Genomic DNA, 144,179 nt, shown 5'->3' on the forward strand with positions numbered 1-144,179 from the left:
GACTGGCTCATTGTTGGCATTTGTTTCAGCATGATGGGGTACTATCTCAATGTCTCTACAAGTTTTGCACAAGATAGGGTTGTTGAATTTGTGCACGTCTTCTTTATGTATGCAGATTCAACAACTACAATAGACTGTTCACCCTTCCTTTCCTGCAAGAAGGAGAATCTCAAACATCATAGCAAAACAAACAATGGCCATAACAAAACTAGCAAAAATTATAAACTTGGCCTCATAAACACAAGAAGCTTTGAACAGATTCTCACAATGATTCTCACATACTTACCTCAACATCATGAGCTTCTGCAAGGGAGGCACCGCATACCTAGCTAGGTACGATTGGGAGCAGGGAACCGCCGGCCCCGATGGGGGGCCCCACCGGGGCCGACGGTCCCCTGCCCCCAATCGTACCTAGCTAGGTATGTGGTGCCTCTCGAGCAGAAGCTCATGATGTTATGCATTGTATGAAAAACGTTGAAAAAGACTCCATTTTCCTACATGAGAAAATTTCTAAATCTTCTTGTGAAATTGCCTTGGTGTTTTACGTTAAGGACGTTAGATACTTTGGAGAGAATGGGCAACATATTCACCCGCTATGATCTAGACACACCCGCATCTATGGTGACAATAATTTCTTGAGTGGAAAAAGGAATAGCCTCTTGCATGCATGCACGGACACAAACCCACACCAAAATCAATAAATAAGCCTAGACATAACCCTGAATATAGACATGCCTTGCCAAGAAACCTAGCAAACATGGGCAGACTTGAACTTGAGGCTTTCCACCAAGAGGGAGCTTTGTTTCTACTTCAACCTCTTTGTTTTGATTTCTTGCTGTGATTTTTTTTTTGTGGAGAAACTGCAATAAATTAAGAGAGTAAAGAAGTTACAAATTCCCCTAAGGAAGGATAGGGGATATCCTGTCTATGAGAGAACAAACCAAGGGAAAAACCAGATTTAAGGGGATATATCAGGTCGATAGATATCTTTGAATCAAAGACAATTTTGAGGGCTCATACAAAGAGAAAATAACGTGCCTCCATCTTTGCCATCTAATAATCGTTTGAATCTCTGTAACCTCCCAGCTTGAAGGTTCAGTAACCATACCAAGGACATCCTTCATAATGCCTCAAAAACCAATAAACAAAGGAACTGCGGATGGAGAGTGCACTTGACCATATTGGGCTTTGTTTCTCTCCAGCCAGATACGCCATAAGGGTGTTCCCCTCATGGACATCTCATGCATGTCCATGCATGTCCATGAGGGTATATCCATAAAGTGGCACTCCCCAAGTAGGAGGTATCACCAATTAATCACAGTTTCTAAAACACCACAAGCCTTTTGTACCTCCCCTTTGCAAAGCAACTTAAATTTGCAATGTACAAATAGTTGTAGCTCATGACATGTACATCTGGGACAAATTCCACTTGAGACACCTACTTTTTTTGCTTGAGTTCCTGTCTAAACTCCTTGATGGAGGATCAACCACATTAAATAGCTATGCTTGATTGTCAGGGGGTAAGGTCAGACACATTTAAATCTATATATCCATTGTTTGTATGTCCAGTGAATTCCCCATCTGTGATTGACCTTATTCACTAGGTTAGGATCCATCTTGACAGTGTCCACTTTGTAGAGATAAATGTGAAGACAAATGTATGAAGTAGAGATATACTGTCCCTTAACACATTGTTGCAGCCTACCACTGAAGATATGACATCTCTCTGTTATTCAGGTTGCACAGCCTTCAGAGATACTGAATCTTTGAATGAGCTCTTCTGCAGAAAGAAAGACCCCATCCTTGTAGATGTCCTTCCAACACCTAATGCCAAGTTTGAAACATTTGTGGGCCTTCCTGGAGACCGCTTTTTGGGCTATTGGGAGGTTGTCACTTGTCATCCCTCAGCTCGCCATTATCATGCTCTCCAACTTGCAACAAGAACAAGAGGTCAACAAGCATGCCCAGGTAAACCCGAGCATGTACTCGTGGGCAATACCTACACAGGCCTGTCCTGATGCCGCTTTGGCATTGCCCTTGCTCTACTCACGAGCGTTGCGTCTTCATTGCCTCCCTAACCACTTGCACCAAATCCATAAACATAGTTAGTGAAATCCTAAACCGAGCCTATGATGCATAGGAGCATGACAAAGAGGGAGAGTCTCACAAGGGGGGTGGTATGACCTCGGCAATAACCACAAGAAGTTTTGGACTAATTCTCACAATAATTCCCACATTGCGACTTACCTCAACATCATGAGCTTCTGTGAGAGAGGTATCGCATACCTAGCTAGGTACAATTGGGGGTAGGGGACCGCCGGCCCGGTGGGGGGCCGACGGTCCCCTGCCCCCAATCGTACCTAGCTAGGTATGCGATGCCTCCCTCGCAGAAGCTCATGATGTTATGCATTGTATGAAAAACACTAAAAAAGACTCCGTTTTCCTACATGAGAAAATTTTTAAATCTTCTTATGCTTCTTGTACCTTGCTTTTTATGGGGAGCGGTGGAGTAGGTCCCCCCCATCTTCCTCTTGCCACCAGCCATGGCCCCTGTTAGTATCGCAATGGAGCAGGCTCACCTCCCACTAGCGCAAAGTCATGCCTTTGCCCCAAACGTTCACCTCACAACACCTCTCCTAAGCGCATTGCTTCCTTGCATGAGAGCAAGCGTGAGGCCTATCACGTGAGTCACCAATGTATGAGTGGCATGCCGCTACACTCGGTAGAAAGTATGATGAGTTGAGGGTCCAATCATCCTTGATCCCACTAGTACCCAAATTAAACCCCCCAACTGGCCACATCTTGGTTGCATTCCTACCGCCATGTAGGACCATGCAACCCCCTCTAGGTTTTTGACCGTATTGAACTTTTTGTAAACCATGGCCCCGAGCCCTACCACCAAGAGGATGTGCTAGATCTCATTGCAGTTCTTGCCCCAGTTCTGCACTATTAATCCTATCAACTCCAATTCATTTAATGCGAGACCCATTTCTCCCCGGTGTGTCCCATCAATGATCACTTGTAGTTTAGAATGTGCACGAAAGTGCTTTGCATTTATGTCTTTTGATGGAAATGTTTACATGAAGCAACTTTCTCAAGCTTGTGTATGAGGAGGAGAAGTGAGGTGACATCGAGACTGTCTTGCAGCCAACATTATTTCCAATCGATATTTCATTCGTATCTTCTTCTCTCTACATCTTCCAAATCTTCCATTCTTGAAGTCCTCTATTGTTACCATACTAGTATGTGACCCGCGCGTTGCTGCGGTCATAAAATTTTAAAAGAAGAGTCGCAAAACTGTGAGTTCTCCAAGGGCTTTAGTGCTCGAGGATTTCTCAAGCTCAATAAAGAAGTAGTATAGATATCAAAGTATTAAATTTGAGGGCTGGAGTTCTTTATGGCCTTCAAAAGAAAAAGTAGAGTAACCCTTTAAGTGACACATGGATGACTCTCTCTCTCTCTCTCTCTCTCTCTCTCTCTCTCTCTCTCTCTAACACACACATACACCAGTGCCCCATGTAAGGGTGTAGCAAATTTTCAATAGGTATGATCGGGGTGATGAGAGAGTGATCATGGATGTATTGGATATTCAACTTTTCTACGTCTATCATGCTGTTTTATTTTGGGGCTATTTGAGATTCCCGATGTTTGTAATAAGCCATGTTTAGTGTATTTTTGCCACTAAAATTGTAATTTTTAATATTTTTGGTAGGCCCTATTCGAGAACCCCCCTCCCCCCTGTGTGTGTGTGTGTGTGTACGCGTGCGTGCACGCTCATGTTGTCCCACATAAGGTGTAGGTAGCGCCAATCGACTCCGAGATCATTCGACTTTGACTCTTTGTGCAAAGCTACAACATGCAATGTGCACATTCTCGGGGCTAGAAGAAAATTATACATGAAGGTGCCAAGTGCGAGATTTTAGCTCAACATTATACAATGCATGAAATATTGAAAGTTCTACATTTTTTGAAGCTCAAAGTATAAATTTCAAGGCTAGAAAGGAAAAGGGAGTTCTTTATGCTCCGCACAATCTAGCTCGGGCAAATTCCAATGGGATAGACATTGGGGGTCATTCTGACCGTCGAATTTGGATTGTCGAGTAAATTTAGGACACAAAAGTAAATTCGGGCCAGCAAGTAAATTTGAGCTAATCAAAATTGTCTCGCACCTTACACGTCAAAGCCACGACCTTCCATATTCAAGGCATGGGCTCTAACCACCACGCTCACATGCTTTCACTGAAGATCATGGTACTCCTATGCATTACATTGTAAGTGCATACTGATTTGTAAATTTGGGTGCCGATCACATGGTCTACAATGCATGCATGTCATGATTTGTCACCTCCACCCTTGATCTCAATTAACCACACCCATGCCATATAGTGTTGGGTATTCTTTAGGGCCTTCAAAATGCGAAGTAGAGCCATTCTTTACAAAAACAAAAGTAATCACCCTTCAAAATTGAAGGGGGGAGTGAAACTCTATGGCCTTGGTAAAGAGTTTAAATAATATAAATATAGATATAGTACTAAGTATTGTGACTTTTGGAGAGAACTGAGAATAATATATAGTATAGATATACATATAACTCCTACTTTGAAAGAACAATTGATATGATACAGGTATGAATTGATACAACATATTGCCTTGCATAAGTTTTTCGAGTCTCTCTCCCACTATCCACCGCCTCCCTCTCTCCCCCCCGCCCCCCCCTCTCTCTCTCTCTCTCTCTCTCTTTAAGGTCTCTTGGGATAGTTTCCTACGACATTAAAACTCTCTTCTTCTCGTGTGTGTGTGTGTGTGTGTGGTTGTGTGTGTGTGTGCACGCTAGTAAAAAGAGGAAAACGGTATAACCTTTCTATCACCCAAGTGTGGTAGATTGGTTATGCCATTTCCCCCTTGAATAACAGGTCTTAAGCTCAACTCCTCGTCGGTTAGATCTTTAAGGTCTCTTGGGAGAGTTTCCTACCACATTAAAACTCTCTTCTCTCTCTCTCTCTCTCTCTCTGGATGCCGTGCGCTAGTTTAGGTTCTCTCTTTTCTTTTCACATTTTCTTCGATCGCGTGGCATTTGAGCTATCCAAGGTATCGCTTTACCTCTCTCCCGCTGTGCCGCTGCCTCTCCCTCTCCCTCTCCCTTCCCCTTCCAGCTCTCGTTCTCAAGCTCTTCTCTCTCTTCACACATGCCATTCAATCTTCACAAAGCCAATAAGTGGAGCGTGTAGCATTGACACAAAAAGAAAGCTGCATGCAGGGAAAGAAAAGGTTGATCTCGTTATTACCTCTTTCAAAATTGGCTAAGAAGATCATTGCACAGATAGGGACGAGCTACTTCCGAACATGCCAAATCTGGTCATAATTGGCTTGAAGATCATTACATTAGCGACTTCCTCGATCATGCCAATGAAGAGATATCCAGTAATAATTGTCTTGCAGATCATTGCATAGATAAGAGGGCCCCCACACGCATGGGGGTAATTGTTATATGTTACCCCCCTAAAAACAACACTCACATCACAAGAAAAAAGAAAATGACCATTTCCTTTGCAGTCACACGTCAAAAGGGCGCTTGCAGTTTTGTGAGTCCTCTAATTTGACCTTAACCTTTTCCCAAGGATGAGAGAGAAAAGATTGAGACTAGAGAGATAATAGAAAGTGAGTCTTTTGAGGCAAAATTGCAATCACTTAAGCTTTGAAAAAGGTGTGAGAATGAATTTCAAGGATATGGGAAGATCCCAATGTTCAAAACTAATTTTGGTGCCTCAACTGGACCTCTTAGACGTGCAGTTAGCCCTCTTAGACGTGCAGTTAGCCTACCTGTCCCCTTTCAAATTACAACAAAAAACATTTTACGTGTGTGCATGAAGTGATGGAGGTAACTCCAACCAAATATTTGATTACCCCCCTCCGTGTGGGGGGTACCTAAGGAAGATCATTAGCTCTCAAAGAGATCAGCATGGCATATGACAACAAGCTACACAATCAACCAAGGTGCTCACATACCAGCAAGTGTTTTTTGTAGTATGGGACGGTAACCATCAACTAAAGGTATGGATGAATTTGTTAAGAAAACAGTTCATGGAGCAAGAGGACATTTTGAACATGCATTGCCATATTTCATCAGGTGCAAGCCCTCCAAAATGGTGGATATATTTTGAGACAATCAGCAAGTAAAATTAGTCAAAAGTTACCACTCTTTGCATTGTCAAATGTTGTGATCATTAATTGCACATGCATTTCCAAGCCCTTAAGAGTCTGTTGACATAAGCATCCAGCACATGTTGTTGCATGACATTTTCATCATGTAATTAATGGTTGAGGCTAGCATATCGAACATCCATTATGTAGGGAATGGTCCGTCAGACGGACCATTCTCCATAATATGTGCGAATTGGCACAGGCAGAGAGCCATGGGGAATGGTCCTTCAGATGGTCCCTGAAGGACCATTCTCGGTCGTTGGAAAATGGTCGTTGAGTCCAAGGCACAAGAGCAAAGTCTTTATTTGTCGCACGCATAATGACAGAGGGAGAGGAGGGCAGCTATACAATAGTGAGACAGTAGGCTTTCGCACTACCCACTATGATGCCATGCAGAAAAGTTGAGTAGGAGAGCTAGAGGGCTTTTCAATATGGTGCTGGAAACTAAAGCCTCAGTCAACCATAATTTGTGAGCATTAATGAACTCTCTATTGATCTCATGGCGCTCAATATGTAGATGAGTCAAGGTTGCATATCATATTGATAGGATGCAGACAGCTCATCAGTACTGGAGTCTTACCATACAACCTACAAAAGACTATCCTCTCACATTCTTGGCCCTCAAAGCGAAAACGTCGACAACGATTCCATTTGTATCCAAAACATTGGGTACAACACTTCAACACACTTTGCATCTTGTCTACATCCCAATCAAACACAATCCTACAAGAATCAAATCAGACTCAAATGAAAACTGGTTGTCTACAAGCTTATGACCAAGCTGAAAACTGAATAAACAAATCCAAAATTGTTTTTTGGCATTCTAAAAGACGCCTTAGTGAAGAAGCGAGTTAGGCATACATTCGACTTTTGCATGTGAAGCGCTGAATGATTTAAATCTTCTTTGGTACTCAAGTTCCTAAACAAGCCTTTTCACTTAATGTATCCTTTGTTATATGATCAATATGACCTATACGTAATTGCTTCAACTACATGCGAAAGAAAGTAATAATGCTCCCAATAGATATGCACCCTATATAAGCATTAATGAAGGAAGAACCCCAAACCCAGTAACCTAGCCAGACTATTCTTCCAAGAGGTATCTTATCACTTCTGGCACTGACTTGCCCATACTCCCTCAGTTAAAGCGCTTCTTCAGCAGTAAAAATGCCGTTCCAGGGTCATTTTTTGTCAAGGTCGTTTTGAGAGTGTTTCTTCTCGAAGAAGTCTCTCGAAACCCTTTATGTGAGTCTTAACAGCGTGTGAATGTTCAAAGCCCTTCGTACATATGCAGCTTTGGCATTCCCATTGCTGTTACTTCCGTGGCCCATTTCAGTGCAAGTACGGATATTTTCTCTCTCTAGCCATTAAGAGAAGGCTGTGCCAATCAACAATAACAGGTAGTTTGCCTACAGCCAGCCTTCTACAAGCAGGAGATGGAAGCAAAGAAACTGCATTCACATCAGACAAGCTCTAGACTGCTGTCACAGGACAAACTACCCAGCAACATAGCCTTGAACTCAACTAAGAGCGCAATCTACATGTTTCATTTGCCCATTAAACCCCTTGGTGAGACGAACATTACCAAGACATCGCGACTTGATAAAGTCACAAAAAGCTTGTTGAAAGCCAAAAGATGTGTACAAGAATTTGTTGTACATTTCATAATACATACAGTTTGCTTGCACGTTTTTCTTGGACTCATTTGTCCTGTGGCACACAGAAAGGGGAAAATGCTTGATATGTACTCTCCATATGAACGCCCAAAGCCTTCACTGCACAAAATGTGGTCAGAAACATCTCTTGGACAGCATGAGAGGTATCAAAGACACCATCTTGTTCGACTTTGGTAAGTAGAATCTCTTCCATAGGCAACGGGATTTTAAAGACACGATCTTGTATGACTAACGTACATATATGACTCAATTACATTGAAGCTCGCATTTGCAAGCCAGTCTCTTCCATGAATCACAGATCCTACAATGAACAAATGATATGTGACCCATGGTTGAACAAATCCCACTTTTAACATGAGTTTAGGTAGAACGCTGCAAAACATAAATTTACATGTCACCCTCTAGTCCGTTAAGGTGAATCCACAGAGCAAAACTCTTGGTCCAAATTCTTGATGTGAGCATTCCTGTGGTGCCATCAAAAATAAATGCGGTGAATTTGACTGTTCACTAATCTTTTCCTGCAAGTGGGACACTTCTTTTGCTTTCTGATAGCCTCCACTATACATTTGCGGCAAAATATGTGACCACAAATTGTGGAGGTTTCTTCCTCCATGGTGTCCATGCATATTGCACAAGTGAGCTTTACTTCACGAGATACCTCAGGAGGAGGTAAGCACCGTGATTCAGGAGGGAAAAGGCAATGCTTCTTTTTCTGCAAACATAACATAAAAACAAGGACAGCCATTGTATTAAGGTAAGACCATGTGTACCATACACAAGAGGCATGCACACACCATATAAAAAGTTCAAAACTGTGTCACATGATTCTTACAGCAGGAATACTATGATACCCCTCATAATTGTCGAGGGCACTCGTCAGATCAATTGTCGGACTGAAAAGTAGGGAATCCTGAAAACTTGGAAGGGGAACATACACAGCAGGTTCAGGTCTCGACCTCCTGCCCAAAGTCCCCAATCTAGGAGCCGCAGGTACATTCCCTATGACACTCAAGCAAGATTAATCTTGAAGGCTTAACTCAACAAGCACAAGCTACAAATTCATTGCAATCGTTCATAAGACTGATGGATAACACAGACAAACACTAATGTAGACCCCCCCCCCGCCCCCCCCCCCCCCCCCCCAACCGACCCCAGTGCTTTTTTCAATTAAGAACAGAGCTGTTTTACTAGTTACTGTTTACTGTACGCCCCATCGAATGCTGGCTGGAGACGACGATCTCTAGGGGAGTACAAGACTTCCAAGATACCCGACTGTATAGCCAAACTGGCTGTGCATATCAAGGTGGAATGTGAAATAAGTGCAGAATAAACAACACTGGGGGGGCATAATGCCAGATGGTATGCCCCAGGTTAAGCACACAGTAATACAAGACCAGCATCTCAAGAACATGCTTCTATGCTCCTCAGCTCAAGTATCCCACTAGTTACGCACAGTATGTATGAGCCTTGTCTAAATAACCGTATTGGTGGCCATGGTGGAGGGCTTGGCACTGAGGACATGCAGGCAATGTGTCACCAGATGATGGGGCAGATGCCACATGGTTGTACAGAAGATATACAGCAGGCTGCTGATGTGCACAAACTCTATGGATGACTGCTGATGTGGCAAAGAGTGCGGCAGACTGCTCTCACGTGTGTGGCTGTAGATCTTTGGCTTTAAGTGTCCCAAGTTCTATAACAGTGGCATCAGAGCTCAGACGATTCTTCTAAGGATCCGATCCCTTTTCCCACAGCACACATGGATTCTGGCACTGAATCTAGCAAGAAGGAGACAGTTATTCCTACTCGCTTGAGTGAGGAAACCAACAGATGATCTAGCGGGAGTCGGACTTCTTCCGAGAACTCAGGAGAAAAGTACAACCCTCTTCTGCCAAAAAACCTCGAAAGGATGGAAGCCCAACGACAGCTTCAAGTTGACACATGTGCCAACCATATGCTCAAATAAATTTTAATACGCCAAGGATCAGCAGTATGCGAAATTTCTGAAGAATCATCCACTTGACAAGATTCATTTGGGATGGCAAACGACCACCTGTCATGTCAGCAATGAAGCAGAAATCTAAACAAAATGCAGATAAGCAAAGATTGTACTCGCAGGATGAGTTTGACAATGCAATGGAGCAACGGTCAACTGAGTAATGAAATTTTCGAGCGGCTCTCGAAAGAAAAGTCGCGCAACGGATTACCCCGGCTATCTAGGTCGGGAATCTACATTCAAAGCAGTTAGCAGATCCAAGAAGAGTGTACGCTTTGAGGATGCTCCCAGTTCAACCTCGTCTTTGGATAGCTCTGAGAGTTTCCTCTTCCTCCGACTCAAGCAGGGAGGACAGAAAGCACCAAAAGCGCAAAAAGACTTGGAAGAGCAAGAAGAGCAGTAGGGACAAACGATCCAAGAAGAACAGATCCCGTAAAGGATCTTGGAAATACAGAAAACACTCTGACAGTGCTGACAAGGATACCTCTTCCTCAGATAGTTCTGATTCGGACGAGTCAATATTTGGAACAAGGCAGAGACGAGGTTACAGATTGAGTCAGTTCGATCATCTTGAACAAAAGAGTGGGAAAACCAAGGAATTTAAAGCGGGTGGGCAAGCACTTAAATTTGACGCTATAAAGACACCCACGAAGCTCTCGCTTTCTGTCACAAAGTGACGATCTGGCAAGACCTGAAGGACGGACTCCAGACAAAGAGGGGTCCAAACTCTAGTGAAAGATGCAGAAGAAGTTTTACTAACTTATAGAGCCTATCCGATGATGAGCGCGCGGCGGTGCGTGCAAGTGAAAGAGCACGCGAGGAAGTGCAGAGTGTGTGCAGAGAGAAGTGGCGAACGCCAGCAGGAGTGGAAGCGCTAGCAGAACGTTGGGGGGAGAGAGAGGGCACGCTACACGATGAGTAGGGGAATAAGTTAGTGAGTTAAAAAACTCACATTCCCTTTATTATTTTGTATAGGACCAATTTATGGTTAGTGGCCAAGTTCACAAAGGTTAGTAACCTTTAAAATATACATTAAAGGGGGCCAACTGGGCCTTTAACCCACAACCTCCCACTTAAAGGCATAAATGGCACCTTTAAGCTACGTGACTCCCACCATCTCTATGCATAGATGATGTTGTGCTTTGGGTAAGCACTTAGTGAGAGCATCTGCTGGATTTTGTGATGTATGGACCTTAACCAATGTAATAAGGCCATCCTCAAGCACTTCTTGTATGAAGTGATACAACACATCAATATGCTTTGTGCGTGCATGAAACATGGCGTTCTTTGCTAGACATATGGCACTCTGGCTATCATAACCAAGCATAGGTGCCTTGGCAGGCAAACCAAACTCACTGCATAGGCGTGCTAACCAAATAGCTTCTTTGGAAGCTTCAGTGGCTGAAATATATCCAGCCTCTGTCGTAGACAATGCAACAATCTTTTGCAATCTAGAACACCATGAAACAGCACCTCCTGCAAGAGTAAATACATAGCCACTTGTGGATTTCCGTGTATCCACATCACCAGCCATGTCAGAGTCGCAAAATCCCTTCAACTCCATTGGTCCTTTACCATAGCAAAGGCATTTGTTTTTAGTCCCTTTCTAGTACCTCATAATGGACTTCACTGCATCCCAATGCAACATGCCTGGATTAGCCATAAACAGGCTCACGACTCCCACTGCATGGGCTATGTTAGGCCTAGTAGCAACCATAGCATACATAAGTGAACCACAAGCTGAAGCATAAGGCACACTTTGCATGTCATTGGCTTCTTCCTTTGACTTGGGACAATCATCCTTGGAGATTTTGACATATGGCTGTAATGGCACACCAAGAGGCTTTGCTTCAGCCATGTTAAATCTGTCCAGCACCTTTTCAATGTACTTTTCTTGCGACAAATACAATAGGCGCTTGTCTCTTTGCCGTGTAACACGCACTCCAAGTATATGTTCAGTTGCCCCAAGATCTTTCATTGAAAACGCAGATTTCAGCTGCCCTTTAAGAGCATCAACAGTGCTTCTTTTCCTTGCAGCTATCAACATATCGTCTACATAGAGCACAAGAATGATAGGGTTGCCATCCTCATCACGTTTGGTATACAAACAATGGTCTGCATGGCTTCTTTTGTAACCATGTTTAAGCATGAAGCGATCAAACTTCTTGTACCACTATCTACATGACTGTTTCAGCCCATACAAGCTTCTATTGAGCATACATACCAAATGTTCCTTGCCAGGGATGACAAAACCCTCGGGTTGCTTCATGTAAAGCTCTTCTTCCACATCACCATGCAAGAAAGTGGTATGTACATCCATTTGGTCCATTTCCAAATCAAGACCAGCCACAATGGCAAACAATACACGCAAAGTGGTCATCTTCACAATAGGAGAGAACACTTCCTGAAAGTCTATGCCCTTGGTTTGAACATATCCCTTTGCAACAAGCCTTGCCTTATACTTGGGTTTTGCATCAACAGTCTTGATTTTATACACCCATTTGTTAGGAATAGCCTTCCTTCCTTTGGGCAATTCAACCAAATCCCAAGTATGATTAGCATGCAAAGCTTTAATCTCTTCCTGCATAGCAAGCTCCCAATTGTCGCTGTGCTCACATGTCTTTGCCTCTTTATATGTAAGAGGCTCTCCCTCATCTGTCAACATAATGTAATGCAAAGAGGGGTCATATCGACTCACAGGCCGTCTTTGACGAGTAGACCGCCTCACCCAATGATCCACATTATCCGGCAATAGGTTTACATCAGGTGGCACTACAAAATCATCAACAATGGGCTGTTGTACATCATTTTCAGCACCATTTTCAGCATTGTTTCTTGGCTGCAAATACCCTTCAGGAGCCTCAATTTGTTGTCCAACATCATCTGGCTCAAACACCACTGGATCATCTACATTTTCAGCCATTTGTGGTGCATCTGAGGGTCAAAAATAGGCCTAACAGGTGGCTGGTCATGCTGAAATTTCACCTTTTATGGTCATGCTTTGAGGCACAATTGTTTTGAAGCAGCCTTGCCTCATTAAAAACAAAATCCCGGCTGTGTACAACCCTTTTGAGCTGAGGTAACCAAATCCTGTAACCCATTTCGCCTTCTTCACCATATCCCATGAAGAGGCCTTTAATGGACTTCGCATCTAGTTTACTCCTCAACTGAGGTCTAACATGCACAAAAGCTCCGCAACCAAAAATGCGTAAGTGATCATATGAAGCAGGCTTGCCAGACCAAACCTATTCAGGGATGTCACCTTTCAAAGACATGTGAGGGGATCGATTGCATATATGCACTGCACTTTTCAAAGCTTCTCCCCAAAATCCATGAGAGAGATTAGTTGTGGACAGCATGCATCTCACCCTCTCACAAAGTGTCCTATTGAATCTTTCAGCCACACCATTAGAAGAGGGGTTGTATGGCACAGTAAGCTCCCTCTTAATGCCCAAATTTTCACAAAACTTGTTAAATTCAGCACTTGTGTACTCCCCCCTATTGTTTGTACGCAAGCATTTTAGCTTTCTACCTGTTTGGGTGGTCACAAATGCATGAAATCTCTTAAACGTAGCAAAGGCTTCATCCTTAGACTTAAGCAAATAAACCCAAATTTTACCACCCAGAGACTTAGTAGGCATGCTACATACATCAGAATGTACAAGATCAAGCACACAAGATTTACGAGAGACACCAGAGTAATAAGAACGCTTTACTTGCTTTCCATATTGACATTCATTACAAAAATCAAGCTTTGTGCCTTTAGCATCAAGCTTGTTCAAAGTACAAAGCTTAGAAAGGCCCTTTTGGCTCATATGGCCAAGCCTCTTGTGCCACAACTCCATGTGAGAGTTAATTTCAGCCAATGTAATAAACTTGCCCAGCACGGCCTTTCCATGCATGCAATAAAGTGTCCCTTTCTTTGTGCCCTTTACAATCAGCCTTGAGCCTTTGGTCATTTTCCATGATCCTCTCTCAAACAAGATGCTGTAACCATGCATATCCATCTGACCAACAAAAAGCAGACTCTTCTTGATTCCCGGCACATATCTAACATCATGCAAGACAAGCTCATTTGTGCCATCTATGGAGAGATGCAGAGTGTCAAATGCCCTCAATGGAACATGCATGATTGTTTCCAAGGTATACATGGGCACGCTTGCCTACATCAAGAGTAGAGAAACACTCCTTGATAGGAGTCACATGAAATGAAGCACCGGAATCAACAATCCAAGTCTGGGACAATGCAACATTGACAGTCAACAAAGCATCAATAAGATCACTCTCTGTGATCTGCATGTCCTGTGAATGAACATTTAGAGAGGCATCAAAGTCATAAGCATCATCATCTGACAAAGTGGCACACAAGATGTCCTCTACATCTGACAGCTCCTCAATCACGACACTAGAAGCCACATTGGCCTTCTCTTTGTCCTTTGAGCTATCTTGTGCATCTGCCTTGACTTCCTTCTTCTCTTTCTTTTTGTCTCCGCCAGTCTTTTTCCGTTCTAACTCAGCTTTCTTGTGACCTTTCCTGCCACATTGATAGCAAGTCACATCACCCTTGCCTTTGCTTGCATTTCCCCTTTCTTTACTCTTACTCTTACTCCTTTGTGCATAAGCATTCTTCTTTTCTATCCTGCCTCTAACCATGTTGACAGAGCTGCCTCCCTCTCCACTTGCTTCCCTCCTGATTTGTTCATTCAAGATAGAACCCCTGACACCATCAAAGGTCAAATTGGGGTTATTGGGGTCCCATGACTCAGGTAAGGTCATAAGCAAGAAGATAGCTTTCAGCTTATCATCAAAAGGGGACAAGCCAGAATCCTGTAACTACGACAAAGTACTCTGCGAATAATGACAAGTACTCAAATTGGGGTTATTGGGGTCCCATGACTCAGGTAAGGTCATAAGCAAGAAGATAGCTTTCAGCTTATCATCAAAAGGGGGCAAGCCAGAATCCTGTAACTACGACAAAGTACCTGCGAATAATGACAAGTACTCTGCCGCGCTCTTGGACTCATCTAGTTGCATGCCAACAAGTTTTCGCATCAAGTGCACCTGGTTGACAGGCGTTGTATTTTCATACATTCCCTTTAACTTCTCCCACACATCAAAAGCAATCGTGAGACCTTTCACATCAATGACGGTGAAACCGGCCCGTAGGGCGGTAGGCGTTGGCTTTCACCCGAAATTCTTTACTTTAGACTTACACACAGAGCACTTTACAAAGAGAACCTGCGGCGGGAATTAACACTTGAATACACACACGGCTCGGTAGCTAGAATGCTCCGAGCAAACACCGACAACCTGTAGGCCCCAAAATTGGCACCCCTTTCGGTATTTCTTTATTCTTTAGGAGGGTAAAGTACAAAGAAGAGTCCTTGGAATCCTTTGACTGTATCCCACTAGATACCGCCTGTTTTGGCCAAATTTCGGCAACATAACAACCCCAAAACTTGCGCGAAACCAATTCCCCTGCTAGAACTCGCTTCTACTGGCGTATACCCTCTGATTCCTGTCCAAAAACAGAAAATTCAGCACGCTGTATTTACTGGTTTTTGCCCTGTTTCCAGCCCCAAACAGTCCCCTAACTGTCCTCTGCCAGTGGGGCACGATTCCCAATGGTCCTGGCGTCCGTATGGCTGAAAAACAGTGAATTTACAGCGCATACACAGCGCTGATTTTGCACCTGTACGGTGAGGTTATGACCCTCACCAGTGCCTGCTTTGGAGCAGCAGTTAGCTACCCCTGTTCCTGCTCAAGGAGACTCTTGCCTCAGCACAAATGCATAATCCCACACAACTGTACATCAGTCAAATGAGTAGCCCTCTTGTGGGGCATCACATAACTGCACGTAGGGGAGAGAGAGAGCAGTGTGTAGTGTGCAGGGCATCACTCCTAGCACCACACTGTACATGAGAGGGAAAGGAAGCACTCCATAGCTCTTAACCTGTGACAGGTTGCAAATGAGGCCTCTCCCAGCTTACAAATCAGCGCCCATTTTACTGCAAGAGGAAAGTTCACGAAAAGTTGACACTTGGCGCATTTACAAGCATTTGCCCGTTTCGGGCTTGCCGCTTAAAAATATCCTGACCGGTTGCCCAGTTGACTTCGCGGCATGGTTGTAAAATGTTCCCCTAGTCATACCGAAGGTAATGACGCGAACACATTTCACGGCCCAAAATAGCAGTTCCCTAAATTTTAGGAGATGCTTCCGTTGGGCTGCCACTGGTCTTTTGACCATCTATCCTCATTGGGACCGCATCCAAAAGTGCAATGTGGCCCAAATGTCGGATACTTTTTGTTGGTAGTCCCACCTTGACTTTACGCCTTAATTGAGTTCACTTCCTAGTATCCACCAACTTGCTAAGTGCGACGGGGGGACCTATATGATCTTGCTCTGAGCCTAGACATCCTCTTACCATACGAATTCCAGTGCCGACCACTTCCCGTTTGCGGGTGAATCTACCGTTCACATTGGCCATACAATGTCCGACCGTTTGCTACTTCAAAAAGAGGATCTCAAAACAAATAAAATAAACCCCATTGGAAAGAAACCAACAACCAAGGTTAGCAGTTGCCACATCTCTGTGACATGGTTAATAACTGCCACGTCCTTGTGACATACCCCCCTCTTGAAATCGCAAACGTCCTCGATTGCATACCATAAATACACGCCACTGATGATCTTGTGCTATTAACACTCTTTTATCATCGCATGTATCCGCAAGAAAGGTCCTAACATACATAGATACAAATGACTTAATGAGGCCTTCATACTTTTGCCCTTTCCATCTATGGCACTGAATTCATATGTACATTTGATGTACTAGCTCTATCATTACCCCTCCTTTGCACACGTTGGGTTGGGGCATAAGTAGGCTGTAACCCAAAGGCTTCAAGGTAAAGCTGCAATACATTTGGTTACTCTGACAGTTCATGCTCTTCCATCCACTTTGCATCCATAGGCGGATAGTTCTTGAACTTCACCAAATAGCGTCTTGCAACTTGTCCTTTAACTTTTCTATCCTTATGTGCCAAAACTTGCTCAGGTAACAAGATCTCATCAAGTTCCTCAACTTCTGGTTGATCCTCAACTGGCATATCTTCTGGCACATCACCCACGAAGGGTCTTAGAAGACTCACGTGAAACGCATTATGAATCTTCCACGCATCAGGCAATTTCAGCCTGTAAGCCACATCGCTGATCTTATCAAGCACTTGAAAAGGCCCATAGTAACGCATGCTGAGCTTAGGAAACAACTGTTCCTTGCCCTTCATCTTCTTTAATCTTGCCTTTTCGAACCTTAAGAGAACCCAATCACCAGGTGATAGTAGCAATTCACGATGGTGACGATCAGCAGCCTTTTTCTGTTTTGCCTGAGTTTTCTCCAAGGCAACTTTAATCTTCTTATACATCTCATCCATGTTCTCAACATATCGATCTGCCTCAAAGATCTTGTCCTTTGTGTGCAAAATGGGAGGAACCTTTTTGCCGCCTTCAACAATTTCAAAAGGTGCTTTGCCAGTAGACGAATGCACCGTATTATTGTACACATACTCAAGCATAGGCAAATACTGTTCCCACTTGCCCTTATTATCTGACACATAGCATTTCAGCAGATCTAAGACAGTAGAATTGGCCTCTTCTGACTGTCCATCAGTTTGTGGATGAAACGAAGACGAGAACTTGAGAGTAGTAGCCTTAGATGTTGTAGGAGTGAAAGATCGTAAACTGGTCATGCGAGGATCACGATCATTGATAATCGATTGTGGCATACCATGGTACTTAAACACATTGTACATGAACAAGCGTGCCATCTGATCAGATTTTATCTTCTTCCTGACAAGCATAAAATGGGCTTGCTTGCTGAACCTGCAGATAATGGTCCATATACCATCATTCCCTATTGGTGTCCTTGGAAGATCAAAGATAAAGTCCATAGCAATGCTTTCCCATGGCTTATCCGGAATCGGGAGTGGTTGTAACAACCCTGGTGCCTTTTGCCTGTCAAACTTGACCTTTTGGCAAACTATGCATGCTCGCACAAAGGCATCCACATCTCTCCTCAAGGTAGGCCAATAGAAGAACGTCTCTACCGCTTTAACTGTCGCATCAATGCCACGATGCCCTGCATACGGTGGGACATGACTCTCTTCCATGACCTTATGTCGAAGTGGCCTAGTGACACAAAGTCTGCCATGCATCATCATAAAACCATCTCTGAAAAGGTAGTGCTCGTGATGTTGCCCCTCTTGTAACTGTTCAAAGATCCTTGCAAAATCTTCATCAGCAGTATACTGTTCCTTCATGTCATCTAACTCATGATGATAAGGAATTGACACAGCTGCAATTTGTGGCTTTCTTGATAACGCATCAGCCACAACATTCTTCTTGCCTTCCACATGCATAATCTGGAAGTGGAACATGGAAAGATTGTTTGCCCATCGCATATGCTTTTCGGATAACTTTGACTGTGTCAAGAAGTATCGCAAGGTCTGATGATCTGTTTGGACAACAAAATCAGCACCTAAGAGGTAGTGCTTAGAGATAGAAAGCGCATGAATAACGGCCAAGAGCTCTTTCTCATAGACTTGCATAGTCCTCTCTGGCCCTTGCAAAATTCGGCTTTCATAGGCTACTACCCGTCCATCTTGCATTAGCACTGCTCCGATACTACTGCCACACGCGTCACACTGGACCACAAATGACTTCCTGAGATCTGGCAAAACAATAACTGGATCTGAAGTCAACTTTTCCTTTAAGAGACTAAAAGCTGAAATCTCTTTTTGGGTCCATCTGAAAGTGACCTATTTCTTTTGCAATGCGTGAAGAGGCGATGCTATCTCTGCAAAATTTTTGATAAACCTTCTATAGTAGGAACACAATCCCAAGAAGCTTCTGACATCGTGCACAGTCTTGAAGTCTGGCCATGTCTTGATAGCTTCGACCTTTGCGGGATCCATTCTAACACCATCCTTTGAGACTATGTGGCCCAGAAAGTGGATCTCTTCGAGGAAGAATTCACTTTTCTTAGGATTGACAAGTAACCTGTGACTGCGCAGCTCTTCGAACACAATGGTCAAGTGACACCTATGCTCCTCTTCATTCTTCGAATACACAATCATGTCATCGAAGAATGTTCCAACAAACTGTTGATGCAAGCGGAAAATCCGGTCCATCATTCTGTTGAACGTGGCAGGAGCATTTGTTAGCCCAAACGGCATCACTAGAAACTCATAAAGACCAAATGTCGTTCTAAACGCAGTCCTGTGCACATCCTCTGGGCTTATACGAATCTGATGGTACCCACTCTTAAGGTCTGTCCTGCTGAAAATTGCAGCACCCTCCAAACGATCGAGAATATCATCAATGCGAGGAATAGGAAACCTATTCTTGATGGTATTCTTATTCAACGCACGGTAATCAATACACATGCGCCATGAGCCATCCTTCTTCTGCACTAGGAGCACTGGGGAGCAAAAGGGTGAAGAACTAGGCTAAATCAGCCCCTTCTCTAATAACTCCTCAACCTAGCCCATAATCTCTTTCTGCTGCGCCGCACTAACCCTGTAGGGAGGTCTATTTGGTGGGCTACATCCTGGCACCAAATCTATCCGATGGTCCTCAGGTCTCTCTGGCGGCAATTGCGACGGTAATGAATCAGAAAAACAGTCACTAATCTTTTGCAAAAATGTTGACCTTTCTTTATCTAACACCGATAAATTTGACTGATCCCTATCCGAGACATCACGTGTAAAAATCAAGTACACAGAAAGATGATTCTTTATTACAGAAGTGATAGCAGAAGCAGATACAATAGGGATTGACTCTCCTTTAAGCTTTACATCCAAGATGTGAGTTTTGCCCCTATGCTGTACAGTGATCTTTTTGTTGTAGGCATCCAAGACTCCATGCACTCGGAACATCCACGGGATCCCCAACAAGGCGTCACAACCTTCCAGCGGCATGATGTAAAACTCTTTAGTGTCCACATACGACTGAATATGCAGACGCAGTTTTCCAATGATGGGAGTAACACACTCTGAGTGGCCAGGACATGCCAACCCTGCCTCTGCGGTGTACCCCATCTCTTCAGCTCTGATGCCCAGCTTCATAGCTAACTCTGGTGAGATAAAGTTGGCTTTGGCGCCTGGATCAAAGAAGATGAGTGCCGTCTGATCCCTGACTTTACCCCATGCCCTGCATAACTCACTGGCATCTGTGTTGGGCCTGTCACCCACCATGTCTGGCACTAAACCTGCTGTGGGTTTAGGCTTCTTGCCTTTCTGGTCTTCTTTATCCTCTGAGTCAGCTGGCCTTTTCCTTTGTGGACAATTGATAGAAATATGACCAGGCTACTCGCATATAAAGCATTTGTTCTCAGCCATTAGGACCTTTTTTTCCTCGAGCGACTTGCGCACAAAAGGCTTCCTTTTCTGTTTCTTTGCCTGCGCTCCAGAAGTCCCAGCTGAATCCTTGTCTTTGGTGGCCTCTTCCGACCCCTGTGACGCATCAGGAGCCGTTTTCACAAAGGGCTTCTTCGCTGAATTTTTCTTTTGCTGCCCTCCTTTATCACTGCTCGGAAATCCACTGTCCTCTCCTTTCAACAGGGCAAGACCAGTGTTCGCAACTTCCATGAGCTGAGTAAGGGTAGCCACTCTGTTCTTTGTACAGTAATCACGAAGCCCTTTAGGCAGCCCAGAACAATACTTCTCTATCTGCTCTGTCAGTGGCACAAATCTATAGGAGGTCACCGAGAGTAACGCTTTACAAAACCTACTATTGTACTCCAGCAAGCTCTTGCACGAAGCTACCGTAAGCTGGTGCCAATCTGTCAGGACATCGGCTTCAAATTCATTTGATAGCCAAGCAGATGCAAACATTTGCTTGAAGTAAACCCAAGTGGCGGGTGCCTGTCCTTGCATTAACAATGTCGTCCACCATGTAAGCGCATTGTCCTTTAAGAAAGTGGCAGCTTTCCTGACCTTCGAGGCCTCTGTAAAATTCCCTCCCGCATAAGCTGTATCAAACTGCTGGAGGAAAGTGAGTGCCTTTGTCTTATCCTCGAAACCACTGAAGGTACTGAACTTTACCGCTGCACAACCTTCTTTGTAAGCCTTCAGCTTCTCTAGTGCCCCCAAGTTGTTATACGGGATGGTCTGCAACATGGGCACTGTACTAGGCATGATCGGCACGTGTTGGCCATTCACATTTTGCGTCAGAGGTGCGATATCTGGCTGCTGTCCAAAAAAACCAGCCGTGCCAAAATGACCCTGTGGCACCCCAAACTGGCCCTGGTTGCCGTGGAAACCTTGCTGCATGCCGATAGTACCATACATGGGGTTTGGCATGATGCCTTGCATACCCCCGAACACTCTTCCTGGCATGTACGGCTGACTTCCAGACGCATAACTAACCATACTTTGGAACACTGATCTACCCCCGAAATACCTAGGATGTACCGTCGGTGGTGGAAAAACTGAGTGCATAGCCTGGTATCCAGCTCCCTGTCCATTCAACACAGCATGCTGGCTCTGAAAGGTGGCGGGCTGAACTGGCATAACCTGTGGAATAGGCGTTCTAGCCACCTGTTCAAGCACGGGAGGAACCTGCTTTGGAGCCCCCGACTCCGCAACATGCGAGTGTTCCCTTTCCTCCTGCGCCTCATGAAGTACCTGGGCTTGAGCTTCAATAAGCTCTGTACGCGGCGTACGTTGCCTATTTTGTTGTTGCACTGGTGGCGCTTGCAAGAATTCCATAAACCTCGGATTCTGCACCAGCTGCGAAAAGACATTCACCGCGGCAACTAACTGAGTCTTAAACGCATCATCCTCAAGTTGCCCTGTCATAAAGCCCTGTACTACTGGAGGGACATTCACGTTGACAGGAGGTACAGACTGACGTGGCCGTGAGCTCTCGCCAATCTCAAAAACCATAGGAATCTCCTGCCTGTCCTTTGGAGAGGAACCCTCTTCCATAATTCCCTTCCCCTTGTCGGCCATAGTGTAATCCCCGTGTTCTTGCACTGTGAGTCTTTACCCTGAACAATCCAGGCTCACTCTTTGAGGAAAAAGTGATTGATGTCCCGGCAATGGAACCATGAAACCGGCCCGTAGGGCGGTAGGCGTTGGCTTTCACCCGAAATTCTTTACTTTAGACTTACACACAGAGCACTTTACAAAGAGAACCTGCGACGGGAATTAACACTTGAATACACACATGGCTCGGCAGCTAGAATGCTCCGAGCAGACACCGACAACCTGTAGGCCCCAAAATTGGCGCCCCTTTCGGTATTTCTTTATTCTTTAGGAGGGTAAAGTACAAAGAAGAGTCCTTGGAATCCTTTGACTGTATCCCACTAGATACCGCCTGTTTTGGCCAAATTTTGGCAGCATAACAACCCCAAAACTTGCGCGAAACCAATTCCCCTGCTGGAACTCGCTTCTACTGGCGTATACCCTCTGATTCCTGTCCAAAAACAGTAAATTCAGCACGCTGTATTTACTGGTTTTTGCCCTGTTTTCAGCCCCAAACAGTCCCCTAACTGTCCTCTGCCAGTGGGGCACGATTCCCAATGGTCCTGGCGTCCCTATGGCTGAAAAACAGTGAATTTACAGCGCATACACAGCGCTGATTTTGCACCTGTACGGTGAGGTTATGACCCTCACCAGTGCCTGCTTTGGAGCAGCAGTTAGCTACCCCTGTTCCTGCTCAAGGAGGCTCTTGCCTCAGCACAAAAGCATGAACCCACACAACTGTACATCAGTCAAATGAGTAGCCCTCTTGTGGGGCATCACATAACTGCACGTAGGGGAGAGAGAGAGCAGTGTGTAGTGTGCAGGACATCACTCCTAGCACCACACTGTACATGAGAGGGAAAGGAAGCACTCCATAGCTCTTAACCTGTGACAGGTTGCAAATGAGGCCTCTCCCAGCTTACAAATCAGCGCCCATTTTACTGCAAGAGGAAAGTTCACGAAAAGTTGACACTTGGCGCATTTACAAGCATTTGCCCGTTTCGGGCTTGCCGCTTAAAAATATCCTGACTGGTTGCCCAGTTGACTTCGCGGCAGAGTTGTAAAATGTTCCCCTAGTCATACCGAAGGTAATGACGCGAACACATTTCACGGCCCAAAATAGCAATTCCCAAAATTTTAGGAGATGCTTCCGTTGGGCTGCCACTGGTCTTTTGACCATCTATCCTCATTGGGACTGCATCCAAAAGTGCAATGTGGCCCAAATGTCGGATACTTTTTGTTGGTAGTCCCACCTTGACTTTACGCCTTAATTGAGTTCACTTCCTAGTATCCACCAACTTGCTAAGTGCGACGGGGGGACCTATATGATCTTGCTCTGAGCCTAGACATCCTCTTACCATACGAATTCCAGTGCCGACCACTTCCCGTCTGCGGGTGAATCTACCGTTCACATTGGTCATACAATGGCCGACCGTTTGCTACTTCAAAAAGAGGGTCTCAAAACAAATAAAATAAACCCCATTGGAAAGAAACCAACAACCAAGGTTAGCAGTTGCCACATCTCTGTGACATGGTTAATAACTGCCAAGTCCTCGTGACAGACGGTCTCATCTGTCATGGCCATTTTAATGTATGTAACGGCCTTCCTGTTCATGCTAACCCATTCTTCAACTGTCATATTCTGTGGCTTCACCTATTCAAGTGCCCCTTTGCAATCCTTAAGGAATAGAATTCCTTGAATCCTGTCTTTCCAAAGATCAAAACCTGCACCATCGAACCTCCTAATCTCAAAGAGGTTCTTCACATCCGAAGAAGATGAGGCCATAGTTGCACGAAATAAGAGGGATAATACGTTGTATTTTTGGGCAAAATGCGCAAAAATCGGAGTATAGCCTCACAGAGATGTGCACTACAGCTCCAAATGGTCACAGGAGCAATTTGGGGCAAAATAGGTCGATTTGGTCACAAAATTCAATTTCTGAATTTATACGCGAAAAATTTCAGCGAGCGAATTTGTGCTCGAAAACAACAAATTTAGTTGTTTTTAGCCTCAGAAGACATACATAAGGCTAATACAAAGCCTTTAGAAGCATGTAAGCGCAAAAGCCCCAATTTGTAGCATCAAAATTGCATGAAATTGAGCCACAAATGGTCATACATAGCCAAAATTTGTCAAATGTGCATGGATTGCATCAATTTGCACTTTCCCCAATGTAATCGCACCCAAAAAAACACTTGCAAAAACTTGCGTAAATCTGAAATTTGCTTAAAACACCTGTTTTAGGGCTTGTTTTTCGGCAATGTTAGTGTTTTCGGGTAGCGGGGACTTAGCAAAAGTATTCCCACACCGTAATACATCATTTGCAAAACCTGTATTTTGCTGTCATAACCTGTAATTTGCTATTTTTGACCTAATTTCAGCCTGTTTTGGGTCAATTTGGGTTGCCGGGAGCTCTCTAGTGTCTAGGGACTAGTCCTTTGGCGACGAAATTACAGAATCTCGCGTGAAAGTTGACCTTCTTGGATGAAATCTAGCGTTTGCAAGTTTGGGGGCAAACCCTAATCGGGCTCTGATACCAGTTGATGAGCGCGCGGCGGTGTGTGCAAGTGAAAGAGCACGTGAGGAAGTGCAGAGTGTGTGCAGAGAGAAGTGGCTAAAGCCAGCAGGAGTGGAAGCGCTAGCAAAACGTTGGGGAGAGAGAGAGGGCACGCTTCACGATGAGTAGGGGAATAAGTTAGTGAGTTAAAAAACTCACATTCCCTTTATTATTTTGTATAGGACCAATTTATGGTTAGTGGCCAAGTTCAATGTGAACTTGGCCAAAGGTTAGTAACCTTTAAAATATACATTAAAGGGGGCTATTTGGGCCTTTAACCCAACATCCGAGAGGCCTACAATTAAAGATCATCAACTTTGTAAGTTATATCAAATAAGTTGTACCAACTTATGGTACCCCAGTCGAGGAAGTTGGCCCCAAATTGCGTAGAAGATTGATGACGTGGCACTTGTATGGATGCCCGCAATTCGTGATGATGACGCGGCAACTGTACGGATTTCCACGATTTGCGTTGGAGAGCCCTAGCGTTAGCTTTTGGGGTAAGATACTTTTAGGCTTGAAGCTTTTCATGTAATGCTTTTGGCCAGAGGCCTTTAAAAGCATTGCCAAGGCCTCTCTCCCGCACATTTTCTTGGGAGCACTGCAGAGAGAAGATGACCCTCGGACATTGCACTTTGTGAAGCATAATAAAGAAGTACCGAGAAGGGGCGCCAGTCTTTGGGGCCAATCTCTCCGGGCGCGGAACTTCGGCGTGCCATGTCGTCTCTCTTTCGGTTTTGTTCGGTTCTTTTAGTTTTTCTCGCGTGTGTTGCACTAGATTTTCAACTCGGAGTGCCCAAGTCTATTACAATGGTATCAGAACCTACACCATTCTTCTTCTATGAAGGATCCGATCCCCTTACTTGCACCACACATGCATTCAGTCAACGAATAATGCCAAGAGGAAACTGTGGCACCTGACCACTAAGGTTCGGGAGAGAATAATGGAGATTCAAACTGACATTGACCACCTTTTGAAGACTCGGAAGAGTACGGCCCGTCTCCACTACCTGAATACGAAAGAATGGAGATGCAGCGTCAACAATAGGTCGACGTTTATGCTCAATAGATGCTTCAATACTCCAAGGATCCTCAACATGCGAAATTTTTGGTAAGCATGTCACAAATTGCTGACGTGTCAAGCCACTAAAGAACGAAGCCGAAGCCATCCTGCAGATCCCAACCGAGGGGCCTAAACCCTAAGAAGAAGAAGCAGAAGCAACAAAAGATGTTTTACCAACTTATAAAATCTTGTCGAGTCGCCTATTTTTAGTTCCCACCAAGTTCCAACTTCCGACCAATGGAATAGATCCCGGCCGAGGGGCCAAAAACTAGAAGAAAGGAGAAGAAACAGAAGGAATCCCCAACCAACTCACAGATAAGCGACCGAGGGGCGCTGCCGTCTAGGAGGCGTTTGGTTGTAAAAGGCCTCTATATCTCCCAGCTCGGACCTTGTTAGGTTATGCGGGAGGAGTGATCAGGGAGTCGTTGAATAGCTCATGGCCCAGACCTAGATGTTTTTTGCGAGGGGAGTGCTCATCGGCGACTTTATGTTTCTATGTCTTGTAACATGCATATGTGAGCATTTCTGTTGCATTGTAATGTGCCAACCACTAAATAAATTCCTTATTGGATGAGATTCTTCTAGGAAGCCAACGACCCAAGAAATCAAGAGCTTCAATATGGGATGAGGATATACTCCTTATCGAATATGACATTCTTCTGGGAAGCCAATGACCCAAGAAATCAAGAGCTCCGATGTCATAAAATCTAATATCTTACCAACCCAAATGATTCTCATATTAAACTGATCACTTAATGTGGGAGAATAAACAGGAACAAGGGTTAAGATATAGATGTGCTTATAGATCTATTTCAGCACGGGGCCAATGGTAAAGGGGCCCAAATGAGAGAAGGTCTATCAAAGAGATAGGTTAACCAATGGAGCAAAAGACCCTAGGGTTGTCTTCATTAAAGCCTCCAAAGGTAAGTGTTAAAAGCCTTAAGACATAGTATTTACATTTTTAATCTTTAGTCACTAAGGTCCAAGCAGGCAAGGGGGCAGCTTGCTTAAGCTAGGGTTGTGCTTAAGCAGGGGGCATGCCTGCTTAACAAGGAAAGTACTTGCTACTATAAGGGGGCGAGCCCTACAAAGGAGGGAGGTGGATAGTATGTGAGCACCTCACCACTGACCCATAATCTCATGGGAGGAAAGGGGCCACATGTCAAGTGTAGAGACACATTGCTCAAGCAAGTAGGGGCCGAGCTTAAGCAGGGACTGTGCTTAAGCAAGGTGTAACAGACTTGGACACTCCAAGTCAAAAATCGCGACAGCACCAAATAACCACTTCAACACAATTCACAGATCACAATAGATTTGCACTGGCCCGACGGAGTTCCGTGCCTAGAGATATTGGCCCCAAAGACTGGCGCCCCTTTCGGTATTTCTTTTTATATTAATCAGTTCAAAGTACAAGAGAGTGGCTAGGGTTTCACTCTCAGACTCTGCATCTAGATGCTCTGAGAAGTGAGGCCCTCACCACTAATTTAAAGGTTACAAGGGATGCCCAAAAGCAGAGCCCCAAAAGCTTTTAAAAATAAAAAGCATCAGTTCTCTCTCTCTCTCTCTCTTAGAGAGTCTCTTTTTTTTTTTAAAGCAAGTTCTCTCTCTTTCTCATGGCGTAGAGAAAAAGCAAGATTCGCGTCGCTTGTCATTATTAAAAATTTTAATTTTTTTTCATATATATATATATATATATATTCCAACCTCCGCGATTTTCAAAAATTAGGGTTTCTAGCAAAAATTAGGGTTTGCAAGAATTTTAAGGTTTTTGGCAGAAATTAGGGTTTCTGCTATCCGCCACATCATCACTTTGTGACATACCCCCTCTTGAAAGCATTGTAATCGATCGCGATTACGCCTGCAAATCCGACAAAAGCCATAAACCGTCTTAGCAGACACTGACGTTAGTACCTACGTACTAGGAACACACATCTAGCACATGTACAAAATCGACGGTCACATCACACGACATCACAGGATATCACCAGACATCACAAGACATCACACGACATTCAACATTCATTCGGATCCTAGACCATGATTTATTAGCAATGTAGCTAGCAATCACATCTAGGTCCAATCGGGACCTCATCGATGTCCGATTGACTAACCCCTATTGCAACCATGTCTATTCGAAATCAATCAGACCAAAATTCTACAGTCATTTCGTCTGTCAGTTCCTGCACTCACAAGAAGTCAAGAACAAATCAGTATCAGTATCAGGAATTCCATTTCATAAAGTCATCCAGCACAATACTGTAAGCTCTCAGTATCCCTGAAGCTCAAAGAGACATCAGTGACTTTAGTATCAAAATCGAGGCATCTGTTGACAAAGGAGCGGAGTAACTCCCCTCTTGTGCATCCCACTGCACCAGATCTTCGGCCAAGCTGAGTTTCTGGGTTCCGTTTGGAGTAGACTATGCTAAACCAAAACATCGAGGTAAAGTTTCACAATCCAAGGAGTATCTGCTAGGTCCTCCTCCTCCATCCACTTCGCATCAAATGCAGGAAAGTTCTTGAACTAAACCAAGAACCGCCTTCAGACTTTACCTTTCTTCATATCGTTATGTGCCAAAATTTGTTCAGGAACAAGAATCTCCTCATTTTCTTCCACTTCAGGTTGCTCATCAGGCTCCCCATCATTAGGCACATCACCCTTAACAGGGTTCAAGAGACTGACATGCAATGCATCATGAATCCTCCACATATTTGGCAGTTTCAATCGGAAGGAGACGTCATTTATCTTGTCAGCAGTGATCTGGAAAGGTCCGTAGAATCGCATACTAAGCTTTTGAAAAACCCTCTCCTTTCCCTTTTTCTTTCGTAGGCGTGCCTTCTCAAAAGTAAGAGCACCCAATCATCCTCCTTCAATTTCAAGTCGAGACGATGGCGATCCGCTGCCTTTTTCTGTCGTTCTTGAGACTCCTGCAAAGTCTCGCGAACCTTGGCAAAAGCCGTATCCAAATCTCGCGAATATTTATCCGCTTCAAATATCTAATCTTTCGTGCTCAAGAAGGATGGAACCTTCGCAGCACTTTCAACAATCTCACATGGCGTCTTCCCCATCGAAGAGTGTATCGTGTTATTGTAGGCAAATTCCACCAAAGGTAAGTTCTTTTCCCATTGAGTCTTCTGATCTGAGATACAAGACTTCAATAAATCTAAAATCACTGAATTGGCAATCTCAAATTGCCCGTCAGTCTGCAAGTGGAACGATGACGAGAACTGTAACTGCGTGCCAATGTTCTCCCAAATTGCCTTCCAAAACAAACTCATAAATCTGGGGTCTCTGTCGGAGATAATCGTCTCAGACGTGCCATGTAATCGGAAAATTATCGTGATCATGCTGTGTTCTTGGGAGATCAAAAATGAAATCCATTGCAATACTTTCCGAGGGGTGGGTGGGTATGGGTAAAGGCTGTAACAATCCCTGTGCCTTATGCCTGTAAAACTTGACCTTCTGGCATACCAAGCAACTGCGCACAAACTCTTCCACATCCTTTTTGAGTCTCGGCCCATAGAAGTATCTCTCTACCCCCTTCATGGTGCTAGCAATGCCGCGGTGATCCGTAAAAGGTGGACAGTGGCATTCAGTCACCTTATCTCTCAACGGCTGTGTAACGCACAACATAGTCTTTTTCATCAAGTAGCCTTCCCGAAGGGAGTATCCAGCTATTGTCTCCCCATCCCGTATCCGTGTGAAAATATCTACAAAATCTCTATCTGTGGCATACTGATCAACCATATCCTCGAAGCTCCTATGATGTATCGCGGAAACAGCCAGAACCAACGGTTTCCAAGACAAAGCATCTGCCACCACATTCTTCTGTCCCTGCACATGGACAATCTGGAAGTGGAACTGTGACAAGATGTTTGCCCACCGCATCTACTTTTCCGAAAGCTGCTTCTGTGACAAGAAGTAGCGCAAACTCTGATTGTCACGTGACACATCCCAACCCTATGTGTCCGTGGACAAGCTACACCACAACAGGGTTCAGTCAATCCGATCAAGTTAGATTAGCAATGATCTGGCACTTTTGTGAGTCTATTCGTAGACCATGCATGCCCAGTCACTTAGCATAGATGCATATCCTCCGGTTGCACATAGCATGATCATCGGAATTCCCATCAGAATCCATTAGCATCAGTTAGGGGAATTTTCGAGTGCATTTAGCCTATTTTCCTATTTATTGGGATTTTCACTTATTATTTTTAAGTGACTTTCCTACAAAAGTAGGTAGGGCAATTTTGCTAAGTTAATATATAAGCAAACCCAAGTTAGCACTTTCTGGCAGAAGAGGCAGTAGGAGCACCTTGCTCAACAGGCAACTTCTCAACAAGACCAACCCCCGCGACTACTCTGGCGTTTTCTCCACAAAAGACCTAGCGTTTTTGCATCAGATCAGCCTTGGCGATTTGTGCACAGCAGATCAGCCCCAGCGCCATCACGACACAGCAGATCAGCCTAGCGTTTTTGCAATTGCAGAACCCCGGCGACAGAAGGACCAATTTCAGCCCTGGCGTTTTTGGATTTCAGCAGCAAATTAAGACCGGCATCATTCACCTAAAGTGTAACAGATTCAGCCCGTAAAGACCATCAGTTTTCAGCCCTAAGAAACCTCATTTTTCAGCCAAGAAAACGCAGCCAAAACAGTCATTTTCAGCCACCGAAACAGTCCCGAAATTCAGCGATTAGAAGATCTCAGATTTCAACCATCGTCACCGTCGTCGTCGTCACCGTCATCGTCGTCGTCGTCATCCGCATAGACCAAGTTGCATAGTCCATTGCATGCGCATTGTACACCTTTGTGCAATCAAAGAATAGACCACTCTCGCCGACAAGAGTGGGGCCTTCGGAGGAGGGTTTTACAACGTCTCTGGTGTCGTATCTCTTCTCTCTCATTCTCTTAATCTCATTGACTTGCACGCACAATCCACTCACTTTGTTCGTGACCACAGCACTCTACAGATGGAAAGCACTCTCTTTCCCTAAGAACTAAAAGGAACCTTGAGCAATAAGGATCACTAATCTTGAGAAAATACAACATTCATTCCGCTGCACCTAACATTGGTATCAGAGCTTTGGAAGTGTTCTGCATTACTCAAGGAAAGAACCACAAGAATTTTTTTTTGCTTGTTGCGATCGCACGAACCCAAGTTTACTTGGGCGTGGCAATTCCTAATCGTGTTTTGTAGAAGAGTGACAAGAATCCCAAGAAAGAAGGGCTTGTCCAGCCTCCCCTTGTGTCTCTTTTCACTCATTGAGAGCGGACCGTGCACTTAGCGGCCGGCCAATCGACGTGAGGTGGGAAAAAGCAACCTTGGTGTGAGCGCAAGGCCGCCAAGGGGTGCGCCTGCAGAAAAGGGTAGAACTCGGGTGAAGAGAAGATCCTTCTTCAACGCGATTTGCAAGCGAAAGAACACCTCAAGAACCCTAGATTCTCACGAATCAAGGACCTCAAGACCCCCAAGAACCCAAGTTCCTCGTGAACTTAAGAACACAAGAACCCACAAGAACCCACGATTGCAAAATGATCATCACTCGAAGCGGATTGGATACTTCGCTTGGAAGTGATGAGCATGAGAGAGGCGAAGAAGAATTTTCCCCACCAGGAGGTTTTTCCGACCCTTCCCCATCTACGACAAAGATTGCACTAACTCCTATGGAGGAGTTGGACCAAGAGAGTGAAGCAGAAAGAAAAGCCTACGAAGAAGATATGGTAGCCATCGAGCGTAAGTACCAAGAAAGAAGGGCAGCCATAGAAGCAGAATTTTATCGCGAGAACAAAGCACAAATGCAAGAGTTATTGCGACTCTTTTCTCAAGCTCGGGCACAGATGCAACAGAATCAGAAAAAGGAGACTCTCTTAGTCTCTTCTTCTCCACAGCATGACACACAAGAATTGCATGAGGAGAAGCATGATGAATTGAATGATAATGATTTGCATGATGATTTGAATGACAATGATAAGCATGATAATTTGGATGCCAATGATTTGGATGACAATGACAAGCATGATGATTTGCATGATCAAGATGTGATTTCTCACAAGTATGATAAGTTGCATGAAGATGATGTGATTGTTCACAAGGATGAAGTGTTAGTGGATGCTTTTCCTAGCGAAGCTAACCTCGTTGTAGATTCGATCAATCACGAAGATCCGATCTTGGCTTTCGAGTCGAGGTCCAAAGAACCCCCACAAGACGATTCGATCATTTAAGAAGATCCGATCTTGGCTCTCGAGCCTTGGTTCAAAGAACCATCACAGGAAGTATTATGTGTTCGCATGATTGATACGCACGCATTGTTCAAATGTTTCATTCGTGATCGTTTCCTGTATTTTAGTCAGCATCGCTATGTGATCCCTTTTCCTAGGCATGACATATTGTATGTTGAGCACGTTTCTCTCATGGATGAGCACGAATGTATGCGGATTGTTCATGAAAAGTTGAAAAGTTTGTATCTCAGGAAGTCACATTCCATGTCTCTTCCTTGGCGTGACACAGTTTCCGAACGAGCACATGATTGTATGAGCACCAAGCATTGGCATTTCCATTGTGATTTGTCACAGTTGATTGGTTTCGATCAAACAGAAAAGATTCGATCTCATTGTTTGTATGTGTTTGATGGCCGAGTTGTCACTCCGTCTCTATGTTCATCTACATCGCATACACACTCTTTAGAGAAGAAAAGATTTTTTTCCTTCACTTTACATGGAATGGGTATGTTCATGGTTTTGTGTTGGAGATTGTTTCAGGAATTTTCAGCCATGGAGATTCTTGAAGACGAAAGAAGCAGGACTCTAGACGAAGTTGAAGCAAGAAAGGAGATTCAGAAGACTTTGTGTCGCTTTCGGCGCGGCCCAAAGAAGCAAGCGTTGCAGACCTTTATGAAGTTCAAGTACCGCACGACCCACACATCAGAGTGGGCCGGCGAAGAGTCCCTTCCAGGATTCCGGATGCTGTTGGCGATCTTCCTCGACGCCATACAGTTCAGTACCAGTACCTCACTTTGAAAAGGAGGGGATGTCAAGTGACACATCCCAACCCTATGTGTCCGTGGACAAGCTACACCACAGCAGGGTTCAGTCATTCCGATCAAGTTAGATTAGCAGTGATCTGGCACTTTTGTGAGTCTATTTGTAGACCATGCATGCCCAGTCACTTAGCATAGATGCATATCATCCAGTTGCACATAGCATGATCATCGGAATTCCCATCAGAATCCATTAGCATCAGTTAGGGGAATTTTCGAGTGCATTTAGCCTATTTTCCTATTTATTGGGATTTTCACTTATTATTTTTAAGTGACTTTCCTACAAAAGTAGGTAGGGCCATTTTGCTAAGTTAATATATAAGCAAACCCAAGTTAGCACTTTCTGGCAAAAGAGGCAGCAGGAGCACCTTGCTCAACAGGCAACTTCTCAGCAAGACCAACCCCCGCGACTACTCTGGCGTTTTCTCCACAAAAGACCTAGCGTTTTTGCATCAGATCAGCCTTGGCGATTGTGCACAGCAGATCAGCCCCAGCGCCACCACGACACAGCAGATCAGCCTAGCGTTTTTGCAATTGCAAAACCCCGGCGACAGAAGGACCAATTTCAGCCTTGGCGTTTTTGGATTTCAGCAGCAAATTAAGACCGGCATCATTCACCTAAAGTGTAGCAGATTCAGCCCGTAAAGACCATCAGTTTTCAGCCCTAAGAAACCTCATTTTTCAGCCAAGAAAACGCAGCCAAAACAGTCATTTTCAGCCACCGAAACAGTCCCGAAATTCAGCGATTAGAAGATCTCAGATTTCAGCCATCGTCGTCGTCATCTGCATAGACCAAGTTGCATAGTCCATTGCATGCGCATTGTACACCTTTGTGCAATCAAAGAATAGACCACTCTCGTCGACGAGAGTGGGGCCTTCGGAGGAGGGTTTTACAACGTCTCTGGTGTCGTATCTCTTCTCTCTCCTTCTCTCAGTCTCATTCACTTGCACGCACAATCCACTCACTTTGTTCGTGACCACAGCACTCTACAGATGGAAAGCTCTCTCTTTCCCTAAGAACTAAGAGGAACCTTGAGCAATAAGGATCACTAATCTTGAGAAAATACAACATTCATTCCGCTGCACCTAACACTGATGGTCTGTAAAGACAGTAAAATCCGCTCCGAGTAGGTAATGCCGCCACTGAGTAAGAGCATGGATAACCGCCAAAAGCTCCTTCTCATAGATCTGAGCTGTCATTTCCGGCCTAGAGAACAAACGGCTCTCATAAGCTATGACATGGCCTTCTTGCATCAGGACCGTACCCAGACTACGACCACAAGCATCACAATATACTTCAAATGACTTCTGCAAGTCCGGTAAAGTCAAAATAGCTCCCGTAGTCAATTTCTCTTTCAATGTCCGAAAGGCAGTCACCTCTGTGGGTCCCCACGAAAAAGGTACTCCTTTCTGTGTCGAGGTATACAAAGGGGAAGAAACCTCTGCAAACTTTCGTATGAACCGCCTGTAGTACGAACACAATGCCAAGAAGCTTCTAACTTCATGGACATTCCTCAAATCGGGCGGGCCAATCACGGATAGTCTCTATCTTGGCCGGGTCCATTTGAACTCTTGCTGCTGACACAATGTGTCCCAAAAAGTGTATCTCTGGTAGGAAAAATTCACTTTTCTTTGCATTAATCACTAACGTGTGATCTCGTAATGTCTGAAAGACTTGAAGCATAAGATCTCTGTGTTGTGCCTCAGAAAGTGCCAACAAATAGCCTGTACTCTCGAAAAATCCTGTCCATCATCCGGTTAAATGTCGCAGGAGCATTGGTTAAGCCAAAAGGCATCACCAAAAACTCATATAACCCAAAAGTCATCCGAAAAGTTGTCTTGTAGACATCCCTTGGCGCTATCCTGATCTGATGATATCCACTCTTCAAGTCAATCCTGCTAAAGCACGAGGATCCCTGTAACCTATCGAGTATATCATTGATCCTAGCAATCGGAAATCTGTTCTTGATAGTGATTTCGTTGAGAGTCCTATAATCGATGCACATTCTCCAAGATCCGTCTTTCTTCAAAACCAACAACACTGGAGAGCAATACGGTGAAGTACTAGGCAGGACAAAACCCTTTTCCAAGAGGTCTTTCACTGGGTTCATAATCTTTTCATTTTGTACTCGGCTCACACGATAACGTGGCCGATTCGATGGCGTGCTTCCAGATTCAGATCAATGGTTTGATCTTCAGGCCCTCTGAAAAGCAATCGGCATGAGTGTAGAGAAAAATCTTGGTGTTCTTTTGATCGGGTCAAAACATATTCAACCTTTATCCAGCGTTGAGTTCTCTCTCAAAAGAATGAGTAAGAAACTGAAGTTCATCAAGTACAATCTCTAAGCCCTTCATTTATCAAAGTCGCTTTCTCGGCCCGGTAGTCAACCATGGCGTAGTTCTTGTGGTACCAAGGGACCCTGAGTAGAACGTCACTCGCGTGCCCTGAACACCCCTGTCATTGCAAACGAAGTTTGCCAATGCTCGGTGTAATGGCAACATCCCATCCGGGTGCCAGTCGAACTACCTCTGCCTGTGGCGTCAGTCTGTCGGACGTGATTCCAAATCGAGCCGCCAATTCCAAGTGAAAAGAAGTTCGCCTTGGCTCCTTCAAAAGAGCTTCCTGAACCTTCACTTTGCCCCAAAAGCGGCAAAGTTTGTACTTTCATTCCTTAGATTCGATGCAGGTCCCACGCCATGTGGTACCAGTTCTACTTTTCTATCTGCCTTTTCTGCCACATTCCTCAACTGCTCTCGAACTCTCAGACCTGCCGTCGTCTTTATCATTATGTTCTTTCTGTGCCTTATTAGGGCACTTCGCGGAGATATGTCCCTGTTCCCCGCATCCAAAGCACTTCCCCTCTCTGATGAAGCGATCTCTCTCCTAAGGAGTAAGCTTGGGTCGTGCATCATTTTTCTCTGGGTTGCTCTTTTTCTTTCTACTTTCATTCCCAGAAGTCTGTTCGGCTCGTTGTGTCATGGCCTCATCTGTGGGGTAGGTCAGACTGCTAGAGTGAATGGCAAAGCCCCGCTTCGCATGACTCATCAACTCCTGAATAGAAGCTGACTTCTGTTCCAAGCAGTGATCTCGGATCTCTGTAGGTAGACCCAAGGTAAACCGCTCTATCTGTTATCTGAACGAGATCTTCTTGAATGAAGAGGCGGGTAGAAAAGAGCTCCAGAATCTTTCACAATAAGCATTGATTGTATCTTTCTTGGTCATCCGAAGATGGTTCCAAGCAGCTCGTACATCTCGTTCATATTCTTGCGTCAACCAAGAAGAAATAAAAAGCTTCTTAAATTTCAGCCATTTAACTGGCGCTCTTGTTAAAAGAAGCGTGGACCACCAAGTACGAGCATTCCCCTTAAGGTAAGAGGTAGCTCTCCGAATCTTGGAGTGCTCTGAATAGCGTCCTCCCGCGAAAGCGATGTCAAACTGCTGTATAAAAGACAAAGCCTTCGAAGCATCTGAGTATCCTGAAAAGTATCAAACTTGATCGAGTGGCCACCTTCCTTAAACTCTCGGACTTTCTTGCTTTTATCTTCGAGAAAGTCATACTGGTTGGCTTTGTAAAACTTCTTCTTGTTCGCATAAAACTTTCCGTCATCGGAATCTGAGCTGTCTGTAGACGAGTCCTCAGTAGAACTGTCAGTCTCTGGGCGAGATGTAGCCTTCTTTGCCTTTTTCTTGCCCTTTCCGAAGCTTTGTTTCTTGCTTCGCTTTTTACCTTTTCTGTCTTCTTCGCTCGAATCCGAGGAGCTACAAGAACTATCAGAAGAAGAAGAAGAAGAAGAACTGGGTACTCCTTCAAATCGAACACACTTCTTCTATTTCTTTGCCTTGTCAAAAGTCGACTGACGACCCAAATAACCTGGAAAGTCAGTGCTTTTCTTCTGCTTTTTGCCGTGCTTTTTTGGCTTTCTTTTGCGCGTCAAAAAGCTGAGCAATCCGTGCATCAACCACGTTCTCCAGTTCCTTCTCCGTATATTTTCTTGGAGGCAGAAGGTTTCTTGAGAGCGGGTTTCGGGAGTGGTGTTGTGGTTCTCTGCCACTCCATGTGTACCTCTTCCAAAGAGGTCTGGTTCATATATTTTGCCATCTTCGTGTCCTTGGCAAAATTGAGTATCATCTTTGTTGCATCGTCGATCAACTGGCAACGCTCCATCTCTCACCGCTCCGCCTAAGTAGGCCAAGGCGGGCCATACTCTCTGCCGGAATCTTCGTTGTCATCCCTGCCCGCATCTCTAGATGCAGAGAGAGTCGACTGATCATTGCCTGAAGCCATAGGTGCCGCGGAAAAAAATTCGGGGATCGGATTTCCCGTAGAAGAGAAATCGGCCATGCTCTGATACCACTGTAACAGACTTGGACACTCCAAGTCAAAAATCAATCGCGAAAGCACCAAATAACCACTTCAAAACAATTCACAGATCACAATAGATTTGCACTGGCCCGATGGAGTTCCGTGCCTAGAGATATTGGCCCCAAAGACTGGCGCCTCTTTCAGTATTTCCTTTTATATTAATCAGTTCAAAGTACAAGAGAGTGTCTAGGGTTTCACTCTCAGACTCTGCATCCAGATGCTCTGAGAAGTGAGGCCCTCACCACTAATTTAAAGGTTACAAGGGATGCCCAAAAGCAGAGCCCCAAAAGCTTTTAAAAATAAAAAGCATCAGTTCTCTCTCTCTCTTAGAGAGTCTCTTTTTTTTATTTTTAAAGCAAGTTCTCTCTCTTTCTCATGGCGTAGAGAAAAAGCAAGATTCGCGTTGCTCCTCATTATTAATTTATTTTTTTAAAATCCATCCTCAGTGATTTCCGGAAATTAGAGTTTTTGGCAGAAATTAGGGTTTGCAAGAATTTTAGGGTTGTTGGCAGAAATTAGGGTTTTTGCTATCCGCCACGTCATCACTTTGTGACACAAGGGGGGTGCTAGCTTAGCCTCACAAGGGGAGGACACTTGTCAAGAGGCTACACACCTAGGGAGCCAAGCTCTCTTTGGCTAGAGGGCTACATGGCCCAATCAGCTTCAAAGGAAGCCTAAGAAAGGGGGTCGACCTAGCTCTCTCTCTCTCTCTCTCTCTCTCTCTCTCTCTCTCTCTCTCTCTCTCTCTCTCACATTTGAGCGCTCTCTCTCCCTCATTCTTTCCTTCACACACTCTTGTGAAGCAAGGATTCCATCTCCTTCTCCAAGCTTGAGAAGTTGAGTGCCTACTACCACAAGCTCTTGGCTATGGATGCAAATCCACACGAGAATGCTTATGCTTGCTTATCAATCTCTCTAATCTCCATTAACACTATGCTAAGCGATGCTACAAGAACTATGAGTGATTATGTGCAAGGGGTTATTACTTTCTCGTAGAGCTACTTCTACTTCTCTCTTCTTCCTCACTCCCTGCCAGCTCTCCTCACCTTTCATGGTGTTTGAGGTCTTGGGATTGAGGCTAGGCATTTTCCAAGTTCATGCTAATCATGTTTATTTTGTTATACTTGGTGAGTGAAGCTTACCATCTTCATCTCATCAAGAAGGTCTCAAGAAACACAAACAGTTGTATTGTAAACAAGCCTTCCGTCATAGAAGAATCTATAATACAAATGCCTATTGGAGGGGGGACCGGCTCCAATTAATCCGGTCCTCTATTGGTGTCAATTTCTCTAAACTCTCACTCTCTTTTACAAGTATCGATTGTGCCATGTTAATGAAGTAATGTGTTAGTGTTGCTCTCTCCATCCAAGCACTTTCTTTCTCACTATAAATCTATACTGAAAAGAATGCTCAAGGAAATGCTCAATATGTTATTCACTTTCCGCTCCAAGTCATGTTAAAAGGCTAATTCCATTACATTGGTATCAGAGCATTTGGTTTCTCTTTTCTTGCTTAAGAAGAGAGTTCCTTAAGTAGCCTATGAATGGTTGATGTTGTTAATTATATTAGGGTGGTAAGTGGAACTCGGATATATTATCGGATTTGTCGAGCCCACTATGCGGGGTATGGTGCACACCTCGGGAGCTTTGGACTTAATAATGGAATCCTTTTAGACTTGCCTACAGCTTTACCATTATTGAGCCATAAGAAGCCCGAAAGGAGCTAGCCTCGTCAACTCTACTATGTTAGACCTACTCCTCTACTCTCTATAATTAACCACTTTGAGCCGTGGGTGTAGATACTTAAGAGCCGATTTTCAAAGGCTAAGAGGAGTGGCAACTAAGGTTTTGAATTGCCAAAACATACACTTAAATAATATATAAATTTTGTTAACATGGCTGACAATAATCAAGAGAGTAGAATGAACATTGATAGCTTTGATTTTGCACATGAAGGTGCTAATGATGATGCTCCCATGTTTGTGAATTATCTAGTCACTAGGTTGCAGCAAGCTATGGGCAACCCTGCTTTGCAAGCCGAAGTTACTCAACGACTTCGTGCTTATGGAATTTCCCTTCCTCTCCAAGAGGAAAAAGAGCTTAGGAGGCCTCTTGAAGAGACCCCCAAAAGAAGACTCTCTCCCATACGAGAGGAGGAATCCAAAGAGCAAGAAAGAAATGAAAATTTAAGTTCCTCTGAAGATGTGGCTCCACGAAGACAGTGGTCTCGACGATCGCCTACTCCTCCCAAGAGGAAAAGATCAACGTACAGTCCTCCTCGTCATACCGAAAGAGAAGAGAGAAAACAAAGGAAAAAAAGGGCTAGGAAGAGGTCACCCTCTTCTCCTTCATCTTCACCTTCCTCCTCTTCCAATGAAAGCTATGGATATTCTCCTAGAGAATACAAGAGGGGAGGACATCGCAAATCATTCCCTACATGGAGAAGGTCCCAAAAGTTAAAGAAGTTCAAGGAGGGAGGAAAGAGTATCTCTTTTCTCACTTATGATGGCACCTTTGGTGCTACCGACAAAGTGTTGGCCTTCATCCAGCAATTTGATGCGGCCTTTGGAGACGAGGGCTTTACAGAGAGTCCTCCAAGCTACGCCATGTTGTAACAGACTTGGACACTCCAAGTCAAGAATCAATCGCGACAGCACCAAATAACCACTTCAAAACAATTCACACATCACAATAGATTTGCACTGGCCCCGCGGAGTTCCGTGGCCCCAAAGACTGGCGCCCTTTTCGGTATTTCTTTATGTATTAAATCAATGTCAAAGTACAAAGAGCGGTTAGGGTTTCACTCTCAGACTCTACGTCCAGATGCTTTGCAGAGTGAGCCCTAAACCGTGTATATAAAGATTACAAGGGATGCCCAAAAGCAGAGCCCCAAAAGCTTTCAGTTCAAAAGCAGTCTCTCTCTCTCTCTCTCTCTCTCTCTCTCTCTCTCTCTCTCTCTCTCTCTCTCTCTCTCTCTCTCTCTCAATGAGAGCAAAATAAAGCAAAGCGTAGCCCAAAAGCTGAGATTTGCGTCGCTCAAAAAAAACCAAAAAAAAAAAACTCAACCTCCGCGATTTCCGGAAATTGGGGTTTTTGGCAGAAATTAGAGTTTGCAAGAATTTTAGGGTTTTTTGCAAAAATTAGGGTTTTTGCTGTTGGTAGCCACGTCATCACTTTGTGACATACACCCTCTTGAAAGCATTGTAATCGACCGCGATTACGCCTGCAAAACCGACAAAAGCCATAAACCGTCTTAGCAGACACTGACTGTTAGTACCTACGTACTAGGGACACACATCTAGCACATGTACCAAATCGACAGTCACATCACACGACATCACAGGACATCACATGACATTCAACATTCATTCGGATCTTAGACCATGATTTATCGGCAATATAGCTAGCAATCACATCTAGGTCCAATCAGGACCTCATCGATGTCCGATTGACTAACCCCTATTGCAACCATGTCTATTCGAGATCAATCAGACCAAAATGCTGCAGCCATTTCGGCTATCAGTTCCTGCACTCAAAGGAAGTCAAGAACAAATCAGTATCTTTATCAGGAATTCCATTTCATAAAGTCATCCAACAGAATACTGTCAGCTCTCAGTCTCCCTGAAGCTCAAAGAGACATCAGTGACATTAGTATCAAAATCAAGGCATTTGTTGACAAAGGAGCGGAGTAACTCCCCTCTCGTGCATCCCACTGCACCAGATCTTCGGCCAAGCTAAATTTCCGGGTTCCATTTGGAGTAGACTATGCTAAACCAAAGCATCGAGGTAAAGTTTCACAATCGGAGGAGTATCTGCTAGGTCCTCCTCCTCCATCCACTTTGCATCAAATGCAGGAAAGTTCTTGAACTTAACCAAGAACCGCCTTCGGACTTTACCTTTCTTCGTATCCCTATGTGCCAAAATCTGTTCAGGAACAAGGGTCTCCTCGTTTTCTTCCACTTCGGGTTGCTCATCAGGCTCCCCATCATCAAGCACATTACCCCTAAAAGGTTTCAAGAGACTCACATGCAATGCATTGTGAATCCTCCAAGTATTTGGCAGTTTCAATCGGAAGGAGACATCATTTATCTTTTCAGTGATCTAGAAAGGTCCGTAGTATCACATACTAAGCTTTGGATAAAGCCTCTCCTTTCCCTTTTTGTCACGTGACACATCCCAACCCTATGTGTCCGTGGACAAGCTACACCATAGCAGGGTTCCCGTCAGTCAAGTCAGTTTAGATTAGCAGTGATTTGGCACTTTTGTAAGTCTATTCGTAGACCGTGCATGCCCAGTCACTTAGCATAGATGCATATCCTCCGGTTGCACACAGCATGATCATCAGTATTCCCTTCAGAATCCATCAGATTCAATCAGGGGAATTTTCCAGTACATTTAGCCTATTTTCCCTATTTTTGGTATTTTTCACTTATTATTTTTAAGTCACTTTCCAACAAAAGTAGGTAGGGCAATTTTGCTAAGTTAATATATAAGCAAACCCAAGTGAGCACTTTCTGGCAGAAGAGGCAGCAAGAGCTTCCCGCTGAACAGGCAACTTCTCAGCTGTACCCCCTCAGACCATCTAGCGTTTTGCATCTCCCATCCCTTGGTGTTTCCTTCACAGCAAAGCCATCCCTTGACACTTCCGAGATTCAGCCATCGCCATCTAAGTCCCCAACTACCTGGCGTTTTTACCCCTTTACCGGTAGCAGCATCAAGCATTTACTAACGCTAGCACATACCTGCAACTTCAACATTTTTCAGCATTGGTCACTAGCAGAATCCAGCGTTTTTCTTCAGCCCTTCAGCCTTGGAAACACAGCCATTGACAGGGTTTTACAGTAGAGAATCCAGCGCTAATTTGCAGCCCTCAGACCCTGCAGAACTTCAGCGTTTTCAGCCTGCAACAGCCACCTAAAACGTAGCCTGGACCCTGGTTTTTCAACGTTTTTATTCAGCCCTAAATCCCTCGCCAAACCAGGGATTTTCAGCCATGTGAAGCACCCCCAAGACCACTCAGAACCTCAGCAGTTTCCCCTTTGTGGACAGCAGATAGAAGAAGACCAATTTCAGCCCCAAAGTCATCATCGTCGTCGTCGACATAGACCCCATTGCATCAGTCCATTGCAATGGCATTGTACACCACTGTGCAATCAAAAGTAGACCACTCTCGCAGACGAGAGTGGGGCCTTCGGAGGAGGGTTTTACAACCTCTTGGTGTCATATCTCTTCTCTCTCTATCTCTCAGTCTCATTCACTTGCACGCACAATATCCACTCATTTTGTTCGTGATCATAGCACTCTCCACAAGACGGAAGGCTCTCTCCTTCCCTAAGAACTAAAAGGAACCTTGAGCAATAAAGATCACTAATCTTGAGAAAATACAACATTCATTCCGCTGCACCTAAAACTTTTTCTTTCTTAGGCGTGCCTTCTCAAAACGTAAGAGCACCCAATCATCCTCCTTCAATTTCAAGTCGCGACGATGGCCATTCACTGCCTTTTCTGTCGTTCTTGAGACTTCTGCAAAGTCTCGCGAACCTTGGCAAAAGCCGTATCCAAATCTCGTGAATATTCATCCGCTTCAAATATCTAATCTTTCGTGCTCAGGAAGAATGGAACCTTCGCAACACTTTCAACAATCTCAAATGGCGTCTTCCCCGTCGAAGAATGTATCGTGTCATTGTAGGCAAATTCCACCAAAGGTAAGTATCTTTCCCATTGAGCAATAAGTCTTCTGATCTGAGATATAAGACTTCAATAAATCTAGAACCACTGAATTGGCAATCTCAGATTGCCCGTCTGTCTGCAAGTGGAAAGATCACGAGAACTGCAACCGCGTGCCAATGTTCTCTCAAATTGCCTTCCAAAACAAACTCATAAATCTGGGGTCTCTGTCAGAGACAATCGTCTCAAACGTGCCGTGTAATCGGAAAATCATCGTGATCATTCTGTGTTCTCGGGACATCAAAAATGAAATCCATTGCAATACTTTACCAGAGGCGGGTGGGTATGGGTAAAGGCTATAACAATCCCTGTGCCTTATGCATGTCAAACTTGACCTTCTGGCATACTAAGCAATTGCACACAAACTCTTCCACATCCTTTTTGAGTCTCAGCCAATAGAAGTATCTCTCTACCCCCTTCATGGTGGTAGCAATGCCGCGGTGACCCGTAAAAGGTGGACAGTGGTATTCAGTCATAACCTTTTCCCTCAACGGCTGTGTAACGCACAACATGGTTTTTCTCATCAAGTAGCCTTCCCGAAGGGAGTATCCGGCTACTGTCTCCCCATCCCATATCCGTGTGAATAAATCTGCAAAATCTGTATCTTTCTCATAAATCTGTGTTGTCATCTCCGGCCTAGAGAACAATCAGCTCTCGTAAGCAATGACATGGCCTTCTTGCATTAAGACCGCACCCAAACTACGACCACAAGCATCACAAAATACTTCAAATGACTTCTTCAAGTCCGGCAAAGTCAAATCTAGTCTTGTAGTCAATTTCTATTTCAATGTCTAAAAGGCAGTCACCTCTGTGGATCTCCACGAGAAAGAGACTCCTTTCTGTATCAAGAATATGCAAAGGGGAAGCAACCTCTACAAACTTTCGAATGAACCGTCTGTAGTACGAACACAGTCCCAAGAAGCTTTCAACTTCATGGACATTATTCAAATCGGGCCAATCACGGATAGTATCTATCTTGGCCGGATCCATTTAAACTCCTGTCGCTGAGACAAAGTGTCCCAAAAGAAATGTATCTCTATGTTCTGCTTCATTCTTCGAGAAAACAATAGTATCATCAAAGAAAGTGTCAACAAATAACCTGTACTCTTGAAAAATCATGTCCATCATCCGGTTTAAATGTCGCAGGAGTATTGGTTAAGCCAAAAGGCATCACCAAAAAAAACTCAAATAATCTAAAAGTCATCCGAAAGGCTGTCTTGTAGACGTCTCTCGACGCGATTCGGATCTGATGATATCCACTCTTCAAGTCAATCCTGCTAAAGCACGAGGATCCCTGTAACCTGTTGAGTATATCATCAATCCTAGGAATCGGAAATTTGTTCTTGATGGTGATTTTGTTGAGAGTGCTATAATCGATGCTCATTCTCCAAGATCCGTCTTTCTTCAAATCCAACAACAGTGGAGAGCAATACGGTGAAGTACTATGCTGGACAAGACCCTTTTCCAAGAGGTCTTTCACTAGGTTCATAATCTTTCCATTCTGTACTCGGCTCACACGGTTCGGTGGCCGGTTCGGTGGTGTGCTTCCAGGTATCAGGTCAACGGTCTGATCTTCAGACCCTCTGAAAAACAATTGGCATGAGTGTGGAGAAAAATCTTGGCGTTCTTTTGATCAGGTCAAAACATATTCAACCTTTATCCATCGTTCAGTTCTCTCCCAAAAGAATGAGTAAAGAAACTGAAGTTCATCAAGTACAATCTCTAAGCCCTTCATTTATCAAAGTCGCTTTCTCGGCCCTGTAGTCAACCACGACGTAGTTCTTGTGGTACCAAGGGATCTTGAGTAGAACGTCACTCGCGTGCCCTTTACACCCCTGTCATTGCAAACAAAGTTTGCCAATGCTCGGTGTAATGGCAACATCCCATCCGGGTGCCAGTCGAACTACCTCCGCCTGTGGCGTCAGTCTGTCGGGCATAATTCAGAAACGAGCCGCCAATTCCAAGTGAAAAGAAGTTGGCCTTGGCTCCTTCAAAAGAGCTTCCTGATCCTTCACTTTGCCCCAAAAGCGGCAAAGTTTGTACTTTCATTCATTAGATTCGGTGCAGGTCCCACGCCATGTGGTACCAGTTCTGCTTTCCTATCTGCCTTTCTTGCCACGTTCCTCAGCTGCTCTCGAACTCTCAGGCCTGTAGTCGTCTTTATCATTCTGTTCTTTCTGTGCCTTTTTAGGGCACTTCGCGGAGATATGTCCATGTTCCCCACATCCAAAGCACGTCCCCTCTCTGATGAAGCGAGCTCTCTCCTCAGGAGTAAGCATGGGTCGTGCATCCTTTTTCTCTGGGTTGCTCTTTTTCTTTCTACTTTCATTCCCAGAAGTCTGTTCGGCTTGTTGTGTCATGGCCTCGTCTGTGGGGTAGGTCAGACTGCTAGAGTGAATGGCAAAGCCCCGCTTCGCATGACTCATCAACTCCTGAATAGAAGCTGACTTCTGTTCCAAGCAATGATCTCGGATCTCTGTAGGTAGACCCCAGGTAAACCGCTCAATCTGTTCTCTGAACGACATCTTCTTGAATGAAGAGGCGGGTAGAAAAGAGCTCCAGAATCTTTCACAGTAAGCATTGATTGTATCTTTCTTGGTCATCCGAAGATGGTTCCAAGCAGCTCGTACACCTCGTTCATATTCTTGCGTCAACCAAGAAGAAATAAAAAGCTTCTTAAATTTCAGCCATTTAACTGGCACAGTCTTGTTTAAAAGAAGCGTGGACCACCAAGTACGAGCATTCCCTTTAGAGTAAGAGGCAACTCTTCGATTCTTGGAGTGCTCTGAATAGCGCCCTCCTGCGAAACCGATTCAAACTGCTGTATAAAAGACGAAGCCTTCGAAGCATCTGAGTATCCTGAAAAAGTATCAAACCTGATCGAGTGGCCACCTTCCTTAAACTCTCGGACTTTCTTGCTTTTATCTTCAAGAAAGTCATACTGGTTGGCTTTGTAAAAATTCTGCTTGTTCGCATAAAAGTTTTCGTCATTGGAATCTGAGCTGTGACGAGTCTCTGGGCGAGATTTAGCCTTCTTTGCCTTTTTTTGCCCTTTCCGAAGCTTTGTTTCTTGCTTCGCTTTTTACCTTTTCTATCTTCTTCGCTCAAATCTGAAGAGCTAGAAGAACTGTCAGATGAAGAAGAAGAAGAACTGTCAAATGAAGAAGAAGAAGAAGAAGAACTGGGTATTCCTTCAAATCGAACACGCTTCTTCTGTTTCTTTGCCTTGTCGAATGTCGACTGACGACCCAAATATCCCGGGAAGTCAGTGCCTTTCTTCTGCTTTTTGCCGTGCTTTTTGGCTTTCTTTTGCACGTCAAAAAGCTTAGCAATCCGTGCATCAACCACCTCTTGTAATTCCTTCTCTGAGTACTGTTTGTGATCAGAAGGTTTCTTGAGGGCGGGTTTCAGGGGTGGTGTAGTGGTTTTCTGCCATTGTGCATGCACTTCCTGAAAAGAAGTCTTGCTCATATATTTTGCCAATTTCGGATCCTTCCCAAAACTGAGCATCATCTTTGTTGCATTGCCGATCAATTGATGACGCTTCATCTCTCTTTGCTCCACCTGAGTAGGCCGAGGCGGGCCATACTCTCTGTCGGAATCTTCGTTGTGATCCCTGCCCGCATCTCTAGATGCACAGAGAGTCGACTGATCCTTGCGTGAAGCCATAGGTGCCGCGGAAAAAAAAATTGGGGATCGGATTTCCCGTAGAAGAGAAATCAGTCGTGCTCTGATACCACTGTAACAGACTTGGACACTCCAAGTCAAGAATCAATCGCGATAGCACCAAATAACCACTTCAAAACAATGCACAGATCACAATAGATTTGCACTAGCCCGGTGGAGTTCCGTGCCTAGAGATATTGGCCCCAAAGGCAGGTGCCCCTTTTGGTATTTCTTTATGTATTAAATCAATGTAAAAGTACAAAGAGCGGTTAGGGTTTCACTCTCAGTCTCTGCGTCCAGACGCTCTGCAGAGTGAGCCCTAAACCGTGTATATAAAGATTACAAGGGATGCCCAAAAGCAGAGCCCCAAAAGCTTTCAGTTCAAAAGCAGTTTCTCTCTCTCTCTCTCTCTCTCTCTCTCTCTCTCTCTCTCTCTCTCTCTCTCTCTCTCTCTCTCTCTCTCTCTCTCTCTCTCTCTCTCTCTCTCTCTCTCTCTCTCAATGAGAGCAAAATAAAGCAAAGCGTAGCCCAAAAGCTGAGATTTGCATCGCTCAAAAAAAACAAAAAAACAAAAAAAAAATCCCACCGCCGCGATTTTCGGAAATTAGGGTTTCTGGCAAAAATTAGGGTTTGCAAGAATTTTAGGGTTTTTGGCAAAAATTAGGGTTTCTGTTGTTGGTAGCCACGTCATCACTTTGTGACACATGTAGCTATGCACTTTTAAAAATCAGCTCGTCAATGGTGGGTGGGTGACATAGAGCATCGTAAAGGGGATTGTACCGTAAGTTCGGTAGGAAAGGACTAGGTGATGGGTATTCCTGATGCGTCACAAGGTGGGTGACGGGTGTATCGAAAAGGGGATAACCATAGTCGAGAGGAAATCCGAACTGGAAAGAGGAATACGCGTAAAGACGCAAGCACAAGAATAAAGATGGGTTCTGCATGAGAAGTTTCTTAAAAAGCGGAATATTTTAACGAGTTTTCTGGGAAGAGAAGACGCTTTCCCGCGAGGAATCTATGTTTGCATTGCATTCGTGCATGTGGTTGCATCCAGGGACGCTTGGGAAGTGCTATGAAAGCATTGTTTTTAACTTATAAGGTTTTATTGAGTTTTTGGGCAGATTCAGACTATTTTTAAAATACACCAGCCGCCCATTTAATAAGTGGGTAGCCATCTAATAAATAAGGCAACAGATCAGCCAGCGTTTTCTCTCTCTTTTTCTGGCATAACAACGAAAAAAAAAATTTGGAAAAAAAAAAACGGCCGCGATCTCTACGCGAGCAGCTATTTGTGTCGTGGCGAAGGAGCTATAAAAACACCACATGCCCTCACTAAAAGGGGGTTACCAATGCCGGCAAGAGAAGACTCTGCCGCCAGGAGACGCGAGAGATCGCGCGAGACTACGAAGCACGGAAGTCGCTTTTCCCGTGGAAGAGCGACGGGTATCTATTGTGGATTCGCCATACGAATTGTTGTCGCGTATTTGTGTGTGTGTTTGCAGGTACTTCATCGCGAAGGAGAAGAGAGAAGGCTTCGGCCACACTTGGGAATTCCAAGAACGGAATTCGGAAATTGTATGTGGAGTCTCGACTTCGAGTACAGACGGAAAAAGGATTGAGAGCTCGTCTCTCGGATTTCCATTACGGGAAGGAGCGACCATCGAGTCAGAGAATTAGAACGGAGGGGTTTTCTCCGGTTCTTGTGCTTGTAAAAAGATTCTCCCTAATAAAGAATTCTCTTTAAGGGGGGGGACCAACCCATCTTCTGGTCCCCAGTACTGTGTCGATCTTCTCACTCTCTCTCTATTTATTTCTCTCTATATCCTTTGGCTTCAGTATTAAGTGATAAATTCTATTTATCCGAGTATATTTTATATCGTTATGCGCTCCCGTTTGTGACAATGGTATCAGAGCATGGTCTCCTCTCTTTTTCTGTAAAGGAGGACGACTCTAGGAAGATACGGGAAGAAGCCATGACAAGCCAAGAGAGAAGTAAGCAGGAGGAACCCTAAGTCTTGCAAGGAAAAGCTCGCAGAGTTGGAAATTTTTTTTTCTCTCTGCGAGAAGTCGACACAAGACTTGGGATTCTCTGAGAAGGCGACAAGAGCATGATGCTCGAGATCCTTCAGAATCCAAAAAATATCCATGAACGTCAATCGAGAACTATAGCCATGAAATCCCATCATTTTGGGAAGGATATGAAGGTCTATAGACCTAGGAACACTCCAGTCAAGTTTGACACTAGGGAAGATGTCCTGAAAGCTACCGCTTTCATTCAATAGTGTGAAGATGCCTTTTCAAACCGCGATTTCTCATAAGAGTCGAAGGTGAGGCATGTGAGCAAACACCTCAAGGGGATTGCAAGTACTTGGTGGTATACCAAAGCTTTGCAAGGAACTTACAACAAGACTTGGATTCAATTCAAGGCTGAATTTTTGGACAAATTTTTTTCCTCTACGCTTTGAGAAAGGCATTCAAAAAGATTGGAATTGGTTTGCCCAATAGCGAGTCAAAGCAAGTAGTGGTTCACTCTTGCCAAGGTGGCTCCATTCTTGATCCTCTCTGAGGAAGGAAAGATGAATAAATTTAACGAAGGACTTTTGCCCGAATTTTGTAAACCCATTTGCAAGATACTTTGCAACAGATGGTGGAGTCAGCAATAAAAGCTGAAAGTGTACACCTTAGTGTACAAATAATCCAATCCCCGTAGTGGGACGGGAACCATTGAACATAGAAAGTTTGGAGTAAGGGAATTCAATCTATAACTCCTGAGATTTTGAACAAAAGACCCTCAAACTTTAAGTGAGAGGGCAGGTCTTTGATCAAAGTTAAATCTTTGAGGGATTTGAAAACTGCGTATTGCTATTATGCACGAGATATGCACATGTCTAACCAGGACAATCACTCTTGAGTGTTTATGAGAGTAGGGTTGAGTCAGAACATTGTTTTATACGATGAATTGCTTTGCTTAACCATCCAGAAGGTCCATGATTAATCTAGTATCCGAACAGATTGCCTGCTATAGCGGGTAGGAAATTATGAAGGAACCACTTTGAGCTTTCCAACAAAGAAAAGTTTTCATTAAGCTTGAACACTCTTTAAGTCCACACCCCCTACCCGGTAAGGGAAGATATGGTAGTGCTTTTCGCACAAGTGAATGAACACTCTCTTTACGAGGGAAGGAACAAGTGACGAATACGGCCTGTGCTCAAGGAATCCAAGGATTGAAATCCTAGTTTATTTGATGAGCGGGTTTTGCTCTAAGATCGAGCCAAGGGATCGTCACGTTGAGCGTCTTTGCTCTAAGGATCTTACGAAGGGAAGGAAATTTCCCAGGTTCACCGAAACTCTAACACAGCTTAAGAATTATGTACATCTTTGAGTACATGGATAATACACGAAGATGCAGACCTATGCCAAGCAACTGGATGAGAGTTTGTTATACTCTCTTGAGCGCCTTTTTGCGCACAAGGATATTCCGACACAAGAATCTCTATTTGAGATGTGTTCGGTAGAAGGAATTTGAGTTTCTCTACGGAGAAGAGGTTTTCTTATGGTCGTTGATCATTCAGTACGCTATGTGCTTTTACCATTATAGTAGCAACTTTTGGTTGCGGTATATGTTTCTCCATGAGCAGGTCAAGTAGCATTTACACGCTGCTGGAATAAATTCAAACTATTATGTTCGTAAGAATATAGTTTGCCAATCGTTTCAAAATGGTAAGAATTACATATGGGAGAACATCCATGAGAATCAAAGAGGGTTCGCTCTATTGTGAACCGGGTTTGAACGTACGTTCAGAAAATGCTATGGCTAGAATCCTATCTGCCTGAGATTTCGCAAGTCGTCATTGATGCTTGCAAGGTGAATCATTTTTTATGATTTTGTAAGGAAGAGACGCCAATGGGCGTCGAGAAAACACTGCTAGTGGTAAGAACTCGTAGGAGGAAAAGATTAGAAGAAAGTGCCGCCATGCACAAGGAATCTTCGGATTGGAACCGTCCGCCTACGTTGAGCGACGGCCCGAAACAAGAACCTTCTTTAAGGTAATCCCAGACTTTGTTTGTGAAGGAAGACATCGAGATTAATACTCTATGATTTGGGCATTCCCTATGTGGGAGGACACAAGAGGTTTAATATCCTCAGGACTAACAGCGCAGCATTATGCGCAAGGACAGATACCTAGATTGATTTCTAGGAGGATTACTCTTCTCGGATTGAGTTAATAGATTCTTGGATGAAGAAACTTCCGATCTATTGGAAAGACGCGAATGACGAGTTTTTACATGGCTCGTAAGTTTGATGATTGGTGAAGGATATCCTCGAGGTACTAGAGGAATGACATGAACCGGTAAGGTAAGTATTGAATTAATGAATTTTTGAATTTCTATTTAATTTAATTTTAAAGTTCTCTTTTGAGAAAGGACCAGCTCAACTCACCATTGAGCAAGATTTGGAATCTTTCCGGTTTCTCCCCGGCAGTTTAGTTGGACCTCTACAGTTGAGGACAACTGTTTATAAGTGAGGGGTGTTGCTAAATTGGCTTTATCTGACAGAAAAATAATTCTAAATAAATTATTGGATTTATAAGTGAGAGGGTTTTCTCGCTTGGAACAACAGGAAAAATAATTCTAAATGAATTATTGGAATTTTAAGTGAGAGGGTTTTTCTCACTGGAGACATCCGAGTATAGAGTATTCCTGGTGCGTCATTCAAAGTAATGACGGGAGCGATGAGAATGGGAATATCTGTAAGGCCACCAAGAACGGGTACTTATGATGCGTTGTCACAAAGTGATGACGTGGCGGACAGCAAAAACCCTAATTTATGTCAGAAACCCTAAAATTCCTGCAAACCCTAATTTTTGCCAGAAACACTAAATTCCGGAAATTGCGGAGGCGGATTATTAAAAAAAAATAAAATTTTTGGAAAAATGATGAGCGACGCGAATTTTGCTTTTGCTTTTTTTTATTAAAAAAAAGAGAAAAGACTCTCTAAGAGAGAGAGAGAACTGATGCTTTTGATTTTGAAAGCTTTTGGGGCTCTGCTTTTGGGCATCCCTTGTAACCTTTAAATTAGTGGTGAGGGCCTCACTTCTCAAAGCATCTGGACGCAGAGTCTGAGAGTGAAACCCTAACCGCTCTCTTGTACTTTGATGATTGATTAATATAAAAAGAAATACCGAAAGGGGCGTCAGTCTTTGGGGCCAATATCTCTAGGCACGGAACTCCGCCGGGCCAGTGCAAATCTATTGTGATCTGTAAATTGTTTTGAAGTGGTTATTTGCGGTTGATTCTTGACTTGGAGTGTCCAAGTTTGTTACAGTGGTATCAGAGCACGGCCGATTTCTCTGCTACGAGAAATCCGATCCCCGAATTTATTTTTTCCGCGGCACCTATGGCTTCAGGCAATGATCAGTCGACTCCCTCTGCATCTGGAGATGCGGGCTGGGATCACAACGAAGATTCAGGCAAAGAGTATGGCCCGCCTTGGCCTACTTAGGCGGAGCGGCGAGAGATAGAGCGTCGCCAGTTGATCAGCGATGCAAAGATGATGCTCAATTTTGCCAAGGACCCGAAGATGGCAAAATATATGAACCAGACCTCTTTGGAAGAGGTACAGATGGAGTGGCAGAGAACCACAACACCACTCCCGAAACCCGCTCTCAAGAAACCTTCTGCCTCCAAGAAATATACGGAGAAGGAACTGGAGAATGTGGTTGATGCACGGATTGCTCAGCTTTTTGACACGCAAAAGAAAGCCAAAAAGCACGGCAAAAAGCAGAAGAAAGGCACAGACTTCCCGGGATATTTGGGTCGTCAGTTGACATTTGACAAGGCAAAGAAATGGAAGAAGCGTGTTCGATTTGAAGGAGTACCCAGTTCTTCTTCTTCTTCTTCTGACAGTTCTTGTAGCTCCTCGGATTAGAGCGAAGAAGACAGAAAAAAGCAAAAGGCGAAGCAAGACACAAAGCTTCGGAACGGGCAAGAAAAAGGCAAAGAAGGCTACATCTCGCCCAGAGACTGACAGTTCTACTGAGGACTCGTCTACAGACAGCTCAGATTCTGATGACGGAAAGTTTTATGCGAACAAGAAGAATTTTTACAAAGCCAACCAGTATGACTTTCTCGAAGATAAAAGCAAGAAAGTCCGAGAGTTTAAGGAAGGTGGCCACTCGATCAAGTTTGATACTTTTCAGGATACTCAGATGCTTCGAAGGCTTTGTCTTTTATACAGCAAGTTTTACATCGCTTTCGCGGGAGGACGCTATTCAGAGCACTCCAAGATTCGGAGAGCTGCCTCTTACTTTAAGGGGAATGCTCGTACTTGGTGGTCCACGCTTCTATTAAGCAAGACTGTGCCAGTTACATGGCTGAAATTCAAGAGGCTTTTTATTTCTTCTTGGTTGACTCAAGAGTTTGAGCGAGATATACGAGCTGCTTGGAACCATCTCCGGATGACCAAGAGCGATACAGTGAATTCTTATTGTGAAAGATTCTGGAGCTCTTTTCTACCCGCCTCTTCATTCAAGAAGATCTCGTTCAGAGAACAGATTGAGCGGTTTACCTTGGGTCTACCTACAGAGATCCGAGATCACTGCTTGGAACAAAAGTCGGCTTCTATTCAGGAGTTGTTGAGTCATGCGAAGCGGGGCTTTGCCATTCACTCTGGTAGTTTGACCTACCCCACATACGAGGTCACGACACAACGAACCGGACAGACTTCTGGGAATGAAAGTAGAAAAAGAAAGAGCAACCCAGAGAAAAAGGATGCACGACCCAGACTTACTCCTCAGGAGCGGACTCGCTACATCAGGGAGGGGAAGTGCTTTGGATGCAGGGAAACTGGATATATCTCCGCGAAGTGCCCTAAAAAGGCACAGAAAGAACAGAATGATAAAGACGACGACAGGCCTAAGAGTTTGAGAGCGGCTGAGGAATGTGGCAAAAAAGGCAGATAGAAAAGTAGAACTGGTACCACATGGCGTGGGACTTGCACCGAATCTAATGAATGAAAGTACAAACTTTGCCGCTTTTGGGGCAAAGTGAAGGATCAGGAAGCTCTTTTGAAGGAGCCAAGGCCAACTTCTTTTCACTTGGAATTGGCGGCTCGATTTGGAACTACGCCCGACAGACTGACGCCACAGGTGGAGGTAGTTCGACTGGCACCCGGATGGGATGTTGCCATTACACCGAGCATTGGCAAACTTCTTGCAATGACAGGGGTGTTCAGGGCACGCGAGTGACGTTCTACTCGGGATCCCTTGGCACCACAAGAACTACGCCGTGGTTGACTACCGGGCCGAGAAAGCGACTTTGATAAATGAAGGGTTTAGAGATTGTACTTGATGAACTTCAGTTTTCTTACTCATTCTTTTGGGAGAACTGAACGATGGATAAAGGTTGAATATGTTTTGACCTGAAGAAAAGAACGCCAAGATTTTTTTTTTCTCCACGCTCATGCCGATTGCTTTTGAGAGGGCCTGAAGATCATACCATTGATCTGATATCTGGAAGCACGCCACCGAATCGGCCACCTTATCGTGTGAGCCGAGTACAAAATGAAAAGATTATGAACTCAGTGAAAGACCTCTTGGAAAAGGGTCTTGTCCAGCCTAGTACTTGACCGTATTGCTCTCCAGTGTTGTTGGTTTTGAAGAAAGACGGATCTTGGGGAATGTGCATCGATTATAGCACTCTCAACGAAATCACCATCAAGAACAGATTTCCGATTCCTAGGATCGATGATATACTCGACAGGTTACAGGGATCCTCGTGCTTTAGCAGGATTGACTTGAAGAGTGGATATCATCAGATCAGGATAGCACCAAGAGATGTCTACAAGACAGCTTTTCGAACGACTTTTGGGTTATTTGAGTTTTTGGTGATGCCTTTTGGCTTAACCAATGCTCCTACGACATTTAACCGGATGATGGACAGGATTTTTCGAGAGTACAGACTATTTGTTGGCACTTTCTTTGACGACATCATTGTTTTCTCCAAGAATGAGGCAGAACACAGAGATCATCTACTTCAAGTCTTTCAGGCATTACGAGATCACACATTAGTGATTAATGCAAAGAAAAGTGAATTTTTCCTACTAGAGATACACTTTTTGGGACACATTGTGTCAGCAGCAGGAGTGCGAATGGACCCGGCCAAGATAGAGACTATCTATGATTGGCCCGATTTGAGGAATGTCCATGAAGTTAGAAGCTTCTTGGGACTGTGTTCGTACTACAGGCGGTTCATACGAAAGTTTGCAGAGGTTCCTTCCCCTTTGCATACCTTGACACAGAAAGGAGTATCTTTTTCGTGGAGACCCACAGAGGTGACTGCCTTTCGGACATTGAAAGAGAAATTGACTACGAGACCTATTTTGACTTTGCCGGAATTGCAGAAGTCATTTGAAGTATATTGTGATGCTTGTGGTCGTAGTCTGGGTACGGTCTTGATGCAAGAAGGCCATGTCATACCTTACGAGAGCCGTTTGTTCTCTAGGCCGGAGATGACAGCACAGATCTATGGGAAAGAGCTTTTGGCGGTTATCCACGCTCTTACTCAGTGGCGGCATTACCTACTCGGAACGGATTTTACTGTCTTTACAGACCATCAGAGTTTGCGCTACTTCTTGTCACAGAAGCAGCTTTCGGAAAAGCAGATGCGGTGGGTGAACATCTTGTCATAGTTCCACTTCCAGATTGTCCATGTGCAAGGACAAAAGAATGTGGTGGCAGATGCTTTGTCTCGAAAACCATTGGTTCTGGCTATTTCCGCGATACATCATAGGAGCTTCGAGGATATGGTCGATCAATGTGCCACAGATACAGATTTTGCAGATATTTTCACACGGATACGGGATGGGGAGACAGTAGCTGGATACTCCCTTCGGGAAGGCTACTTGATGAAAAAGACTATGTTGTGAGTTACACAGCCGTTGAGGGAAAAGGTTATGATTGATTGCCACTGTCCACCTTTTACGGGTCACCGCGGCATTGCTACCACCATGAAAGGGGTAGAGAGAGATTTCTTTTGGCGGAGACTGAAGAAGGATGTGGAAGAGTTTGTGCGCAGTTGCTTGGTATACCAGAAGGTCAAGTTTGACAAGCATAAGGCACAGGGATTGTTACAGCCTTTACCCATACCCACCCGCCCCTAGGAAAATATTGAAATGGATTTCTTTTTTTTTTTATCTCCCGAGAATACAGAATGATCACGATGATTTTCCGATTACATGGCACGCATGAGACGATTGTCTCCGACAGAGACCCCAGATTTATGGGTTTGTTTTGGAAGGCAATTTGAGAGAACATTGGCACGCGGTTGCAGTTCTCGTCATCGTTCCACTTGCAGACTGACGGGCAATCTGAGATTGTCAATTCAGTGATTTTAGATTTATTGAAGTCTTGTATCTCACATCAGAAGACTCAATGGGAAAAGAACTTACCTTTGGTGGAATTTGCCTACAATAACACGATACACTCTTCGACGGGGAAGACGCCATGAGAGATTGTTGAAACTACTGCGAAGGTTCCATCCTTCCTGAGCACGAAAGATTAGAAATTTGAAGCGGATGAATATTCGCGAGATTTGGATACGGCTTTTGCCAAGGTTCGCGAGACTTTGCAGGAGTCTCAAGAACGACAGAAAAAGGCAACGGATCGCCATCGTCGCGACTGGAAACTGAAGGAGGATGATTGGGTGCTCTTACTTTTGAGAAGGCACACCTAAGAAAGAAACAGGGAAAGGAGAGGCTTTTTCCAAAGCTTAGTATGTGATACTACGGACCTTTCCAGATTACTGACAAGATAAATGATGTCTCCTTCCGATTGAAACTGCCAGATACTTGGAGGATTCACAATGCATTGCATGTGAGTCTCTTGAAACCTGTTAAGGGTGATGTGCCTGATGATGGGGAGCCTGATGAGCAACCCAAAGTGGAAGAAAACGAGGAGATCCTTGTTCCTGAACAGATTTTGGCACATAATGATACGAAGAAAGGTAAAGTCTGAAGGCGGTTCTTGGTTTAGTTCAAGAACTTTCCTGCATTTGATGCGAAGTGGATGGAGGAGGACCTAGCAAATACTCCTCGGATTGTGAAACTTTACCTCGATGTTTTGGTTTAGCATAGTCTACTCCAAACGGAACCCAGAATTCAGCTTGGCCGGAGATCTGGTGCAGTGGGATGCACAAGAGGGGAGTCACTCCACTCCTTTGTCAACAGATGCCTCGATTTTGATACTAAAGTCACTGATGTCTCTTTGAACTTCAGGGATACTGAGAGCTGACAGTATTCTGCTGGATGACTTTATGAAATGGAATTCTTGATAAAGATACTGATTTGTTCTTGACTTCTTGTGAGTGCAGGAACTGATAGACGAAATGACTGCAGCATTTTGGTCTACTTGATCTCGAATAGACATGGTTGCAATAGGGGTTAGTCAATCGGACATCGATGAGGTCCCGATTGGACCTAGATGTGATTGCTAGCTACATTGCCGATAAATCATGGTCTAAGATCCGAATGAATGTTGAATGTCATGTGATGTCCTGTGATGTCTGGTGATGTCCTGTGATGTCATGTGATGTGACTATCGATTTTGTACATGTGCTAGATGTGTGTTCCTAGTACGTAGGTACTAACAGTCAGTGTCTGCTAAGACGGTTTATGGCTTTTGTCGGTTTTGCAGGCGTAATCGCGGTCGATTACAATGCTTTCAAGAGGGGGGTATGTCACAAAGTGATGACGTGGCGGACAGCAAAAACCCTAATTTCTGTCAGAAACCCTAAAATTCCTGCAAACCCTAATTTTTGCCAGAAACCCTAAATTCCGGAAATCGCAGAAACCCTTGTAACCTTTAAATTAGTGGTGAGGGCCTCACTTCTCAGAACATCTGGACGCAGAGTCTGAGAGTGAAACCCTAACCGCTCTCTTGTACTTTGATGATTGATTAATATAAAAAGAAATACCGAAAGGGGCACCAGTCTTTGGGGCCAATATCTCTAGGCACGGAACTCCGCCGGGCCAGTGCAAATCTATTGTGATCTGTAAATTGTTTTAGAGTGGTTATTTGGTGCTGTCGCGGTTGATTCTTGACTTGGAGTGTCCAAGTTTGTTACATGCGTCACATCGGATGGGTGACAGGGAGCATCGGGAAGAAGTATCCGACCATCCAGGAACGGACATCTCTGATGCGTCATAGGATGGGTGACATAGAGCATCGTAAAGGGGATTGTACCGTAAAGTTCGGTAGAAAAGGACTAGGTGATGGGTATTCCTGATGCGTCACAAGGTGGGTGACGGGTGCATCGGAAAGGGGATAACCATAGTCGAGAGGAAATCCGAACAGGAAAGAAGAATACGCGTAAAGATGCAAGCACAAGAATAAAGATGGGTTCTGAGAAGCTTTTCTTAAAAAGCCGAATATTTTAACGAGTTTTCCGGGAAGAGCAGACACTTTCCCGCGAGGAATCTATGTTTGCATTGCATTCGTGCATGTGGTTGCATCTAGGGACGCCTAGGAAGTGCTGTGAAAGCATTGTTTTTAACTTATAAGGTTTTATTGAGTTTTTGGGTAGATTCAGACTATTTTTAAAATACGTCGGCCACCCATTTAATAAGTGGGTAGCAATCTGATAAGTAAGGCAACAGATTAGCCAGCGTTTTCTCTCTTTTTCTAGCATAACAACGAAAAAAAAAAAACCGGCCGCTATCTCTACGCGAGCAGCTATTTGTGTCGTGGCGAAGGAGCTATAAAAACACCACATGCCCTCACTGAAAGGGGGTTGCCAACGCCGGCAAGAGAAGACTCTGCCGCCAGAAGACACGAGAGATCGCGCGAGACTACGAAGCACGGAAGTCGTTTTTCCCGTGCAAGAGCGACGAGTATCTATTGTGGATTCGCCATACGAATTGTTGTCGCGTATTTGTGTGTGTGTTTGCAGGTACTTCATCGCGAAGGAGAAGTGAGAAGGCTTCGGCCACAATTGGGAATTCCGGGAACGGAATTCGGAAATTGTATGTGGAGTCTCGACTCCGTGTACAGACGGAGAAAGGATTGAGAGCTCGTCTCTCGGATTTCCCTTACGGGAAGGAGCGACCATCGAGTCTGAGAATTAGAACGGAGGGGTTTTCTCCGGTTCTTGTGCTTGTAAAAAGATTCTCCCTAATAAAGAATTCTCTTTAAAGGGGGGGACCAGCCCATCTTCTGGTCCCCAGTACTGTGTCGATCTTCTCACTCTCTCTCTCTCTCTCTCTCTCTCTCTCTCTCTCTCTCTCTCTTTATTTCTCTCTATATCCTTTGGCTTCAATATTAAGTGATAAATTCTATTTATCCGAGTATATTTTATATTGTTATGCGCTCCCGTTTCTGACAGGATGGTTATCTTCTCCACGGCAATAGGCTATGTGTTACACATTCCCTTCGTGACAAAGTCATGTATGAATTCCATGATCCTCCATATGCGAGGCATAGAGGTATTCAACCTACTCTCCGAGGAGTAGAGACATACTTCTATTGGCCTACCATGAAAGTGGACATACAAGAGTATGTTTCAAAATGTGTAGTATGTCAAAAGACCAAATATGATAAAGGGAAACAACCTGGATTACTCCAACCATTGCCTATCCCAAATTCACCATGGGAGAGTATATCCATGGATTTCATTTTTGGATTACCAAAGTCTATCCATGGGAATACGGGAATATGGACAATAGTCGACAGGTTTAGCAAACAAGCACACTTTATTCCTGTCAAAAAGACTATTAAAGCACATCAAATGGCAACTCTCTTCATATCTCAGATTTTCAAGCACCATGGATTACCCACATCCATCGTGTCAGATAGAGATCCTAGAATGACCAGTAATTTCTGGAAAGGTCTCTTTGAAAATCTAGGAACAAGATTGAACTTCTCTTCGGCCTATCACCCACAAACGGATAGCCAAAGTGAGATAGCCGATCTTACAATACTCGATCTACTAAAGACTTATGTTACAGAAGTAGATCAACACTCACAATGGGAAAAGTACTTACAACTTGTAGAGTATGCTTACAATAATACTGTACATACTTCTACGGGAAAGGCACCTTTTGAGATCATTGAGGGAAGACCAAAAAGTCCCTTGCTACTTAAAGTACATGGGAAGATCTTCGCCGCCGATGAGTATAGCCGTGACCTACAAGAATCTTTTCAAAAGATTAAGGAGGCTATATCCATCTCTTAACAAAGGCAAAAAGCTGCTTCTGACAAGCACAGAAGGACCTTAACATTCCAAGAAAATGATTGGGTCTTACTTAAGTCTCCTAAGGCTCAATTAAGGCAAGCGACGTGCAAAAATCCTACGGTCCATCAAAAGTATTATGCTAAGCTAGCAAAAAGATACTATAGTCCTTTCCAAATCTTGAAGCCTATCAATGAGACTGCTTACCAACTCAAATTGCCCAACCATTGGCTCATACACAATGCTTTTCGTGTGAGCCTACTTAAGCCCTGCAAAGGAGAGCCACCAAGTGAACCAATTATTGAAGATCCACTCGAAGTTGAAGACCAAGAAGAGGTGCTACAACCCGAAGCTATCCTTCAGCATGAAGACAAGGTCCTAAGGCATGGTAAGATTATCCGACGGTATCTTATTAAATTCAAAAATTATCCTTTTGAAGATGCTAGATGGATGCACGGAATACAGCTTAAGGATAGTATGAACCTTGTCAATGCTTACAATGCTACATTAGAGTAAGCAAATGTACAAATTTCCTTTAAATGACTCATGTTTTTGTCTTATAAGACTAATTCTCTTTTTATTGTGCACAAATTTAAATAGTATGCATCCTTAGAATCATGTTTGTGAGGACGACGTCTTTCAAACACCAAGTAGAATTTGTCACTCTACTTTGGGAGAATGAAATGGACTAAAGAGCAGACATGCTTGCGGCAGCTATGTCTCCCAAGCGCCAAATGGATTAGTCGTCCATCTTGGAAAGATGTCGTAGGGTAAAAAGGAATCCTCTACCCGCTAAGTAAAATTGACTAATGACTACGACTTTATCTCTTATACCTCAATAGTCGAGGACGACTATGATTTCAAGAGAGAGGTAATGTCATAAAATCTAATATCTGACCAACCCAAATGATTTTCTCATATTAAACTGATCACTTAATGTGGGAGAATAAACGGGAACAAGGGTTAAAATATAGATGTGCTTATAGATCTATTTCAACACGGGGCCAATTAAAAAGGGGCCCAAATGAGAAAAGGTCTATCATAGAGCAAGGTTAACTAATGGAGCAAAAGACCCTAGGGTTGTCTTCGTTAAAGCCTCCAAAGGTAAGTGTTAAAAGCCTTAAGACATAGTCTTTAAATTTTTGCTCTTTACTCACTAAGGTCCAAGCAGGCAAGGGGACAGCTTGCTTAAGCTAGGACTGTGCTTAAGCAGGAGGCCTGCCTGCTTACCAAGTTCAAAGTACTTGCTACTAATGAGGGGGCGAGCCCTACAAAGGAGGGAGGTGGATAGTATGTGAACACCTCACCAATGACCCATAATCTCATGGGAGGAAAGGGGCCACATGTCAAGTGTAGAGACACATTGCTCAAGCAAGTAGGGGCCGTGCTTAAGAAGGGGTTGTGCTTAAGCAAGGGGGGTGCTAGCTAAGGGGAAAGAAGGACACTTGTCAAGAGGCTACACACCTTGCCCCAAAGGGAGCCAAGCTCTCATTGGCTAGAGGGCTACATGGCCCAACGAGCTTCAAAGGAAGCCTAGGAAAGGGGGTCGACCTAGCTAGCTCTCTCTCTCTCTCTCTCTCTCTCTCTCTCTCTCTCTCTCTCTCATTTGAGCAACCCACGAGCTCTCTCTCCCTCATTCTTTTCTTCACACACTCTTGTGAAGCAAGGATTCCATCTCCTTCTCCAAGCTTGAGAAGTTGAGTGCCTACTACCACAAGCTCTTGGCTATGGATGCAAATCCACACAAGAGAATGCTTATGCTTGCTTATCAATCTCTCTAATCTCCATTAATACTATGCTAAGCTATGCTACAAGAACTATGAGTGATTATGTGCAAGGGGTTATTGCTTTCTCGTAGAGCTACTTCTACTTCTCTCTTCTTCCTCACTCCCTGCCAGCTCTCCTCACCTTTCATGGTGTTCGAGGTCTTGGGATTGAGGCTAGGCATTTTCCAAGTTCATCCTAATCATGTTTATTGTTGTTATACTTGGTGAGTGAAGCTTACCATCTTCATCTCATCAAGAAGGTCTCAAGGAACACAAACAGTTGTATTGTAAACAAGTCTTCCGTCATGGAAGAATCTATAATACAATGCTTATTGAAGGGGAGACCAGCTCCAACTAATCCGGTCCTCTATTGGTGTCAATTTCTCTAAACTCTCACTCTCTTTTACAAGTATTGATCATGCCATGTTAATGAAGTAATGTGTTAGTGTTGCTCTCTCCATCCAAGCACTTTCTTTCTCACTATAAATCTATACTGAAAAGAATGCTCAAGGAAATGCTCAATATGTTATTCGCTTTCCGCTCCAACTCAAGTTAAAAGGCTAATTCCATTACATCCGATTTGGAATGAGAAAATTGATTGTCCCTCGGAATGACCCTCTGAAATTTTTGAGCTAACTTGAGTTGTTTTGCAGATATGTTGTAATTGCGGACGATTACTTTGTTTCAAGAAGGGGGGATGTCACAAATTGCTCACGAGTCAAGCCACTAAAGAACGAAAATTGATTGTCCCTTAGAATGCCCCTTGGAATGACCCTCGGAAATTTTTGAGCTAACTTGAGTTGTTTTGCAGATATGTTGTAATCGAGGACGATTACTTTGTTTCAAGAAGGGGGGATGTCACAAATTGCTCCCGAGTCAAGCCACTAAAGAACGAAGCAAACCTGCAGATCTCGGCCAAGGGGCCTAAACCCTAAGAAGAAGCGGCAAAAGAAGTAGAAGCAGCAAAAGATGTTTTACCAACTTATGAAGTCTTGCCGAGTGGCATATTTTTAAAGAAGAGTTCGCACCAAGTTTTGACCAATGGAATAGATCCCGACCGAGGGGCCAAAAACCAGAAGAAGAAGAAAACGAAGAAACAGAAGGAATCCCCGACCAACTCACAGATCAGCAGCCGAGGGGCCTAAAAACCTCAAAGGTCAAAGAAAACTTGTTTAAAGCACCCGAAAGTGGCCGAAATGAAGTCAGACAAGTTTATAATCTCAAAATATGATGCCGTGGCACATGTACGAACATCTCGGAATTCGTGATGGATTTTTAAAGAATTCATGAAATTTTAGGAAAGTGATTTTTTGGGGTCAGCTTTTCATGTTTGATGCTTTTAGGCTTTGGGTCTTTAAATATGAGCCTTATGGGTAGACGAGGTGCTCCTTGGCCGTTGTACTTTGCAAATCAACAATAATTTAGAAATACTGAGAGGCGCCAATGTTTGGGGCCAAAGCTCTCTTGGAGTGGAACTCTGCCACTGCCCGTCTCGTGTCGTGCATCTCTTTCCGTTCAGTTGTTATGTTAAGTGCTTAAAGTTGTTCAGTACGTTCTTTTCTATGGACACGTGGTGCACGTCCCCGTTACAAAGCACCCACTTGACAAAATGCATTCTCGATGACGTACCGCCATCCATTCACCTCTAAAGTCAACTATGAAGAAGACGACTACACCAACAACACAACTTAGAGAATTTACTCAGAGGATAAATTCGATGAAGCAGCAGAATGATAGAAAGGGGGAAAGGGATACACACTCAAAAAACAAAACAAACGCCTCTCTGTAGCCGAGGGTATACACAGCACCCCTAACCACTCAAATTCACCTTCAAAACCACAGAGTATCAACTGCAAACATCCGTCCAATACACACACACCTATCCGTCTTGAAAAGCTCAAGCACACACCACACACACACAAACCCTGGTTCCACTCCGCGACCACACACAAATCTCTCTCTCCCTCACTTTGCACACCACAACCTCGGTTCGGGGTTACACACAACCGTGTCGACACTGGCACCCAGAGCAAAGCACAAGAACAAAAGGAAAGGGGACGGGGGAATGACACAAGTGTCGAGCAATGGCAAGCTTTTCCTTCAAAATGATTACAATAGCCCCTTGTACTGTGCAGGGCACTCTTCTCCTTGCTCTCCTTCTCCACCACATTGAGAACCCAAAATTGACCAAAAAAAGCCCCTATAAGGCAGTGCATGCTTTGCTTTAGCAACTTCTTCTTTTTTTTCAACCGCTTTCTATAGTAACCCGATGGGTGAACACCCCCTCCTATTCCGGGCACGTTTGAGATCCAAGGCACTACGTGTAAGTCTCCTCTCCCTTTTGGAGCCCCGATGGCGTCGTCGATGCTCCCCAACTTCCCCTTCAAAAGTAATGGGTCCTTAAGGGTGCGGGACAACACCCCTATGGGTTGCCACGTCATCTCTCGCCTCAACAGCTCACGGTCGCCGCGAAGGCCGACGGCACTGTCACTATCATCACAGACGCCGCTGCGCACCAACAAGGCTGCCAGTTCACACCCTCGCACAATGCCCATGGGACATACGATATAGCCAAGGGCTCCCAAGGAGCTTTCTCTCTCCCATCTCCTCTCCCAAATGGCCTCACGGCCCAACCCAAATACCCTAGGGTTTTTGCCCATCTTTGCATGTGGCACCATTCCACTGCCACGAGGCAACCGTTGGCCCCCAAGCTCATAAACTTCCCAAAAAATCCCAAAGCACAACAAAATTCTCTTTTTTCCCCACTTTCTCAATGTTGCCATATTCTGCCTCAAGATCCAATCATCGAGCCGTCAAAACCTAGTGGAACCGCGGTTCCTTGCTCCAGTCTGTACAGATCCCACAGCTTTTTGATTTGCCGGGCACTCCAATCGATGTGACCAAAATTGGGAAAACCCATCTGGCACCGCACCGCCGTCAAACCGCCACAAACTTTGACTTGCAACATCTAGCTGACCAGGCATCTGATTGACAAGCACTACCTCTGCAAACCTTGGCGAGGCCCAAAATCTCCCAATTGGCACGCTTTCCAATGCAGTCCAGTGGGCACATAACTAGCCCCCCTTGAATGGCCATATCCCTCCCGTCTAGGCTCCGATTAGTAATCCGAAAGGACCGATATGATACATAATTCGAGCACTTAACCTCTATCCACCTAGCCACCTGCCCTGTCTGTCGGGAATCTACAAACCCCTTCAACTTTAAACAGCCATAACTTGCAATCCATAGCTCCGTTTGAGGAGCCGTTTGGACCGGTTTCTAGAGCACTTCGAACACTACATTCCACGACATCAATTCATCACTTTGAACAACTGGACCTGCCAACCCAATTGGCCCCTTCTGGAGCTCTTTTGGACTAAGGAACCACATCAACCGTACATTTCAACTCTCACCTATCTGCCCAGGTCTTTCGTATCTACCTTGGCACTCTAGTTTGCACCCATATACATACATAGCATTGCACAGCACATTTCCGAGCATATTAACTTCGTTGTATCATCATTGCCCACCCCTTGTTGAACATATATGTTCAACCAAAAACAGACTTATTGAACCTTAAAACCTTAACACCCTACCAACAAGAAAACTAAAAAAAACATAACCATGTGTACAAGATATATACAAAAATGCAACTCCTCCACACTTTGTCTTCCTTAGGTGGGTTGCCCAATCCCCCTAGCTATAATCTGATGCACATCAGGTACCAAACTCCTGTCAAAGTACAGCTTAAGCCGCACACCATTCACCCTGTTTCTTAAGTAGCTTACCATTTGCCCTCACCAGCAAATAGGTCTCGTTGAGAAAAGCCTTTTGTACCTTGTACGGACCCGTACAAGGTACAAAAGGCTTAAGCCGCACACCATTCACCCTTTTTCTCAAGTAGCTTACCATTTGCCCTCACCAGCAGATAGGTCCCGTTGAGAAAAGCCTTTTGTACCTTGTACGGACCCTTACACTTCTTCTTGAACTTCTTCTAGAAAGTAAAATCCAAGTAACTCTCGTACTTCATCACCACATCTCCCTCTTCTATATTCTCGTCCGGCAGGCTTTGATTGATTTTGGCAACCCGTTTCTCCCGTTGTTTTACATAGTAGTCTGTTGCTACCTCTCTGTCCATCCGCATGCTTCAAGATTGACAATCGGATCTTGCAAAACCTCTTGTTGTGTGGCATCGACTCGCTACATCTCCTCCAAAGCTCCTAGTTGTGTATGCACTTGCAACACTGCCTCCTTACCATCTACCAACTCGAACGGAGTGAATGTCACAAGACGGGCACCACGTGCCAATAGAAAAGAACAGACTAAACAGACTTTCAGCACTTCATTAACAATTAAACTAAGAGAGAGAGAGAGAGACGACACGCGACACGGAGTGGTGGAATTCCACCCCAGAGAGTATTGGCCCCAAACCTTGGCGCCCCTTTCGGTATTTCTTTATATTGCATCAGCACAGTACAAGCCGGTACTCCAGACTCTGTACCTTCTCCAGGAAGCATGCCTGAGAATGAGCCCTAACCTCATATTTAAAGGCCCAAAACAGATACCATCCATTTCAAACAAATTCCAAACAAGATCACCAAACAAGTTCTCAAACAGATTTCAAACTTTAAAAAAATCTCGACATAAGTCAAGCTCGAAAAGTCGACTGACTTTCCATCCTGGAACCTGCACCAAAAATTAGGGTTAGGTTCATTCCGTAAAGTCGTAGCCGAGCACAGCATGGTCCATCAGCTCTTGGACAAACAATGTTTCTTTGACGGCGATGGTAGTCCCAAGATAGCAATCGCACTGGACCTCCAAGGTCATCTGCTCATGAAGAGACATCTACTGAGAGATGTCGAGAAATTTCAAGTTATAATCTACTAGGGTTTCCATGGCAAGCATTTCAAGATACCCCACTCTGCCAGAAGTTGCACTCCGAAGAAAGATGTCAAAAACCATATAACTTCGGGCATTTTTTTTATTTTTATTTTTTTTCTTGAAAGCTTGCCAAGTACTTGGAGTATGCTGCTTGGTAGCTGTAGACATCAACCGCACTGCTTCTGAGAAAAACAGTGATTTGAAACAAATCTGGATCCTTCTCTTGCAAGTGATCTTAATTGGCTTATGTCCTGTAAGACATGAGCGGTGAAGACGGGAGCGCGCCCGATGCGCGATGAAGTAAGGGTGGGAGTGGCTAATAAGTCTGGGTTGGAGGGCGAAGATACCTCAAATAAAAATTCGAATAGCTCTGTCTACTCTTTTATAGGACCGGTATGCTTTCAGAAAAGCACACGCCTGATGCTCTGATACCACTGTCACAATACAGGCACCACGTGCCAATAGAAAAGAACAGATTGAACAGACTTTTAGCACTTCATTAACAATTGAACTGAGACAGAGAGAGAGAGAGAGAGAGAGAGAGAGACGACACGCGACACGGAGTGGCGGAATTCCACCCCAGAGAGTATTGGCCCCAAACCTTGGCGCCCCTTTCGATATTTCTTTATGTTGCATCAGCACAGTACAAGCCGGTACTCCAGACTTTGCACCTTCTCCAGGAAGCATGCCTGAGAATGAGCCCTAACCTCGTATTTAAAGGCCCTTGGCCTGAAAAGCAATTACAGTGAAAAGCCTTCAAAACTCAAAAGCTTCTTGTCCAAAAAGCAATGCTAAAAGCTGTCAACGTAATTTACGGAAATCCGTACAACCTGCCACGTCATTAGCCAACGCAAACCGCGGAATTCCGTACATCATGCCCCGTCATCATGTCAGCGCAATTTTCGAAAATATGCCACGTCATCAATTTTTGTGTGTGAGCGGGTCTTGCTTTATTTTAATCCTTTGTGTCACTTGGAGCCCCATCGGACGGGGTCCCCATAAGTTGGTAGGACTTCTTCTTCTGTTACTTGTTCTTCTTAGGGTTTAGGCCCCTCGACCGGAATTTGTAAGTTGGCTCCATTCTTTAGGCTTTGACATGTCAGCAGTTTATTACAATGAAATTGGTAGCCACTTTATAAGATGTCCTGTATGCCCATAGACATTTCTTAAGATTCGCCTCACTCTACTTCCTGTTTGTAGACATAGTTCGTCAGCATCTTGATGATCTGTCCATTGGCACTCTCCACTAGACCATTGCATTGAGAATGATAAGACGCAGAAAACCGGTGTTGAATGCCCAACTTCTCAACCAATGCTCGCATAAGCCTGCTTCTAAATCCCTGCCCTTTATCAGAAACAAGCACCCATGGTACTCCAAAACAACAAATGTTATCAAAAACAAATTGAGCCACAACATGAGCATTTACCTCCGTAATTGCCTTTGCCTCAACCCACTTGGTAAGGTAGTCAATGGCTACCACAATGTATTTTTTGCAACTTGTCGACTTCGAGAGTGGACCAATGGCGTTCAAACCCCACTTTTCAAAAGCACTTTGGGCAATGATAGCCCCCTGTGACTCGGCTACCAACCGCCTCTCACCCATAGTCTGGCATTCGAGGCAGGGTTTGCACCAATAGTGCACATTCCATACTACTGAAGGCCACCAAAAACCTGCTCTTAAAACTCGAAACAAAACCTCGTCTTTACCATGATGCTCACTCTCCTCATGACATTGCCGCAACACCATGCCGATATCTTCCTTGTAAAGCACCCTCCGCAACACTTCATCTCATCCATAGGTCATCAGGTCTTCACATATCAACGTGAACTTGCGAGCCTTTTGTACTACCCTCCTCTTTTGTAGCTTGGTCAAGCCTTCTGGACACTGGCCTGAACACAAGAAGTCTTCTATCTCCTTCAGACTTTCACGGCCTACATAGGTGGTTGGGAACACATATAAGCCTGTAACATGCAAGTTGGGCCGCCTCTTGGTTTTGTTCTCTTTTGACATGCTTGAATTGAACCTCTTCATTTAAGGTGCAGCGGAATGAATGTTGTACTTTTCTCAACATGAGTGCTCCAAATTGTGCTCAACGTTCCTTTTGTTCTTATGGAAGGGAGAGCCTTCCGTTCTTAATGAGAGAGTGCAATGGACACAAACAAAGTAAATGGACATTGTGCGTGAAAGTGTATGAGATTGAGAGATAGAGAAGAGAATACGACACGAGACGTAAAACCCTCCTCCGAAGGCCCCACTCTTTATGGCGACAGTTGTCTACTTATGATTGCACAAATCTCTACAATGCTTGGACTTACCGACGATGAGGACGACGACGAGACGCGCTGAAAACTCTAAGGGCTGAAAACTCTAAGGGCTGAAATCTGCAAATCTTTATCTGCTGAATTCTGACTCTATGTCGGGGATGATGTCGATGGCGACGATGCGACGAAGACGAGCTGAAAATGCAGATGCTGAAATCTGCGTTTTCCGGGCTGAAATTGTAAACCTTGCGAAAACTGACCCTGCCGCAAGGAACTGCTGCGGGAAGGTGGGATCTGCGAGGTTCGAGACTTCTTTTGCGATGTCTAAAGGCTGAAAACTGAAAACGCTGATGCTTCTTGGTGTTCCGTCGCGGTGAATCTGCAAAACGCCGGGGCTGATCTGCAAACCAAAAACGCTAGGGCTGAAAACTGTTCTGTTGTTGCCAGATGTCCTGCAAATGCAAAACGCTAGGCTGATCTGCTGCGTCGTGATGATGCCGGGCTGATCTGCTATGCACAAATCGCCAATGCTGGTCTTGTAGATGAAAAACGCTAGGGTTGTCCTGCTGATGCAGAAAACGCTAGGCCTCTTGGGTTCTGCTGAGAAGTTGCTTGTTGAGCTCCTGCTCCTGCTCCTGCTGCCTCTTTTGCCAATTAGTGCTAGCCTAGGTTTGCTTATATAAAAACTTACTCAATTTTCCCTACCTACTTTCCTACAAAAGTCACTTAAATTAATAAGTGAAATGTCAAAAAATAGGGAAAATAGGCTAAATGCACTGGAAAATTCCCCTGAAGGATTCTGATGGATTCTGATGGGAATGCTTATGATCATGCTGTGTGCAACCAGAGGATATGCATCTACACTAAGTGTCTGGACATGCACGGTCTGCGAACAGACTCACAAGAGTGTCAGATCCTTCCTATTCTATTTGACTGACTGGACTGACGGAACCCTTGTCGTGTTGTAGCTTGTCCACGGACACATAGGGTTGGATGTGTTACATGACATCCCCTCCTTTTCAAAGTGAGGTACTGGTACCGAACTGTATGCCGTCGAGGGAGATCGCCAATAGCATCCGAATCCTGGAAGGGACTCTTCGCCGGCCCACTTGGATGTGTGGGTCGTGCGGTACTTGAACTTCATAAAGGTCTGCAACACTTGCTTCTTTGGGCCGCGCCGAAAGCGACACAAAGTCTTCTGTGGCTCCTTCAATGCTTCAACTTCGTCGAGAGTCATGCTTCTTTCTTCTTCAAGAATCTCCATGGCTGAAAATTCCTGAGACTATTTCCAACACAAAACCATGAACATACCTATTCCATGTAAAGTGACTGGAAAAAATCTTGTCTTCTCAAAAGACTATGCATGCAATGTAGATGAACAAATAGACGGAGTGCCAAACCGTTCACCACACACACACAAACAATGAGATCGAATCTTGTCTTGATGATCTAAAGCAATCTACTGTGGCAATTCACAACGGAAATGCCCATGCTTGGTGCTCATACTGTCATGTGCTCTTTCTACAAATGTGTCATGCCAAGGAAGAGACATGGAATGTGACTTCCTTGAATGCATACTTTTCAGCTTTTCATAAACAATCCACATAACATTCGTGCTCATTCATGAGTAAACGTGTTCAACGTACAATATGTCATGCCTAGGAAAAGGGATCACATAAAGACGCTGACGAAAATACAGGAAACGATCACGAATGAAACACTCGTACAATGCGTGCTGACATATCATTCGAACACATAGTACTTCTTGTAAGGGTTCTTTGGACCTAGGCTCGAGAGCCAAGATCGGTTCTTCCTGAGAGGGTTCTTTGGACCTAGGCTCGAGAGCCAAGATCGGTTCTTCGTGACTGATCGAATCTGCAACGAGGTTAGCTTCGCTAGAAAAAGCATAAACTAACTCATCATCCTTGTGAACAATCACGTCCTCTTCATGCAAATCATCATGCTTGTGAGAAATCACATCTTGATCATGCAAATCATCATGCTTGTCAGTGTCATCCAACTCATCATGCTCATCGTTATCATGCAAATCATCATGCGTATCATCATGCAAATCTTGTGTATCATGCTTTGGAGAAGACGAGTCTCCTTCTCCTGAATCTGTGCAAACTGCACCTGCACAATAGAAAAGAGTCGCAAGAACTCTTTCATGTTGCTTGTCTTTCGTGGTTCTCGCGATCCAATTTGGCTCGACTTTCTTTGGCCTCCAAGTCGTACTTGCGCTCTATGGCTGCCACGCTTTCTTCGTAGTCACGATCTATGGCTGCCATTGTTTCTTCGTAGGCCTTTCTTTTTGCTTCTTCTAACTTTCTTTCCATAAACAACTACCTCAACTCCTCCATAGGAGTTAGTGCAATCCTTGGCGTAGATGGGGAAGGGTGAGGGTCGGAAAAACCTCCTAATGGGCAAAATTCTTCTTCGCCTCTCTCATGCTCATCACCTCTAAGCGAAGTATCCATTCCGCTTCGAGTGATGACCATCCACTGAAGTCGTGGGTTCTTGTGGGTTCTTGTGGTCGTGGGTACTTAAGTTCACGAGGAACTTGGGTTCTTGGGGGTCTTGGTTCTTGGGGTTCTTGAGGGTCTTGAGGGTCTTCTTTTGCTTGCAATCCATGTTTGAGAAGGATCTTCTCTTCACCCGAGTTATGCTCTTTTCTACGGGCGCACCCCTTGGCAGCCTTGCGCTCACACCAAGGTTGCTTTTTCCCACCTCACGTCGATTGGCCAACCACTAAGTGCACGGTCCGCTCTCAATGAGTGAAAGAGGCACAAGGGGAGACTGGACAAGCCCTTCTTTCCTGGGATTCCTATCACTCTTCAAAAACACGATTAGGAATCGACACACCCAAGCGAACTTGGGTTCGTGCGACCGCAACAAGCAAAAAAAAACATGTGGTTCTTGTGGTTCTTTCCTTGAGTGATACAGAACACTGCCAAAACTCTGATACCAATGTAAGGTGTAGCGGAGTGAATGTTGTACTTTTCTCAAGATGAGTGCTCCAAACTATGCTCAAGGTTCCTTTTGTTCTTATGGAAGGGAGAGGCTTCCATTCTTAATGAGAGAGTGCAATGGACACAGACAAAGTGAATGGACACTGTGCATGAAAGTGTATGAGACTGAGAGATAGAGAAGAGAATACGACACCAGAGACGTTGTAAAACCCTCCTCCAAAGGCCCCACCCCACTCTCTATGGCGAGAGTTGTCTACTTATGATTGCACAAATCTCTACAATGCTTTGACTTGCCGACGATGTCGACGACGATGAGGACGACGACGAGACGGGCTGAAATCTGAAAACTCTAATGCTGAAATCTGCAAATCTTTATCTGCTGAATTCTGACTATGTCGGGGACGATGTCGATGGCGACGATGCGACGAAGACGCGCTGAAAATGCAGATGCTGAAATCTGCGTTTTCCGGGCTGAAACTGTAAACCTTGCGGATATTGACCGTGCGGCGGGAAACTGCTGCGGGAAGGTGAGATCTGCGAGGTTTGAGACTTCTTCTGCGATGTCTAAAGGCTGAAAACTGAAAACGCTGATGCTTCTTGGTGTTCCGTCGCGGTGAATCTGCAAAACGCCGGGGCTGATCTACAAACCAAAAACGCTAGGGCTGAAAATTGTTCTGCCGTCGCAGGATGTCCTGCAAATGCAAAACACTAGGCTGATCTGCTGTGCACATATCGCCAATGCTGGTCTTGTAGATGAAAAACCTAGGGTTGTCCTGCTGATGCAGAAAACGCTAGGCCTCTTGGGTTCTCTTGAGAAGTTGCCTGTTGAGCGAGTGCTCCTGCTGCCTCTTCTGCCAATTAGTGCTAGCCTAGGTTTGCTTATATAAAAACTTACTCAATTTCCCCTACCTACTTTCCAACAAAAATCACTTAAATTAATAAGTGAAAAGTGTCAAAAATAGGGAAAATAGGCTAAATGCATTGGAAAATTCCCCTGAAGGATTCTGATGGATTCTGATGAGAATGCTTATGATCATGCTGTGTGCAACCAGAGGATATGCATTTACACTAAGTGTCTGGACATGCACGGGTGAACAGACTCACAAAAGTGCCAGATCACTTCCTATTCTAGACTGACTGGACTGACAGAACCCTTGTCGTGCTGTAGCTTGTCCACGGACACATAGGGTTGGATGTGTCACGTGACACTTCAAAAAACTAAAACAACTTTTTAATAGCAAAGAACCAATGCTTCAATTCATCCCGTTTTACCTGCCATTGGCCTAGCAGTTGCTTGATGACCAACAAAGCATCACCCTTCACCACCAATCTTGAAATACCGAACTCCATGCACTGCTTCAAACCTAAATGCAAAGTAAGATACTCCGACTCATTGTTGGTGTGAACATCCTCCAAGATGTAAGCCTTTGAAAAGATCACTTTACCATGTGGGTCCTGTATTATGCACCATCAAACCACATAATAAATGCTTCGTCCAAGTCCGGCTCTTCTTTAGCTTCATCTCACACCACCCTTAGAGAAACTAGCAACTCGACATCCTTATTGACCAAAATATATGCCAAATGAGATCGACCAGTGTGGTCGACCTTGAACTCAAACCCGAACTCCTGCAATTCTATCACCCACTTCATAATCCGCTTCCCTGGCTTCAAGTGCAACCCCACTTCAGGCAATAGGTTGTTAGCCAGACTCATAAAACTTACTAACAATGAGATACACTTTGAACTTCCTGCAAGCAAAGACTAAAGCCATCACCCACTGCTCTGCTTCAGTATAGGTCGTCTCTCTGGGACTTATCACCTTGCTCTCGAAGTAAACAGGCTTGTAGCTTCTTCCCACCTTCTGCAACAACACCACTCCAATGGCCACAGTACCTACCGTCATAGCAATGTAGAAATCGTCTTCTTGGTTGGGACGGCACACTATAGGGAGCTGAACACTTCTTGAGCTTCTTCATCCCATTGAAACCCATGCACCTACTGAGCCCTTTGTTGAAGAGGATACACATACTCGGAAAACATCCAAAAAAACCATGACAGATACTTCAACTTATGCACAAACGAAGCCAAACCTTGAGCACTGGAAGGAGGCTCCATCAAAACTAGGGCCTTAACTTTCTCTGGATTCGTTTCAATTCCATTCTATAACACCACATGGCCTAGCAATGACGCTCGAGGTTGTGCTAGCTTGCACTTCTTCGGGTTCAATTGAACTCCCTCTTCATCCAACCTTTGAAAACACGAGTGCAACTTTGACAAGTGCTCCACTCTAGAGCTATAGCATCAAAAATCATCCATGAATACCCTGATAAACATGCCCAAGTAGGGACCAAACACCTTATTCATCCAATCCTAGAAAGTAGCATAAGAATTTACCAATCCAAATGGCATCGTACGGTAGGTAAAACATCCCCAAGGAGAGACAAGCGCGATCCCTATATGAAAATATCCTGAAAATCATCCATAATTGAATACCTTTCATGGCCGCCTACCTTGATTCAAAATCTCGTCCTGGAAGGGCAGTGGGTAGTGGTTCCGCTTCGTGGCCGCATTCAATGGTTTGTAGTCAACACATACTCTCCACTTTCCGTTCTTTTTTGGAGAGTAACCTACTGGAGAAACCCACTCCGACTCCTTCAAAGGATAGATGATACCTGCCTCATACACCTTTTCTTTACCTTTGCGAGCTCTGCTTTCCCTTTTGGTCTCTGTTTCCCTTTCAGTTCTTGCCCTTTGATGGCCACGACCTCAACCTTTGCTTATCCACCCCGATAATATTTACTCTAGGGTTCTCACCATCGTCGGGCGAGGACGGCTGCACTGGATCTTCAATTGTCTGCTCTCTCTGGCTACTCAAATGCCCTTGCCTACTGCCTCTGTCAAATTGCGGATACATACCTCCCCTTTCTCTTGATGGCTGGGGGCAATCCAATGCGTAGTGCCCCTCTTCTCCACACTTGTAACATCGGCCAGGCAACCGTCTCGCCTTGCCTCACACCCGGAACACAAAACAAACGCCTTTCTATAGCCTAGGGTATACACAGCACCCCTAACCACTCAAATTCACCTTCAAAACCACACAGTATCAACTGCAAACATCCGCCCAATACACCAACACACACCTATCCGTCTTGAAAAGCTCAAGCACACACCACGCATACACAAAAATCTTGATTCCACTCCACGATTACACACAAACCTCTCTCTCTCACACACTTTGCACACCACAACTTCAGTTCGGGGTTACAACGCATCAACACCGACACCACGGAGTTAAGCACAAGAATAAAAGAAAAGAGGACAAGGGAACGACACAGTGCCGAGAAATGGTGAGCTTTTCCTTCAAAAATGATTACAATATCCCCTTGTACTGTGCAGGGCACTCTTCTCCTAGCTCTCTTTCTCCACCACGTTGAGAACCCCAAAAAAAAACCCCTATGTGGGCGTGCATGCTTTGCTTTAGCAACTGCTTTTTTTATCAACCACTTTCTTTAGTAACCAGATGGGTGAACACCCCCCTTGCTATTCCCCGCACCCTTAAAATCCAAGGCGCCGCATGTTATGTCCCGCTCATAGGGGAGGGGATCTAGCCCAAACATCGTCGGGATGGGCGTCCAGTGTCCAGGCGGATGTAGTGTGAACCCGGCCAATGTGGCCGGCCATTATTTTAAAAGGGAGGCCAAGGCCTCATTTGTAGTTAGTGACCCTCCACTGGCAGAGTGCCAGTGGGTAGCCAGTGAGGCTAGGAGTGTGCGAGGTCACCTCGAGGAGGTGAGGCTGGGTGGTATGGGACGCTCGGTCTTACAGTGGTGCACGCCTACGTCCTAGGACACTAGCCCCAGCACGAGGGTGCTACTAGATGGTGGCTATGGTCGAGTGGTTCGTCCGACACGTGTCTGCACCTCTGCAGGCGCGTGTCTGTAGGCGGTCCGTGTAGCCAGGAGATCGACACTCCGCGTGCGTTTCACTGTGTGAGTCTCCTCTCCCTTTTGGAGCCTCGACGGCACCGTCGATGCTCCCCAGCTTCCCCTTGAAAAGTATGGGCCCTTAAGGGCACGAGACCACACCTACGAGCTCCCACGTCATCTCCCGCCTCATCAACTCACGGCCGCCGAGAAGGCCGACGACACCGCCACCATCATCACAGACATCGCCGGTTCACACCCGCGCACAGCACCCATGGGACATACGCCATAGCTAGTGAGTTCCCAACGAGCTCTCTCTCTCTCCCATCTCTTCTCCCAAATTGCCTCACGGCCCAGCCCAAATACCCGAGGGTTTTTGTCCCTCTCTTTGCATGTGGTGCCATTCCATTGCCACGTGGCAGTCATTGGTCCCCCCAAGCTTATAAACTTCCCAAAACATCCCCAAAGCACAACAAAATTCTCTTTTTTACCCCACTTTCTCGGTGTTGCCATATTCTGCCTGAAGATCCAATCACCGAGTCGCCAAAACCTAGTGGAAACTGCGGTTCCCTACTCCAGTCGTACAGATCCCGCCGCTTTTTGATTTGCCGGGCAATCCAACCTATGTGACCAAAATTGGGAAAACCCATATGGCACCTCATCGCCGTCAACTGCCACAAGCTTTGACTTGCAACGTCTAGCTGACCAGGCATCCGATTGACGAGTTGTCACTTCCTATCAACTCCATACATCATCCACTACCTCTGCAAACCCTGGAGAGGCCCAAAAATCTCCCATTTGCACGCTTTCTAATGCAGTCCAGCGGGCACATAACTAGCCCCTCTAAAAACTTCGATTGGCCATATCTCTCCCGTCTAAGCTCCGATTGGTAATCCAAAAGGACCGACATGATCCATAATTCGAGCACTTAACGTCTATCCACTGAAACCAACCATGGCCATCTGTCGGGAATCTACAAACCACTTCAACTCTAAATAGCAATAACTTGCAATCCATAGCTCCGTTTGAGGAGCCGTCTGGACCAATTTCTAGAGCACTTTGAACACTACATTCCAGAGCATCAATTCATCACTTTGAACACCTGGACCTGGCAACCCAATTGGCCCCTTCTGGAGATCTTTTGGCCTAAGGAACCACATCAACCATACATTTCAGCTCTCACCTACCTGCCCACGTCTTTTGTATCTACCTTAGCACTCCAGTTTGCACCTATATGCATACATAGCACTGCACGGCACATTTCCCAGCATCGACCAACTTCGGGAGTCAATAGACTCATGAAGACAAAGAGGCAGCCAAGGACACACAATCGCAGAGCAAACTATCCTGGCTACTTACACCTCACATCAAGGAAGAACTGGAGAGAGAGAGAGAGAGAGAGAGAGAGAGAGAGACGCCGAGATCTTGCCGGTATGGTTGCCCTATAGTGACGGTGAAAATCTCTGCTCTCCTAGGTCGGCACCATCAGAAAGGTACTCTTACCTATGGCTGTGATGCCCACTTAATGGGATCATAGTTACCCGGAACGGGGAACGGCAACATGCATGAAATGCCATTCCCTGTTTCGGATACTCACGTTTGAAACATGGAACGGGGATTCGGAACGGAAAATTGTGATGGGAACGGGGAACGGGAACCTGAAAATGGCCATTCCCTGTTACTATGAATGGGATGCCCTGAGGGGAAGAAATGGAGGGAAATCTACTGGCCCCTGCCCCTATGGAAGAAGCGCCTGCTGCCCTCTACATAGGCCACAAACGTCAGGGCTGCCAGCCAAAAACCCTGGCATGGCTGGCTGCCGGCTGCCCCAAAAGTTAAAACGCAGGCATGGGAAGCTGCCCAAAACGTTGGGCTGCCCCCCCTCCTGCCCATCGGCCATGGCCTCAAAGGGCTGCACTGCGATGCCTGAGAGTACCTCCTCCTGCTCGCCTATGTAGGCCAGAAACCAACCTGCCCAACCCACATGCTCAGCCCCATGACCATAAGTGAAAAATAGCAGTAAGGCTGTGCAAGCTACGCACTAGCATGAGAGTGGACGTGGCTACTTGGGCAATGAGCGGCGGCAAAGGCATGCGAGGCAACGACGACGGAGCTCGCAAGGGGCCACGCGGAAGGAAGTGACCAACGGGTTGTCATGAGCATCAAGCATGCACTTGCTAGAGCAACACCCCCACCACCACCCTCTTCCTTCACGCTCTGACAAGTAGATTGCATGACCAGAACCTTCTAGGCGGTTCCGTCCCGTCATTTTGGACCAAATGGTTAAGTTCCCACTTTTACCCATATTTATGGGGTTTTAGATTTTTCTCTGTAATTTTGTTGGGTGATTGACTTACCTACACCTACTTCTTTATATGTGCCTAGGGTGGGTAGGCTCACATGTGGTTTTGAGTTAGTAGAGTCTGCTCATTCTCTCTCCAGTATTTTCTCTCTTTCACTCTCTCACCCTTCCACATACTCGCACTCTCACATGATCAACAAGTGAAAATCCAGAAGCTTTAGAACTTTTGTAGCAAATGCCCATTGCTTGTCCTTCACTTACAAACAAATCGTAATTAAGCTTCCGGGAAAATCAAGCCTCTAGTTTAACTTGTGAGCAACACAATGTGCAAGAGGTAGTAGCAATGAAGCATAAATCGTACATCCATAGAATGTGATGTGTGCTGTTCATGATGTCCCATGTGGTCTATGAGAAAAAGTGGCACAGCAAGGGGGGAGAGAGGAGAAGAGGTCCAAGGACATTGGTACGATATGCTTTGCACAGGTAGATGATCTGAATAGATTAAGTATCCACGTAAAGAGGAGATGCAACCCAAAAAAAGACATGCTGGAAGTAACGAGAACCAGTCCATAATCATACCAGAAGGCCCAAGCCGAAGTTCTAGGTCATAATCGTCCAATACTGGAACATGTACAGGGTGAAAGGATGTGTTTATGCTAGCCTGCAAACCACTCCGCTGCAACGAGATCAAAATTTCAGTGACATGGAGCAGGTAAGACGTACATCTAGTCCCCTATAACCACACAAAGAAAACAAATAATTGTTAATAGCACCGAGCCCCTAGTCTCAGGCACTTGCAAGCCTGGTTTTCTTATCTAAGAGTGAAGAAATGGCCTACTCACATCATGGAAGCCAGTCCAATTTTTTCTACTTACGTTTGAAACAGTAATGACGCAAATTCAGAGGTGAATACTGCTCGAGTATTAAACAGATTACGACTCCAGCATGAGACACAAGCTCTTCACTTCAGATATTCAACCAAGAAGTATAACGCGTGAAAGGGGTAGACCTGAATAGAAGAATGAGGAGCAAAGACTCGCACATCGTCATCGTCATCTTCAATGATAATCGTGTCGACAGCCGTGCCCATAACGAAAAAAACGCTCTTGGGCGTCTGGAGGGCTTAAGCTCTCTGCGTGGGTTGATCCCGATTGCGGAAAATGCAGGGGGCTTAAGCTCTTAGCGAATGAAGCCGAGAGCTTCAGCGCTCTCTCTTACTCTCTCGATATCTCTTTCTCCCTGCGTACAAGCACAGTGAGACTCCCTTTGGACTTTCGAAAGACGGGCCTGGACCTTCTCCCAAACTTCGCCCACATAGTGAGAATAGTCCTCCGTATCTCCATTCCTGCATTTATTTATATTCATTCCAGATTGAAGGATAACCTATTAACCTCATTACTCTATAGAATACATGAAGCAAAAAACTTGTATGGTGGGTGGCCTTGTAAAGGAGGAGAGGAAAGGGTGAAGGAGCATTTGCAATGCTTTTGATGCCTGAATGCACATAAGCAAAGCATTGAACACTAGAGCAATTGCAGGCCGAGCAGACGCACCCTGAAAACACCATGGCCTAGAAGTATTAGTCTATGTGTATTGTGAAGTGTGGCCTATCTTTGATTTCTTTTTGCCGCAGCAGGCGGCCACTGTGCCGGAGGTAGAGGGAGTCTCACTCGCTACTAGAATACATGAAGCAGAAACTTGTATGGTGGGTGGCCTTGTAAAGGAGGAGAGGAAAGGGTGAAGGAGCATTTGCAATGCTTTTTGATGCCTGAATGCAACACAATAATGCTCACACAAATACACACCAACTTCGAATGTAGCAAGCAAGCAAAAGTCAAGAACTTGTGAGAGTCATCTAGACATAGGGGTTGAAGGCAGCTACTACTCTCTTTGAACAAAAATGATTGCACCCACATGGTATAAGAGGGCTTTTCTTCCTCCAAATATCTTAGCTTCTTTCATCCGCTACACAACTCATAAGTTGGAATAAGATACATAGCGCAACGATACCTCCGCTGAAATAGTTTAAATCAAGCCAATTTTGGTTGCATATATAGTAAGAACCTAGAAAGAGTGAGAGCGGCATGGAAATCATATTATAGCACCCGTGGAGGGGGACACACACACACACACACACACACACATGTGGCACAAAATTTTCATCAAAACCCCTACTCACTCAGGTTTAGCAAACGGACTCTCCTCCCTACCTCATCCACCTCAAGTTGCTGCTCTACCATCTCATCAAGTCAATTGTTGTTACATTAGATATGGGACCCACACTTTTGATTTCTTTTTGTCTAGATCCTAGAGAGGAGGCTAGTAGCCTTACCGACAATTGAAGGTACATATAGACATGGGGCAACTTGCTAGTGTATGTCTCCACTGTGGGAAACCAAGGCCACTTTTCAAAAATCTACTATGACCATAGCTCTACTGACGATGTTCTCATGCCAATTTATGTTAGAATTAAGACCCTTGCTCCTTGTATCCAAGGAGCAAGTATTTGGTCAATCTATTCAAGAATCTCCACGATTAGCTCCATCTCCTCAAAGACTCTAAGCATCTAGAGGCAACTTTTATTTGGAGGAAAGGTGCCCCAATCTTACATAACTTCATGCTTTGAGATATTGGACAAAGGCAAAAGCCTACAGATGTTGATGGATTTCAACCCACCCCCCACCCCCCCCAAGAAGAGCATTTGGAACAAGAGATTTTCCTCTAGCCACATTGACCCCAATATGTTTCAGTAGTTTGATAACCCCATAATCACCCCAATACTAATGTTTCTATTGAGTAAAAAATGGCCAATTCATAAAATAAGAAGTAGCACTTGGACCCTCCAACGATCTATGTATATGAATGAAGTTGACCCTGACAATGATGGTTGTGATACTCAAGTGATTCTTAATACTCATTAACAAAAGTATTACGTACAATGTATAAGGTCTTAATTACCCTAACAAGATTTTAGCTTTTAATTAATGGTGTTTAGCTTAATCAAATTGACCTTTCTCCAAGCCTCCAAGCCCCAATTTTTATAAAAACTCATGAACCATGTAACATAGTCAAAAGCTTTGGCAAAATCCAAATACAACAAAACTATAATTTGCTTGGTCCTCATTGCATGATTTATGCCAAGGTGCACTAATAAAATTCTATCATGAAAACTTTTGGCTCTAATTAACACATGTTATCATTTATGCACTATATTTTACAGGAGGAATGGATCCTTTGTGCATGACTTCTGCTAGAAGCTTATAGAGCACTCCCATTATTGTGGTTGGTTTCCGATGGCCAAGATTTGTACAAAAAAATTCTCAGGGATGAGTTTGATTATCCCTTTTTTAACTATCTTTTTTTTCACCGAGGAGCCATGCATACAGACAACCATATGTGATTAATCACATGAAGAAGTAATTGCTCAAGAGAGTTCCTAAAAGCCAGTAAGAACACCTTAGACAACCCACAAATGTCCGGGGTTTTCTCACTTCCCAAAGCTTTCAAAGCTAGTAATATTTCATTGGATAATCAATTAGAGACTCCACTCTAGAAGCTTAGGATGTCTCAAAACAGGGGCACGCCAATTGAAGCATGATATCCATTGCCTGATCCAGTAGAGGAAGTATGTGCTTGCTTATTCAAGTTCCTTTCAAAAGTCAAATTGGTAGTGTTTATAACACAATTGTTGCATCATCCCCAAGTACCTGAACCAACACATTTCTTGTATGTTTAGTATTTTGATTATAAATAAATGCTTTGGGAGTATCCTGTGAATCCTCAAGTTCTCTACGTCTTTCTAAAAACCTTAGCTTCCTATTAGACTCCATCTCATGATCTATATCACCTTCTTACAATCGGCAAACAACTAGAAATCCTCATTAGACAAGGAATCAGTGCCAAATCCTAGAAGCCAAAATGTTAATAGATGGGCTTTCGACTTGAAATCTATAAATGTATTTCCTTGCTCGACTCTCGGGTCTTGTCTAGTGTATTGGTGAATGGAAACTTTCATCGAGAAAGCCCATCTCCACATCTGCCACACAAGGGTTCCTTCTAAGTCCATTGCTTTTTTTGTGGCTACACACCCTTCTTTGCTTTCTTGAACATCAAGCACATTTTTGAAAACTTATAGGTCTCAAAATTGGGCAATAGGAGTTGATTGGACTAGGTTTTGTTAATGACACCTTGTTATTTTTGAAAGCAAACAACAACATATCTATTTTATTTGCATTAATCTTTTATATGGATGCTAGTTTGGATTGAATTGTAAATATATATAGCTATATTGATAGATCTAAATGGTACTTTGATCATTTAAAATACATGGGCTATGACGGTGGAATGGATGTTACTAGTAAACGATATGTTGCTTACGTGTTAATCAAATGCATATCAAGATAGTTACTTGACTTTGAAATAAATAGCCAATTCATGCGCAATTGATGATATCTAACAAGATCCTACTATACTACCACATATTGAGACATCAAGGCTACCCAATTGAGGATGTTGCTAGTAAACATTGGACTGATTGGGTATTAATAAAATGCATAACAAGGAAAGCTACCTGGCGCTGAGATAAATAGCCAATTCATTTGAGATTGTGGATAGTGTAATCAGTTTTGATGTGTAACCTAATGTTCTTTCTAACCCTACTTGACTTAAAAGACATACATTTTTCACAATTTTAAATTTCTTGACTCTAACACAAACCCTCTGCTTGGATGAAATGGGAGCTTTTTGCAAATGCTTTACGTACTCACACAAGGAGAGTCCATCTCCATACATCATATGTTTATAACAATTATTCTTTGGCCACTCAACTGCGGGATTGCATTCATGCTTTTGCGATATAGGGGCAGTATACTTTCATGGTCATTGGTTAATGTATAATCGGAACAAAATATTTTCTCATGCTCCCTTAAAATGGCCTTTATTTGCATGGCGCAAATATGGTTACATCTTTGGAAATTCACTTGCTGTAGCAACATAGAACTAGTTACACGTGAGGTGTCGAATGTTTGTTTTTTGAGCTATGTATTTAGGTCCCCATGTACTAGGTGCAAGAAACTCTAGAAGGGAGTGCATCGTCTGTAATAATAGCATGACTCGTAAAGGCCATGTAGGGGGAAGAAGAAGATGATGAGAGTCAAGATTGGGGGAACACACAACTGCTAGCTCACAATGCTTGTGTGTCTCTTTATTAGCCACATGCCCTTTACCCAACAATCTCCCCCTTAAAGGCCAATGTGGCCGTAAGTGACGACCATATCTAGTATGTACAACCGTGAAGCACGACAGCTTCACCCTTGTACAAAAAAACTTCTCCATGTACACCCATTAACTCAACGCAATGTGCAAACCGCCTCGTAGCTAGGCTCTTTGTAAGAGCATCTGTTGGGTTGTCATCAGTGTGGACCTTGACAAGCTCCAAGTGCTTATCCGTCAACGCATCTCGAATGAGATGATACCTCACCTCAATGTGTTTCTTCAACTTTTGACTTGGAATGAAACACGGGATTCCTTGCCAAAACAATGACACTCTAACTATCACAATGCAAAACTGGAACGTGTTGAATGTCTAGATCTCCCCCTAAACGTGCCAACCATATAGCTTCTTTGCTAGCATTTGACGCTACAACATACTCAGCCGTTGTAGTGGAAGAAGGCGTACAATCTTGGAGAGATGATCTCCAAGAAATGGCTCCTCCTATAAATATGAAAATGTAGCCAGACATAGATCTCCTACTATCTTTGCAACCCGCATAATCTGCATCCGTGTAACCAACAATAGATGCATCAATGTTGCCGAAGAGTAAACACATGCTTGATGTACCCTCCAAGTATTTGAGGACATGTTTCACCGCTATCCAATGTTGCTTGCCAGGATTAGCCATATATCAACTAACCACTCCCACTGCAAATGCAATGTCTAGCCTCGTATATCTACCATAGCATACATAAGACTACCTACAGCCAAAGAGTATGGCACACTTGCCATTTCTGCTCTCTCAGCATCTCACTTGGGAGAATCATCCTTGCTAAGTTTCAAATATGACGGTAGTGGGGTACTCATTGCCTTCCCCTCTGCATATTGAAACGTTGCAAGACTTTGTGGATATAGGATTCTTGAGATAACTCAAGAATGTCTCTTTTCCCGTCTCTTTTGATACACATATAAATAAATGATTTGCTTCACCCAAATATTTCATAGCAAAGTTTCTTCAACTTATCAATCTCCTCAGTGGACTTTCCTGCAATGAGCATGTCATCTACATATAAAATGGGAATGACCAAAGAACCATCACTGATTTTCCTTGTATATAGGCAGTGATCCTCTTAACTCCTTCTAAAACCCTGGGACCACATAAAAGCATCAGATTTTTTATACCATTGCCTTGAATCCTGCTTCAAGCCATAAAGTGTTTTCTTGAGTTTGCATACAAGCTCCTCCCTACTAGGCTGTTCAAAACCTTTAGGTTGCTTCATGTAAATATCCTCTTTTAGATCCCCGTGAAGAAAAGTTGTCTTCACATCCACTTGGACAAGCTCCATGTCCTCTATGGCTACTAGGCTAAGCATTGTACACAATGTATTCATCTTGACCACTAGCGAGAAGATTTCGTCAAAATCAACTCCCTTTTGCTGCTTGAATACCTTAGCAACCAATCTGGCCTTGTACTTAGGCTTAGGATCATTGGATGCAAACTTCTTCTTGTAAACCCGTTTGCAAGGTAAAGTGTGCTTGCCTTCTGGAAATTTAACCAAGTCTATGTCTCATTGTTCACAATCGAGTTGTACTAAGATTGCATGGCCTGGATCCCTTTTGCTGCTTTAATCCCTTAGCAACCAATCTGGCCTTGCACTTAGGCTTAGGATCATCGGCTGTAAACTTCTTCTTGTAAAGCCATTTGCAAGGTAAAGCGTGCTTGCCTTCTGGCAATTCAACCAAGTTAATGTCTCATTGTTCACAATTGAGTTGTACTCAAATTGCATGGGAGTAAAGCGTGCTTGCCTTTTGGCAATTCAACCAAGTCCCATGTATCATTGTTCACAATTGAGTTGTACTCAAATTGCATGGCCTGCTCCCACTTGACCTTGTCATCCATTTGCGTGGCTTCTTGATAACATGATGGCTCATCACAGTCTGTCATCATAATGTAATCCAACCCTGGCTGAAACCGCTCAGGAGGATGTGAGGATCTATTAGATCATCGCAAAGCTTGGCTACTTCTCTTTGACTTGTCAATTGGAGCGCTGCTAGTGGAAGGTACATCACTAGGCTTCTGAGTTGTCGCAAATTTTGAGGTAATGTCCTCGAATGTGACCTTTCTGTACTCAATCTCTTTAATAGGTTTCTTATGCATCTTTGATTCATTGAAGGTCACATGTGAACTGCAAATTACTTTGCGTGATTTGGGTGCCAGAGACGACAACCCATCTCTCCATATGCACCATAACCAAGGAAAATGCACTTATGTGACTTTGGGTCTAGCTTTTTTTGAAGCTCTTTGGGCACATGTGCATATGCCTCGCATCCAAAGAAGCTTAAGTGATCATAATGTGGCTTCTTGATAGACCACAGCTCCTCTAGAATCTTGTGATCCAATGGTGTGCTAGGTGACCTATTGAAAATGTGTACCGCTGTGAGTACTACTTCTGTCCAAAAACCTTGAGTCAGATTTTCCATAGAAAGCATGGTTGTGACTCACTCCTAAATCATTCAATTCATCCTTTCTGCAATTCCATTTTGATTAGGTGTGTAAGGTGCAATAAGCTGCCTCTGAATACCTCTCTTATTGCAAAAATTCTCAAAATCCTTGAGACGTATTCTCCACCATTCTTAGTCCTCAAGCATTTGATCTTCTTGCCAAATTGATTCTCTACCAGTGCTAAGAATTTTTGAAAAGTAGAGAAGACCCGATCCTTATGTTGTAAAGTATAAACCCACACCTTTCTCATGGAATATTCTATGAAATACACAAAATAGCTAGCTTCCCCTAGAGAATTGGTCGGTATAGGACCACAAACATCACTATGTACAAGCTCTAGTGGCTGCAAATGCTTCTTATTCAATGGTGATGCGGTCATCCTAGTTTGCTTACCATAGATGCAACGCTCACACATAGAAAAATCAAAATAACTCAACACAAGCAAGTACATAAAATGAGCTAGTGTTTTCATTCCCTTTTGGATCATATGGCTTAGCCGACTATGCCATAACTCAGTAGACGGCAGCTCGGCTAGGGATATACAATCCTCTTTACACACAAAACAAACATAAAGTAAAGTGTGCCATGTTTCTGACCCCTGAGAATCACAAGATTTTCCTTGCATATTGACCATGAACCATTCCTAAAGATTGTCGTGTAACCTAAACTGTCAAGCTGACCAGCAGATATCAAACTTTTTGCTAACTTGGGAACATGTCTGACATTTTTGACTATGAATTCCATGCCATTTTTCATGATTAGCTTGATGTCTCTAGCACCATGTATCTCAAGCTCATACGTATCACCGAGCTTGACATTGCCATTAGTATGTGCATACGTAGAGAACCATTCTCTATGAGGTGCCGCGTGGAAACTGGCTCCAAAATCTATGACTCGATTCTGATCAAAGCTAGCACCTCGTGCAAGAAGAGCACCTGGACTAAGATCTATTGTAAAAATGAGAACATCTAAGGAACTATGGACCTCGGGAACATCTACAATTTAGGGAGACTCTATCACATTGAGCTCCTCAATCTTAGCTTTGCCCTTGCTATCACTGTCAGACTTCTTGTCATCTTTAAACTTTTTCTTCTCTCTCTGCCATATGCGACAATCTTTCTTTACATGTCCTTTCTTATGGCAATGGTAGCACTCGACATTGCGCAGAGAACCTCTAGATTTGCTTTGACAATCCTGCAATTAGTACTTTTGGCATGGTTATGAGTGTGACCTCACTGACCTTTGCTACTAGCAACATATGCATCACCTTGCTTTGCAGGTTCCATAGACTTCCTATGTATCTCTTCAATGAGTAGACTGGAAAATACCATATCATAGGCCAACTTGCCCTCAAGTAAAGAGTTGCTAATCGTTGTGCAAAATATGTCCCATGAGAAAGCTTCTTCATCAAGTACACTTTGTTACTTGCACTCTTGCTCTCATACGTGTTACACCCATGTTACAGAGCTTTTCCCACAAGGATTTGGCAGTGGCTTCATCGACTATGGTAAAGTAGACAAACTCGGCTAAGTGAAAGTGAATTGTGAACCTTGCTTTCACATCCAACATTTCCCTTGCGCTTCAGTATAGCCATATTCCTCTGCACGCCTAAAGATTGGTTCTAATTGACCTTTTTGAGCCAGCACATCTTGGATTTGTAGTTTTCATACAGAAGAATTTGTACCGTCAAATTTTTTGATATCTTAAATATCTTTTTCAACAAAAGATGCATGTTTGAAAGACCTAAGAACTTTGTGAATGAGGCCAAAATTTATGGCAAAAAAACCTCGCTAGACTTTGACAGAGTCTCCTTCATAACGAGGATAAAATCTCAAGCCAAAAGAGTGCTCCAAAATGCATGAAACGTATAAATGAACTCGAAGAAATTTTTTGGCAGAGTCTCCTTTGTTTGAGGAGTGAAAACTTAACCGACACGACTCATAAAACGCATAAAAACCATCTCAAAAGAGTGAATCTAGGCATACACTGTCAACTTTCACTGCCAAACGACCGCCATACTCGACGTCGAGCAAAATATCTGACGAGATACATAGCCTATGGCGAGGGTACTGTAATGGGGAACTCCAACAACATGTATCATCGAAGGTATCTCAACATTCAAGAATATCTGACCTCAAAAATAACCTTACGCACAACCCTCCAGAGGCTAAAGCAGGCACAAAAGGACTAGCCACAGTCTTAGAAACGGCTCTTTTGGTTCGAGTCTCAAAAAAGCTGAGAAAACTGCCAAAAAATGACTCCGCACAATATACAATGGGCAGTAATTGCAACTCAATATACATGAAAAATCGCACACAAACAGGCACTGAAAAACTGCTGCCTGCAGTAAACAAATCCCTGCGGGGATATGTACTCTCAAATGAGTTCAATAGCATTGTTTGTGCTCAAGAAAGTATGCATCTGTCAAACGCATAGCCATCCATAGAGAAACTGCAACCAAAATGACTGCCAAGAATGCCTGAAAGGTGCTCTACATGTGCGTGTCTAAAAACTTGGAGAAATGGGGTGTATGTGGGCTTAAAATCCCCCCTATGAACCTACATGTTGATGTAAACTAGGAAGTCGATGCCAATTTCCATCATTCGACGGAAATATGCTAGCCAAATAGATAGGAGCCAAATAGCCACCAAAGATCGAAATTGAAACTATGTGGATGTGCTTGATGCTAATGCAGGGTGTTACTTCTCTATGATATAGGTACCTCGCCATGTGACCAGATTCTCAACAAATCTAATGTGCAATCCCTTGAACCTTAGCTTACCTCGAAGCACTTGGTCGCATGGAGAAGATGCCGGTCACTGCTCCTAGAGCTTTGATGCGAGTTGAAGGGCGCGTAGCCCGTGCATGTGCGTGCAAGGAAGGGGGAAGAAGAAGACGAGGAGAGTCAAGATTGGGGGAAACCCACAACTGCTAGCTCACATCTCTTGTGTGTCTCTTTATTATTTATTTTGTATAAAGGAACAATGAAGGGTTAGTGTACAAGGGAGTTAATAGGTTACGTTCAAATGGGTGGACAGCCACATGGCCTTTACCAAACAGTAAGGAGCTTCTATTTCCTTCTTTTCAGTCAAAAGGACATACCTATTGCATATGGGATACATAATTGCTTGGCGTGAACTGTGTGCTCTTATTCATGGATTGCAAGTTCCCCTCAATGATTGGGAGCTATCCACTTCATTACCAAAGTTGGTGGACCTCAAACACTACTAACGTGTACAAAGTGCCCGCTAATAATAGTGACATAACCTAAAGATGTTGTGACCCGTTGAAGATGCACAAATCAACTACGTGGTGGCTCAAAAGATTGACCTCTTATGGTCTTTGCATTGTGCAGTCAAACATAACATTTTTTAATCAAGATATTAGCATGTGCCCTCCCTTTTGTGAGGAAGTTGGTGTGGTCGTGTGTGTGGGTGTAGGAAGAGGAAGAGAAGAAGAAAAGAGTAATTGGGAGAAACATCATACAATGAGAAGTCACAATGTGTTTCCTTTATTGTATATAGACTTGAAGAGTAAACCAAATTAATGAGTTAGTGTGTAGAGGGTGTTAGTCACAGATGGGCGGCCATAGGCCTTTACCCCAACAATCTCCTAGTTGAAGAACATTGTGGCCATAAGCGGCTATGATTAAAACTAGTATTTACAATCGTGAAGCGCGACAACTTCACCCTTGTATGGATTGTGATCACCCTACATCCATTAACTCAATGCAATGTGTAAATCACTCCATAGCCAGGCTCTTCATAAAACATTCGTTGGGTTGTCATCAATGTGGACCTTGACAAGCTCCAAAGGCTTATTTGTTAATGCATCCCAAATCAGATGATACCTCACCTCAATATGTTTTTCCTTGGAGTGAAACACGGGATTTCTTGCCAAAGCAATGGCAATCTGACTATCACAATGTAAAACTAGAACTTATTGAATGTCTAAAAGGCTCCCACTAAACGTGCCAAGCATATAGATTTCTTAATAGCATTTGACACCGCAATGTACTTAGCCTCTGAAGCGGAAGAAGAAGTACAATTTTGGAGAGATGAATGCAAAGAAATGGCTCCTCCCACAAATATGAAAATGTAGCCAAAAATAGATCTCCTTCTATCTTTGTAACCCACATAGTCTGCATCTGTGTAATCAACAAAAGATGCATTGCTGATGTTACCAAAGTGTAATTACTTGCTCATTGTACCCTTCAAGATTTGAGGATGTGTTTCACCACTATCCAGTGCTGCTTGCCAAGATTCGTCATGTACCCAACAACCACTCCCATTGCAAATTCAATGTCTAGCCTAATAGCTACCATAGCATACATAAGGCTATGATTTGGGAGAATCTTCCTTGCTTAGTTTCAAATATGATGATGGTGGGGACTCAATATCTTACGCCCTTTTGCATGTTGAAACACTGCAATACCTTATGGATATAACATTCCTGACACAACTCAAGAATATTGCTTTTCTTGTCTCTCTTGATATGCATACCAAGAAAATGATTTACTTTACCTAGTAGCCATTGAGGACATGGAACATGTCCAAATGGATATGAAGATAACCTATCTTCATGGGGATCATAAAGATCCTGTTTATGTGAAGCAACCTGAAGGTTTTAAATAGCCTAGCAAGGAGGGGCTTGTATGCAAACTCAAGAAAGCACTTTATGGATTAAGGCAAGGTTCAAGGAAGTGGTATCAAAAGTTTAACTCTTTTGTGTGGTCTCAAGATTTGAAGGAGCCAAGTGGATCATTGCTTTCATACAAAGAAACTTATTCCACCATTATCAATCCTCAAGATTTTAATCTTCTTGCCATATCGAGCTTAACTTTGCCATGAATATGTGCATACATAGAGAACCATTCTCTATGGGGTGCTACATGGAAACTAGCTCTATAATTTATGACCCAATTCTGACCAAAGCTAGTATCTGGACTAAGATCTATTGTAAAGACAAACATTTGAGGAATTTTGGACCTCAGGCACATCTTTAATCTAAGGAGACTCTAGCACATTGAGCTCCTCAATCTTAGCTTTTCCCTTGCCGTCATTGTCAGACTTCTTAGTGTTTTGAGCCTTTTTCTTATATTTGTGAAAATCTTTCTTTAAATGTCTTTTCTTGTAGGAATAATAGCATTCAACATTGCATTAAAAACCTCTAGATTTTCTATGAGAATTCTCGTGATCCTTACTTTTGGCACGGTTATGAGTGTGACCTCTTTCATCTTTGCCACTGGCAACATATGCATCACCTTGCTTTACAAGCTCCATAGACTTTTTGCATATCTCTTCATTGAGTAGATTGGACAGTACAACATCATAGGCCAATTTTCTCTCAGGTGTAGAGTTGCTAATTGTTGTGCGAAATATATCTCATGAAGCAGGTAAAGAGCACAATAAGAAGATGGACTACACCGTTGTCAAACTTAGTCCTTGTGGTGTCAATTGACTAAAAAGTACATTGAATGCATTCAAGTGCTCAAAAACTATGTCACCTTCTTTCATGCAAAGCTCGAAGAGCTTCTTCATCAAGTAAACCTTGTTACTTGCGCTTTTTCTCTCACATGTATTGCATAGCTTGTACCATAAGGATTTAGCAATAACTTCAGCCACTATGATAAAATACACAAGTTTAGCTAAGTGTATGTGAATAGTGGACCTAACTTTTGCATCTAGTATCTTCCATTTTGCTTCCGTATAGCCATCTCTCTCTGCACTCGCAAAGATTGGCTCTACTTGACCTTTTTGGGTTAGTACATCTTACATCCACTCTTTCCACATACAAAAATTCATACCATCGAACTTTCTAATATTGTAAATGTCCTTCTTAGCCAAAGAGGCAATTTTTGCAAGACTTGAGAACTATGGAAAGAATGCCAAAAGTTATGGCCAATTTTTTTCACAAAATCTCCTTTGTAATAAGAGCAAAATCTCAAGCCAAAATGGTGCGCAAAGTGTCAAAAAACGCATGGATAGACTTGCGAGAAAAAATTGGCAGAGTCCACTTTGTATGACAAGTGAATATTTGAGTTAAATGATGCATAAAAAAACATAAAATCAACTCAAGAGAGTAAGTTTGGGTATAAATTATCAATTGTCAGTGACAAAATGACTACCATACGTGGCGTCAAGCAAAATATACCACAAGATACATGACCTATGGCGAGGATACCATAATGGGAAACTCTAACAATTTGAATCATTGAAGGTATCTCAACGTTCAAGAATACCCGGACTCAAAACCTCATGTAAGGCCCTCTAAAGGATAAGCATAAACACAAGACACAAGCCATAGTTTCAAAAAGGGTTCTTTCGATCCAAGTCTCAAAAATGGCTAGGAAACTAACAAAATGACTATACATAGTATACAATAAGCAATGTATGCAACTCAACATACATGAATGAAAACACACACAAACAAGAGCCAAAATTAATGCAAGCAATGTGTCAAATCCTAGGAGGGATATTTCTCTCAAATGAGCTCAATGGCATCTAGGTGCTTTAAAAAATGTATATGTCAATGCATAAACCTCCCACCAGAACCAAAAATTCGTACAAAACTTTTATCCAATGACTTATAATCCCTATGTCTGTAGAAGTTGACAAATTGAGTGCAAGCGATGCGCAATATACTATCCTTGTAAGTGTAAAACTCCACATGCAGTCTCAATGCAAAAAACTACACCTCAACAATAATAAAATCCTCGGCTAGAACTCCAATGAACCCCATTTTGTGGGTTTTGGCACGTTCCAATTACAAAGACGGTGTCCATTTAAATTAATTTTGATCACATTTCTTACAACAACATACATGTCGTCAGTATCCTCTATACATACACACAAATTAGCATTGTGTTCTCGAAACACACACATACATCAATGCTAGTGAAGGATCTTTGAGCTTGATTACTTTGACGTCGAGTATGAGAGAGAGCGCATCAGATTTCTCAATGTTTTACATTGGCGTTTAACATTAGTGAGGCGTTTCCGTTTGTCGGCGGTAAAAATCAACATTGACAACCAACAATTTTCTTGGCATTAGAGTCTTTGACATCAACATTAGCACTTGATTTGACATCAATCCAGTGTGCCAACATGCCAAGAACCAAAGATCCGATAGTGAGAGTTTATCGCAGCTTGTTGTAACCAGTCCATCACCGGGGTTGAATTGTCCCATTATTGGAATAAAAACAACTTATTAAAGACTATAAACGGGTCCCAACACAGGGACCCGGTTTTCTATTGGGGGTTTTACCCTACAATTGTGATAGGCAAAGATATACAAGTAGAACTAGATGTGTCTCTTTTTCTTTGGATTGTGTTCTAACATGGTTTCTCATGTGGGAGGCCATATGTGGAACAATTTATTTATTTCTATTTAAGAAAGATACAAAAGACTTGAAGGGTTTACTATTACTATGTCTTTAAAGCCATTCTAAGAGTTCAAAAGTGTCTATAGAGTTTGCTTAGACTCATGTATATGGCTAGAGTAACCTCTTTTTTGTTTCTTAAAGTAGTATTGTTGCTAAACATGTTGACTGTAGCCAGTCATACTGATAATGTAGTGATATTTAATTATGTTGTAGTAATAATTAGCTATTTTAATTGACACTTGGCAAGCTCATATGTTTTGAAAAGTAGCAAAAAATCCTCTTTGTCCAGCATAGGGTGGTTTGTGCAACTCTTCAATGATTAACGTACGAAAAGATTTAGTTACACACAATTTTTGTTTGAAATAAAGAAATTTTTTTTGAACAGTGTATTCCAAAAATGTGTGCACAAAATTGTTAATCATATGCAACCATGTGGTTTTGAAGTCATCATCTTGTGCATAAGTGTCAGGCTTAATCAAATGAAGTACCCATAATGGTTGATATGTTATTAAGAGAGGGTCTTCGACTCAAAGCATCAGCTACAACATTTTCCTTACTAGGTTTGTATTGAATGTTGGGTTGAAAAATTTGAATGAATGGAGCCCACTCAATATGTCTATCATCTATTAAGGGTTGAGACAATAAATACTTGATACTTTGTTGATAAGTTTTGATGATTAAATAAACATCCATTAAATAGTATTTCCAAATTTTCAGGGCATGTACAACAATAGTCAACTTTTTGTTTTATGTACTAAATTGTACTTCAGATGGTTTAAACTTACGACTTTCAAATGAAAGTGGATGGTTATCTTGCATAAGGACTGCACCAATACCTTTTGCACTAGCATCAGTGACTACGACAAAGAATGGTCTATCAAAATCAAGCAATTGCAGTAGTGGTGCATTTATCAAATCATTCTTAAATGCATTAGGAACTTCCTTGAAAATCAGATCATACATAAGGAGAATTTTTCTTTAGCAGGAGAGTGAGGTAATGAGATTTGTAAGCAAAGTTACGTACAAACTACATGTAATAACTGCATAGACCAATAAAAGAACGAAGTTCATGCAAATTCTTGGGTCTAGGCCATGACTGAATTTCCTCAATTTTCTTGGGGTCTACATGTATCCCTTGCCCGATACAATGTGTCCCAAATATTCAATTTCAGACTGAAAAAATGAACTCTTTTCAGGATTCAGATACAAGTGGTTGTGCGCAAGCTGTTCTAATACACGTGTTCAGTGCCCTTTATGTTCTTGTTCTGATTGACTAAATACAAGAATGTCATCAAATAATACAATCAAAAAATTTTAATGGTCAATGAAAATTATGTTCATCATATGTGTGAATGTGGTTGACGCATTTGTTAGACCAAATGGCATGACAAAAAATTCATAATGTCTCGTTTGTGTTCTGAAGTTGTTTTGTAGACATCTTGGTCAAACATTTTGACTTGGTGATACCTTGATTTGAGGTCAATTTTGCTAAAGGTGTTTGCCCCTTTTAGTTTGTCTAATAGATCATCCTCTCTAGGAATAGGGAACCTATTCTTGATGGTGATCTTGTTTAAACCCCTGTAGTTAATACACATACGGAAAGTTCCATTTTTCTTCTTAACAAGAAGTACTGGAGCTTCGTATGGTGAATTACTAGGTCTTATAAGTCCTTGATCAAGCAAGTCAACGATTTGAGTTTGTATCTCCCTATGTGTAGTTCGGTTTACACGGTAAGGTCTGGGATAATATATATTTGTGGTCTTCTAGGCGTGAAGGTGGAATTCCAAGTGGTAGATCATGCATGAAACATTTCTTAAATTGTGAGAGAAAATCATCATGTGAGGAGTTATGGAGGTTTTAGTTATAGTGGAGATTTGATTTACCAGCACCAAATATGTTTTTCCTTGTTTTTGAATTACTCTTTTGGCTTGAGTGTTAGAGAGAAGTGGAAATTTTTGATGTGCTAGTGTTGCTTGGATGGAGAAATTTTGATTATTATGAGTCAGAGACATGGTATGTGTTTTATAATTAATCAATGTATCAAATTCATGACGGAATGGCAAAAATCATATCAAGACCATACAATGGTGCTACTAGAAAAGTACGTGCTTGTGTAAATTCACCAATACAACTTCAATATTGAATTGGGTTTTGCAATTGAAACATTGATGATTAAAAACACTTTTGACTTTGTGAGGTGAGGAAAATTCAGAGAGAGAGTTTTTGTGCCAACTGTGCAGAAATAAAATCATGGCTACTGCCTAAGAATGGTGACACTTTCATCCTTGACTGTGCCTTGCACCTTAAACAAAGTGTGAGGAGATATGAGAGTACCTGAAGATGGGTTGTCATTGTGATCATATTCAAGATCATATTCCTCCATAATTGGCTTCCACTTCATTGTCGTTGGGATGAGCATCTTTGATGAGGTTAACAGTAGCACCATTGGGGTGGTTTTTGTTGAAGGGTTTTTGGTTTGGATTTCGGGTGACTCCATTGGATTCACCATTGGGTTGGCCATTGCTCTTAGCAGGACCTTTTGCGCACTTATCTGCATAGTGACCATACTGAAAACATTTGAAACAATTCACATTTTTATTACCATTAGAGTTTTGAGTAGAACATTGGTTGGGTGGAAGAATTTTGGTTGCATCGCTGCTGTGTGTTGATGTTGTTGTTGCCATAAGGTTGAGAAGTTGTGGCAGAATTGTCAAATCTACGTCTCTTAAAAAAGGTACGGCTTTGATGTTTATTCCTGTCAAAGTTAGGAGAGAAAGAAGCTTTCTTGTTATGATTAGTGTTGCAGTTTGCTCAATGTGAGAGGGTTGTCCACCTTTCTTCTTCTCCATATTAAGGGCCAAATCAATAGCCTTTGATAGAAATCCGGTCCAAACATACCTACCTCAGCACCAATTTGTAATCCTAAGGTGGGTCGGCCTCCATTTTGCCAATCAAACGTTAACTGGTATTGTCTTTGGTGGAATAATATCGGGTAACAAGGCTCATGGTGGTGGAAAATGTTCTAGCTCGAGAGAGCTTGAGCAATGGGAGGTTGAATGAACTCCAGTTGAAGGGATATATATATATATCTTCAATTGACTTTTTCAATAGTAATTGTGGCCGAAGGGGAATTGAACAGTGGGTAGTCGAAGGAGTTCGTATAGGGCATGTGAGGGTTGTGGATATTGAGCGACTACTACCCCCCCCCCCCCCCCCCCCCCCCCCCCCCCCCCCCCCCCTTTTTTTTAACTTCGTGTGTTCACGATAGTTGGCAACAAAGGTTAAAGGGGGGAAGGGGGGGGGGGGGGGGGGGGTTGAATGGGCCCTTAGCTAAGCACATAAGGGTTGTTAAGTTGGGTGGCCGACCAGAGAGAAAACTAATGCCTCACCTTTTAACCAAAAGCTATGAAGACAAAAGCATGTATCGAGCAGGTCGACGACGACGATTGCGAGGTGGAGAAAGAAGGCGAGGGCGACTGTTGGAGGCTTTCTTGGGCAGCGAGGAGAAAGGAGAAAAGCCTAAGGAGCCTGGGGCGCCTGCTTCAATGGAGGTTCAACAAGTTTTCACCATGATCGATAGTGATGTCGCCCTACTTGCAGGAGGTGCTTCCCACGAAAAAATCTCGACATGCCCTTCCCTTTGAGTTTTAAATCACTTGCACCCGATTTGAGATCTTCCCACTTCCCTTGAACACGAACTCTTGAGCTCGAGTCTTAACGATAAATTGTTGGTTCTTGTTCTCTTCTTTTACTTCCTCTTCTTCCTCTTTTCTTTAACGATGTCGAATACGACCCTTCTAAACCTTCTTCAAAACTCTCCAATGTCGAATTGAATTCACCAAATCTCTCAAATCTCTCCAAAATCACTTCCTTCTCAATTGCTCGTCCGCATGTCTTCACACATCCGTAAGCTTTAGCAATTTATCTCAAATTTAGTATGGCACTTACCCGATTATGTTGGCGATAAGCAAAATTTGTGGAATAAATTGTTGATTAATTTGCCAATTTGAGGATTCTTTCAAAAATTTAAAATCTCATGCTGAATAACTCAAACCAAAGCTCTGATACCACTGTTGGGAGTTAGGGTAGACCGGTTCGTTAAACAGATCAACAATTCCTCATAGCCTGCACCTTCAACATATCACCTTCTCTTCCAAATTCAAGTACACACACACACCCGGACTATGACATCACACGCACGCATGCACGCACACACACACACACACACACACACACACACACACACACTTATTTAGCTGACAAGTCGATTGGCAAACCCTTGGCTGACAGCTCCCTTTTTGGTGTGCTAACCTAGAGCTGCTACTCTCTAGAAAAGTTTCACCAAGTCTCTAGACAAGACCACATGTAATGGCTCATGGTACCAAATCTCTACCAGAAGTATACCACACCCACACACACTCTTGCTTAGTAAATATAGATACTATTCTCTATTTCGGCCCTTCTCCAATCACGACCTTTGTCTGACTCTACGAGCTGACATAGTCGATTATTACATCTATACTATGACGACATTCTGGAATTCCTTGTGGGATCTCTTGGCTTGGCGATATATTCTGGTGTTGCCCGCCCTTCTCAATGGTGTGCAATACACACAGAAAGTCAGTAAATTTCCGATCACCCAAGGAAAGGTGGTAGCCTTTAAGTTATTTATCTTCTTTATCATAAATTGAAGGTCGTGATCATACTTGGCTGCCTTGAGTAGTTGATTTCCAACTTAAATATAGCGTAATGGGTTTAAGGCTACCCATTTGGTCGATACTCATGGTACAGCTGGATGCGTATAATATATACCTCAATGCATATCAATAAGGGATAGTCGCCTAGATCTGCTCAACCTAGATCACACGTACTTTGACTCGAGCACTTACTGCTACCTACCCACCCACTCACTCGGTGTGTTTTGGTACATGCATTTTGCACCTTAAAAATGGTACCATTTACTCGGGTAGTTCTCGTACTGCTTATATCTCGCCAGCACAGCTCTGGACATACACTTTTGTCCAACTACGTAGGGGAGACATGCTTCAACCTATGATCTTCTCTTGCATACACCCTTGTTTGTAATTGCTCTCGATACAAGTCATCTTCCTTGCTTAAACCGTAGAGCCCCAAGGAAACACGCTTCATAGCTGGATCTTTTTTGGTTTAGCTGGAGTTTGGAACTGGTGGTGAGATAATTCACCGAATGTGGAGGCTCATAATGGAGTCAACAAGCTGTAGGTATGGGTGTTTAAAACAACCCCTCTAATTTTGCAAGATTGGGATCTGCTTAATTATCTCTTTACACTGCCGCACGCCCTTCTTGCTCGTGAGCGAACACAGGCAGTTTTGTTGCGGTTTTCTGCTCATGATAGACAGACGATGGCGCTCTGATTGCGGCCTTGGTCGAGATTCTGAGCGACCCGTCTACCCAGCGTTTTGGCTCTCCACCTGCATCATCCCTCTACGTAGGTATGCCCTCACAATTTCCGACTTGTGTCAATGCATATTGTTCTTGCTTACTCTACACGCTCTCGCAACACACACACACACACACACACACACACACACACACACACACACAATCGCATGCCAATCCTACTTACTCCACACACACACACACACACAGAAACACAGAGTCACACACAAGGTCTATGCATTAGACATGATAACCAGTATTTACACACACACCAGGATTGGACATTCTGGTATGGTTTATCTTCGGTGTGATAGACTGAGATGAACCTCCGATATGTACATGCAGTCCCCAGTCGACATTCTATGACGGAAGCATATCTGGTCAACAGATATGTGTAGTAAGGCAGATCAAAGGTTTTGAAGGGTTGCTATCACATGCAGCTTTGTGTTTCTTAATCTTCATAGTACCTCAAAGTAAGGGACGTGGGTTTCTATGCCTGGCTTGCCACAGATCTCGGATTTCATACATAATACATGGAGCTCGGAGTTCATACAGGATACATGTGTTTCCGCAAAATAACCACTACTTCGGTCAAATCCACTTGCGCATCGTATACAAACGGAGGGAATCAACATCATACATGTAGGTGCATCTGCACCTACTCAAGAGTTTTGGGGAAGTATAAATACTTGCAATTTCTCTTAAATACATCTTTTTCTTGCAGTTTTCTATATCTAAGCGTAGATGAATAGACAAAAATACATAGAATACATAAATTTGTTTGGTACACCAATTGCGGGATCTCTGCGTATAATATCAGTTTATCTCAGGTGAAGATCTTGTAAAAGATAACTATGAAACCTTAGATAAAGTTCTGTGTGGAAAAAACAGTAAATGGAGTTGTGAAAAATAGGATCAAAATCCAACAGAATACGGTTTTTTTAAAAATTCTGTTGTACAAATATAAACTCACTCTATGGTGAAAAATAAGCTCAGAAACCTGAACTCTGAAAACCTGTGTCAAGTACTACTCAGTAGTGTGTGGAGTTTTGCACCTACTCAGTATTTGGGTGTTGCATACTTTTTCTCAAACAATTTCGTTGATGTTGTTTGAAATAAATTAGTAGTTATGGTGGTATCATCTGAAATCTGGGTGTCTAATGTTGCTGGCTGCAATACTGAGGTTAGAGTACATAATAATCTACTGAGGTAGATTACCCACTCACTACATTTACAATCTCGATTCTCTAAAAATCAGTCTATCTTCATTATTAAGCATACGGGTTTGTATTGTGGAAAATTTTGGATCAACATTTGAGAAACTTTGACCGCTATCTGATTGCATTTACTTGGGGACCTACTTTTATACATAGTTCATAGCAAAGAAAATTTATTGACATTACATATGAGGTATATGCTTTTGGATCCTGCAATCCATATACATCTCATCAGAAGTTAGCAGGATTATTGTTGCCGTAGTTAAATTCCATTGGATATTAGCCAATGGAGGATAGGCATACATTATCACTTGAAGGATTTAGAAGACCAACATCCAGTTATGGAAGATAGAAATTTGGAGTTGATTCCCTACCAGCCATAATGAACATTAGACGTTTTTATGGGATACATGTTTCCATGCTAGGTACATATTGCTCGGATACGGGTGGTACAATTTTGAATAATGATCAGAAACACAAGCAAAATTCTGGCACCCACGCTCTTTTCTTGACTTGTTGGACTTCCAGATGCTGGTGGTTTTGGCCTTTTCACTTACTAACATTTTGCGATGAAAATACTTTGGATTGTAGGTATTTCTTGTGGATTTTTACTTTATGCTGAAAATAAACATTGTCTGGTTCTTGGGTTGATCATAAACATGGTTTTAGAATTTGATATTCTCTTAAACTTTTACATGCTGAAGGCAAAATGAGACTCATCATCTACCTATCAAGATGGCTCTGGTAGGCTAGGTGCAGGATCCTTTAAGCACAAACACAGTAGACATATAGCTTCCATTGGGTTACCCACATGGATTGCACTTCGGCACTCAGATCTGGTTTACATAGATTGGGTTAAATTGATTTTTCACTTACTAGCTTGAGGTGTTATTGATCTTTCGAGCTCAATTAGTTATATAGATATGCTTATGCCTCTGGTAAGGATCTTGGAAGAAGAGCTAATGACTGGATCTTTTGAAAATGCAATCTGTATATGAGTAACATGCTGCCCAACTTAAACATCCGCCTAGCAAAATGGTCCTACAAACATGTACTTCTATCTTTGTATGCAGGAACTCACTTTGGATGAAGGTAAGTATATAGTGGTGAATTCACAATTATAAAATACTTTTTGATGCTATCTTTTCTCAGTGGATAGAAGCATAATTTTTGAAGCAAACGTTTACTCTAAAATTAGTTCAATGAATGTAAAAAGAGCCTTAATCCTCAAGTGGGGGTCTCGGATGAGATGGCAGTAGACTGGACTTTTGAAAATTGATCCAATTTACAAAGGAGATGCTATCCGATTTTGTCTGGAATTAAAAGATGTAAAACAATATCGGATATAAATTGCTTAGTCTTTAAATATAATATTCGATCTATGTTATGTTGTTAGTTTTTGCTGTAATTTTTGACACCAATAACAAGGGGAGGGAGTCGTTGACACCTGTCTTCCCAAGTAATGCCAGTTCTGACGGGCTTGTGTTTCTTGGATGGTGACAGGTAAGAGATTCTTTCCTTGGGATTACAACAAAAATTGCAGCAGTAACGGAAGATCGTCCAATGTACCAACTGGATCCTTCTACATGTAGATATAATGGAAGTTCATCCCAAAGGATGAACACATAAGATACAACACTAAGATATTATATTGTAGTGATCAAAGATCAAAATTTTGATCTAAAGGATTGTATTATCCATTAGATACATAATGTTGTATTGGTGTATATGAATTGATAATCGAGGTTTATGACATCTTGTTTTAAAGTATTGTTATTTAATATATTATTTAATACAATTGTCTAAGTATGGTTCAATTCTAAGGGGATTTTTTATACTTAAACACACACACACATTTTCCCTACTAGTCTTTGGTCGGACTAGTGCCATACTTAGCAATTGGAATTATATAATATATTCGATAATAATATAGCTACTCCAATTTATCTTTACTTCAATCAAACGGTTTTTGTCAGGATATGGGTATTTATACCCTAAGAATTGACTTGCCTACTCTTTAATACAAGCTACATTATTATTAGCTTGATCCACTCAATCCAAAGGGATGGGTCGGGGCTCTCAGCTCCTAAATTGGACAAGCATCTACATGTTTACAGATAATCCATATAATGTAATCATTGACCATCCTCGAGTAGGTGTGGATTTTTTATTATCTTGCAGGATCGGAGTATTGTATAGTAACCAACATCACGACATAATCCACAAATGTGGAGTGGCACTATCCCAATCATGAGATATCAGGTATGTAGTTTTCATAATACCTTACTCTCCTCCCTGGAGGACCCCTTTATCATACAACAATTGGGTTTACTTACATCTAAGTTCGGTTCAAACACACTACAAATGAGCAATCTCGCTTCTAATCCCTTTTAAATACTGTACAAGTGATTGAACTATAAAACATGGAAATTTTTAGGAAGCAATTACTACAATTGGTGGGGGATTGGTCCACTTGGTGGACCATCCTCCACCATGTGGATCTCTCCTCTGCGATGGGGGAGGGCCACACGCACACACACACACACACACACACACACACACGCACACTTATTTAGCTGACAAGTCGATTGGCTAACCCTTGGCTGACAACTCCCTTTTTGGTGTGCTAACCTATGTTACCATATACATGTGGTAGTGATGTGTGTGAACACACTAGGACCGCCGAGGCATTTTTTCCCTCTTTAGGAGGTTTTTTCCCCCGTGCATTGTATATACGCCCATCACTCTAGGGCTATCTATCTTTCCATTGCACACTAAGTAACACACTCTCTATTGTGTGCCTTGAGCTTCCTTCGTCTTCTCCAAGCTGTGTGTGTTTCTCTGCAACCCTAATTCCAACAATTGGTATCAGAGCAGGTCACGTGCTCCCGGGCTTAGTCGCCAGCTGCTCTAGCACACGCCTGCTCACTTTTCTCCGATTTCAGTGAGCGTTGGCAAGCGTTCGCAGGTCGACAAATATTTAGGGCAAGCTCGAAGAGCTTGGTCTGCTCAGAATTTTGATTTGGGCTCATTTCGGCCTCTGTTTCCACTACAGGCAGTACTGCACAGGCTATTTCGTCATTTTGTGCAGAATTTCTGTCAGTGCTGTTTTTTGCATAACAGGTGCCTTACAGTCTTCTACGGTTTGTGCTATATAGCACAGGTTGTTCCCGCTCCGTTTCTCCTATTTTCGGGCAGTTTTCACATCAGGTGCAACATTTACCATGGCTGACAACAACAACACAGATGTGTTCAAGATGTTTGTTGCTGAGGACAGGTTGGATGAGGACAACTACCCTATGTGGGCTTATATGATGCAACATGTTCTTGTGTCAAAGGGTGTCTGGAACATTGTGCAGGGCATTGATGTACGTCCTGGTTCTGAGGATGTAGGCGATGTTGAGGATGTTGCAGGTCTTGCTGCAAGGATTGCAGCTGTTAGAGTTGTTTTGCCTACGACAGAACAAGATCGTTGGGATGTTAAGGATGCGCAGGCTCATGCATTGATTGCGTTGTCTGTGAAGCGCACCATTGTTCCTCACATCCGTTCAGCAAAATCTGCAAAACAGGCTTGGGATATTCTAGCAAGTCTTTATGCAAGCCACAATGAGGCTAAAGTTGCTTTGCTGCGTAAAGAGCTGGAGTCGAAGATTATGCATGAGGAAGATGATATGGACACTTTCCTTGCTAGTGTCAAGGATATCAATGAGCAGCTTATTTCTGTAGGTGAAGTCATTTCAGACAGTTCCCTTGTGCAGACTATTCTTGATGCCTTACCAGATTCCTACCAGACTTTTGCTAGTACTTGGAGACTGATGACCCAAGGAAATCCTGAAGTTGTCAAGTTTGATGCATTATGCACATTGTTGTTGCAAGAGTCACTTTCCAAAAAAAACAGGACTAGACAGCGTGCAGTTGAACAAGCTTTTATTGCTTCTCAAAGAAAGGGTGGTAAGAGCAATGTAGCCACTTCTTATGGTTCTGCTACGAGTGGCAAAAATTCTATTCCTAATGCTTCTGCTGGAAGCAATTCGTCTGGAAATTCTGGTAATAAGGGCAAAAAGAAGATGCGTTGCCATTATTGTAAAGCCAATGGTCACTTGATCAAGTCGTGTCCTAAGTTGAAGGCAAAAGAGGCTAAGAAGAAAGAGGGTGGTTCCACTGCAAATGCTGGTTCCACTACAAATGCAGACATTGTTGAGTCTTTTGTGAAAGGAGACTGTGTTGTTGATGTTGATGCACAATGGGCTTTTAGCGCAGAGTGCACTTACAATCCTGTTGTCCATGATGCATGCTTGTCAGTTGCTGCAGATTCACATGTGTGGTATTTTGACAGTGGTGCTACAAAGCACATTACCTCACATTGTGAATTGTTTACCTCTCTTGAGTCTGTCCCTCATGGGAATTCAGTCACTTGTGCCAACAACGCCTCTTATCCAGTTCAGGGAGTTGGAAAGATTGTGCTCACTGCTGCTAATGGCAATTCCTTCACACTTGTTGATGCACTTTATGTACCTGGGATCAAGAAGAATCTCTTGTCTATATCCGCACTTGTTAGACTTGGACTTGTAGTCAAATTTGTGGATGATAGATGTACAGTTCATGATCTCAGTTTTGGTGATGAAATTGTTGCATCTGGCCTTTTGTGCTGTGGGCTGTATAAGCTCACTTTGTATGACAAGTGTGGACAAAATTTTGCAAATGCTCTTGTAGATTCAAGGGCTATTTCAGATGCAAAACTTTGGCATGCACGTTTTGGTCATCTGAATTTTTCCAGTTTGCTGCGTTTGCAGAAATCTGATATGGTTGCTTCTTTGCCGCCTCTTGAAGCACCTGTCAAACATGTTTGTGAAGGCTGTATTTTGGGTAAGATGCAACGTTCTAAGTTTCCAAAGGATGGTGCAGTTCGGGCCACATGCAGGTTGGAGCTTGTGCATAGTGATGTTTGTGGGCCCATGCAAAGTCCGTCCTTGGGCAATTACCTGTACTTCATGACTTTCATTGATGACTACTCCAGGCATGCATGGGTATTTCCGCTTAAAGCGAAGTCCGAAGTTTTTATGTGCTTCAAACATTCCATAGGAGAAAGAAATAGTTCCTCACTTATCATTACTCTTCTTGCTAGCATACATAATAGCATAGTAGTGGAGATGGAGAATATGGCAAGCTTAAGCATTGAAGCATGGCTCTTGGTTGGATTTGCATTCCATGGCCAGAGTGTTGATGTAGGCTCTCACTTCTCACAAGCTTGGAGAAGGAGGTGGTGTTCCTTAACTTTCAGCAAGTGAGAATGTCCTTGCAAAAGAGTGTGTTTGTGGAGTATATCCCCCTAGCAGCCCCCCTCCTTGCTTTGGGCGAGTGGTGACTTTTCTATATGCTGCAAGCTCATTGGACCCCTCTCCCCCTAGCCAATCACATTCAACATGCAGTCAAGTACATGGATAGTCTTTTGACAAGTGTCCTCCTTACCCCTCAGAGAGAGGAGAGAGAGCTTGAAAATATCTAGATATTTGTTGGATGGAAGTAGAAGCTCATTGGACCCCTCTTTAGCCCAACCAATAGCATTCAAGCACACAATGTGGTTAAGCTTAGTGAGAGTCTGACATGTGTTCCATGTGCTCTTTTAGAAAAGGTGTGCCCCTTGGGTGAGTGGAAGGTTAGGTCAAAGATTCCCCTTACTTTGGGACTTTTATGCATAGGAAGCTTCTCAAGCAACTTCCTCATTAAGTGTGTAGGGTCTCTTTTTGACTCAGGCATCTTACCCCCCATGCATAGGAAGCTTCTCAAGCAACTTCCTCATTAAGTGTGTAGGGTCTTTTTTTGACTCAAGCATCTTACCCCCCATGCATAGGAAGCTTCTCAAGCAACTTCCTCATTAAGTGTGTAGGGTCTTTTTTTGACTCAAGCATCTTACCCCCCATGCCACCGTCAGTTTTTCCCTTAGTCATGCCACCGTCAGTTTTTCCCTTAGCTCATGCCTCGCCACACACACACACAATCAGGTAGCATGCATACACTGCCTGGCTACATGGCCAATCACTAGTCCAAATTCTCAACCCTCACAGTACCTTGCTCGTCGGGTTTGCATCTGACCACGTGATCACCTGCTTGCCCGTACAACTGCTTCTCCTTGCAATCTGCAAATGATGGCACAGCCACGAAAATCTTGGCAGCTGATGTTACGGCTCCTGCAAAGCTGAAGAAAGTGCACACCTTGTCATGCATGTGCCTACACTCTTGCATGAAATCTGCCACTGAGGGCGCAAGCAAGAAACGCTTTTCGCTCTCTCTGTCTCCCAAGAGCTGCCGTCGAGCTCAAGAAAAGAAAAAGCTTCCTTTAAAAAAAAAAAAAGAGACATTTTTCTTCCTGTAAAAGAAAAGGGGATGCAAGAGGTTGTTCCCACACCTCTTCCCATTTGGAACTTTATAGGATGCACAATAAAGAGCAGCCTGGGAAATCATGAGAGATTAAAACAAATTAAGTATGATCGAAGCAAATCCAAGACAATTTCTAGTTCATAAGCTTTAAGCAAGATGTAATGAAGAATTGGTTTTAAGCTCTCACTTTCTACATTACGACTTAACCTTAACTAAGCCACTATGAACTTCAAAACGAGAAGGGAGTCTTTGCATTCTTTTTTACTTGAGAATTGTCTTCATTTTTGAAAATTTTAAGAGAAAAACTTGAAATTTGGCATGCATGAGAGCTTCCCTTTTGAAGATATCATTGACATTACAATGATGCTTGGTCGAGACTTTGAGCTTGAACTGGGTATTGCTTGTGCATTTTAGTGCTTTATTTTAATCATTGCATAGCACTGCGCTTCTTGAATGGCCATGAGATAGCATTGAGCATGATTTTTAGTGCTTGAGTTGTGTTGACCATATGAATGTATAGCACTAATCGATGATCTTTTTGAAGGGATGATGGCCAATGATACAAAAAAGGTTTTTATGCTTCGAGGGAGCTTCTATTCACTTCATCTTATGCTTTTCTTTTTCCCTTGCTATGCATGTCGTATGAGTGCTAGTTGGATGTGATCATCGAGGGTGTGCATTGGAAGTTTAAATTCGGCATTGCTCGATACTTTTTTAGTGCTTAAGATGTATGCAAAAATCATGGCATAGCACTAAATTGGGTTTCTTGAATGACTAGGAGAGGGTAGTAAAATTTTAGTCTTGTGATTGAGCATTCTTCTAGTGCTTGGCTTGATTGAAATTATCATTTGCACTAAAAATATGGCAAGCTTTATTTAACATGCATGTGAGCTTCATGTGAGAGTTGCACTAAATGATGAGTTGTGATTGCTTGGGTAACATTGTGCATTTTGGGCTTGATATTGATTATGCATTTTAGTGCTTGAATTGAATGAAATATCATTGGAAAGCATTGGAATTGATCTTATTTAGTCCAAGAGTGAGCATGAAATTTTTTGGGCTTATGATTGATTATGAATTCCGTTAGTGCTTGTATTGGATGTTCAAAAGATTAAGAAGCACTAATGATTTGAGTTGTTTGAAGTGATGTGGGTAGGTGTGTACTTCCAAATGATCCAAGAAGGGGTCTTCATTGCAATATTTCAAAAAATGGCTACTTAGAGCCATTCCAAATGTGTGGATTAAAGTTGTAATGCTAGCTCATAGCTTGGTCTAAAAAAATGCAACTTTTTTTCATTTGAGCTAGTATTTACCCAACTTTTTTGAGCTTTCAAGTACATAATTGGGCTAGTGAGAGCCATTCATTTTCATTTCATTAAGTTGTAGTTATCTCTAGCTCATAGATTGCTCTTAAAATTGAAAATTTTATGTGAGCTAGTTGTTAGCCAACTTTTTGAAAAGCTTTAAAATGTAAAATTCGGCTTCGAGAGCCACTTCATTTCATCAAAGCTGCATTATGTTTTAGCTCTTGGCCTGTTTTAAATTCCATACTTCAAGTGAGCTAGAAACTGGTCAACTTTGAATCATGCATGAGAAATGGTTGAAATTACACTATTTGCTTATGTAGAAGCATTTCATCTCTCTCATCATTGTTGTGTATGCATAAATTTGCTACATTAGAGCATCATGTGCATAACCAAAGGCATTTTTTCCCTTGGGTTTTTTTCCCTTTGGCAAATTCGGGTATACAAGACCCTAGCATTAGGTTTTCATTAATGTTTCTGTGTGGCTTTTCAATAAAAGGCTTTGGAGCTTGTGTTCACACTTAGCTTCAAAAAGCTTCTTTTGCAAATAAAAGGGATCAAGAGACTTCTCTACAAAGGGGATGCTTGCTCAAGGATGCTCAAAAGAAGCATGAATAGGTGTAATCCTTCCATGATTTTGCTCTTTGTTCATCTCTCCACTCTCTTGCTTGGTTTAAATTTTGCTTCTAAGCTATGGGTTTTTCATGTTCAAAAGCTAGGCATTGTAAAGTTTCAACACCCTACTTTGTGAAAATTAAACTCACAAAAAAATTAGGTTTTATGAATGCAAATCATAGGTAATTGGCCTTGACCTTAGGTTAATGTAGGTTCATTTCTTGCTAGTCCTAGATTCTTAGTGATAGTCGTAATATTCCATTCATTTTTGTCACGACCTAGGGCTATGATTAGGCTTTAATCTTTTTTAGTCCAATTGCCATAAATATCTCATAAAGGAAGCAATAAAAATGTGCTAAAAAATGAACCATGAAGCAAAGAAGTGTCCAAAAAAGTAGCAAAAATGCTACTAAGGCACATGAAAATAAAAATTATATGTTATGTTGTGTCTATGTGAGGCCTAGCGCGTTATTGACACTTGGTAGGCGAGGGGAATCACTTTGGCTCGCTTGGTCAAAGCCCTAAACCGATGCCCTGGGTTGATAAGGGTTAGCAGTCGCCTTGGTAAGCTAGTAGGCTTTTGGAACACCTTCTTGAGGGTTCAAGGAGCTGAGAGTCGCACCTAGACTTGCCTTGGGGTGGTAGCCTTGTGATTGTGCTTTAAATTTTCAATGAATGGCTAAATCAAAACTTCCATGAGCTTCAAAAAGCTTTGACAATGTACTAATAGATTAAGAGCTTTTTTATAGCCCGTAGACAAGATAGACTTGAATGATTTATTAAGATTGTTCACATAGTTTTTAGGCTAGTAGGTTTATGAACATTCATTAGGCTAGGGTCATAATTGATTACTTTTGTTTCATGCATAAAACTGAAATTTCAAGTGGTTTAATCTTCACAATAGTTTGAGTATTTTTTTGCTTTATGTTGTCTAGTTTTTGACTATGATTGACCCATCTTTTAGAAGCAAAAAAATCACTTTGCATGATTGTTCATTTATGCTTCATGTTTTATTCATTATTGGTGGCCTTTGATGCTCATTACTTGTTCTTATGTTTTGCAGCTCAACATTTCTTCCTTGGACTTCCTTTCTACCATGTCACCGTGTCTTGCTTCACTGGCACACGAGGACGTGCGCCAAATTAGGAAGGGGGGAGTGTTAGCAGCGGCTAACGGTTGCACCAATTATGCACCAAGTTGTGGATATGCTATGGATGTACACAATATTTACTTTTCATTGTATAGGGCTTGGGCTCATTTAGGAGTTCCAAAGTTGTATGAGTCTAAGCTAGAGAGCTCACTTTATCCCATAGTTGAAGGGTTTGAGGCCCAAAACTATAAAAGAGCCCTATGCTTAATGAGAGGTCATTCTTGAGCGGTCCTTTTGAGAACTCTCTCTCTAGAGGAGGTCTTGATGGCCTAGCCTTTGAGCTTAATGCCCATGCTTAGAAGGCTAGTGCTAATCACATGTAATTAGTGTAATCCTCTCTTAATTAATTTAGTCTTCATTATGTTGTCAATCATGTTTATCTACTTTCCTTCATTGTTTTGAAGTGTTGATCTTCTCTAATCTAACTCTTACTTATGCTAAGCTATCCGATTAGTGGAGTCCTTATCTAACTCTCTCGATTAAGCGGAGTGGGCTTACTCGTGATTGAGGGATTAGAGTTGTCCTCTAATGGTGTGCTTGTGTGTGTGTAGGTTTAAGAAGCCTTGAGCTTAATTTGATTATGTGTGACTTGATTTGGACACCATGATTGGCATGGTTGGGGTGGCCGACTTGAATGCGATCTTGTGTGCTTAATCGTCAATGCATGTAATTAGAGTTGTGCTTGAGAGATTCCAAGATTAACGTGTTTCACTTCGTTGCATGATGTGTGTAGATGATTGCTTGAAATTGATGCTTGATGTGCGATTAGCATTAGTTGTTTGGGATGATTTCTATTTGCATTGGAGGATGCACGCTCTTGAATCCTCTCAATCTTTGCATCCGATGACGCTCTCGCACATTCTTTGTGTGATGCCTCCAAGCCCTAGCCGGGTCATGCTCTCTCTCTCCGGATTGATAGATTTGTGGGAGATTGCCTATACTATGGCGAGCCTCCAACAAGTGTCCATGTGGATATCCTGCCAACTTCTTACCAAGAAGGCCCTGTTGAGTTGCCTCCTTCAGAAGTTCCCTCTAGAGTACCGTTGGTGACAAGTAAAACCACGGGGAGCAACATTGCTTCTACCTCACAAGAAACCGTTAACACGTCGACTCTAGAAGGATTGTTCATTAATGATCATTGGACATACGACCTCCACACTGAGGTGTTGATGGATCTACACTCTGGCCACGCCTACCATGTAGGATGGATAGAGATTGTACGATCCACCTCTAGTACCACGAGCATCGAAGATCAACAGAAAATGATCTGTAATGTTATCCATGGCATTTCAGAAAGGCAAAACCGAGGGGTAAATATACTCTCAATTGGCCCCATGAGATTTCTGGATACGAGCAAGGCTCAACAGCCTACTCTATCACAAATGGAGACTCCTCTAATGAGTCGCATGGACCCATCTTACGTCATTTCACCTGGGGTCTCTATGCAATCTGAGCCTCCGGGTGACAACTTTAGCTTCCCTAACTTGGCTCAACCCTCTATTAAGGAAAACACAGTGCTCACTCCAGGGATAGGCCTGACAGAGAATGTACCGATGACATCTACGGTTAGCGCAGTGCCACTACCTAGTGTCGTAGTACGTAATATGGGGCCTCGATCGTATGTGCCTCTAGCCCCTTATGCACACATGGCCCCCACACCTCCAATTGTACCACTTGTTTATGCTCCTCGAGTGCCGCTCCCTAGCCCTTATCCGAGTGGACCTATGCCCGGTTATGTCCCATATCCTGCATCATCCACACATATGCCAAGACCGGTACCCGTCCCTCTCCCACATATGATTCCAAGAGTACCTCCACCGGCCCTGCCTCCTCACATAGGTGACTTGGCAACGTTTGCTGAAACCATAGGTCGATCTATCGCGGAAAATATGCGTCATGCATCTGATAGAGAGCCTAGAAGTAAGGCAGTACAAATTGCCAAACTCACGCAAAAATTCAATGGGGACGAAGATGCTAGAAAACACATTGAAGTGTTTGAACAAGTATGTGATTCCTTAGGGGAACGCAACGAACTACATAAGTGCAATGCCTTAAGCTTGACATTAAGTGGGAAGGCTGGAGATTGGTATAGAACCCTAAGGGTGGACGAGAAAACAATCTACCCTACCCTTCGAAGGTTGTTTCTAAAGGAGTACATACGAGAAGGTGTGCTTTGGGGTGTAGCATCTCAGCTACAGAGGGCCGAACGTAAGGAAGGAGAGTCAGTAAGGGACTTCATTAGTCGTCCAAAGCACTTAAACTCTCGCTCCCCTGTAAATGAGCGCTTCAACAATAACCAACTGCTTGATTGATTCATTCGAGGGTTGAGGAATGAAGGAATCTATAATGGACTAGTGATTAGAGGTATCACAACCTGGGAAGATGTCACTGCCAATGCAATCCAATTAGAGGACAACTTGATGATAGCAGGCATGAGGGTGTCTACTGACACGAGATCCACTAGCTCACAAGCCATTGAGTATGAACCCATGACTGCAAAGCCCATTGCCAATGAGCCAAAGGTATTTGAGACATTCTTGACAGACATCACCAAGGCAATCCAAGAGTCTCTTAAGGATAATCGACCCCCTCAAAATAGTCACATGTATCCAAGAAGGGAGCAACAATGGTGTTCCATTTGCTTAGGTCCACATAGCACTAGTGAGTGCCCTACATTTAGAGTAAAATTAAATGGAACTTGCAACGCATGTGGTAGGTATGGTCACCAAGCTAAGGATCAAACGTATGATGGCAAATAGACCACCTATAGCCTGGACGGATGCGCCTCGAGCTCCTGTATTGATGCCTGCTCCACCTGTTGAGAAACTACCGCAACACATGGTCCCTAGATCTCAAAATGTTGTACAAGCTACACCGCTACCACCTCCTGTGCTAGGACCGCAGCCCCCGCATCCAAGAGTCGCCCCTATGAACCAAGTGGGTTGCGAGCCATCTAATGCTTATGCAGATGGCTGTGAGGAGGAAATAGACACTAGTATTGCCTACGGACTTGATACATTGGAAGAGTGTCCTATATACTCATGGAAGATTGTTGGGGGCAAGTCAAGCCGGTTTATCAAGCTGTTGCTCTCGCATCCAGAGGTCAAAATATCAATACCCAGGCTAGGAGGCCACCTCTTCAATGCTACGAGTGTGGTGGACCACATCGGGCAGCGGAGTGCCCTATTAGGCTGCAAAAGAATGCTGCACAGATGCAAATGAATCAAGGGAGCACGTCTGCAATGCCAATACTCACATGTAATTGTTGTGGCATAGATCACTTGATTGCCCAATGCCCCTATAACCCAAATGCGCCTAAAATCACACCCCTAAATTTGGTCGAAATTGCTAGTGTGACATTGCCAATATCACCCGTCGCACCCGCTTATGCGATTACACGGTCCATGCTTCAAGGGCCAGGCCATATCCTCGAAGAGAGAGATACCGCGTCAGTTATCCAAGCAAAGAAAAAGAAGACATGAAGGAAAAGGTCGCAGAATATGGGAAATTCAAAACCAAGTTCCAAAAGAAACATAGGAACAGGAGATGACCCCGTGTATATGAATGACCTCGAGGATGATTCAGATTCAATCGAGACAATGGAGACTAGAACCAATACCACAAAGGGAAAGACCGACAAAGAAAACCGTAACATGGAACCAAATGAAAACCGAATAAGAGAAAACCATAAAGAGCCTCTGAAAACACCACAAGTGTTTCCAAATCCAATCCAAGACCCCCAAGATAAACCGCAGGGGCAAAAAGGGAAGAATCGTAAAAAGAAGATTGGGACGTACCCAAACCCAGTAGACGAGATTGAGCAGGTGAAACATCTAAGAGGTTTAGTGGAGGTGACTCAAAGGAAACTAGAACCAGAACCCATGCATGTCAAAATTCATGACACAATGTTTCCCACGCAAGTTCATCCACCCCACATGAACCATAGACCGTTAGCCATACCTAGTATCATCCAAGAAGGGAGTGAGGACGGGATATCAGAAAGTGAGCATACACCTTTCTTGTTGGAAAGGATGTTTAACGAAGGAATACCTGATCCCATTGAGGAATATGAGATTCCATCCTCACCAGTTCCTAGTCAAGGACCTACACCCTGCAAAATGCCAATGAATGTTGCCAAACTAGTGGACTTCATGTCTTCTGAGGTTCGAACCACGATCATAGCAAAGCTGTATGGAGATCCTCAGTTATTCTTTGCACTTCGAGCATTCCGTAATGGAGAGCTACAAACGGGATTACCGCAGTTTGCGCAACCAAATAGGCCTGACTCGATTATGATTGATGAGGAAAATCATGTGCAATCACTTGACTTAGATGGACACGAGTCTGTGATCGAGGTACCCATTAACGAATTAGGGCAGTATTTTGAAGGCGACGAGTCTAATGCGACCCTACCCATCACTACCAAGGGATTAACTATAAAGGGAATTCTTGATGGTGGTGCGGGAGTTAGCATCGTTACAAAAGATTGTTGGGAATCCATGGGAAAACCCCGCCTCAGTGTTACTAACATTGTGGTAAAGATGGCAAATGGTACCATAGCCAAACCTATGGGGATGCTCAAGGATCTTAAGATCAAAGTTCTAGGACACAAGGTACGACATACGTTCATTGTAATGGATTTCTCTAAACACCTTATGTCATATGAAATGATTTTAGGACGACCATTCATGAGGGAAGCACAAATGGTTCATGATTGGTCTAAAAATCATGTCTATTTGCAATTCCAAGACTCTGTCCTTAGAGTGGATTTGGTGACTGGTAAGGTACACCCCTTAGGGAGTAAAACCATTATTGATCATCGCTCTGACACCACAGTTCACTCGGCCCCACTACAATATTGTTACACTTGTAAGAAGGATACAGACATTGGCCAAGATTCTCCTTACATGGATGTGTTACCGGGTATGACGGAATCAGACAACGTAGACTGGGTACACCTAGCTGCAACCATAGAAACCTGGGGAAATAGAGGAACCACTTGGGTCACACCAGAGGGGGAAGAGGTACCACAAATTGCACCTCTGAACATGATAAGTGCCATACATGCATCTTCTAAGGGCAAGGCAATTGTAGACCAATCTGACAGTGACACCGATAGCTCAATAGAAGACTTTGACCAACACGACTCAGACACAGACTCCCAGAGTGAAACGGATTCTGAATCTCATGAATTAGAGAGTGGAGCAAGTTCAGAGTCAAAACATTCGGAAGGACCGAGCACATCAACCGATGATAGCTCCCCCGAGAGTGAAGAGGACACCAACGAGGACTCCTTTAGTGAGCCAGATCTAAATGCAAATCAAAAGCAGGTCTCAGATAAGAAAAAGAAAAACTTTAAGAGGCGTCGATATCGAGCCAATGTACATGCTAGGATAAAAAAGAAGAGATCCTCAGCAGAATGGCTCAGTTATATAGGAGCATGTGATGCTCATCGAAAATTGGTAGACAATTGGGGTGAATATCTCCAAAATGTTATGTGGTGTAGACCACGACCCCATGACATAGCCCAATTAGAGATCATAGACAAGCCAAAGTTGAGCCGCACTGCAAGGAGGCGTCAAAACCAAGAGTTAGCTCGACAACACAAGAAAGCAGAAATAGAAGCACAGACCAAAGCACAACCAAAATCCACAGCTTTGCATCCTGCACCAGAACATTTCAAATCTTACACCACAGGGGAAGCAAAGGTTGTGTACACAAAAGCCCAAAGAATACCTATCGATGGGAATAATGGAATCTATGATGGTCCGGCAATAGTTAAAGAAATAGAATTAGCCGACCCCGATGAAGAATCAAAACCTGTTTTTATTGCCCAAGACCTCACAGAAGTTGAAGAGGCGGTCCTCAAAGAGCTTCTCAAGGAATTCAAGGACATATTCGCTTGGACATACCATGATATGAAAGGTGTTCCACCTTCTGTGGTCCAACATACAATCCCTATGATTAGCACTGCGAAGCCCGTACAACAAAGACCCTACCCGATGAATCCTAAGTACGCAAAGATCATTCAAGAAGAACTAGAAAAGCTTATCAAATGTGGGTTCATATATCCTATTGAACACTCTGAATGGGTGTCTCCAATAGTTATCGTGCCAAAAAAGAATGGGAAACTCAGGGTGTGCGTGGACCTCAAAAAAGTTAATGCAGCTATTAGAAGAGACCATTACCCCCTACCATATTCCGAACATGTACTCGAAAGAGTTGCAGGCAAGGAAGCTTATAGCTTTCTAGATGGGTACTCAGGCTACAACCAAATCACGATAGCGCTAGAGGACCAAGCTAAAACTGCCTTCATCACAGAATTTGGCGTGTTTGCATTTCGTGTGATGGCTATTGGCTTAACAAATGCCCCTGCTACATTCCAACGATTAATAAACACTGCTTTTAAAGAATATTTGATAGAGTTTTGTGAAGCTTTCTTAGACGACCTTTGTGGTTACTCTTCTTGGAAAGAACATCTATCATGTTTGCGGAAGGTGTTTGAAAAGTGTAGGTTATATCGTATCTCATTGAACCCGTTCAAATGCCAATTTTGGGTCAAGCATGGAGTTATTTTAGGGCATATAGTATCTAAGATGGTATCTCAACCGATGAGAGCAAAATTAAAGTGATTCTAGAGTTACCACCACCAACCAATTACAAGGGAGTTCAAAGGTTCATGGGACACGTGGGTTATTATCGACGGTTTATTTTATTTTTCGCTGAGATAGCACATCCTTTGTACAAGCTTCTCATTGAATTTAAATGGACTGAAGAGTGTGACCAGGCCTATGAACAATTGAAGAAAACACTAGCAAGTGCTCCGATTTTAAGGACACCTAACTGGGATGTCATTTTCCATGTGCATATTGATGCATCAAACTTTGCTATTGGGTGTGTTCTTACTCAACCAGGAGAACATAAATTGGACTATCCCATTAGCTTTGCAAGCCGTCAATTGAACGATGTTGAAAGGAACTACACCACTATAGAGCGAGAAGGTTTAGCAATGGTTTATGCAATAAAGAAATTTCGCTACTACCTTCTGGCAAACAAGTTTGTATTTTATGTGGATCATCAAGCGTTGCTGTATCTGGTAAACAAGCCATGCTCCACAGGAAGAATCACACGATGGTTGTTAATTCTTCTGGAGTTTGATTTCACGATTGTAGTGAGACCCGGTAAAAGGCACGTCATGGCTGGTCATTTGTCTCGCATACCCAATGGTGAAGCCCCTACAGGAGTTGATGATGAATTACCCGAAACTTCCCTATTCATAGTTGAGACTATGCCTGAATGGAGTGAGAACATTGTTAACTTTTTAGTTAATGGTTTTCCACCCAAGGAACTTCGTAAGGATATCGCTCGAAGGCTAGTAAAAGAATGTGAACCCTATTGTTTGATTGCCGGAACTCTGTATAGACTAGGCAAGGACGATATTCTTAGGCGTTGTGCCCGCGAGGATGAATATTTGTATATCTTGCAAGAAGCACATAAAGGCATAGCAGGAGGACATTTTTCAGGAGACCTGACTGCTAGAAAGGTGCTGCAATCAGGCTATTGGTGGCCAACTTTATTTAAGGATGCATCAATTTTTACAAAAGGGTGTGATGAGTGCCAACGTTACAAGACCACACAACGCAAAGACAGAATGCCCTTACATCCTATTAAAGTAACCCAACCATTTGAAAAATGGGGCTTAGACTTTGTAGGTCCAATTAGTCCTGCAGCTCGCAACACTCAATCTCGATATATTCTAGTTGCTACGGACTATGTAACAAAGTGGGCTGAAGCTAAGGCTTCACAAAAAGCTGACGCGAGGACAACAACTAAGTTTATTTTTGAGAACATTATCACAAGATTTGGTTGCCCTTTTGAAATTGTTAGTGATAATGGTACCCATTTTATAAATGAGGTAATAAGAGAGCTTACCACGACCTTTATGATATCCCACCATAAGTCTACACCTTATTACCCGCAAGCTAATGGACAAGCCGAGAGCACCAACAAGACTCTAATCTCTATTTTAACCAAGACGGGAGAAGCTCATCGCACTGATTGGGATTTGAAGTTGACATCTGCTCTATGGGCTTATCGTACTGCTTATAAAGTGGCTATTAATTGTACGCCATTCAAAATGGTATACAACCAAGAAGCGGTTATGCCTTGGGAGTTTGTCATCCCTAGTCTTAGGGTAGCTTCGCAAGAAGGATGGAATGGTAACCCCTTAACCGATCGTTTGTATATCTTAGAAAAACTGGACGAAGAGAGACAGTTGGCTGTGCAAAATGCTCTTGTGGAAAAGGATAGGAGAAAGAAGTGGTTTGATCGCCATGTGAAGGACAAGGACATCAAAGTTCGTGATAAAGTCCTTATGTATGGAGTACGTAAAGAGAAGAAAAAGTTGAAATATGCTGGTAAAGGACCATATAGAGTATGTGAAATTACCCCACAAGGTACCCTTCGTGTGGAAACTCTTGATGGAGTTGAAACCATTGGATTCCTCAATGGGAGTAAATTCAAAAGATATTATGATCCTTTAAGCCAAGAAGAACTACGGGCCATTCATCAAAAGAAGGCCGCCAAAGCACAAACTGAGTTAAAGAAGATACAAGCTCAAGCTGAGGCTAAGGAGCGACAACAACGTATAAGACAAAAACGAGAGGCTAACCTTGGAGTCACAAATGCATTCCACGTGGAAATCGAAGAGGATTGGTTGGACTCTGACACACCTCTACGATACCCTATTGAGTTAAATAGTGCCTATGGAAAAGTGCTATATAACGCCTTATTGGCCACGGGTGCTAAATATAATCTGCTATCTTATGGGGTGTGGTGTCAGTTAGGGAAGCCACCTCTATCTGAGAGTATTATCCAAGTCAAGGTTGTCAACAAGAAAAAAACTACGGTTTTTGGAATCTGGCACACTTCTGTCAGTTATGACAATGGAATTGTAGCTCAAGACTTTTTGGTCATGCCTACTGGAACTATGGAGGGTAATATAAACCTAGGACGCACGTGGATGATAGCCACCAAATGCACTATTGATTGGGGGACTGGGGGTGTTACAACGCAAAAACCAACTCTTATCCCTACCACTCAAGCCATAGTCCCTGAGATATTGCCTAAGGAAATAAAACCCAAGACATTGCATGTCCAGGAGGTTGAACCATACGTCCCCATAGCCCAACTCTCTAGATCTTCAACTGATGTAGTTGAAAGAAAGCTTGAGACACTCAAGAACCATCCTAATATAACAAAGAAAGCATACAAGTGGGTCCCTAAAGCTTCTTTAGTAACCATGGCTGATGCTAAAAAATGGAAGCCTCGTAAGAACCGTCCCACTCGCTCCAAGAAATATAAGAAAACGTGGCGCTGGATTCCTAAACGACTATTAAAAGCCCAAGGATACTATAAAGGAAATGATCAAATCTGGGTGCCCAAACGTAAATTGTACTCTTACCTGTCACCTGGCCCATGTAAACCAAATCCTGTGGCTCCAAAACAAATTGAAAATCGTGGAAAGGAAAAAATCATGGAATGCGACACACCTGCTCCAGAGCTAGTTTGGGTACCAAAGAAAGAACAATTTGTTCCACCTAGCTCAGGAACAGGAAAAGCAAATGAAGCTTCTTGCTCTTCATGTAGTTCCTATACAGAAATAGAAGCTTCGACACAACCTCCACCTACCATTGTACATATCCATACAAGCAAGAAAGAGTTTGCACCTCCCGTTGTAGATTCACCACCTCCAACAATGTTGCAAATAAAATCATGGGAGAGTACCTTACCACCCTTGCAACTAGATGAAACACATAGGGTGATCGAAAACTATTGGTTAAAGCCTTTACCCATAACAACTTGGAACAATTGGTTTCAAAAGGTGACGACATCATTCCAAAAAGTATGATCTACCCAAGGAAGGGGGGAGTGTTTGCTGACATCCGTCATTCACTTGCTTCCCTCTCAACCTTCCTCCCTGACCTCTCAATCTTCAATCTTAGGGAATGTATATATAAAGCGTTATACTCACAAAAACAAGATAAAAAAGTAAAAGAGTAAGAGCCATAACGCAAAATAATAAAAACAAATTATGCACAAGAACACGACCCTTGTAATATTTGCACTCTAACCATCATCTATTTGCGTGTACAGATATGGCTAGTACGCTAGAGTCATCCACTCCTGCCTTGGGTGAGAGGTACCCTCGTTACTTTTCACAAATGTTTCACATGGTCTTTCCAGTGCTTGCATGTGAATGGGATTTGATAGGTACGCTAGCATGTGAGAGGAATTTTGAGGAGTTAGAATGGCTGATATGTCTCTTGACCACATCTGATCCATACTTAGTAGAGAGCGTTTCTTCCATTGCACAAGCCTACCCTTTTGACCAAGATGACTATAGGCGTCTAGTGACCTTCTTAGTAAACATGGGCACCTATGATGAAGAAGAAAATTTACATGACTACACGGATGGCACATATGGTCTCATGGATGATGAATTTGTTGATCTCGACGACGAGGATAGGGGTTTAGCCTTAGGGTTTCCCCCCAACCTCTACAATATCCTATTCCCTTGACTCTTTAGGGGGAGTGCAAATAATTAGGTTAGGGTTCCTTATGTTTTTTGTTGTGTTCAATAATGTTGATACCTTTTCCCACTAATGTGCCCCCTGGAGGTATTCCTTTTGTTTCCTAGTGTGTACAGGAGCGTGTTGCTATTGATAGGATTTGGACCTTCATGGAACCTTTCTCTCGTTCACACTTCAAATCAAGCGCGACCATCAACACAAACAGGTGTTTTATGTCCATTAACATTGCCCTTATCTTTTTGCATCCATGTTTGTCTGCCTTGATTGTGATTGGTAGCATAATATTCAGCGCATTTGCTTAGTATCAAACATTTAATTCAATGATGTTTTGTCATAATCACTTGTCTAGGTTTAAAAATCAAGCAGTCCGACTAAGCTAGTTTGACCAAGCTAGGTATTAGAAATCTTCTCTTAATACCATGGGGAATGCCTTCCTAATACGCAATGGTTACTTAGGTTCTTAATCCGATTTAGGCAGCATTGTGTGAAATGTACTAGGGCTTTCTAGTGGGCTTAACCCTATTGACCTTTAGCTTAAGTATTATAAAGGGAGTTTACTAATGTGATGAGCCTGGGGAGGGTAACAATGTTATATGACCCCCCAAAGTTACAAAATTAAAATGCTGAAAATGAACAAACAAAAAATCAAAGTGCCACAATGTAAAATTTTAAGCTGGAAGAGAAATCCCTGCTTAAATTGGTACTTCACTCACATGTATCGCCTATGGTACTAGAGCCCTAGAGGTTCCCTGTGTGGGCGCTTTTCCTTGAAAAGCAAAAAACCCAAGGCATACAAAATAAGCACACCCATCAAAATTGAATCAATGTGAAAAGACTTTGGGGGGGTCAAAGAAAAGGTAATCAGTCAGGCGATGATTTCATGAGAAATTCCTTTTATCGTAGCTTAACTACAAGGTCTTCTAGGTATAGCCTTTAGTCAGCCCTCGAACATCAAATACTTGGCTCTCGCGATTAAACAACTTAATTGACCAGAGAAAATTGAGAAGTTACCCATGGTATTAATAGTCGAGCTCTAGTGCCTTTTGACCGTTAAATTAGCGACCCCGGACTTGTTTAATTTTTTACCTTTACATCTGTTTATGCATTTGATTATATTGCAATTTAATGTTTATTGCTGACAAATTGTCTGAATATCTAACCAATCAATTTGTGTGTCTATTGCATATGATTTTTAATTGTATATGAGAATGCAATTACTGTGGCAATGTTGTTTGATTTTGCAGTGATTGAAGAAGGCTACGCACATCCATGTCGACTGCTCTTCCATCTCGACGAACGAGCTTCAACTGGATAGCTTCCGAGGACGGAATCTACATCAGGAAGGGGGGCATGTTAACCCTCACGGCACACGGACACCCTATGATCTATAAACGTTGTATTGTTTAGAGTCAGGTACCAGGCTTGTCGGACCAATAGGAACAGGGTAAGGGTGATCGCCGATGACAGGCGCACTCTAACTGGAATATTCAAGGAGTTAGTTGGCTAAGTATGGGCGCCCAAGTGTGAATGGGCTGAGCTCATATAAAATCCACTAAACCTAATTTTTACTCATTCTCTCATTGTGCAATAGAAGCCGCTCTTGCTCCATCTCCACCTTCTCCTTCACCATCTCCTTGTGTGTGTGTGTGTGTGTGTACGTGTGTGTGTGTGTGTGTGTTTGTGTGTGTGTGTGAGAGAGAGAGAGAGAGAGAGAGAGAGAGAGAGAGTGAGAGTGTGTGTGTGTGATCGAGCGTTGCGGCGGCACGACGGCACGACGGCGGCGAGGCGGTTGAGCGCGGCGTAGCGGCGTCTCCCTCTTCTTCGCGGCGCGGGAATCCTTCATTCGCAACTACGTAGGAAGGTGACACACCATTCTTCCTTGTGAGCTTGTCTGTTGTATGACTGTGTGCTAGGAGCCTTTGTGGCTCGCACACGGCGTGTAGCAAGTCCCTAGCCTTGACAGCTCTTCGAGCCTTCCTCAATGGAGAACTAAAGTTTGGGCTACCACAATTTGCACAGATGGATGGAGCTGGGGAGATTCCAATAGAGGAGGAACACTTAGATCCACAACCCAACCTAGATGAGAACCTTGTTATAGAAATACCTATTAACAAGTTGGGACAATACTTTGAGGGTGATGAATCCAATGCGACCATACCAATCACTACTAAGGGATTAACTGTGAAGGGAATCCTTGATGGTGGTGCTGGGGTTAGCATTGTGACTAAAAATTGTTGGGAAACTATGGGAAGACCTCACCTTGTGACCACAACCATAGTAGTGAAGATGGCCAATGGGTCTATTGTTAAACCTATTGGGATGCTAGAAGATCTCAAGATCAAGGTCTTTGGACATAAAATAAGGATTACCTTCATTGTTATGGATTTCTCCAAACACACAATGGCATCGGAGATGATCTTAGGACGTCCTTTCATGAGAGAAGCAAAAATGGTGCATGACTGGTCTAAAAACCATGTCTACTTGCAGTTCCAAGATTCTGTCATTCGAGTGGATCTTGTGATGGGTCGAGCACATCCTCTAGGAAACAGGTTTATAATTGATCATAGATCTGACACCACAGTTCACTCGGCCTCATTGCAGTATTGTTACACGTGTAAAGCGGACACTGATGTTGGGGAAGATTCTCCTTATATGGATGTACTACCTGGGATGACTGAGTCGGACAATGTGGATTGGGTCCACCTAGCAGCAACCATAGACACTTGGGGAAATAGGGGGACAACCTGTGTAACACCTGAGGGGGATGAAATGCCCGTACCCTTAAATATGCTACAAGCAATGCATATAGCTTCTGACAAGACTCATCGTCATATAACAAAGAAAACATACAAATGGGTCCCTAAAGCTTCTTTAGCAACCAGAGCCAATGCTAAAAGACAGGAGCCTGGTAAGAGATATCCTATACGCCCCAAGAAATGTAAAGAAACACGGCGGTGGATTCCAAAAAAACTATTGGAAGCCTAAGGCTACTATGAAGGAAACGATCAAATCTGGGTGCCGAAACGTAGATTGTGTTTTTACATGTCACCTGACCCATGTGAGCCCAATCTCGTAGCTCCAAAACGAATCAACAATCGCGGAAAGAAAAAAATCATAGAATGGTACACACCCGCTCTAGATCTAGTTTGGGTACCGAAGAAAGAACGATTTGTTCCACCTAGCTCAGGAAGGGGGGAGTCCCATGAAGCTTCTAGCTCCTCATGTAATGCATCCATAGAGGTAAAAGCTTCTCCACAGCCTCCACCTACAATAGTGGACCTCCATAAAGCTACAAAGAAATCCACACCTCCCAGTGTTCAAGAATCACCTGATGGAGCACTTCAAGTTCGATCCTGGGAGAGTACCTTACCACCCTTGCAACTTGATGAGGCACCTAAGGTAATAGAAAACTACTGGCAAAACTCCTCACCTATTACCAACTGGAACAATTGGTTTCAAAGGGTGACGAGCACATTTCAAACGGTATGATCTACCCAAGGAAGGGGGGAGTGTTTGATGACATCCATCATTCACTTGCTTCCCTCTCAACCTTCCTCCTTGACCTCTTAATCTCCAATCTTAGGGAATGTATATATATAGCCTTATACTCACAAAAAACAAAAAAAATAAAGAGCAAGAGCAATGAGCAAACGAGTATGCACAATAAAAGTCAAAACATTGACCCAGACCTACACATTCACATCCGGTACACTGAAACAGAAACCTATGTCATTAAACACACTTTGATCCTCATCACTCGAGTGATGGAGGGTAGGTAGGATTATTACGATAGGAGTGTTTCTGTTTTAGAGTTGAGTGATTAGCAAAGTTCCTTTTTCCCACTGATGTGCCGCCTAGAGGTATTCTTTGTGTTTCCTCGTGTTATAGGAACGTGTTGCTGTTGTTAGAATTTGGACCTTCATGGAATCTTTCTCTCGTTCACATTTCAAATCAAGCGCGACCATCAACGCAAACAGGTGTTTCTTGTCCATTAGCATGGCCCCTTATCTTTTTTGCATCTATGTTTGTCTGCTTTAATTGTGATTGGTAGCATAATATTCAACACATTTGCTTAGTATCAAACATTAAATTCAATGTAATTTTTTGTCGTAATCACTTGTCTAGGTTTGAAAATCAAGCAGTCCGACTAAGCTAGTTTGACCAAGCTAGGTGTTAGAGATCTTCTCTTAATACCATGGGGAATGCCTTCCTAATAATCAATGGTTACTTAGGTTCTTAATCCGATTTAGGCATCATTGTGTGAAATGTACTAGGGCTTTCTAGTGGGCTTGACCCTATTGACCTTTAGCTTAAGTATTAGAAAGGAAGTTTACTAGTGTGATGAGCCAGGGGAGGTGTAACAGTGTTATATGACCTTGCAAAAGTTACAAAATTAAAATGCTGAAAACGAACAAAAAATTAAAAAAATCAAAGTGCCACAATGTAAAATCTTAAGCTGAAAGAGAAATCTCAGTTTGATTGGGTACTTCACTCACATGTATCCCCTATGGTACTAGAGCCCTAGAGGTTCCCAGTGTGGGCGCTTTTCCTTGAAAAGCAAAAAACCCAAGGCATACAAAATAAGCACACACATCAAAATTGAATCACTGTGAAAAGACTTTGGGGGGTCAAAGAAAAAATAATCAGTCAGGCGATGATTTCATGAGAAATTCCTTTTATCGTAGCTTAACTACAAGGTCTTCTAGGTATAGCCTCTAGTTAGCCCTCGAACATGAAATACTTGGCTCTCGCGATTAAACAACTTAATTGACCAGAGATATTTGAGAAGCTTACCCATGGTATTAATAGTCGATCTCTAGTACCTTTCGACCATTAAATTAGCAACCCCAGACTTGTTTAATTTTCTACCTTTACAGTTGTTTATGCATTTGATTATATTGCAATTTAATATTTATTGCTTACAAATGGTTTAAAATTCTGTTACCAATCACATTGTTTGCCTACAACTGCATATGCTTTTTAATTCTATATGAGAATGCAATTACTGTGCCAATGTTGTTTGATTTTGCAGTGACTGAAGAAGGCTAAGCACATTCATCTCAAATGCTCTTCCACCTCGACGAACGAGCTTCAACTCAATAGCTTGATCCTCAACATCAGGACGGAATCTACATCAGGAAGGGGGGCATGTTAACCCTCACGGCTCACGGACACCATATCACCTACGATGAACGTTGTATTATTTACTTGGTAGAGTCCGGTACCGGGCTTGTCGGTCCAATAGGAAAAGGGTAAGAGTGATCGCCGATGAGAGGCGCACTCTAATTGGAACATTCAAGGGATTAGTTTGCTAAGCATAAGCACCCAAGTGTGAATGGGGTGAGCTCATATAAAAGTCAACTAAACCTAAAATTCACTCATTCTCTCATTTGTCCAATTGAAGAGTGCTCTTGCTCCATCTCCATCTTCTTCTTCTTCATCTCCTTGTGTGTGTGTGTGTGTGTGTGTGTGTGTATGCGTAAGAGAGAGAGAGAGAGAGAGAGAGAGAGAGAGAGAGAGAGAGAGAGAGAGAGAGAGAGAGAGAGAGAGAGCATTGCGGCGGCACGACGGCGGAGACGCGGTTGTGCGCGGCGTAGCGGCGTCTCCCTCTTCTTCGCGACGAGGAATCCTCCACGAAGCAAGCGTAGAGCGGTGAGTGACACACCATCGTCATCTTTGAGCTTACTAGTTTAGGCTTGTTGTGTGCTTGGAGCCATTTGTGGCTCGCACGCGGTGTATCGGCAAGTTCCTTGCATTGACACGTGCGACATACGCGCACATTTAGATTTTATGACACTTTGAGCAGCAATAAAAGCCTGTTCAACTGCACGCTGTCTAGTCCTGTTTTTTCTAGAAAGTGATTCTTGCAAGAGCAAAGTGCATGATGCATCAAACTTGAGAACTTCATGATTTCCTTGAGTCAAAAGTCTCCAAGTACTAGCGAAAGTCTGGTAAGAATCTGGTAAGGGATCAAGAACAATCTGCACAAGGGTACTGTCTGAGATGACTTCACTTGCAGAAATATGTAACTCATTGATATCCTTGACACCAACAAGAAAAGTGTCCATATAATCTTCCTCATGCATAATCTTTGACTCCAGCTCTGTACGCAGCAATGTAATTTTTGCCTCATTGCGGCTTGCATAAAGACCAGCTAGAATATCCCAAGCCCATTTTGTAGATTTTGTTGAACGAATGTGAGGAGTAATGGGGCACTTCACAGAAAATGCAATCAATGCATGAGCCTACGCATCCTTTACATCCCAACAAGCTTGTTCTGCCATATGCAAAACAACTCTAGCAACAATCCTTGCAACAAGACCTGCAACATCCTCAACATCACCTACATCTTCAGAACCAGGACGTACAAAGCTATGGGATTGGATTGGTCATGACTCTCACAATTGGCACATTTCCAAAAAATTTAGGAGGATTTTGGCTTACTTAGATACCACTACATCATATAGTAGCAAAATACACAAAAAATAATTTATCACGAGCAAGAAAACAAGACATGCATACCTTCGATTGTTGTTACGAGATTGGGCACCCTCCTGTTGCATGTGGTTAATTGTAATTGGGATAGCTAACTTAATGGTTAATTATGTGCTGTGTATTTGATTTTACTAACAGTGAGAGCATGATGATTTTTAGATTGGAATTTTGGGAGTTGCGAAGGAGGCGTCGGCAAATAATAATCCTCTTGGTCATTTTATTCTTGCACGGTATTTTAGATCTTTTATCAATAAGTCATTATGGCTGCTTTGTAAATAGGACAGTGAGAACTCACCCTAAGAGGGTCATGCAATAATAAGTAATGTGTTCCACTCTTAACTAAAGTGTAAAAGAGGGGCCTCCAATATTTGGCACCAACAAATAATGTCAAATATCAAATACCAAACTCCACAAGAGGTGCCGTGGAGTTTGGGGTTGCAATCTTGAGGACTTTCTTGTGTAGATGCCCTAACTTTTCCCTTCCCTCTCCCTTATGCTACGATGTGTTACTTTGTGTACTATGTTGCCATATACATGTGGTAGTGATGTGTGTGAACACACTTAGGACCGTCGGGGCATTTTCCCCCTCTTTAGGAGGTTTTTTCCCCCGTGCATTGTATATACGTCCATTCATTCTAGGGCTATCTATCTTTCCATTGCACACTAAGTAAAACACTCTCTGTTGTGTGCCTTGAGCTTCCTTCGTCTTCTCCAAGTTGTGTGTGTTTTCTTGCAACCTTAATTCCAACAAGTGGTATTGAAGCAGGTTGCGTCCTCCTTGGCTTAGTCGCCAACAACTCCAACACAGGTCTGCACACTTTCTCCAATTTCAGTGAGCTTTGGCGAGCATTCACAGGCCAATAATATTTTTGGGATAGTTCGCAGAGATCGGTTTGCTCAGATTTCTGATTCGGGCTCATTTTGGCCTCCATTTCCACTACAAGCAGATATGCATATGCTATTTTGTCATTTTGTGCAAAATTTTTGACAGCTAGCATCATTTTTGCATAACAAGTCCCTTACAATCTTCTGCAGTTTGTGCTATATAGCACATGTTGTTCCCGCTTTGTTTCACCTCTTTTTCGGCAGTTTTCACATCAGTTGCAACATTTACCATGGCTGACAACATTTAACGTTTCATCTCTAGTGATAGGAGATGACCCTGTAAGAACATATAGAAAATGAAGAGAACATATAGAAAATTGGAAGAGCATATAGAGAATTAGAGTAAGAGCCTAGAGTGTCAATGCAAATCGTTCGTATTTGGTATATGTGAACAAGATGGTGAAGAAGAAGAAGTTGTTTTTTTTATAAAAATAGTTGGAGTAAAGAAAGTTTAATGGTGTAGGAACAAACTTTATCGAGAAACAAAATTCTCATCACACTTGGGGTGTGAAAATGTCAAAAGGGTTTAACATCAATAGTACTCCAAGCCGTTTTACATGCGACAACAACTAACCAATCATAGGCAGGCTTTGACACAACATTCGATAGTCTTGCTAACAACAACAAGTCCGACAGATGCTCTAGGAGACTCAGTGACTTTGCACCAACACACAATGTTGTCCGACAACATCACCTGATAATAGTACATTGAGTCCATCCCCCCCCCCCCCCCCCCCCCCCCCCCCCAAACCACCAGTCATGAACTCTTTCATCAAGCCTATTGACTTAGGATATTGTAGAAACTAAGAAAACTGTTATTTGCACCCTCCACTTTTCATTGTGATGGTTATGCTATTATGCTTAGAATTTTGTTAAGTGTTAACATAAATTCAAATTATTATGTTGCTTATCAGTCTTCCTACTAGCTAGATTTTTATGGAGCCTCAAAGTTTATATATACACGCCCCATATACCATACATAATGTATCATCTTAAGATTTATTTCATTTATTTTCCTTTATCTTATGGTCATTATTAGTAGTTTGATAACGCTCACCGTTCCTACTTTGATATAAGTTATTTTATTCGTAGATAAAGCTAAGTAGATGGACTCATGCACTTCAAGACAAGGGAGAATATTATTGTAGAAGTTTAAATAGAGGAGATCCTCCCGTTAAGTGCACCTAACGTAGCATTTTTGTTTGGGTATCCATATTTTTACTTTTCATCACAGATCACTTCTCTTGATATATAGGGACAATTATGTAGCTGATTCTATACTTGTCTTTTCAGCATTATATACCATCCATGTGAGAGATATTGTTTCTAGTTTCATTCCATTTTTATTTCATTTCAATACTTAATTCTGGTCACAGAAAAATGTATCACTTAGATAATGGCTGTATAAATTTGGTGTTTCATATATCATTTTGGTCATTTGTAGACATAGCCTGTACATTTTATTTCACTGTAATTCATCTCTCTCTCTCTCTCTCTCTCTCTCAGTAAGTACTGCGTTATCTCGTCTGTGTTGTAAAAGCTTAGCCATTTCTTTTAGTACTTCTTTTTGGTTCCATCTTGCTCCAAACTCTCGCTCTAATTGAGCAGTCACAAACTTTTTGTCAAGCTCTAGTTGATCTCTGCATTACAAGAAGATAGATTAGAACAAGTCCATAATCATGAAATATTTAAAACAACCCATTGATACATACAATAAAAGTATATGTAGTCAAGGTATGTAAAGCTCCAACAATTTTCCTATGTGTTGGCAAAACAAGCATCCACCTCCAATGGGCACAACCTGCCCATCCCTATTGATGTTGCATGTGATGCCATAGGAGTCAATGCACGTCCAAAATGATCCTTGGTGCTCAAAATTGGGCCCCTAGTGAGGGCATGGAAGACACAAAGGATATCGATGGAGAGGGTGTCAGGGTTGAAGAATGTCTCGAGGCCGTAGAGGTACACCATCGGACTCGTCGGGAAGAGACACTATGTGCATGAATTAACAAATTGGTAATTAGTCGAACATTTATGAAAACATTACACTTTATAATTAGGGACTAAACTAATATCGTGTATCTTGGTCATGCTATATAAGGTTGTCATCCGATGGAGGTTGAGAAATCTGTGATGGCGATGACTGAGTAGCACTAGGTATCTCTGGAAGGGGATCCTCCTATTATCACAAGTTTATCATGTTTTGATGATGAAATGGTATCCTTATATGCACAATATACATACAAGGGTAAAGTTTTGAGTGTCTAGCCTTTTGAAAGGCTTGATTGCTCTGATCCCCAATCTGCACACAAAGATTGTTCATCTAGCTGCTTGGGTAGTTGGTCTAGCCACACTTCTTCAATTCAAGCTCATTTCAAGATTAGGCTTCCATCATTCACTTCTCTGACTCGTTCCCACAAGGGATTTGGCGAATCTTCCTCCACTAAGAAGATTCCTTCTAGCCATCCTTACTATCTGAAGCTATCAATTCAGGTTTGGTATTTTCAACTAAAGAGTTCTAAGTGTCTCTAGTTTCCTCTAGTTATTATTGTTGGAATTAGGGTTGCAGAGAAACACACACATCTTGGAGAAGATGAAGGAAGCTCAAGGCACACAATAGAGAGTGTGTTACTTAGTGTGCAATGGAAATATAGATAGCCCTAGAGTGATGGGCGTATATACAATGCTCGGGGGAAAAAACCTCCTAAAGAGGGAAAAAATGCCCCGGTGGTCCTAGTGTGTTCACACACATCAGTACCACATGTATATGGTAACAAATCCCCCCTGGAGTGATGTGGTGAACGAGAGCTGGCACATGAGTAAAGGGAAGTGCCATGCCCTGACATGATCAGTCCACAAAGGGGAGTAAGCCCAAAGCTTTGCGGAAAGCTTCAAGCTTCTCACAAGATAATGCCTTTGTGAAAAGATCTGCAAGGTTGTCTTGTGTTGGCACATAAGCCAAGCTGATCTCTCCTGCTGAGAGCCTCTCCCTGACATAGTGGTAATGCACCTCAATGTGCTTTGTGCGAGCATGAAAAAGTGGGTTCCTCGCAACTGCCAACGCGCTCTGACTGTCAGTGTAGATAGTGTTGGCAGTGTCCTGTCCAACACCCAAATTAGCCATAAGGCGTCTGAGCGATACACACTCAACCGTAGCTGTGAAGACTGCCCTGTACTCAGCCTCACAACTGAAAGTGGCCACAGTAGATTGCTTCTTTCTCAACCATGATATACATGAACTGCCAAGCATGAAACAAAAACCACTTGTGGACACTCGCATGTCAAAACAACCAGCCCAATCTGAGTCCGAAAAAGAATGTAAGTCTGGCGGCAATGATCCCCCCTTGGGATAAAACAAGCCAAGATGTAAAGTGCCACTAAGGTAACGAAAAATTCTTTTGACAGCTTGCCAATGCTTAGACCCTGGGCTATGCATAAATCTGCTGACCTATGAGACTGCAAACTGAATATCTGGCCTCGTGTTGCATACATAAATGAGGCAGCCAACAACAGTTTGGTAAAGAGTGACATCAACAGGATGGCCAGCATCATGTAGACTCAACTTCAAACCTGTTTCCATGGGAGTGGCAATAGGTTTGCAATCCTCAAGTCCAAACTTACATAGCAATGTCTCTATGTAACTTTTATGACACAAGGAAATACCACCATCACACTGCTGAAACTGTATACTCAACACATCCCCAAATCTCTCATCTTGAAAGTAGCATTCAAATTAGCCTTAAATTCAGCAATATGTCTCTAATTTGGTCCAGTGATCAGCAAATCCTCGACATAAAGAACCACAATGAGAAGTACATCACCCTCATGCTTTACATACAATGTGCTTTCTGCTGGACTGTTACAAAAGCCTCGTTTAACCAAATGAGTGTCAGCTTTCTCATACCAAGCACAAGAAGATTGCTTCAATCCATACAAAGCGTTCTTACATCTGCACACTTTGTCCTCTTGTCCTTTTATGACAAAACCGCGAGGCTGCGTTGCATAAACTTCCTCAAATATGTCACCATTCAAGAAAGCAGTAACAATCTCTGATTGATGTACATCCCAACCAAAATGAGCTGCCAATGCACATAGAAAACGCATAGTGGTCATACGACAAGTGGGAGCAAAAGTCTCTTCATAATCTATGCCATTTCGCTGTGCATAACCCTTTGCAACAAGTCGAGCCTTATGGCGATAAATCTCACCATCTGGCTTGCGTTTCAACTTGTAAACCCACTTCGTACCAATGGCCTTTTTGCCAGGAGGCAAATCACATAAAGTCCATGTGCCATTTTCTATAAGTGCATCATATTTTGATTGCATGACAGCCATCCAATTTTCTGAATTCTGTGCTTCATCAAAAGACAGAGGCTCCTCAACATCATGTAAACTAGACACAACCAAAGCATAACAATCTAATGCATAAGATGCATGTCGAGAGCCTAAACGAGCACGACTAGACAGAGGTGCATCCAATTTATTGTCACGCAAAGTGTGCACCAGCCATTTTGGCATACCTCTAGTTTGCTCATTTTCAGCCCTTTCCTCATCAAGTACATCATGTACATTTGCATCAGTAATAGGCTGATCTGTAACATTTTCAAAAACCCCCATAGGTTGTACATTGGCCTCATTGGAAAGAGGCAACAAAGTGTCATACATGTCGTGTGAGCTTACATTACTGTCTCTAGTACATGAAAGCAAGGGCTGAACATAATCTTCCACAAACACTACATCCCGTGAAACCAAAATACGTTTTGTTTGCGGATGATACAACCTGTAACCTTTGCTTTCAACACTATAACCAACAAAAATACATTGACAGCCTTATCATCCAATTTTCTGCACTGTGTTTGTGGCACCAAAGCATATGCCAAACAGCCAAAAACACGCATGTGCTCAATAGAAGGCTTTCTATCATGCCATGCTTCATATAGATTAATAGACTGCAAAGCTTTCGTAGGACACCTGTTTAGTACATAAGTGGCACACATGATGGCCTCAAGCCAAAAAGAATGCGGAAAAGCTTGACTTTTGACCATACATCGTGCCATTTCTGTCAGTGACCTGTTTTTGCTCTCAACAACACCATTTTGCTAAGGTGTATAAGGCATTGTACATTGGTGTTTTATCCCACAACTAGCCAGAAATGCATTAAATTCATGAGACATATACTCCCCCCCTCGATCGGAATGGAGGGTGCCCATAGTACATTTCGAGACATTTTCAGCCATAGCCAGAAATTGTTTGAAGCACATAAAAACTTTGGACTTCGCTTTAAGCGGAAATACCCATGCATGCCTGGAGTAATCATCAATGAAAGTTACGAAGTATAGGTAATTGCCCAAGCACGAAGTTTGCATGGGCCCACAAAGATCACTATGTAGAAGCTGCAACCTACATGTGGCCCGAACTGAACCATCCTTTGGAAACTTAGAACGCTGCATCTTACCCAAAATATAGCCTTCACAAACATGTTTGACAGGTGCTTTAAAAGGCGGCAAAGAAGCAACCATATCAGATTTCTGCAAACGCAGCAAACTAGCAAAATTCAGATGACCAAAACGTGCATGCCAAAGTTTTGCATCTGAAATAGCCCTTGAATTTGCAACAACATTTGTAAAATTTTGTCCACACTTGTTGAGCCACCAGAGGATCACACCCACATTTTTGCTCACACTCATCATTTTTGTAACCATTGATTGTAATAAATGTCTTTCCGACATTGATTTTGAATTGAGCCATTCATTAAGTAACGGGACTCAATTGAGTTTCCAGCTTGTAATTCCGAAGTAATTTCACTTGCTGATGTAATTAGTTAGAGATGTTCTCACCTCCAAGGCTGAGGTATATAAGCCAAAGTTTTTGTAACCTAAGGGGATTCAATAATTAATCAAAGTGAGTTTTTGAGCGCGGTGACTGTGTCTGAGAGAGAGAGAGAGAGAGAGAGAGAGAGAGAGAGAGAGAGAGAGAGAGAGAGAGAGAGAGAGAGAGAGAGAGAGAGAGAGAGAGAGAGAGAGAGAGAGAGAGACTCTTATCTTCTTGCTACGCGAGCTACGGGGCCGCCATTGGAGAAGCGTCACCGCCATTGTGTTAGCAACGGTGAGAGCTACGCACCAATACCAAGAGTGCGCGATATCAGCTTCTACGTGTGGTAAGTTCCTACGAGTTTCGGTGTGAGTTTTCTTCCAACTCGTGTGTCGGAATAGAGCGTGCAGCATATCTATAGAATCACAACGAGTAGAGCTACACATTAGTACCATCGGGCTCAAGTTTCGGTCACCTGTATTTTTCGGCCTGTCTTCATACGCGTTTGCCGCACGGAGTGGTTATAGGTTGATTTTGCAGTTCAAGTCTTTAGGGTGTTGTTCTTACCTAGTGTATAGACTTCCCCTTGAGTTTGAGATCGATTCAATGATTCTAGATCCTGTTTCGTATAGCATTCGTTCGTAGTACGGATTTCAGTCACTTGCGTATTCTAGAACTTAGATTTGATTTCCTTAGTAGTGATTGTCATTAGAAGGTCGAGTAGGTGATTTGACACCCACCTAGTTGTTTCCATGCGCCTGCGGTCAAGCTCCGTCCTCGTTTGACAAATTCTGTTGTTGGTTGAGTTCTCGCTATTTAGCTTCCGCTAGCGGCGTAACCGCCTTAACATTTGGCGCCGCTGCCGGGGACGAGAGCCCTAAGTAAGTGACCTTAGACTAATCCTACGAGGTGAGTCGTATAAACTACTTTGTATACTTTAGTTAGAAAAGATCTAGGAGTGGTGGACTCCGAAGGTCTCGAGAGATACTAGGAAGTGGGGTATTCCTGGGTCTTCCGTGTTGACAGTATTTCTAGTTTAGCTTAGATTAGTTGTTGTTTTGTTGGTGTGGAGTAGTTGTTGATAGAAGAAGAATCTCCTAGTCCGTGAGTGGCAGTGGATCTCTTTAAAATCACAATTACCAAACCCATTTTATGATTAGGAATAGCTTAGGTAGGACTTCATTTGATCCTGATCTAGAGCTAATAATCATTGGAGTATTTGCTTGATATGGTTGATTGCATGTTAGATCACTAAACCGTCGAGTTAGTAGTGAAACTTGCAATAAACAAAAGTCAGAGAAATTTTCTGTGTATCTGTGAGTTGCTGAGCACTAGAGAAAGCTTTAGGAAGGATTCTGTGCCAAAAAACTGGAAATCTGCAACTTTAGACATCATACGCGTATGATGTCTAAATGACCAAATAGAGACCAAAACAGAAATTTTGACTTTACCAGAGTGTTCAAAAGGGGGGTTATACCCTAATTTCAACTTAAAACAAGAGCATTAACACTCAAAGAAACCCGAAAAGACAAGTCGGAGTCCAAGAAACGCAAAGAATAGGAAATTTTGGATTCAGATCTTGTTTTTACATTCAAACCTGACAAAAACACTTGAAACTCAATTATAAACATTGGAGAAGGCTTAAAACCAAAAATAGTCAAAATCTGGGACAAAAGACAGCATACGCGTATAATGTCTTTTGGCACTTCCACTGCTTATTTTTGAAATCTGACCTGACAAGATTGTTACAAACACTGTAGAAAGCATAAATATCAAGTTTGGACCCAAATTGATGAAAAAAGACATCATACGCGTATGATGTCTTTGACCTAATTTTGGACATATTTTGATATTTTGCCAACACAGATCCATTGTAATAGCTATCTAGAGGCTATATTTCAAGTTTCATCCCATTTGGATAACAATTGACCCAAAAACAAGTCAAAAGCAGAAAATTGCCAAGAAAAGCCTGAACTAGCCTTAACTTGCTCAAACAGAGTTCAAACTGAATTTTGTGAGTGAACAGAGCATAAAGGGGCCACTGAGAGTGAGCATAACCAAAATAGTCAAAATCTGTGAAAAAAGACATCATACGCGTATAATGTCTTTTTCAGCATAACTGCGACAAAATTCTCACTTGATGAAACAGAAGTTGTCCAACTGACAAGATTAAACAATTGACCAAGTATCAATCAGTTTGGATCAATTCTGACCACAAAAACTTGGGGAAAACAAATTGCCGAGACGGAAAAGTTAAAGTTCTTTAGGGGAATTGATGAATTTGAGATCGGGCAGGAACCTCCAGAATAACCAACCAAAACAAGGGGAACCAGCAAGTGTCATATCAACCGAGGGAAGTGTAAACCAAAGTTGGGTGCAACCATTAGAGCCGATCTTTGAAGGAAGTGTCTCTGATACTTCTTCGGAGAGATCTTACGAGATTTTCACCGAACACTTGGAACACTTGAACCTGAACAACAGAGAAAATATGGCAGCAGGATCATCAAACCCTTCCGCCACAATGAAGCTATTGTTCATAAAATACCAGTACGACAATGAGCAAGGTGCCAAGATCTACAAAGATGGAATGGACCGCTATTGTGTAAAGATAGAAGAGAGACCTAGTGAGTTCAAGGACTTAGTGCCTGTGAGCTATAGCGGAGATAGATATCTAGATGACGAGGGTACCATGTACTTGGTAGTCCTAAACCCTAACATTGTGGACAAGTGGGGATTGATGGGCACCAAAGCCAAAATAGATGAAGAACTCGAGGAGAAAGCACCAATAATGAACTTCCCTAATGCGAGTTAAGAAGAGAGAATGAAACTACAAGGATCAACACTGATAACATCTATGTGGGGCTATACAAATATAATAATGGGGAGCAAGATCTCTATTATAGATGTGAAGAACCCTACACCGGAGAGTTGACAGACAAAAAAAGACTCTATGTCTTTACCTACACAGAGGGATCGGAAGTGAAAATTGCCGCTTACGATAAGTATGGCAGGCAATACTCAACAATGGGCAAGAAAGAATTAGAAGGATATACATACTTTGGGGGACCACTACATCAGTATTATGTTACTTCTAGCTCACATAGACCAGCACCAACAACTGGAGTGCAAAACTCAATGACAACAGGAGGACAAAGAACTCAGGTTGCTGACTCTTTCAGTCAACCTTGGGACTCGAAGCTCGGACCAATGGGATCATTACATTCCAGAGAGTCAATGGAGACGAATCGAGGTAGTGCAGTTCCAATCCCCACCTATACCACTCCAGGTCCAAGGTTTGAAGCGGAACCATCACATTTACTCCCAGTAGTAGATTCAGGGCAGAGGAACCGACAAGGGTAACCCATGAAGTCCATGATGCTAGAGAAAGCTTTAGCCGAGACACAGGAGCAATGAGATTGGTAGCAGATCATAGACGTATGAGACCATCTCAAGTAGCCAAGTGTATGCCAAAGAAGTATGGTGGTTCAGGAGATCCGTATGCACATGTGTCACTCTTTAAGCAAGTCTTAAGAGCTGAGCAGATAACAGATTTCCATACACAATACGAGGGATTTGGTCTTACTCTAGAAGGTACTGCATTGACATGGTTTCAACCAATGAACATAGGGGGATTCCATGACATTGACCATTTGCTAAGAGAGTTTGCTGAGGAATTCTCAAAACGAGGGATTAAGCACAATACGGTCTCACAAATATATGCTTTTAAACAGAGAGAACACGAAAAAGTGAAGGAAGCTTCACTTCGCTTCAAACAATACATTGAGAGATGTCCAGTACGTGAACGACCACAAGATGACAGACTATCTGTTCTCTTTATTGAGGGACTGAGGAACGACACTCTCAAGAAGGACTTGCACTTGAAAGCTTGTACAAGTTTCGAGCAAGTAACGAGAGAGGCATTGTACTTAGTGGATAACTGTACGGTTTATGGAGAGGTGTCAGCGGATACAGATTTTGCATCCAGTAGCTCCTCCTCCGTAGCGAGCGAGACTACCACTAAAAAGAATGTTCAAACAACAACCATGCCAAATGTAGAGCAAATGATAGAAGATGCTCTAAAAAGGATGGCACCATACCAAAAACCATTGCCAAAAACACTGAAATGGTGTGCTATTGAACAAAAATGGACAAACCATCCAACAGAGGAGTGTTATTACAACAAAGGGTATGTAAGGGAGCGCCAGTATGCACCTCCTGCTCAATTAGCACCACCTCAGATACATCCAGTACCTCGATACCCAACGGGAAGTGTACCAGGACCTATGGGGATAGAAAGACCGCAACCGGTATTGGGACAACAACCACCTTTACCAGGAGCAAGACCAGTGGGCATTAGATATGCACCAACCTTAGAGAATCAGGAAGAACAAGCCTTAGTGCCTGTTCAAGCCTATTATGAAGAATCTGGTGCACACATGTCTCCAACTATGTATTACCCACCAGAAGAACCCAAACAACCAGAACCATGGGGCATGATTGGGAATGTTGGAATACCAACAATTACAAGTGCTTCTGATGAAGAGAGATACAATTTGGACGCAAGAACATTGATGTTCATAGCTCATGGAGGGTTAACAGGACAAAGACCATCCTATCCACAAAGGACGAATCAAATGGGACCAAGACCAGCACTAGGACCCTGTTACAAGTGTGGGGTGACCATCTGATGAATGTTTGCCCACATACGGAAATCATTAGAATTAACGCTTATTGCACTGAGTGTGGGGTTACTCACTTCATTGAGGATTGTTCAAAGAATCCAAACAAAGTGCAAAAGACGACATTGAATATGCTAGAAACTATTCCTACTAGCAGTGGGTCTGAAAATGAAACTCTGATACCAACGCAAGTTGTTACTAGAGCTCAAGCTAAGAAAACCACTAGAGAACTTGAGAATGGAAAGTTAGCGACTGAAGTGGTTAGTCAAGGACTGCGGAGTCAGAAAAACACATGGAAAGCTAGAAAAGCACGCATGAAGTTGAGAAAAGAACGTGAAGACGCTATTCTAGCTGAGGAACTAAAGCAAACTAAAGCTAGATTAGAAAAACTTGAGAGTCAAAACGGGAAACGAGAGATGAGCCCGGAAAGAACGAAACAAAAGAGTATCAAAGAAACAACGAGCTTAAGCTCAGGGGGATCAATGCTAGTCGACAAAGTACACGAACCATTGGACGCACTAATGAGAGCTTACGAAGCTAGGTTAAAGAACAACCAAACACAAGAACAGAGGTGGATGACATACCCAAACGCGGAATTGGAAAAGCAGAGGCTTGAAATGTGCCAGAGAATGATCGAGACTGCACAAGCCTTATTAGAACCACCAAAAGAAACAATGAATTGTGGGAAGGAAAACCCAATTTAGCAAGAGACTATCGTTTCACAGGTAGCTGAAAAGACTCCCAGTGCACAAAAGCCTGAAAATACACAAAAGGATGACCGCATAGTATTGAACACAACCGATTAGGAGATAGAGAGTTTTCATCCAGTCATACAGAGGATTTACGGAAAAGATACAATGAATTTTGAAACAAGTGAGAGAGGCAAACTTTGCAAACGAGCTAAGTTGCCAAGCTAATCAGACAAATTGGGAAAAGGACATCAGGAACCCTCCCATAGTGGAATTTGAGGTAGGATCTCAAGTGGACTTGGATCTGCAATCTTACTGGGGAGATGGGGGCTCTGTTAGAACAATGGAGAGCAAACCTCATTCACTGAATACCTTACCTTCATACTTAGGAGAGTATGAAGAAAAATCCGAAATTAGAGCACTTCCCTCACGAAGAATCTCATCAGAAAAAGTCATGGACTCGCAAGGATTGATAGAGATCTTGTCAACACCAGTGACATGCACTATCACTCTAGCTGAGCTTTTGAGGCTAAGACCACATATGTGGACCACTGTAGGAAAATGCTTGGAGAAATTCGGGATAAAGATCCAACATCGAGATTGCAAGAGAGCATAGAGGAGCTGAGCAAGCCACAAAAGAACGCTAAGCCTGTACCCTTAAACAAGGTCAGAGAGTATTGCGAAGGTGAAGAGGGGAATACAACCTTACCAGTTGAATTCCAAGGAGTGAAGACGATGGCAATACTAGACAGCGGAGCAGGGGTAGCCATTGCTACAAAAGAAATCTGGGAAATATGGGGGAAACCAGCAATAAGGAAGACTAGGTTGAAACTCCAATTAGCAGATGGACACATGGAGAAACCTATGGGGTTATTAGAGAAAGTTGTAGTGACTTCTTGCGGCATTGAATACGAACATACTTTTGCTATTGTCGATTTTGGCAAGGAGAATAACTATGATATCATATTGGGAAGACCATTCATGAGACAGTTGAAAATGGTCCAAGATTGGGGCTACGATCACATATACCTGAGAAATATGGAAACCACTACACGTGTGAACGTGAAAGACCATGGTTACAAAGATGTGAACCGAACACCGGTGGAGGAGTTTGATTCAGCTACTTTGGCGGGATCCGAATTTCCAGCTTGGTTAGGTAAACCCAAGGAGTTATGGATGTGTGGAGCTTCGAAATGTGGAAGTCTGAAACGAGAAGAATGTGTTTTAGAAAGGGCTATCGAAGACGAAACTTATATAGGAGAACCCTTTCCAGAGGACACGTTTGAACCATTAGAATGGACACACATTCTAGCAACCCTAGATGTTTGTGCAATTCCGGATGGTCCCACAACGAAATTTTGCGACAAGGACGGGTACGACGTGGTTCCGTACTTCATGTTGAGAACTGTACTCGAAAAAGAAACTGAAAAGAACGATACACTGGAAAAGGAAGATGAAGAGGAGGTGTTTCACGACATTCCCGATCATCCAGAGTGGGGAAATGAAGCAGACAACGAGTCAACGGACAATTCAAGCGAAACGAAGAAACTATAATGGATGTCCGATTTTATGATTTTCCGAACCAAACTAAACAACGCCAGAAACGCTATAGAGCAAAGAGAAAAACAAAGGGGGTTAGAACCAATCCGATGCCTAGAATAAGAGGAAAAAATCAATTCCTAATGCTAGTAAAGGCTGAAGATTGTGTTAAGGATAAGATTTCTGGAAGAATGAGAGGCAGTGATCAAAAGAGCTTACGAAAAGACAAAAGAGGCTCAAGAAATCAAGTTCAAAAGAATGGAACGAAAACTGAAACAGAAAAATCAGAAAAGAACAAGCGCAACAGAGAATACACGGAGTCCAAGTTAGAACGTAGAAACAAGTACAGAGAGCTCAAGAAAACTCTGAAGGAAGTTTGGACGACAGAAATTGAGAGTGGAGAGGACGAAAACGTCAAAATCAAGGAAAACATGGATGTTCCCTCTCACTATAGGAAATTCACAATAGAGGATAGGAAGGTGATATTAACCCACCTATTCGAGAGAGGAAGGAGAACGAATCTTATGACGGACCGGAGGATGCAAAAAAAGTTGATTTAGCAGCTCCAGGTGAGACGCCTAGACCGGTGTACATAGCCACAGATTTGTCTCCAAGCGAGGAAGAGAGACTTTTGAGTCTTCTCAGAGAGTACAGGGATGTGTTTGCATGGTCTTATAAGGACTTAAAGGGAGTTGACCCATCGATATGCCAACACTCAATCCCACTGAAACAAGACGCAAAGCCTAGCAGACAGAGACCATACACATATAATGATACTTTTGCTAAGCGAATCAAGGAAGAGATAGATAAGCTAATGGAAGCTGAATTCATATACGAGATTGAACACACCGATTGGGTATCTCCGATTGTGGTAGTACTAAGAAGAACGGAAAACTCCGAGTGTGTGTCAACTTAAAGAAAGTGAATGCTGCAACAATCAGGGACAATTATCCCCTGCCGATAACTGATCATGTTCTAGAGCGTGTATCAGGGAAAACAACATACTCCTTTCTTGATGGTTTTTCAGGATATAACCAGCTAGCCATAGCACTGGAAGATCAACATAAAACAGCTTTTGCAACGGAGTGGGGAATTTATGCTTATCGGGTTATGCCTTTTGGTCTAACCAATGCTCCCGCAACCTTCCAGAGGCTGATGACGCATGCTTTCAAAGAATACTTAAGGTTGTTTCTAGAAATATACATGGATGACTTATGTGTACATTCTCTTCTGAGAGATGAGCATCTAGAACACCTAAGAAAAGTATTTGAGAAATGTAGGACATATCGCATTTGTCTCAATCCTGAGAAATGTGTGTTTATGGTCCGACAGGCAGAATTCTGGGACATATTGTCTCACAAAACGGAATATCCACGGATTTAGAGAAGATAAAAGTTATAGTGGATATGCCTAGACCAACCAATGCGAAACAAGTACAGAGCTTTATGGGACATTGTGGATATTATAGACGATTCATTTACATGTACGCTATAATAGGCCAACCACTTTACAGGCTAATAGTGAACTTTGAATGGACAGAGGAGTGTGAGGAATCGTTCAAGAAATTGAAAGAGGCACTCATTACTGCTCCAGTCTTGAAATCACCAGATTGGGAGAAGATATTCCATGTGCATATAGATGCTTCGGCATATGCAATAGGATGTATTCTGGCTTAGCCAGAAGAAGGAAACATGGATTTTCCTATCTGTTACGCCAGTCGACAGCTCAACAATGCAGAGAAGAATTACACCACAACAGAGCGAGAGGGATTAGGAATGATATATGCTGTGAAGAAATTTCGGCATTATCTTCTAGCCAACAAGTTTGTGTTTTTTAGGGATCACCAAGCCTTGCTCTACCTAGTGAATAAACCATGCAATACCGGGAGAATAGTGAGATGGTTCATTATCTTATTGGAATTCGACTTCACAGTAGTAGTAAAGAAAGGAAAAACACATCTTAGAGCTGATCATCTTTCGCGATTGACGAATGGAGAAGACCCTATAGGAGTAGATGATGACATGCCAGACGCGTACTTGTTCAACATAGAAATGATACCGAGGTGGTCTCAAAATGTCGTTAACCTATTAACCTATGGAGGAGAGTTCGATAGAAGAGAATACAACCTGAAACATATTGCTATTCAGCAATCCAAGAATCTTCAATTGGTTGCAGGAAGGTTGTATCAATTGGGCAATGATCATGTTTTACGACTATGCATCAATCCTGAGGAATATAATATATATCTGCACGAAGCACATGTTCAAGAATGTGCATTTCATTGTTCAAGAAGGAACACATATAGGAATTTGTTACAATTGGGAGTCTATTGGCCAGGAATGAAAGAAAGCGTACATGAATATGTCACTGTATGTATTGTATGTTCATCAAAACCGCCAGCCGAGTATTCGACGTTATATCAGATAATGATCGCTCAAGAATGGAGTCAGTATATTGTTGAATATCTCACAAATAGAACTTTCCCAGAAGGAACGTCAAAAGCTCGTCAGAAATCTGTAGAGACAGAAGCTAGAGATTATGCTTTAATAGGAGATCAACTCTATAAGAGAGGTAAAGACAACCAGCTTAGGATTTGCGCATCAGAGTCTGAGTATGTGATAATCCTAGAGCAAGCTCATGGAGGAGTAGGTGGAGGCCATTTCTCAGGTGATAAGACAGCAAAACCTGTCTTAGCCGCAGGAATATGGTGGCCAACATTACATATGGACGCTGAGGAATACGTTAAACGGTGTGATGACTGTCAGTGGACCAAAGTACCACTTAAAAGAGATGATATGCCGCTTAGACCAATGATGGAGGCAAGAGCTTTTGCAAAATGGGGGATTGATTATGTCGGACCCATTTCACCTCCTGCATATAAGACTCATGCACAATACATCATTGTGGCTACAGACTATCTAACAAAGTGGATCGAAGCAAAGGCAACTCAAAAAGCAGATGCCAGGACCACGGCACAATTTCTATATGAATACGTCTTTGTACGATATGGATTGCCAATAGAAATTGTGAGTGATCGAGGCACACATTTTATAAATGAAGTGATAAAGATCCTTCTAGATAAATTCATGGTAATCCATAGGAAATCAGCCCCGTATCATCCACAAGCAAACGGACAAGCTGAAGCAACAAACAAAACCATATGCACGGTCCTTACGAAGATTGTATTTGAGTCGAGAACTGACTGGGACCTGAAGTTGCATTCAACATTATGGGCATATAGGGTAGCATATAAAACATCAATAGGAACGACCCCATATAGCATGGTTTTTGGGCTAAATGCTATCTTACCAATAGAATTCTTGATTTCAACGTTAAGGGTGGCTAAGGACCTAGAGTGGACAGGGCACGAGCTCTCTGATAGAATAGATGACCTGGAAAAGCTAGATGAGCTTCGCCTAAAAGCTGTAGCTTCCATCTACGCTCAAAAAATGCGACAAAAGGAATTTTTTGATAAGCACGTGCGGACTAAAGAGTTTAAAGTTGGGGACTATGTCCTAGTTTACACTCTGAAACAGCATGCTAAGAAGCTTAAAAAGCGAGGGATGGGACCTCTGGTGATTAAAGATCTATCACCAAGTGGAGCCGTCAAGCTTGCTACATTAGACGGAGAAGAAATGCCCAATTGGATTAGTGGATGCAGAGTGAAAAAGTATCTTTTGCCGCTAACCCAAGACATGCTTCTCAAAATACATCAAGAAGAGCTGCGTGTCCAACAAAAGAAATAGATTGTGGAGGAAGCGCAACCCGAGGCGAAGGAAAGAATGGAGAAAAGAAGACTACTGCGTCAGAAACAGCGCAATGAAGGAGCAATACGAATAAACGCAGTCAGTATAACAGAAATGGATAATGACAAAGAAGAACCCATCATTGAATGCAAAGTAGGAACCAACCAAATCAAAGCCAGAGCACTATTGGATTCAGGAGCTCAAGCTAACCTACTTTCACTCAGTTTGTATAGACAATTGACAAATGACACTAAACTACAAACTGCCAAGCAAGAGTTAAAGAGTTACTCTGCGAATTCAATCAAAACTGTCGGATGCACAGTTTTACATATACAGATTAACCAATATGTGTATCCTCATATGTTTTACGTGGTTGAAGACCAAGCTACACAACAACCATTATTGCTAGGACAACCATGGCAGAAGCAATACAATGCAATGATTGACTGGAGTTCTAAATCAGTGCTTATCAAATACGAAGGTGAAAGTCAATCAGTTAAGTTCACCAAAGGAGAAGAGCCAACTCCAAAGGACAAATCCAAAGACAAAGATAAACAACAACCAGAGAAAAAGAAGAAGCAATGGCAACCAAAAGTTTCTATACAACCGGATTACTCTTCGACGAGGAATTCTCAACAGTGGATAAGGAAGACAAGCAATAATATAACAGCTCAACCTTGGGAAAAGAAGAAGTCAAAGTTGGTATGGAGACCAAAAAAGGTTGTGCCAGAGAACACAAAGGTGGAAAGCAGAGTCTTCAATACCAGACAACAGAGTGATTCCAGACAATCAAGGACAGTGAAACAGATCTGGATTCCAAAGAAGTTCATGACGGCACAAAGCTATAGCAAGCAAATTTGGATCCCAAAGATTTGTATTCAGGAACTCCCTTCAGTACAATCAACGGACACTCCTAGGTAT

General features: G+C 43.0%; 1 protein-coding gene across 1 annotated transcript; it reads right to left on the reverse strand.

Annotated features, from left to right (window-relative positions):
* Positions 1-7,840: 7,840 nt before the first annotated feature.
* On the reverse strand, positions 7,841-78,972 carry LOC147457443 (uncharacterized). The gene is made up of 6 exons (XM_086513588.1): positions 78,650-78,972; positions 78,220-78,316; positions 8,710-8,876; positions 8,463-8,589; positions 8,269-8,341; positions 7,841-8,178 (listed from the first exon to the last, which is right to left on the reverse strand). Exons 1-6 carry the CDS (start codon positions 78,728-78,730, stop codon positions 8,124-8,126), a joined length of 600 nt encoding a protein of 199 aa, XP_086369714.1. The 5' UTR covers positions 78,731-78,972; the 3' UTR covers positions 7,841-8,123.
* Positions 78,973-144,179: the final 65,207 nt, after the last annotated feature.

Source organism: Adiantum capillus-veneris, chromosome 5 (assembly GCF_014529385.1).
Source record: "Adiantum capillus-veneris isolate H3 chromosome 5, ASM1452938v2, whole genome shotgun sequence".
In the NCBI taxonomy this organism is placed as follows: Eukaryota; Viridiplantae; Streptophyta; class Polypodiopsida; order Polypodiales; family Pteridaceae; genus Adiantum; species Adiantum capillus-veneris.

What these genes read in the sequence shown, in the direction of transcription:
- LOC147457443 (XM_086513588.1), bottom strand. Translation starts at nt 78,730, where the DNA reads ATGGGCACGGCTGTCGACACGATTATCATTGAAGATGACGATGACGAT. An exon ending in CTCCTCATTCTTCTATTCAG is followed by an intron (nt 78,317 to 78,649) that starts GTCTACCCCTTT and finishes ATCTCGTTGCAG; the next exon opens with CGGAGTGGTTTGCAGGCTAG. An exon ending in AACGGACTAGAGGGTGACAT is followed by an intron (nt 8,179 to 8,268) that starts GTAAATTTATGT and finishes TGTTCATTGTAG; the next exon opens with GATCTGTGATTCATGGAAGA.